Source organism: Diadema setosum, chromosome 8, assembly GCF_964275005.1.
Source record: "Diadema setosum chromosome 8, eeDiaSeto1, whole genome shotgun sequence".
Taxonomy (NCBI): Eukaryota; Metazoa; Echinodermata; class Echinoidea; order Diadematoida; family Diadematidae; genus Diadema; species Diadema setosum.
In genome coordinates this window covers 29708886-29826066 of record NC_092692.1, presented here as the reverse complement: position 1 = coordinate 29826066, position 117181 = coordinate 29708886, and the positions used below count along the sequence as shown (strand labels likewise).

Here is a 117181-nt window from a genome sequence, read left to right as displayed (position 1 = left end):
GTTTGGGGGGAGGGGGGAGGGGGTTGGGAAGCTATAGACAAGCTTATGGAGCATTTCTCACAGGTTCAATGTTTTTTAAAAAACTTGATTTTTTCACAGACCGAGCAGCTAATTTTTGTTTTGGACAATCCTTGAAAATTGCTGTAAATTAGGACTTGACAACACTATGAGCTGGCTCATGGCAAGTGCACATGAAGTCAAATCACTGAAATAATAGAAAACAAAATTTCACAAATATGTGTATTTTTTGCATCATTTATTTTCAGCCATCCAAAGTGTCAATGTGTACAATTCGGTGGGTAGAAAATGAGCCTTGATGGGCCATTACACATTTTCATTAAACCTAGATGAAGAAGAAGAAAAGACATTTACTTGTTTCCTTTGTTTGGAGTGTTGGAGGACTACTGTCAACAGAGGGCGACATTGTGCACTGCTGCACGGATGTAGAATATAAAACCAGGAAGTTCGAATACCTTTGCTGTGGGTGTACCGTTTCATTTCTGTCACAACCCGGTTAGTTGTAATGGGGTGCCACTGACTATTCTAGTGTGGGTTGGCAATTTGAGTAAATGCTGGCCAGCACCACTGATCAGACATATTCTCTGTCAACTGCTGGTGCATTGCTCAAATATAAATCACACGACAACATGCAGTACGACAATCTGTATGGTGCATATACTTGAAACGACATGTACATTCCTTACAAATGCTCTCCTATTTTCAAAATATAATCTTCACTACATTGTTGAAATTGTTGTCAATTTGCATATTATGTTTATCAAAAATCAGGAAGCTACATCGTCAATGAAGACCCTGTGTACATGAGTCAAAGGTGACATGATTCAAAGTTGGCATGGTTAGACCTCTCATCCTCTTTTTCTTGTTCTCAAGCAACTAATCATGATCAGCAGCTCAAGTTTTTCCGTACATCATGTATCGGGAAACACAGAGAAACATACATTTATTGACGAATATAAATTCTAAAATGCTTAATGAAACATACATCCAAGTACACATACAACCTCTTCAAGCAACAATTGGCAAGACCTACGCACAAAGACAACACTACAGCTGAACTACGAACACAATATTAAGTACCAAGATGATATCATAATATTTCTCTGAAAAATGTAAAACCATACAGCTATGGAAACATGAGGGTTATGATGGCAAACTTTTTGCTTACAAAAAAATTGAAGAAAGTAAAGCCCCTACCTTTCAGGCAAATGAGGTCATTCTCATGGAGCTCAAAATTCGAAAGGATCTATAATCAAGTACAATTCTGAACTACTTCATACATGGCATATCTGTACAAGACATCAATTTACATCTTTCAATATATACAAGATATTCATATATATGCACAACATGCAACTTGTTGCTTACTTGTTTGCTGCGTATGTCCAAGTCCACAGTTACACTCCAAGATGGAGAGATTAGGTAATAAAGTGAACAAGCGAAACATGGCATTCTGAAGAAAATTTCCTTTGTTCTCAACTTACTCAAGCTCTCCTCAAAAAAAGAGGAAAGTGCATGCAGCTATAATAGCACACATCACAAGCGATGGGGTACTGGTACTTGATAACATAACATCATATCCAAGTAAAGTATAGATTGTGAGAAAACTTCTGGATAGCTTCGAGTAATAAACCAAAGTCTCGAACACCTCTGATGCCCACTTCATAAAGAGCCATGATGTCAGTATGAGTTACATTAATATGCAGTACCATGGAAATGACTGTTGTTAACAGCTGATGTGCAGTTTTTGGTTTTCCTAGCTGGTGCCTCAGTCACCACAATTCCAGAGGTTGCAATTATCGTAATGAAACAGGCCCAAGAAATTCTGTAAGTTCCCTCGAAAATATTGAGACACAAGTGAACACATAATACATTTGACCCTAACATGAGCATGGATCACTTGATATTTTATTTTTTCCCCATTGCTCTACAATATTTTGATGGTGAAACAGAAGGTAACGGTCTTAGTCTCATCCAAAATCAGTATAAACGTTTCAAAAGTGATTAAATTTTGCCACAATTCAAATGACTGTAGGAGGTGGGAGAAGACATGATGTAATTACACCAGAAATTAACTGTCTCAGGTTCATAACTTTGCACCACTATTCATATACTATGCCGTACAGCTGTTGGCGGTGGTGAGAAAGTTTACATGAGTAGTACTGTATCATCATCACAATGAATCATCATCATCATTGTTGTCATTGTTGTATCATCATCATCACCATCATCATCATCATCGTTATCATCATCATCATCTCTCTAGGTATCGTCACTGACATCAAACCCTTGGCAAAAAAAGACTTCAGCGACTAGGGAGGTTTCGAAAATACATCTCCCTGGTCGACCAAAAGTGGGATGTTGCATTTAAACCCTGATCCCATTGAAGCACGCAAACTGGAACTCAATAGACCCAACAACCTATTAAATGCTAAATTCATCTATTACTCCCTCATACACGTATCACATTAATTAACAGTAAACTTCCCTGCAAAGCCACGCTTAAAAGCTTGTAACCGCCCAAGCCCTTCATTTCACATTCTTGGTCACCGCTCTTTTCCCCTGGTGAGGCTTTCTTCTCTTCTTTAGGAAGAAATGATGGGGGTGGATGCAACATATAAACATGCTCAAGTACATCAAATGCAAAGTCTTGGTACAAGACTAGCTATACCCAAAGGTCGACATACATCAGCCATGTCAAATTCAGGTCATGTGACCAGTCACTCACAGACCATGGCTCCAAAATAGTGAGCAGTATCATCATCCTTTCAAACAAAGCTCTGCGCATCAGATCAACAGTCTAGTGACAATAACTTTGCTCACAGAGCAACACGTAATACAATACCGCCCCTTACATAAAAGTGGGTGACTATCTGCTTTTAAATTCTCGTGCACTCAGAAGGATTGAATTTCCTGCAAATATAACCACCATGACTCACAGAGTTTCACAGACTTCAGCTACATGGAATATGCGGTGTGTTATAAGCACACGCAGCCATACCTGCTGAGAGAATCCATAATTTTGTAGTCCATGACTAAGATCTCGCAAACAACAAATACATGTACAGAGTCAATGGCATCCTTCCTTCACGCCTGACAAGAATCTCACTGACCATCTTTGGACTTGCATACGGGCAACTGTTGGCTTCCATGTTTCAATTCCTTCCTTGTCGAGAGTTTTGTTTGTTGTGGGGTGGGGGGGGGGGGACATCTATACATCTCGGCTCTGACACCCTTGATTTGTTCAGTCTAGTCAAAACAATCTCGCGTTTGCTGAGCAAACATTGTATTCGTGGCATCGGTGATGGGGACGGATGGATAGATAGCACAATGCGTGCCTTGATGCAGCATTGAATAACTTTTGACAACGGTCAAGTCAACATGAGCAGCACGATAAAGAAAACTGCACCTTCCTGGTGTTTCCCTGCTTTGAAATTACGCAACAGCCCACTGATCTGGCGGGACCACTATGGGCAGGAATCTAGGAAATGGACCCTACATGGTGCATTTCTGCGCATCAAATTTCTACTCCTAAATAGCATCACATCTGTAAAACACGCCCTCAATGGCATATTTTGTCATGTGAAATAAGAATGAGACTCTTAGTAATAAAGGTAAACCTTGATAATGCCATATATCTAAAAAGAAAAAAAAAATGATGCTTTTTTTTTTCTTTTGGAGGCGGGTGTGTAGCATTTCAGATGGAGAGCAACTCCTCTGTGCCCACAACATTTAGTACTCTTTTGATACTGGTCCACCATATCCACGGCAATTCACTTATCCCAACAGATTCCAAAACATGATTACAGTAATCATACATTTCGCACTTCATCTCCGGCAACATATAATCCGCATGCATGGCATGTGGTGTGATGCAGGGACAAGTTGGATAGAAGTTCTCCCTCCCTCCTAACCAAGAAATTGAAGAATGCTATTGCATAATCATAATTTGACAAACTTCTTGGGATGGAGAGAACATGTGTATTTTTTCATAACTGCATAGAAAACAAAATGAGGGACTAAAATTGGATTTGCATATTAGTAATTAGCGAGATACTGCTAAGAAATCAGTAAGATTATAGACAGAATATAATGCTGAAGCACAGGCGGAATTCGTAAGATTGCTGGTGGGCCAAGGGGGATGGGGGGATGGGGAACAAAATCTAAATTTAAGAGAGCACTGTCAAATGGTAACAAATACAATGAAACAAAACACTGTCTGAGGATATTGTGACCTTAATGCACTGGACCAAAGATGGTACTGTGGTCACAGTGAAACATCAGATGAGAAGAAGAGGGGTGTATATCCACAGTCTCTGCAGAGATCTACCCGCCTCTCTGTTTAGCGGAGAAGGTGTCACGATGCCACGAACAAAGGGAATAACTAAAATGATTAAACAAAAATGCAGCAATGGTACCATACAACAGGCTGACCTACAAGTCTATTTCAGTGTGCTAAGATTGTCTGGAAAATTCTTCCCTCTGAGAGTATTATCTATCAAGGAAGCTCTCACTACATATTCTGCAGGCATGAATGGGAAGGAAGAAAAGAAGGTAAGAAGGAAGGAAGATAGAAGAAGCATAGGAAGGAAAAAAAAAGACACTTCCCGTCCTCAGAACCTCTACACATTTGCAATTACGTCAGCACACTAAAGTCTACAGCATAGCCACTGCAAGATACAAACCAACATATCTTTTGTGAAGATACACATTTTGCACACACACAGAAAATCCCACTTCATGATGTATTTTCAGTCTTCTTTGAAGACATTATCTTTGGTTGTTGATTTTTCGTTTACTGTTTTACCACACGACCAACTGTATGTCGAGTTCACACTATTAAAATCACACTAGCAGGTTGCTATGAGGGAAACCCGCAGGAGGTGATACAAAATGAGAATTTAAAAAAATGGATGCTCATGATCTCAATTTGAACCTTGGTGTGGTCTGCATCCAAATGTCTTCAGCTAATGTAATTTCAGCTTTGAAAAAACATCACTGGCACCTCACTGGCAACTCTTGAGGAGTCAAGTGGAGACAGATTTCGGACTAACAAATAATGGCGTGTGCACCCACGCAAACCATCTTAAGATTGCTCAGTCTGAATGGGGCATCACTGAGGCTTAGAAGTACTTGGTCTGAAAGGGGTCATCTCTGAGGCTATGTCATGAGATGTATCCAGTTCTGCCTGCACATAATCTCATCTCACTGATAGACACCGGCTATGTTTGTGGGGGGGGGGGGGGCTGTTGCCATAGCAGCGGGATCTATCGGCACAGGATTGCGATAAGCACATCGTGTGACTGTGATTTGCGGTAGTGAGGAGTGACTTGGAAAGATACACAAGTAGGATTGTGAGGAATGCAGATAGACATCTAAAGGCCTGGGATGACCCGTTCAGACTGTGGCTGTGCAAACCTTCAAGACCGAAAACTTCACAGTATGAGAGCATCACACCAGCAAAAAAGACATCAAGGTACACATCTAAACTACCTATGCCACTGCATTCATCACCCACATGCATGACAGTCGGTATTAAATCTCAAGTTCTGTACAGCAAGATGCACTGCTAGTGAAATATCATGAAGAATGACAATCTTTACTGACTACTTCATGTCATCTCTTTGATGACATGAAAATAGATATATCCTATGAATAAATCTCACTACTTACAGTAGCTTTAAACTACTTTGACATATAATACTCTGTTTTGATTTCCTGGAAATTGATATGTATTCAGAAAAGGATATGCATTCAGCAATGCTAAGAATTTTCTCTACATCTCTAAAGTGGACAATGTAGAATTTTGGTATATAAATGACAAGATGTATTGCACAGGTGGACTCAACAACACTGCCTCAAATTGGTACTTGCATAATGTCAACAACTGTCCCTTCAATTGTATGTACTCCATTAAATGGATGGAATAGGTGGTACTTCAGCACACAAAGAACTCTTAAACTGAAACCCACTGAACCCTCATGACAATTCAAACAAAATTCAGAAGAATGACTCTCTTTCAAAGGGAATCTGCAATACGAGCACACATCAAATTTTTTTTTTCTCTTGCCTTCACACATCTTTGATAAGTACAACCATAAAAGTTGATGGTGATGTTACAAGACAATTCTAGTTTTTTGATATAAATTAATTTAGCAAAATAAACAAAGTGTAAAAGCTAATCCACCCAGGAGAAGTCCATGCCTGTCAATCTGGCAAATTCTCTGTTTAGAGGCCGGTAGAAATTATGCAGCTTTTCCAATGTCTCGGAATCGAGCTCAGCTTTCGGCAAGACGCTTGGTGTGCTCTTGGCTGGACAGTTCCGTGGCGAGTGCCGAGCTTGACGCAGGCAGATGCCATGAACCCTGTCGTCATTGTAAAACATGGTGGGTCTGAAGTACGGCTGCAGGCCCAGGAACTTCTCCATCCGCTTCATCTCTGTGTAGACGTCCTTCTCCATCTTGTCCTGATCAATGATCAGGATCTGCTCTGGAGGATAGACTGCAAGCCAATTCATGTAGTGTTTGACGTAGACACTGGTGTCCACCAGCTCGTTGGATGCGTTAACTTGCCCCTGGCTGTCCAGGATCTCCTTCTTGAGGCGCTGTCCCTCAAACAAGCCTGTCCTCAGCGAGTACTTTAAGCGATCTTTCTTGAATTCCTTTCTCAATTTCAGCTCAGACTCATGCCTGAAATCTGAAATGAGCCGTGATATTGGGTCTCTGACAATCAGGATGAACTTGGGGTTTGTCGGCAAATCCTGTTTGATGCGACTGGGGACTTCTGCAGTGACAAAGTAACGCGGCGTTTTTTCAAAGATCAGCTGGTTGGCCTTGGCAAAGCCCATTCTGGACAGGTAGTAATCCACACCCTTACTGTACATCCAATCAAAGAAGTGGACCTCATTTCCAATGGAGTGAACAATCTGGGGATGTTCTGGAAGGAAGAACCCCAGAGCGTTGGTCCCGCTTTTCTTCACCCCAATGTTGATTACATCGGGGTATCGCTGGGTGTAACCCTTCTTTTTGAACACTTTCAGGATGACTTGCCACTGTTTAGCTGTTGGCAACTGCTGAAAGCTGGTGCTGGTATGTGATTCTACAGTCCTTATGGCCATTTGCATGTCCCGCTCAACATCCTTTGGGAGTCTGGAGAGCACCTTGCCAATCATCCTTGGATACCTGGGATCGGAAACACGTAAGAGGTAGCTTATTTCCTCCTTGACCGTTTCAACATTTTTGGTAATGTTTGGTGACGGCGGCTGAATATCATGCCTGTATGTTAGACTGGGCTGACCAATCAATGCTGCTTTAGCAGTCACGTTCTCTGGAGGAGGCCAGAATACCTTGCCATCGGACAACACTGGCCCATCGATGCGGTCTCCAAACTCGTCCTCCTCTGCATCATCTGTGACAGTTCTGTCTCTGGATTTTTGCTCCTGCCGATGCTGGTCCCGCCACAGCTGTCTCTGCCTCCATCCACCCTCCTCTGTTTCATCCAAGTTGTCATCTATGCGTTCAAGCTTGTATCGGTGGATCTCGTTGTTGGCGTCGGGGAGCCGGAGGTATGTGACGTTCTTGGAGAGGTCGATGGTCAAGGGCACACTCAGGGCGTGGCGGGAATCGTAGCGAGTGCTGCGGGGGGTGGACTTGAGCTGGGAGTTCAGAATCAGCATGACACTGATGGACGATATGCAGAGGACAACCGCTAGGGTCTTCTTCGACATCCCACAGAGCATCATTTTGCTGCAGACCTTGCTCTTTACATCACACAAGACTAGGAACTGGTAGACATCACTTCAAGTAGACCATCTAGGAAAGAGAAACAAATGGGATAAAAAGGAAACACAAAATTGTAAGTCACATCCTCTTACATGTATCACAGTTATTCCACACAAACATATTTCTGGTATTTAGCATTAGCTCTACTTCAACAGATAAAAAGCACATATGAAATGTAGTATGCTGAAGTTGCACCTCAAAAGTAATGGCCGTTCACTTTAAAATGTACATCACACTCTTCATAGCACAAGTGTGATATCCAACCAAACATGCATACATATCACACAGAAGGTGTAAAATGTAGTGATGGCACTACAGTGAGAAACATACAACTGGTAAATTATACTGAATAAATTTTAATCATACTTCATAATAAGAATTGATCTCCTACACTCCACACTCCACACAGGACTCCACGATCGCGAATTTAACCACTCGCAAAATCGTCGGGAAGTCTTGATTCGTGAAAATCCAGACTAGCGAAGTATATGGCGTATACAGTATTCAGTCAGTATGAATATTCAAAGAATGGGTTTCAAGTCCCTGTAGATGTATGGACTGGCTGCACTGGCAAAGAGTTGAAATTGCTTTGATACACACAACAGTCAAGCAAGTCCAACATCATGTTGCACAAAGTTGTAATGAACTGCACACATGAAGTATAAAGCAGCACTTGGCAGAAATGGCATCCACCTACACAGACACAACAGGATAAATCTTTTGTCACTTCAATTTGACATGCGCTGATACAATCTGTAAACAGGTCATCACATCATATTTTTCGCAGCTACTCTGCGCACTTCTAATTCCGGAGAAAAGTCAACATTGACCTCCTTTCTGCAGACTGGAATCAGGCTTTGTTTGAGTATGCACTACCATGCCTTGAGGCCAAACCATCATCAATGCATATCTGTCCTTGACAATTGGGGAACACAAGGAGGTTTTTGAATGTTATCTACATTCAGAAGACTACAGACATAAAAATTGCTGACATTTGCAAAAGCTTTCTCAACCTCCGGGAAATCTTGCAGTTGTTGAAAGAGTCTTCCAATTGAAATCGCCTAGAGAAAACTTAATTTCCTCCTGTTGAACCATGAATTAAACAGGGCATCACTGGTTGATACAATATCGGAAAAATACCATTTCCTACAGGCATGTCAGTGATTTGCATGGCCAACACTCCATCACAAAATATCATTTGGAGAACACAAAACTTTACACGCGCTCAAAGACGTCTGTATGATGTTTCACGGGTGCTTGACTTTTCATACCGTGACTGGAAGTGCTTTCTGCAATATATGAATCTCACAGTTGTTCTCCTCACCCGTTTTTACTTGAAGAAGAGAGTCTGACCAGCATATATATTCTGAGAACACTGGTCAGCAGTCACTAGAGAAGAGAGAGGTCACTGAAGGGACTGAATCAGGTCAACAAGGAGGAGCAGTCCGGGGCAGGGTTTGATTAAACGCTTATTGATGTGGACGTTAACCTTGCCCTCGGAGCGCCAAGGCACTGAGCTCTCTGCTCTGTCATACTTCCCTTTTCCTGTCTGTTTTCTTGGCCCAGTCCTTCAATCTCTCCTCTCCTCTCTCTCCTCCTATTCCTTCTCCTTCCCCTCCTTGATTCCATCTTCGAAATTCAGACACACTATCTCTCTTTCCAGCACTCGTCTGGGAGACAACAAGCCAGCGCACAAAGAGGAGGCAAGCTATATATGTCGAGCAGCAGGCATACAGTTGTACCGACGTGGCCCTCATGTACATATATTGACATTTAGCTATGATTGCAGGCGTTCGTGCTCTAAAAAATCGAAGCCCGACATAAATGTCTCGCAGCTGCCAAACTACTTTTGTACGGAAAAGTAATTTTTGCTAGTTCCCTGTGTGTTTCCTGTCCCCTTGGCAATTGTTGTCTTCAACATTGGAAATATGACCTCTTGTGCTTACAAAATTGCAATCATTAGATGGAATGGGACATGTCATTGGCTGTGAAATCTACAATATCGACCAGCAGCATTAGTGAGAATATTTGTCAAAGTATAAAGATATCTCTGTCGGCTCTTCGTGAAGTTCAACGAAACAAGATGCTCACGGGCTACATGAAGAAATGAAATATTACAATTTAAAACGGCCCTGCATCTTTGCACTTAAAAACCTGCTGAATCACACACCTTTGAAGATGTATCTACACGATATACTGCACAATATGTACCTCAATCTGTGTTCAATGTGGAATTTCCCTTCAAACTTTTGACATTTATGACAAAAGAGCACAGTTTACTACCCCCTCTTGCTGTTCAGGATGTCATTAAGGAGTTGGCAGTGATGTTGAATAGTCACAATCTGATGCTTCGGCATTCCTATCACCACTGAGTCCTCTTCCTTTTCAATTTGTACATAACCACTCAGGCCACACATGAAAGACTGCTTTTCACATACATTCAAATTCCAACCTTCAATTCGAAATGTTATTCAAATATTTGAGAATACCATTATATGCCATGTATTTCTGTGGATTTTGTAGGTAGACTGATATCATATCCACAAAACTGATGACTTGTAAATATTTTGCCTCATGTGACATTGGTTCAAAGCAATGACGATTGTTTCTCATCCAACTGCTGTGGTTCCAGATAATGACTAGATAAACCACTAATGGAGCTGTTGTTGCAATAATTGATTGGCAATGTGCTTCTCTCAAGAAATATATAATATATCATACACATATATTTCCCAAGGGATTATTCTGCCAACTGATTGGCAATGTGCTTCTCTCAAGAAATATATAGTATATTATACACATATATATTTCCAAAGGGATTATTCAGTCCCTTCAACACAATCACAATGGTTAGTCCTGACAACCAGGAAGCTGGTCTGAGGATCGGATCACATGATGCAGCCACAACTAATGCATGGAAACTGAAAAGGGAAATCCCCTCTGAAAATTAGTTGGTGTGAATAAAAGCATAAAAAAACAAACAAACAAACAAACTGTAAGATCAGGACAGTGAAAGTTTGTAAAAGTAAAAGTGTACAAGATGTACCAGACATGTACATGTGAGTACTAATCTATGCAACAATACGTGCACATGTATGTGATACAGATCAAATGTTTGAGAACTGGTCTTTGCGGCCACCTGTTCACAATGACCACTCTTTTTGTCTCCCTTGAATTGGGTGGTCACTATTGACAGGTTTGACTGCATTTTGCCAAATATAACGGCACCAACAAAAGTACTTCAAATGTAAATGCACCTATTTATGGACAGATGTGGGCAAAGTGATTGTATTTTAGTTTCACATTTATATACAGGGGTTGGGATGATCACAAGCATTTTGTATTGAACGATGATTGATTTGATATGGCTGCAATGAATGCTTTCAACGCGGTGAGGATGGACTGATTTTGCTACAGCACGCATTTCCCATAGACACCTGCCCGAGTATACAATGTACAAGGGGTTCGTCCTCAAGGGGTTAAGGAAGCAACCACAGAACTTATGGTTTTCAGTCCCTTCTGAAGGACTAGGAATAGTGTGGACACCTTCCACTGCCTGGGGACTTGAACCAGGGTCTTCAGATTGACAATCCATTAGGCCTATCCTATCCACAGAGACACAAGATGACCTCATTATTATAGGGGAAGTTTCCCCAAAATATACATGTGGTTTGAGTGGATGCAGCAATATTAGTAGAACACATCAGAGAAAGTTTGAGGAAAATTGGACAATCTGTTGAAAAGTTACAATTTTTTATGGTTTTGGTATCACTAATGCTGGATGAGAAGACTACAACAGTCTGTAATGTCACAGCTGAACAACAATATAAAGAATATATGAATAGAATTCCAAAACATGTCATTTTTTTAGCATAATGAAAAGAGCAATGGGTGTACTTCTTTCAGAATGCAGGGGAAATTACATCACCCTTAGCATTATGTCAGTAACTAGTCATAACAATATGCATACTTTTCATCAAAATTATATTTTTTTTGAATTTCAGTTACATTTTCTTCATATCGTTTCTCTGCAGTGACATCAAGGACTTTTAATAGTAGTCTTCTCGTCCAGTGTTGGAAAAAAATTAAAAAACAAGGTCATTGTTATCTCAAACATTAGAGGCACATTGCACTTGAACAGAGTGTCAAGTACAGTAGATTGTGGACAGGAGCCTTGTGTAACAGGTGTGGTTTTGAAGGCATGCCAAGCAGCTGAATCCCTGTCTTAAAAATAAATCGTTGGGGATGCAACCACAGGATCAGTGGGTGCCACGCACGTAATGCAGAGATGAGTCCACTGGTGGCTATCTTTAGTCCTAAAGAGTATACTGACTTAAACTGCCAATCAAAAGGGCACATCTTCCAATCTTGCCCCCACTGGCATAATTTTACATCCCTGCATGTTATGATTCTGTGACACTGTTAAATTACAAGAAATCGCTAAAAAATAATATTTTTTAACAATGTTTTCAGTTTGTATTGTCTGTTGGTTTCTTCTTAACCTGAACTACTTGGTTGTAAAAGCTACCAATGTCTCAAAGCTACCAACGTCTCTGATATTTTGTTAAAGATGGACTTCTATAGTCGAACTCTATTTTTGTTATCAAAGAATTCTACAGCACCTTACTATCATAAGTCTGTTGCACTTTCAGACACTGCTGATCTCTTTAATCAGATGCTCTAGCAAAGAGATCTACATGAGAAATACAAAATACATCATCTAGGAGTGCAATCTACATTGTTTCCAACTGGCATATCAAATTTGATATTTTTCCTCACCCTTCTTCCCACTTCCTCCCCCTCCCCTTATTGTTAATTACTATGATGATGATGGTGATGATGATGATGATGATGATGATGATGATGATGATGATGATTATGATTATGATTATGATTATGATTATGATTGTGATTATGATTATGATTATGATTATGATTATCATCATTATTTGTGGTCCAAAATTAATGAGACGAGTATACATGAGGTAACAAAGCAACTGTTGCTTTATTACCTCTTGTACCCTTCTCATTGATTCACACATGAGTGGCAGAGAATAAAACATTTTTGTTGTTGTTATTATATCCCCTATCTATCAAAGCTTCCCCTTCTTCTTCTTTTTCCTGCCATGGCAGATTTTCTGCCAGAGAGTTCACCCTTTATGAAGGGTGATGTGCCAGACAAGATGTAAGACATACTGCTGCTAAGCTTCTTCTATCACCTGGCTCTAGCCTCCCATCCCCCCCCCCCCCCCACCCCACCCCAGCAAGGAGACCCAGACCTCAGAAGGAAGAGACAGCACCTGTCTAGTGCCATCAATTCATTTGCTCGAGTCAAGTCGTGATTCTACAGCTTCCGTGACGTCAGCCCTGCTACTGGGGCAGAAATTTTTCTCTTTATTTCTGGGATCCTCCCTCAAATTGATGTGAGGATTCACCCAAGGCTCCTTGGAAGTGTTCTAACTAAGGATCTCCCCTCCCCCCCCCCCCCCCCAACCATGGATTGATGGGATCCATACTGCGTACTTGACATGCACGCATAAAGTCGAGTCCTTGTCAGGTAATCCTGCTTAAGCCTTGCCTCGTCTAGACACCCTTCAGACTCACTTGCCGATTTGATTTTCTCATTCTCCATGTTCAGGCTATCATTAATTGCTGTCTGACGGTGCAATTATTGGCATACATATCGCAATATACCACAGTTACAATTACTCATACCTATTATTGAGAGAAGAGTGTTCAAGTGGAATTTCCTCAAGGTTTAGTTCAAGTGGTTACACGATTCAAGGTACATCATTATCCATTTGGATGTTAACCTGTTCCGTATATGGGCATTTCAGAATTCAGTATGGAACGGGTTAAAGAAATCCAATACTCTCACATTTGGAGCTATTCTATGTGGTAACATTTTACAAATATTTCAGATAGATCAGTAAAATTTTAAGGATATAGCATAAAAGCGGAAATTTTTGGGGTGTTTAAATTTTCGTGCTTTTCATGCACCACATACAACTATGAGCGCGAAAATAAAAGCACACAAATATTTTTGCTTGCCATGTCATGTTCCAGTAGTTTATACCTTGATTCCGCAGAATTAAAGACACACGAAACTCTTCTTCCCGGCCGAGCGCGAAAAATAAGTCGCACGAAAATATCCACTTTTACAGTAGCCATCCAAATAATTTACAAACAAATTACAAGTGGGAGTACATACGAAGGGGCTAACATATTTATGGCATCTGCGCAAACGGACGAGGCGTGAAAGTGATGATATCGGTGCCCTGATGACTCTCATTGGTGTTTCTGATGATACGACAATATTTTGCGGGAGGATGTCAAAATGTGTATCTCTGTACAACAGAGAATAAATGATATTGCCAGAGCAGCTGGGGAGAGGGGATCATAATCAGCTGGGTGGAAAATGAGGCTAAAGACACACACACACTCACATGTTGTAGCTTCATGCACATACTATAGAGAAACAGCAGCGTGCAGTAAAGTGATTTTCAAGAGGAGCATACTGTGTATATTCAGGGTGATTCAGGGGCCAAAGGGTCAGGGATACTCGTACTACAATATGCATTATGCATGTAGCCAACTGATCACAACTTAGATGACAGGACTACAGTATCTAAACATGAAAGAGAGCATTGTAAAACTGAATGATTGACACCACTTTTGATATGACAGAATAATCCATCCATCTTTCCCAGATAACAAGAGATACCTCCTTTGGCACCATTATGATGCACAATGATGCAAAGCCATGTCATCTTCAGTTTAAAACCGCAATCAATGGATTACTTATAGATTTCTGTCCTACAATGCAACAGAATGAGAAGTTCCCAAACAATCAACACTGTCAGTGTCATGGCACATCACATTAGATATCATCTTAATTCCACAAGAAGGGCCTGTACACAAGACTACCCATCTTCACCGTTTCTCCGTGACACGACAAAGCATTAAAATGCCAAGGCTAAAGCCGCTTCTGAGGTACACCCAATCACACGTAACTGACATTACCCACACGGAGATAAACAGGTATGCAGTTCTGTACTAATAACAGGTGTGTTTCACTATTTGACCTAATTAATTAATAAGACTTAAAGATGAATGTATCAGATCCAGGACATTGACCTCCAATCACACAGGGTTAACCCACTGAGTCCCGAGCATACTTGGGCAAGTGTTTGTGGGAAATGCATGTCATGCATGCATGCCCATCCTCAATGGGTTAAGAAAGTTTCAAACTGATACCATCCTCCCCCCCCCCCCCCCTTCAGAGGGGCCTGATATGCAGAAATCACTACTGTCTAGTTTTGAATAGCACTTGATCTGTGGATTGTTTGTAAATTCTTTGAAGCAAAACCATATAAAATCATTGCATTGACAGTGATCACTTTTAACAAGTGGATCGTGCATAAATGTTTAATGAATAATGCATCACACATGAATAAAGAAGGAAAATGTAGTTGCTATTATGGTGACCCAATCACACACACGCTACACTTATCTATAACTCTCCACTGACCAGCTACAGTACCGTACCTTGAAAATGTGATTGACATCACCATACACAATATGGTTTGCAGATAGCAATTGTAACATCAGAGATAATTTTCTTCTGTCACCAGTTCTCTGTCAGAGGGGAAGTCATAGAGAGACTGCCTCCTGTTAGATAATGGCTCTACAAGGACACGCCCAGAAGAGACACAGATACCCCATTTATACTGGGAGTAAGCTTGGGACCTGAAGCAAGCTAACTTTCAGTATATTGTAAAAGTGGAAATTTTCGCGGCATTGAAATTTTCGTACATTTCGCGCAACCAGAAACTAGCACGAAAATAAAAGCAAGCGAATTTTTTTGCTTGCCATAGGTTCCTGTGCGTGATGTCTTGATTCCGCGGAATTAAGAACCCGCGAAACTCTTCTCACCCGGCCAAGCGCGAAAAATTAGTCGAGCGAAAATATCCACTTTTACAGTAAATGATCAAGAATATTTAGCCCGAGCTAAAGTTAGCCCACTCTCAGGAGGTAGTTCAGAGTCCCATTCATAAAACTTGTTATCAGTATTACGAACTGCCACATCTCTATGACAAATTTGCTCTCAGCCAACCAGATGCAAAGATTTCAGTAGCTTATACAACTACAAATTTATGTACATGTATGGTAACTTGTTTACTGATTACAAGCTTTAAGAAACAGGGCCCAGGTCTGCGCTTTGACCTGAGCTAACGTCGAGGTACAAATGTTATCTCAATTTGAGCTTGGGCTAAATTCAGTAACCCATCAAGCGGAAATCGAGTACCGGTAAGCTGCAAGACTGCTGTACTGTAGATCTTCGTACTGCATGTGTATCCACCAATACAACTTGCGCGCTATAAGGTAATAACGTAACCATGACAACTACAGTAAAAGCTTTTATTTTTGCATGCCGATACTTTTGTGAATTAGGGGTTAACGGACATTTTTGCGAGATCGAGATATCGTTTCGTGATCTGACATGGAGGCAATCATATCAAAGTGCACTGATGCCTAATCGAATGGCAATCTATTCGCATCTTGTTAAATTTGCAGCTCAACAGTAATTTGCAAGATTCATGAAAGGTGGTCAAGAACATCGGTATAAAACAATTTAGTTCAAATAAAACAGTTCTATTCTTATTTGTAAACACAGTACTTTCACCATTCATCTATATTTCAGGACTTTTCATAGGCAAGGGGATCATGTGCATTTACAGAAAAAAAAAATCTTTCAAAAAAGTATTTTGAAATTGTCTTGCAATTAAATTTAAAGTAGCAGTTTCATCTTTCAGTATAAATGCTAGCCAAATCGTTTCCATTGACCTAATTTAAGTTAATGTCTTAATTTTATCTCACAAATCTGTAGAGGCCTATTTACAAGTGTGAGTTCTACTTGGAAATTAGCAGTTCCCTACTGATATGTCTTTACATCAAATGTTAAAACACACTTGTAGAAGGTTACCAGGTATCAACGAACAAGAACATAAACATCAAGGACATATGATAATTGGTATGCAATTCATAGTTTTTGGCGTGAATCTAAAAGAAAGACTTTTGCTCGTGGCTTCCAAGAAGCAACAAAAAAGGGGGAAAGTTTGGAGAGTTGGAAAATTTGTGGACAGACAATTGCATGCTATGTACACATTATGCTTTGAGGTAATGTACAAATTGAATGAAGAAATCATATCACCTGCTATTCGAAAGAACCAAGAAACAGACTGTACACAGAGACAACCACCTTTGATGTGAGGAATGCCGATAATGCAAGATAAGCAGGTAATACATTCCTGACTGGCCTAAAAGCCGAAAACTCATTCCAAGTTTGTGATTTGGACACGCAAGTCCATAACAAAAGAATGAGTGCGGCATGATTTTTGTGTGTGTGTGATTTTTTTTTTTATCTATTTTTTTCTTTTTTTTGGAGGATATCCTGTGTGAGCTAAAATGGAATAGTTCCTGTGTAAACTTTGTACTTTCCAGGTGCCCAAAACCAGAGTATTTCATGCTTATAGTGATCTGCTGACTGACTACTACCTGTACTGTGTGTATGTGTTTGTGTGTGTAGAATTACACCTGTACATACAAAGGTTTGATTTTGCCAGCCATATCACAAATAATTCCAGAAGATAATATGAAAGTGACTACTGGTATATGAAGACATTGCTCACTTTTGTGTTAAACATATTCAAAATGAATGTGCTTGTCAAACATCATGAGAGTTATGTAAACAAATGATTCTCTGATACAAGAGTCGCATAAAAAGTTCCAGACTTACAGCAACTGACTAAACATAAGAGGGACATTTTCAGTGTGGAAATTTTTGTGCATTCCATGTAACATGAAACTGAAAAGAGTAAATAACAGAGCACCAGTATTTTTGTTTGTTATACAGTGTACTGTAATGTTTTCTGCCTTTGATTGTGCAGAATTCAAAAACATGAAAAATTTATTTTACCCAGCTGAGCATGAAAAATTAATCATGTATGAATTTCAACTTTTATAGTACAAGTCAGTTGAGTTAATACATAGGTGACACAGACAGAAATAAATATATCAAAGAAAGCAAGTTCATTGGATGGCCATCAGATAACTTTCTTGCACTAATATTCTCTTAGAAATGTCCTTACGTTTTGCCTGTTTTCTACTGTGCCCATGTTTTACACATTTTTGAATGCAATACCACACTTCTATACATTTTTAAAGAGTTATCTTGGCAGTAAAATCAGGAAAGAAAGGATGAACTCATTTTAACCAAAAAACTTTAAAACAAAAGTCATTCACTTTGGATTAAAAGGGAATAAAGGAATGTAAAAAAAAAAAAATCATACCTAGTTTGTATAATTTTCATGAAATAAAGAGTAATACATTATACATTAAAGATATTGAGTAAGTGAGAGAGACACAATGAAACATCAAGTAACACTCCTGAATGCTACATTAATTTCCTAAAGGATGAATCACTGATATTCTATTACCATATTAGGAATAAACGCAGCTTAAAAGGGGTAACTTTCCCCAGTGGAGTAACTCGCAAAGTTCGGAACATCTATAATTAATGAAGTAAATCTGACATAGGTGTGCAGTGCGATTAAATCGCCACCTTTCTTAAATTACTTCACAGTAGGCATGGTGTGCTGATGCTGGGGGGAGGGGGGCAGTTTCTCAAGCTTTTATACAGGCTTTTCACATGGTGGAGAGATCCTGCTTATAATTCTGTTAAGAAACATGTTTCAAGCTGTGTTTGATTCAAAATGAAGTCCTCTTTTGTATGTGTGTCTCAATGATAATGAGATCATGTTCCTGTAATCATACTTTCTCAAGTCAGGGTTAAAGCAGTTTGTGCCCTGGAGGTGTTTTCAAATCACGTTTCGCTTAATTTGGGGTTTAATGTTGTCACTTGAAGAGCTTAACCTCCGAAGCATGTCTGAGGCATAAACTTAGATTGTTTCTTTATTCACCAAATGTTGCCTTCAACTTGTGCACTCTCCCTAATGCATATACGCAGGGAGAGAGCCATATGCGTGTAGGTCGGATATCGAAACATACATGTACATTTGCACGCATGAGTATTGGAATTGCCCGTTTGATTGGCAAGCTACAATCTTTGCAACAATCTGTTGTGTGGCATGCAATTTGTGGTATTCAGTCTGCACAAAGATATTTTTGGTGTCGGCAAACCCTTTGTGTGCTTTTTTAGTGTTGATTGACACAGAAAACCTGGTAGCACTGTAAACAGTGTCTCTAAAGTTCTTGGCACAGAAAAGGTTAAAAACAAAATTATGAGACACCCGTCTCATGATGGGTATTGCAGACCAAATTGTTTTGCTGTCTGAAATCAGTCATGGAGTTCGGCCTCAAGATTTCCAGCCGCAGGCCGATCAGCAAGACCCTGGGATGAGCAGCGTGATTATCCTTTAAAGCCCTCAGAATTGCTGCTTGGAAATAATACTGCAACCTACGCTGAACAAGCACACGGCAAATTGGAAACCTGGATCAATTGTTGTCGTTATTGTTGTTGTTGTTTTTACTATGATAACACTTGAAGTTCATGTGTCCCTTTTGCATTTTGACATTCTCTTCAACCATGCAAAATTTTGTGACATTTGCAAAAGGGCTGTATGACCTTTAATTGAATACAACTTTGTAGTAACATTCTCTACAAATATCACTGCATAAAAAAAAAAAACTATGGTTTATTACACCCTCAAAGATATACACGTTTGTTGGATCTTTCTTTATGTTTAAAATTTGCAAGCTTTTAGCACACACTAAACAAACACATTGAAGGATCAAAGTAGAAAAAGCATGACAGTACAATCGTAAAAGTGACTGACACAAACAGAGCAAATTATAACCGCTATAACCATCACCAGAAGAATGGCCGACATGAAGTAATATTCTTCGCGCATGCATGGCATTATCTTCATTGCATCCACGTAGGGCGCTCGCATCGATCGAACAGTTTGCCCGGGGCTGACCAGTGTCCAGCAAATGTTAATTTATGCTATGTCGGTTACAGACCGATATCTGAGCCACAAACTTGAGTGTCACTTAGAAAAACAGGTGCGCAAACGGCAGGTTGCTTGCGGCTGCCTGAAATAAAAATTCACAGACTTCTGTCTGTATCGTAGAATCCATGCCATGTTTGTCTGCATTCGATGGGTATGCTGACATTTTGTGCCTGCATGGGGAATGGAGAACCACGGAATAATTCATGCGATATACGTCAGGGCTCCACATCAGGGCCACTAGAAATTGGTGTCAGACAAACAAATTTATATTTTGGTGGCCTGATCGGGCAACTTAGATTCAAACTCGATGGTTAGTTTTGTTTTGATTTATAGGGCCACTACATGGCTTTTTTGGGTCACTTAAATTTTAGACCGAAAGATTTTAGTGGTAAGAATGGGCTACCAAACAAATGGCCCAAACAAAAAAGTTACATGTAGCGTTGAGCCCTGTATAAGACAGTCACATAAAACATTTCTATGCTAAGTGTGCATAAGGAGAGAGAAAAAGAGACAGATAGAATAGGGAGAAAGCAAGAGAGGTAAAATGAGTGAGAGTGAGTAGAGGTAGGGGAGAGAGGGAGAGAATAATGACTATGTACAATATTTCAGATAAACATCAATAGCATACATATAATATTTGCACCATGAGTTTGTTAGAACATGGGCGATCATGGTTTTCCAAGCTATTCTCCGTCCATTGTCTGTTAACCCCTTTTTGCAGATTTCCCATGACTGCCTCTGTCTCTCTCTCTCTTTCCTTTGATTTGTCCTGTCAATAGCAGAATTAGATTTTCCTTAACCCGTTGAGGACGAGTCCCGAGTATACTCAGGCAAGTGTCTATCGGAAATGCATGTTGCAGCAAAATCAGTCTGTCCTCAATGGGTAAAGACAAGGAATTGTGTCTTCCCAATTATTTTGATATTAAAGGACAAGTTCACCTTCATAGACATGTAAGTTGAGTGAATGCAGCAATATTAGTAGAGCACATCAGTGAAAGTTTGAGGAAAATTGGACAATCCGTTCAAAAGTTATGAATTTTTGAAGTTTCTGCTCACTCAAGGCTGGATGATAAGACTACTATAGCTTGTGATGTCACATGTATACAACGATATAAAGAAAGAATAAAGAAAATTCAACATATTTTCACTTTTCTCGCATAACAAAAGAACACTTGACTTCTCTCTTTCAGAAGGCAGGGGGAATAATATTACCCTTAACATATGTCAGTAACAAGTTGAAGAAATGTGCACTTTATTAAAAAACTGAGGTTTTGTGAAATTCTCTTTTTATTTTCTTTATATTGTTGTACGCACATGACATCATACACTGTAGTAGTCTTCTTATCCAGCAGTGACTGCCCAGACACTTTAAAAATTCATAACTTTTGAATGGATTGTCCGATTTTCCTCAAACTTTCACTGTTCTACTAATATTGTTGCATTCACACAATCCACATGTATACGAAGGTGGACTTGTCCTTTAAAGATTCCTTTCTGTCCTGGCTTTAGCAAGAACTTCTTTAATTGAAGTGTGAGCCATCCATGATGTATGCATCATTCTTCTGTACGACCCCATCTCCACTGCCTTAAATCCATCTTCCATCTGTGATAAGATCATGTCCGGCGTAATACATACGTAAAGAATTCGTATTACATGAAGCACTTCACTGAGGCACCACACAGAGAAAAGGGGGGGGGGGGAGGGAGAGATTTGTGCATGAATGTAGAAACTGCTTCAAGCATATAAACATACAATGGATAGCAGAATGCTTGATCAGTGTCTCGCCAGTGCTCCTGTATGGGCATCAAATTTCCTACGGAGGGAGGAAATTCTCCGCGGCTGTGTGTCATATTTTTCCATTGCAATAATAGGCCCGTTCACACACAAGGGAAAAAGTGCGATTTAAAAATCGATTTTCTTATCGCGATCAAAATTTCAACATTTTTTCCAGTGTGGACAGAAAAATCTCACTAATTACCGCGATCCTTATCGCGATCCAACTCGCACTATTAGTGCGATTTTTCAGAATAATCGCGATTATTTTGCCAAGCGTCGTGTGTGTGAGCGCGATCGAGATTCGGAAATCGGTATTTTTAGTCCCATCGTTCGCAGCGCGTGCGAAACTCTATTGGGACTGCGGGGTCAGTCTTCGGTCATGCAAGATTCGCGCATGCGCAGTTTGGCCACTGATCGTTCTTTCCTTGCTGCGAAGTGCGATTTTTCCCTGTGTATGAACGGTCGAAAAAAAAAAATCGAAATTTGGATGGCGACTGAAATTTCGATTTTCGTTGTTTGTGAACGGGCCTATTATATGAAGGCATGATTGCCTTCGTCTGCACAAATCTACAATACCACTAACTCCCTACGTTAAGCTGAATTTTACCATGGCTTTGCTGTTTCCCATTTCCCATGACCGAAGACTATGGTTCTTTACAGACGCTACCACGGTTGACAATTCTGGCAAATTTTCCTCGGGAGCTACATAAGAAAGAGAATATGTCGCTCGAACAGCATGAAAGGATGTACCCAGATGGTGTGTGCATTTTATCAACTCACTTCTGGCACAGAATTTAGGTTTCCAAACAACTTTCATGGAGTTTTGGGCAGACGATAAACACAAAGCTGATTTTGAAACACTGAAGAAAGTGCGATAACAAACGTGTTTGAGCCAGGAATGCATTTCTGTGGAGATGATAAAGCAAAAATTAGTCATTTTGAAATGCATTTTGCAGGTCAACCATTGTCAACCACTGTCAAATTCTAAACACCTCTGCTCCTCGGGTCAAGATGGGCAATGGAGCTGCGCAGTGATAATGCCTCCTAATCGACTCACAACAGAGTTGATAAACCAACAACCAGAAAAATGCGAGCTGAAAGGCGTTTGCAAATGCGTTTTGATAGTGCATGGGTATTGAAACGCGTTTCAAATGTGGGAAAGTTGATAAAGGCAGCCTCTATCACATACCTTATCATTCAGATTGGTGACACACTGACATTAATGGCAAGCTTGACAAGATGCCAAGGTTACCTGGGTCACCAACCATGTTTTCTTTCCTTCCGACCTTATTGCAGATAACAACCTCATGCTGTTTCCTTGAACTTCTCTTTTCTATCCATCCCCTTTCAGATTGAAAAATATTTTGGTTTAAAATTAAATTTCCTAGAGCACATTTCTAATTGTGGAAAGAAATATGAGAGCTGTAAAGCTAATGACATGCTTCTCTTCACCTTCTGATAATCTACTAACATCATTCCATACTGCAGCAATGTGAATTCCATGGCCTTCGAAATCAAATGTAATGTACAATTCTTGATGCACTCGCGTGTTAGATACAAATGTGAATGTACCACCAGGAAAGTGAATCAAAGTCATGCAATTCTTCACATACTGTAGTGGCTTATTGGTCAGCAAGCACTGACGCATGTGTACGTGTTCTGCGAAAATGTGTATGGCACCGTTTTGACCACTACTGCCTCTGTGTACTTAGGCTTTGTCAAAGGCTCTGTTCTGACATGATATCACAAGGAACAAGAAGAGGGCTGTTAACAGAGACTAGTCAAACCACCAGCACGAGCCATGACCCTGCATGCAGGAGGGCCTTTGGAGATTTTGACAAATTTTTTGAACTTACGACTTTAAATTACCAGATTTTGCTACCAATGCCTGGCAGGAAAAAATCATGACCAATCAGCAGAGCACCATCTGAAAAAGTTCATGCATAACCACTTTGCACTGATAGCCGACTAAGAAATGAAGAGTTCCACTAGTCAAAGTGACTAACTGAATTAATTCAGGAGTGATGCACAGGTTAGGATTTTTCCGTTATGAATACCCTATAATGAATGTGCAGATGTCACAAGGCCCTGTCCCTGTGCTGACACGCTTGGCTTCGGCTCTGAAGTTCTTCGCTCTAAACTTTCATCGCTAACAAACTCATCAGTGCCTTTGAAGAAGACTAGCGTTCATCGAGCAAATATGAATTGCACTGATGACATTCAATGTTTAAACACAGAAAGTGATCTCTATCAGATATCTCTTCCTCTCGCTGCACATCACACATTTTCTGCTTCAATCGAAAATGTGGAATGGCATTCTCAGTCTGAAAGCATAGTGAAGTCAAGCGCCACAAAAGTGGCGTGAAGTGATATGATTATTTACTTTTCATTCCACTGCCATGGTCTAAAAGCGTCATTACTAAAAGTCTCCATCTATTTAGCTCTCTCTTTCTTCTCGCTGTGCATGGCTGCAGCCAATGTCTTTCCTTCCTTCCTCTTTTCACATTTGTCCATTCTACTCTTTAGCTTTCATCATAATCAACTGAGAATTACTTAAATCTGATTCAAGTAATTCTCCTTAAAGCTGAATATTGCCCTATTCAATGATTTTCTGCTAACTCCCATTAGGCTTCTCACATTTGGAAGTTTGACCCATTCTATTCATTTCTTTGATTGCCCTTCTCTACAGGAGGTTAGGCCACCCATACTTTTGGATCTTTTTTCCTTGCATTGCAGAAAGCTTTCTAAAAGACAGGACAAGACTCTGCCCCAAGCTTCTGATAGCTTATCCTGTGATCTCAACACTTTAAAATTTGCACTGAAAAAATACTCAAGAAAATTCTAAGTACTTAAATATAGATTACAACCCATGTCCTTCTATACTTGTAACATTTTCACAACATTTGTATGCGCATTCGGCGTCTGCTTTGTGCCTTGAAATGTACGAAGTATCGCTTTTCCCATCTCAGCCAAGGCACAACACCAACGAGGGCAGCATGCTCTCGCTTATCGATCAGGCTGCAGGAAATGCATACTGGTGCAATCAATAGCGCTTCTCAGTTTTCCTTCGAGCATACACGACCGCACATGAAAAGTTCAATTGACTGTGCATGGAGTTCAGTACTGTATGTTCAAGTACAGGAAGAGCCAACAGCTTCATAGTACCTAGCCTTCGTCAAAGACACTCTCGCTTTATAATTAATGACAAGCAGAGGGTCATCACGAGACATGATCAAGCCATTAGTGCAAGCCAGACCATGACAAGATGGCCCTTCAGAGACCAATCTGAATTTCTTATCTTATGCCTGAATCATTCAGTGCAGGTCTAAATTATCAAAGGACAAGTTCACCTTTATAAACATAAGGACGGAGAGAATGCAGCAATATTAGTAGAACACATCAGTGAAAGTTTGAGGAAAATCGGACAATCCGTTCAAAAGTAATGAATTTTTGAAGTTTTTGTGCAGTCACTGCTGGATGAGAAGACTACTGCAGTGTATGATGTCACATGCGTACAACAATATAAGGAAAAAATATAGAGAATTTCACAAAATTTCATCTTTTGAAAAAAGTACACATTCCCTTGACTCGTTACTGACATATGTTATGGGTAATATTATTCCCATTGCCTTTAGAAAGAGGCAAGTCAAGTGCTCTTTTATTATGCGAAAAAAGTGAAAATATGTTAAATTTTCTTTATATATTTTCTTTATACTGTTGTACTCATATGACATCACGAGCCTTAGTAGTCTCCTCATCAAGTGGTTCCAACACAAAAGTTTTAAAAATTCATAACTTTTGCATCGATTGTCCAATTTTCCTCAAACTTTCACTGATGTGTTCTACCAATATTGCTGCATTCTCTTAAACCTTATGTTAATGAAGGTGAACTTGTCTTTTAAACAGGGGTGGCTGTGCCACATAACAATATGACGTGGTATTATGGGGATACTACGGACTAGGAAGGCTGGCCCGCCTCGGACATATTCGAGAATCTCTATAATGAATTATGTAAAGCTTCATCACTGGCCTCTAGAAGTACATAAAATACAATCAAAGAATCTTGACTGAATCTTGACTGAATCTTGACTGTAGTTGACCATTTCTGATGGAGTACACTTCAAAGCACATATTCGCTGACTGCTGCTACCGGTATTTGTGCTACATTTTCACAACCTTGCTGTAAATCTGTTTTTCTAATGTAGGCCTACCCGGTGGGCAGCGAATGAATTGGGCCATCCATGAATCTGCACTCACACTACTGAATCTTTAACAGAGCTCAACACTAACATTTTTCTGTGGTGGCCCGTCTAAATGAATTTGAAACTTTGGTGGCCCAAAAAAGAAATTAAGTGGCTTCAAATAAAAGGAAATATAAAAATTCATTTTAAATTTCAGCTATGTAATTGGGCCATCAAAAAATAATCTTGTTTGAAGTTTGGTGGCCCAACATCAATTTTTAGTGGTCCTGGTTAAAGTTGAGACCTGCTTAATCTAAGCTTTATTCCAGCTCATGAATTATCATCACATTCACAATATCAAAAGGCTCTCAAGCTCACTCTTTCCACTTTCGCTTCCTTCGCTCACAAAATGTTGGTGCTAACAACAAAAGCGAAGGCCTTTGACAAAGGCTAAATGATGCCATGAGGCATGCAGCTGGAAATGAGTTTGACTTGCTATCAAGTATCACATGGACTTGGCTATGCTGAAGAAATTGACTGTGATACTACTTGTGTACTTCTGACCGACTACACAGAGTAAACATATAGGCCCGAATTCACGAAGGTGGTACAAATGAAACCATGGTTTAAACCATGGACAATATCTATGGAGCGCCAAGTGTCGCATGGAATATTTCGTTACGAAATCAGTCATTTCGTCAATGAAATGATTATTTTTTAACGAAATGACAACGTTTGGTAACTAAATGAACACTTCGTCCACGAAATGATAATTTTGTTAACGAAACGGTCATTTTGTCGACGAAATGACCAATTTCGTAACGAAATATTCCGTGCGACACTTGGCGCTCCATAGATTTTGTCCATGGTTTAAACCATGGTTTCATTTGTACCACCTTCGTGAATTCGGGCCTAAGAGTGCAGGTGGGACTGAACTGGTACTGTACACAAGTACCAACACTAATCCCAGAAAGTAAATCCAATTCAAGCTGATTGGGTCACACCTGTTGTTATTTGACCAATGCATATAGGGTAACTGTATACTTTGATAATCTGTCTAAAGTAGCATTGACCTCACATGCAACATAATCACCAGGGCTCCACATTAGCGGTGGCTCAGTGGCCCAGGGCCACTGAAAATTGATGTCTGGCCACAGAATTTGTTTTCAAAAAAATTATCTTTTGGTTGCTAGTCGGGCAAGTAAGATTCAACAGGTTTCCTTTGATATCACGCCAGTACATTTCTATGTCGGTCCACAGAAATTTCAAATTGAGAGATCTTATACCCCTTTCAGTAACTCATGCATTTTTTGGCCAGCTCCTGGCCCGAGCTAATTTGGTCCGCACCAACCAGTAAAAATTGCGTTCAGTAACTATAGCAGAGCTGTGCTGCTTTAATGATGACCCATTCAAAAACTCTGCCACGTAAGGGATAACTACCATGGTATCTGAACGCGCGCTCCAGCGAAGGCACGGCCAGGTAATCGTAACCTTTGACCGTGCAAGGAATTTTGGCCCGAGCCTGGCGCTGCTACCATTCATAAAATCTTTGATCGGCGCCTGGCCCAAGCCTGGCCCACGCCAGGTGCTAGCTTACTTCTGTAAGTTGGCCCGACCCATTCATACACTAAAAATTTTATGACTTACCTAACCACCCTCTTGGCCTTTCTGCAGCTTTGTTAGAACGTGTGTTCGAATGTGTATGCATCTTTTTATCTAAATGTGACCATGCATCACAAATATTAAGAAAAAAAAAATGATTAATTGGCATTCAGTAGGGATTCAAAAGGCCTGATAATACAAACATTCAGTGAACTTACATGACTGACATGGGGGGGGGGGGGTAACAATGTTAACCTTTTCTTATCTAATTTCAGAGTTTGGAAGCTACGTCAAAATTTTACCAAGTATCACATAAGTATTTTCAGCAGTTTGCAGAATCATGCTGATTTTTTTTCAAAGTTCTTTTTTTCCTATTTTCCTCCTGAGCTATATAAAAGTGTGCATGAAAAACCCACAAATGCTTTTTTCCCCATTTTTTTTTTGAAGAGGAAGGAGTAGCTTTGATACTTTGACATAATCATGAACATGAGTGTGCAAAGTTTAGGTCAATCTGATAATCTCTTTACACTGGTTGTCCTGGAGTTTCAAACCCCCTTTTTTGTTTGTTTGTTTTAAATACAAAATGAAGGTGACTAAGTGCACTTTCACCAAACCACACAAGTTCATGGCCCTGTTTTGGGGCACAAAAATTAGCATTCCTTCATGTTGGATTTTCCATCATACATTCCAAAGGGTCAAAGAATTACATGGCATTTCAAGCCTAGAGTCTCCTCTCTCAGAATTTGACCAAAATTAAAGAAATATCATACTTCGATTGTCACTGTGTCTAGTGTATAGTTTCTGACACTGGCTTTAAATTCATAACACAGCTATGATCTGTGACAAGAATCTCCCATACTGCAGCACATAACAAATCACTATTTTGAAAAATTGAAAAGAAAAAAAAAATCATTCAATGGCCCCTTTATGCCAGACACCTCTTTCTACAGTGAACTCCATGCAGCGCTTCAACACAGCATTTCTATCCACATAGATATGGATCAAGAATTAACTTTTTGTTGTGCTATAGTTGAAAATTCAGCTACATCGCACGTGTAGATTGTTCTGCGACAACCTTTAACTCGGTCATTGCCACTGGCAACTACAACTCCATGACATGTCAATGGAATTTTCAGATAGTGGTCTTAAGCAGGTTAATTAGGTTTCCATCAAGCAACCTTGCACGCCAGGGATGGGGGGAAGTCACTCTGTGAAAGCCAAATATCAACCCACATACAGTTCCTTCCCCTTCAAAACTTTAACCCCTGAACGGATCTGGCCGACTGTTTAATTTCCACAGCTTCATGGTCGACGGAACGTTTGAAAACTCAGAACATACAAAGGATGAAACCGAGGTTGAAAAAATACCTATACCGAATGTAAAATGATGTCAGGTGCACTCCAACTTTCTTCAACTGACTTGATTTTCTTTCCTAGTGGTATATTTGATTGTAGCTTATGTCATGTTGCTACAGGAAGGCTAAAATGCTGATATATATATATATATATATATATATATATACATTGTATATATATATATATATATATATATATATATATATATATATATATTGCATGTATGTCAGCTTTATTATCATTTCAATAGAGCAATGTCTGCAAAGGCAATCAGCTTACATTGTAACAAAGTAAAACAAAGTTGTCCTAACAAAAGGTGGGACCCACCTTTTATTAGGACCTCTTTGTTTTTGGATATCTCAGCCATTTCAAAACCAAATTTCATCAAACAGACTTTGAATTCCTCTTAGAATTGTATGTACTTTGATATTTCTCAAGTGGTTCCTAATTATCTTGCAAAATGTTAAAACCTGAATCCCCATCTCAACCAGAACTATGCCATACCTTTGTACATCCATGCCCTACTGGTATTTATCAATACGATAATTTGCTGATCAATCTATCTTTCTATCAAACCACTTCATCAAAGTTTCATTGAAATTTGTAGGTGGAGTAGATGCATGGCTGAAGTCTGTCAGAAGAATTGTGGTAAAGTGGGCTGGGAGGTCACTAATTGTATCCAGGACCGGCCACGATTGAGCTAATATCCTCTCTCTAATTAGCAGTACCCCGTTATTCCCTTAGATAAGCAACTTTGCTGTATGTTTGTACACTGTACAGACTTTTTTACCTTTTTTTTTTTAATTATGGCTGTTTCATATAGTTTGAGACTAAGTTTCCCAAATTAAATTGCACCAGCCAAAATGGTTTTGAGAAAATTAATGTCGAGGGCTGATTGATGCACAGTAGACAAGAGGCACCTTTAAAGAGTTGGGGTTTTCAGCAAAAGAAAGAATTTTCATCTCAAAATTTCCCACAGGCCACTGACTTGCACACAAAAACAAACCTCATTTTGCATTTATTAATTATTTACAGTCAAGAAAAAACAAACAAACAAACAAAACCCTTGGCATCAGGTCATTCTAAAACTGTAACAAGATTTTACTTCTAGCTATACCGACTCTATAAAAGGAGAAATTGCCAACTATTGACCCCCCCCCCCACACACAAACATATTCAAAATTTTTATATGACATTTTTCCACAGACAATCTTATTTCTTTCTTTGAGCATCAGAAAAATATCAATTTTCTGCTTCACTCTACACTCTTTATCAAAATCAAAATGAATATGGCATGGAATTTCCTTCAACAACAACAAAAAATTAAGGCTAAAAAATCCTGTCCCCCCCCCCCTTGAAATTCACCATCACACACACAAAAATACACATGCGCCATACACATTATACACACAAACAGACACAAACAAAAAACATACACTTACTTTGTACACAAACACATCCAAATGCACTTTCCGCCCTCTTCAGTTGGATGGGTGCGGCAAAGTGCACGATGGTCCAAAGTTACAATGTACTTGCCTCATTTTTGTTTTTTCGCAGATAACTGGCAGTCTCTTCCTCTGTCTCACTAACCTCTTACTCATCAAAAGTTTACGATAGATTCGACTCTCACAGCACCGCAGGAATTGAACCAAATGATATACTACTGTAGTGCGTCAACTCTAACAGCACAGCAGGGAATGAACTGAATGATGCAGCAGCCCTCTTCTTATCTCTGCCAAAGTTTCAATGCCAGAGAAATGTTTGCTGGGCAGAAAGTAGGCCATGGACTCACAATTCAAGATTTTTTTTTATCCAGGCCAAACATACCTCAAGCATTTAAAGGCAAGTTTATATGTGATGCACATACACACACACACACCTGACTTCATGCAGTAGTTTTTATTGCTTATTTTGTGCAAATTCTACAGTCTCCTCCCCCCCCCCCACTCTCATTTTAATTCCAGAGTTATTGATAATTAAGGAAAAATTTCAAAATTGTGATGTGACTTGGCCTTGATATAAGGCTACACAGGTACACCTTGCGAAAACGCAACTGAAAGAAAAAAATACAGCAGTTACAATGAAGGCGCTCAGGGCAAACTTTACAAGGAATGAGGTTAACTGTGGTGCACAGTTGCCACAACAGACAAAGAGTTAGTACTGACGATCGCAACTCCCTTGGAGAAAGTTCGGAGAGAGGGGAAATCGATTGCCGGCCTGGCTCAGCCAGGAGGGGTCAGAAACATCATCAAGTGGTCCAGCGGCGATAGCACTTTCCTGCCTTCTTGCTGCCTGTTGTTAGCCCAATAGCAGCTTCATTACACGATAAGGCACACTTTCACAGCTTGAAAAGTACAACATTTGAGATTGTTGCGACTGGATAAGATTTCCCCAACAATAATCGCCAGCTTCACGCACTCGCGCTCTATTTCTTAAAGGGTTGCTCTTCGCTTGACTTACTTTTAATGCCACTTAATCTACGTGCAGTTTTGTAGCATCACCTTTCTGTGTTTTCTACACTTATTGCAGGAGTATTTTTACTGATCTATACAAGCAACAATGACAGTGGCTACTTGTATAGCACACAGGTTCACCTTTCGGTGCTCATGGTGCTTAAACAAAATGAAAAGATAGAAAACATGAACAAACATGACATCAAAAAATAAAATGGCAAACAACAAACGAACAGATACCAGATAAAGTACACAATTGTTCCGAACATTATAGATTGCATTTATAAATCTTCAGTGTGAAAGGAACAGATGCATTTTAAGTCTGGATTTAAATGTTTCTGCAGCAACCATAATTTCATGACAAAAAAAAAAAAATGAATAGACTACAGTGTTTTCTAAATGATACAAGCACACACATACAAAGAAAATGCATCACTCTAAACTACTATCCTCTAATTCGTATCTTTCCCTTTTATAAACACTCAAGTGCATTTGTATGCAAATGGCAAACACATACAATAGAATATACAAATGTATTATGTCTAAAAGTAATCATAGAAGCCTCCAAACGTCTCTAAAATGAACACGTCCTTCAATGGGCTGTGATTATAATTCATGGGACAACTTCTATGCTTTCTTCCCTTTCTTTGCCTACTGGCTGCTGCACATTCTTGTTTTAGCAGGCTTTGGGGTTTCTTCTGACACAGTGTCATGCTTTTAAAGCGTCATGAAGTCCACGTTATGTGTTTAAAGGAAGTGGCACCCCCGACTACAACACTCCCCCTAAGGTAATGGAATGAGTAGATGAAATGCATAGACATGATTTCACTAAATGGGCTATGTCATGTACTACAGTATACAGTGATTTGATGACAACGCTACATTAGAAATCAATTAGCATCATCATCATTTTAAGTGTAGCAATACTTGAAAATGTTTGGTTTGTTTCTTAACAGGATACAAAAAGTTATCTAAAAGCTCCCTCATAACTGTCTTCTATCAAATTGATTTCTATGTAGCAGGCACTGAAAACACTTACTGTTGCTGTGTTAGGCAAGCCTTTCTCCATTCTTATCATCATTATCATAAAGCTAGACAGCTATTCCTGAAGCTTACATGAGCTCTCAAGATATTGAGAAAATCCTACAACACATGCATATTTCCATACAAAGTTACACCACGGCATGGCAAAGCTGTTAGTACAATTGTGTGGATTATTTCAATACTGCCAGTAACAGATTGCGCACTTTTTCTACTATAGTCACATCTCCATAGGTGCAAGGGATATTGTCAAAGCATTATCTTTCTTCAAAACATATTTCAAAGAGCAAGCCATTCTAAAGAACAGTGCACTCTAGAGTAGGCTGGTTCACACACACCTTAGAAAACTGATTTTAAATAGCAACATCACATGAAAGCTGCTAATTCTTGTGTTCAGACACAAAAACAATCATTAACTCTCACTACCTACATCGCGATGCAAAAATAAAAAAAATTCTGGCATGATTTTAAAAAAAAAACTTTCATAATGCCTGAGTGGCATGTGTGAATGGCACATTAGGACCACTTTTCCACTTTTTCAATCCCATAATGCAACTCGCCACATAAGTCCGCACACTTGGATGCCAGGGGTCAACGTTTCGGACACTATTTAGGCATGCGCAGTCTGGAGATTCAAAGGATTTCTCTTGCAGCCACATGTTTTTGTTTTTGTTTTTACACATGTGAACAGTGGTACGAGAAATAGTTTTCGCAACAGTGATGCAAAAAAAGATAATTCCTGTGTGTGAATGAGGCTTCTGAGTGAACAGTGTACAACCTCATCCAAAGCGTTTAGGGTTCAGCAGGGCTGCTTTTGACTTACTGTCCAAATGAAAGGAAACATTCATCAGTGTCTATTCAGAGCTGGCTTAGTCTATGGCTGTCTTTATCAACTTTGCGACTTTGTAACTTTGCGATTACACTTTTTCTGTTTTAGGCATTTCAAAAATGCATTTCTAACCCCATAATCAAAACAGCTGTGCATTCATGAACTGCCCAAAACTACCTGAAAGTTATTTGGAAACCTTGATTCTGTGCCAAAAGTGAGTGTATAGATGCACCCTATTTCTCATGCAATACTGAATGACTTAGCCATGTCAGATGCAAGCAATATGATTAAAGTAATATTTCCAAGTCTAAACTTTACTATGAATTCTTCCAAGGGGGGAGAGAGAGAAAAAAAAAGTTCATGCCTTTTTAAGCCAGTACAGCATAAGATGAAAATAGCCTCGCCTATTTTCTATAGCAGGATGGAGTCCTTATCATTCGATGAAAGATGCGTCATACAGACGCCCCCCTCTGCTTGAGATAAACAGTGCTCCAAATCAAGGGAGAGCCAGTACTGCACTGAGCATCACAAAAAGACCAAGTTATGCATCTTTTAAGAGCCTCTCTCCGAAACATTATCAATTTAGATGATGCGCACAAATGAGAAACACAGGTGATGCTGGAAAGCATCCTCATAATGAAGAATCCTCAGAAAGAATAGAAGTTCACCGATTCAGTAAACTGTAAGATGGCTAGAAGAGAATAAATTATGCCTCTTTTATCAACAAGCAAGCAAGCAACCACCTGCCAGCTTATGAATTCACCTAGAGACTGTATAAATTTTTAGGAGACCAGGACACAAGACAGTCACAGTGATAGCCAGTCATTCTTCATCATATACATAGCTATCTGTGTACAGCATTAAAATAATGACGCTAGCCTTGTTTGTTGACAAAATTTTCAAGCATATCAATCCCATCTCTATATTTGTAATTTCTTATTTTTCTGAGAACCAATAAAGAAACCTACCCAAATCTGTACTTATTTCATTATCTAAAATTAACAACACAAAAACAACAATCAGGATTTTACTCGTTTGTACTTGGCACACACAGAATAGGGAGTACAAACTTGTCCTTGGCTTACTTTAGAAGATAGGACAACCCTTGTTTGTTTCTACCTTCAGTGACTGACTCTTCTTGGCCCGCCTTCAAGGCTTCTCAACAAGTGTGTTTCTACATCATCTCAGCTCCATCAAAGTCCATGAATATGAGCACAGTCAACTCTAGGTCCCCATTTTTTCCCATCTAAAGACTCCACAGCGCATGCTACTTCTGAAGAAGCTTCATATTTCTGCCTGTCTCTGCCTACACATCTTCAATTCAATCAATTCATTTTGACGTAAAATCTGTCTGCCAAGCTTTGTTTCATCTTCCCATCCTCAACAGTTGAGCCTTTTTGTCTTTCAACTCTGTGCAGAGTGCCTTCTGTCAACCTTGTGTCAACTGACCTTTGACATGGCATGCCTTAAATCTATCAGTCAGCGTTCACCTGTCATACACTTATCTTATTGCTAAGATGGATTGATCATCTTCCCCAATCATTTTCAGGCACTATCTCACAGACGTTTGACATTGACCTTTGACCCCTGACCCCATGCATGCCTGATAGAGAATTATGCCGATACATCATGTTTTTGTTCTGTAATTGTACTCAGTTTGATTGACTTCCATCAAAGATACGAAAGGATTACAGTCTCTGACCTGGATTGGAATTTCATCACATCATTTCCTCAATCAAAAGCAAAAAATTGCTTTGCCGTATTGTACCAGGGTTGACGATTTAAAACTACCTGGCTTCTCTCAAATAACCACCATTATCTATTCATTGCGTCCTATAATGACTATATGCTTACGTACAAATAACACAAGATGCAATTCCATTGCTTCTAATACTGTCTACGGTCATCAAAGTACTAGTAATGAGAAATGACAAGGAGAGCTTGTGGAAAATAAATCTGAGAAGTACTAAAAAAAAATGCATGTGAAGCAAAAATGTCTTGCCACTGAGAGTTGCCACAACAGTCCTCCTATAAAAAAACATAATTTTGGCATGCACCTTTGAGAAACAGTAATATCAACAGAAGAAGTTGACAAACTTTGTGCAGTTTTGTGCTGTAAAACACATTCTCAACTATCTTGATTTACCACAAGGCAAACATTCTCTACTACTTCCACTTCTACCGGTAATTAATTACCACCTGTAGCCAACTGATGGAAAGTCAAAGCCTGGACATTGTTTGATGTATACTGTAAAACGAGAAATGTTCGCATGCATTTTAATTTCGCGAATTTCGCAAGCGCCAAGATTTGCGAAATTAAAATGCACGCGAAAGTTCTTGTCCACACTATATGCATTGAATGCCAGTGGCAGTTCGCGAAAATTTCATGCCGCAAAAAAGGCCGTCAGCTCCAATTCGCGAAAAATTCATGCCGCGAATATATCATGTTTTACAGTAGTCCATTTTCCCCATGCACAGTCCCACCAAGACTGAATGTGTAAACTGAACATTCATTTACATATAACAATGTACTACTTATTACTACAACTGAACTAAAACAGACAAACAGACAAATTAGCATGATTGAAACCATATACTGCATGAAATAGATTACCATACAGTACAAGAAACTTCAGTCATAAAAGATAAAAGCAGTGTAAACAAATTTAGATTTGGTGGGGATAAGCAGAGGCCATCTGCAGGGGTATTATACCTAAGGATTATCAGCAGAAGAAGAAGAAAAAAATAGATCTGATTAAACATATAGATTGTTGCTATGAACAGAAGAAAGACAAAAGAAAGTACAAATATAACTAAAGGCGCCAAAAAACCATTCCATTGTAATATGAAGGGTAAATGTACACTAAAGAATCTATAAATTTCTGTCTAAATTCACATTTTAAACTAAAGAAAAGATGGGCAAGTCTTACAAACTATGTATGCTAATGTCCCAGCTCTCCTGCAATCTGTATGCCGTATCATGGCCATAGGTAATGCATCCAACACTCGGAACACTCACATGGAATACTAATTTCTGACACTCTGACTCGCCTGCAGACTATAACCTGATCCATCGTGATTAGCTGCCCTGTGAAAATCGCTTCAGCAGAATCGCTCACAAGAGGTCATTAAAGTGTTTTCCTCTAGCAGAGTTACAAATGCTATAACACAAGCCTAATATCATGGAGAGAAAGTCTGATACCAAAATGGGAAGATTCACTGCATGTGGGTAAGCAAGATCATTTAGATATATTCTCTGATTCTGTTCACTTTGAACTAGTACAACATTCAAATACAGGGTCATCTAAGATTAGAAAAGTCATGTCGCTTCTGTGTCTACACACATAGGAATCTGCTTTAACAACAACAAGTCATCTAATCCTGACACTACACATATCAATCTTAAAATAGTGTAGAATAAAATGTGTGATAGAATACACGGATAAAGCTCAAAGGGGTGGATAAAGCTTAAAGGGGTGGATAGAGCTTAAAGGGGGTGAAGAAAGGGATCATCAAGAGTAAAGAGAGCTCATTACATGTAGGTGAAGAGGGTCGGGATGGATAAAAGGGGTGGATAAAGCTTAAAGGGGTGGATAGAGCTTAAAGGGGGTGAAGAAAGGGATCATCAAGAGTAAAGAGAGCTCATTACATGTAGGTGAAGAGGGTCGGGATGGATAAAATTACACAGACAGATCTACGCAGAGTGTCACAGCTGAGTTCAGGTTACTGGTTCAGGATCCTAATTTCCTGTAATCTTCCTGATATACAGTACAGTATCTATCTCTCAACAACACCCACCGACACGGATGTACAAGATTGGAAAATCCCTCAAATGCAATTAATCAACCGTGGATACAATCTAATTCTTTAGTAATCTGAATTGCTGACCTACAAATCTTTCAAACTAGAAAACTTGCTGTGTAGTCATTAACATTATTCAACCTTTAACTGCGCTAGTCCCTGCATTTAAGACTCATAAATCACGGCAGCATTTCCTAAAGTGAACTCTGTTCAAATAAAGATAAATTGTACACATCAATCACACCTGTTTAATATGTAGGCGACATGAACATAAAAGAATGAAACTGAAACAGAATACAGGCATTCTACAGAATAGCTACTGGTAAAGAGAAAATGTTTCATAGTCACATTAAAATATTGTAGCTTGCGGTTTCTCGTGCATCCAAGTTTTATGTGGTCATGAAATGTTTGAGAGACATTGTTTTAAAAAGCATTTTCTGTTGTAATTTTGGAAAACACATTTTTGTAATAAATCAGACATAAACACACACAAACACACATACACACACACACACACACAAAGTATATTTACTTCCTTCTTCCTTAATACACTTAGACAAATACTACAAGATTCGTACACAATTGTACATCGCATGTACAGTATGAGTTTACATACAAAATGTACACTGGTATTCTCACGTTGCACTGAAAATCTGACTTTCATTTCACTTTCATTTTAATACATTTAGACAGTATGTATCCAAACCTAAAAATCAACATTTGGGAAAGATTTTTAATATATTATATACAATGTAGTGATCACTTTGAATTAAAGTTTATCTACGAAAACAAACAACCAGTGTTTTAAGTTGACTTGAAGAGGATTTTACTGAGACAGACATTTTACTGAAGCACACTATCTAGTAAGTGGCAAAATATTGATATAAAGCATAAATAAAACGTGTATTATACAATAGGGTTGAATGAATCTGTTGTGTATTAGTGCCTGACCATATACACCTTGTACATGTATGTTATGGCTGCAAACATAATACAGCAAGTAACAACAGATAATTGACAGGGATACAAGGCAGAATGAAAGCCTTCTATAAGCCGCAAATCAAAGTGGAGCTGAAATTCAAGCAGAGACAAGTTGACTACTTGACAGCGATTATAAATACTGAAATCATACATAATGTATGTGGATTTATCACTCTCCCCTAAATCTATTATTAACGAGTCTGCTGACACCCTCCTATCCAACATCCCACACCCCCCCCCCCCTTCCTTTTGCTCCTTCAGGCAGCCCTAATATGCCAGGAAATCTCATGCCTACCTGCTTACCGAACTTGGCATCTCTACCCTAGTGAGAGCATTGTCTGTTATTAATCAGAGTTCATGCCATATCTAGGTCAGTCATATACTGTACGAACTGAAATTTTCGCGGTGGTTTTATTTTCGTGAATTTCGCGAATCGCCTTTGAACCGCAAAAAATAACAACATACGAAAATAACAACGCGCGAATAACTATTTCAGTTAGACCCACGCAACTGCAAAATTAACAACACGCAAAAATGTCCTCCAAGTAGCAATTCGCGAAAATATCTGTACGCGAAAATTTCAGCTCGTACTGTACTTCTATGGCAAGATCAAGGGGAGACTGAAACATCACAGAAGTGTTGCCTGCTGGGAGAGGTACAGTATATTATGGCCACTTTCATGGGCTCCGGAATATCTCGCAACCACATTATGATCCAAGGTTTAGAGTGTGATGGTGAAATCCCTGCAAGCCCATATAACTGGCTGTAACTAATCTTTCCCATGTTTGAATCATGTTTCGATACTCAATAACAAAATGCTAAAAATTGCAAAGGCATTCTGGATCATGGGTCTTGAGTTGTTGCGTTTAACATCATCTCTATTGCGATTCAAGAGTAAGGCAGCTCCATTGCACTGTTTGACCAAAGGAACAGAGGTCATATCATTGGTGTGGGTAGGTCAGAGCTATAAGTGCATTTCAAAATGACTTATAGTGTTATCATCTGTACAGAAATGCATTTCTAGGTCAAACACATTGGAGATCACACTTTTTTTCACCGTTAAAGGGACTGTACAGTACTGGTTGAGGTGGGGATTCATGTTTTAACATTCCTACGTGAGATAGTGAGAAACCTCTTATGAAATATGAAAGAGCATACAGTATAAGAAGGATTCTACATTTATTTGATGAAAATTGGTTTTCAAATGGCTGAGATATCAAAAAAATTGATAACAAAAAAGGCGACAGGCCATGCCTTTTTATTAGGATCTCTTTATTTCACCTTGTTTTTCGATATCTCAGCCATTTCAAAACTGATTTTCATCAAATAAACTTTTGATACCTCTTAGAATTGTATGCTCTTTGACATCTCATAGAGTGGTTTCTGAATATCTCACAAAATGTTAAAAGCTAAATCCTCATCTCAACCAGAACTGCACACACCTTTAAGGCATATCTAGCCCTATAATCAAAACAGCTTTGCATTTATTGTCTACCAAAATCTCCCTGAATGTAACTTGGAAACCTTGCATTTGTAACTCTATGCCAGAAGTGGGTTGATAAACGCACCTTTGAATATATAAAGCAGTTATTATTCTGTTCTGACATCACATTACATCTACTGGCCACACTGCAAAGTTCAGAATTTGTTGCTTGTGACAAACTCTGCCGACCAATTATAAACTTTGCTTGCAAACCGTAATCCCTATCTATCAATCATACAGCCAGAAGTAGTGTGCTGCACTACACAGCGTGACATTGGATAGCACATGGGCAAATATCTAGACACTTTTCGAAAGCGTATGTGTGAAATGCAGCAAAATAACTCTTTTAACCTGAGGCATAATTTCTCTTTCCACTTGTGCCACTAACAAGAGCGCTGCCATATTCATGAATACGCCACAGAATTTCTTTTCACTGCATGTGCAAGTCCGGGCAGAAAAAAATTTAATTGGGTCCCAGGTTGCACTGTTGCTTTTGGCAGGCATAGTCAAAAGCTCATCCAGCCTCACATCAATCACATGTTAAAGGTCCTCTGTAATACCACCCGTCAACAATTTCATATCAAAAGGGAAAGTTCTGGTGCAATCCTGAAGGTGTTAAGAATGAAGCAGAAACTAATTGCTTTCCTCTGAAGTCACGCGGAACACTGCCGAGAAATCATGTATTTAACTACAAGTGGTACCAGGGTGGTTTGACAAAAGAGCGCATCAGTAATCAGGAGTGTAGTGCTCTTTACAGAGAAAAGACCTCCACTGCTGCAGTTCACTCTGTCATTCAGTGTGCAGGCAAAAATGAATGCGTATGCTTCATGCTTTGAATTGGAGCAGTGAACCAAAATGCGGTATCAAAATAACACTCTTTTTTTTAACCAAAAAAGTAGAAATCAATAACAAGTCATATCCTTCACATCAAATATTAGTACAGTACAGTCTTGTAATAAGCTAGCAAATGATTGAAAGCAAAGGTGTCAAGGGTCACTACATTTAATCTGGTCATTCTACAAAGCAAAACTACATTTAATATGGTCACTCTAGGCAGAACATCTGCCTGGAGCATTCTAGTACAGTTATATATATACTGTATATTGTACCTATTTCAGCACTTCCATTACCCCATATAAGCCCTTTTTACATTTGTGTTTCTTAACCCCGTACTTTCTCTGACCCAGGACTATCGTTAGTCCCGCACCAATTTTTTCAGCTTTTTACACTCGCCAATAAATCCTGTACTAAGCTCTTGTCCTGGGCTAAGGAGAAAACTGCCCTTTTTACACTCGTATTTTTTAGCCCCGTACTTTCCAAACCACATGAATATTCATGATTACGCTGTGCACTGTACAAGTACACGCACGCACCGGCAGCACTTGATTACCTCGTTTCTGATTGGTCAGTGGGGGTCGGACTTCGTCTCCGTCGCTTAGCCCCGGATTATTTTTTCGTTCTGTTTACACTCGCTTGCTTAGCACCGCAATTGCGGTGCTAATCATGCTATTTTGCAGGGCCAGATAGTACAGGATTATCGGTGGGGCTAGCCCACTTTTGCAAAAACAAGTGTAAACAGAAAGTGGGCTAAGGAAAGTCCGGTACCAACAGTGGGGTTAAGGCCCCCCCCCCCCCCCTTAGCCCCACCGTTTTGCAAGTGTAAAAAGCCCTTTAGAGTCCCCCAAAACACAGCACAACCTCTGGAGGTCATGTTGTGTTTTTACCTCAGTAGAGGAGGATGGGGAGTCTGAACAGACACATCACAAAGCAAAAGTCGGTAGTGAGTCTGCCGTGGGTCTGAGGTAAAGATCGTGTTAGCCTAGCATAAGTCTGATGTAACTCCTAGAGGTTGTGCCATGTACATCGCAGACAATGGGACTCTAAACAGTCTTGGTGTGAACACGGCATACACTTCAGGTGACCTGCGCTGTTCGTGGTGGAGTGTGCACTATGTGTGCGCAAGAAACTGCCGTCCTCTCGAGGAGAAACGTGCGCCCACTGGTTTCCACAGAAACATACGCCGACCTTGTGCTAGACAACCAGGGGACTCTAAATGCTTGATTTCATCTAGCATGTCCTCAAGGATCTTCCTGAGGTCCTTCCAGACAGGGGAACTCTAAATAGGGGTCTCTTCGAACACCCCCCCCCCCCCATTGATTTAGGATTTTTTCAAAAATGCTTGTTTTTTTGTCTGGCATGTTCTCTACATGTTCTCTGACCAAGTACTGTAAAAGTGGATATTTTTGCACTGGTTTAAGTTTTCGCGGTGAGCGGGGTAACATGAGTTTCACATGCTTTTTAATTCTGCCGAATGGAGACCTAAACTCCTGGAACATATATGGCAAAAAAAAACATTTGCGTGCTTGTATTTTTGCGCTAGTTTCAGGTCACGCAAAATGGGCAACACCATGAAAATTTTCATTTTTTAATACAGTAAGTAAACTAACACTTACTGACATGGTGTTACTAGACATGGTCTATGCCACAAGCAAAACAGGTACACACATTGTCAGAGGGATACAATGGATCAATAATTACGAGTGGGTGTGATAGATAATTATGAGGAGTTATCAGTTAGGGATTGATTTATCAAATATTTCAACTAGAAGATTGGAAAATGTGACGACAAAGAATTGTGTGCTAAGTCGGCCATGTTCAAAGACCTCAATACATATATGTATATCTTGTCTTGGTAGCCTTTATTATATTCCTTGTCATGTCTGTCATCACTCGAACCCTTTAATACATCACTAAGGTAGAACCTTAGTTGTAAACTGTTTTTAGCACTACACATAGGCTACAACCATCTTTTTCTTCTAACATTGGGTACCAACAAAACTATCATTGCTCTAGAACCTTGACATAACAGAATTGAAGGTGAAACAAATGTTGATTTGATTTTGTAAATAGAACTGAATAAGAAGCAAGTCAGTATTAATCACTGATTCCCTGTACTCTGCTGTAGTCTAGGCACTGAATGTAAACAAACCATGTCCATGGGCTTGGTGACTGTGACCATCCCAAACGAAAAGGCTCCCACAGTGTAGATCTAACTGTGTGAAGGAGTGCTCCAGGGTAAGGTGTAATATTTGTTAGGTTGTTTTACCAAAACATGATCCAGTCACTTGGATGAGAAAGCAAATCAAAGTCTTGGAATGAATACAGACGTATAAACTATACACATTGTAAATGGCTGTATTCAGTATCTGCCATACGATACGGTAAATTCATAGACTGATATAGGCCTACTACTCAGCTACAGGTATCCATCCAAGCAAATAAAACGGAGCATGCATTCACAATCATTCAGCACAGTCTCAAATGCAGCAATAAGTAAGTGGTAAGTATATGTGACTGTGAACAAGGAGCGCCCTGGGTTTTAGAGCATACATTCACACTCAGTGTCAAAATGTTCGAGAGGTCTGGGATGGAGAGTCCTAATTTACTCACATCAGTACGGTTGTAAACAGCTATGATGCCTGAAGAAAAATTCATTCCAATCTCGTGAAATCGAGTTCCATTTCCTTGGTAAAGTCGATATAGACATGTAACGTAGGTCAGAAGGTGCCGTCTACTCGATGTTTGAGAGCTTGAAATCCCGTTCTACATCGAAAAGTAGTCAGCAGCATGCAGCAGCGCAGCGTAGACGTCAACACACGGCCAAACAGATCCCGGGCGGCGGCAGACGAGGATAAGCCAACCTCACTCACGTAAGGCCTAGTGTACACGATCAGAAGCTGACAGAGCGGTTCGATCGATTTGGCTTTTCGACGTTTCTATCCGACAACAAGCTGTGCCATCTTACCACACAAGAACAAGGGAAATGTGCTCAGGGGAGAAAGTAAGGTGATAACATCGGCGAGACTTGTTCTTCGCCAAGCAACTTCCAGACAGGACCTTCTCACAACACAGTCAGCTGCAGTTACCAGCGGTGCCTTCCCGAGTCAAGAACCGGACGTCTGAATATAACTAGGCTACAGCCAAAGAGATTTTCTCCCCAGCACCGTCTACACACACAGCTCCCACAGAGCTAAAGAGGCGCAAGCACCGACATCAAACCATCACAGGTTTCAGCACTGTGTTGTGGTTTCGTGTTATTTATCATCTTCCGCTGGACACCAATGTACTTTGCGTATACTGGTGGCGCTATACAGAAAATTGCATTTTGCAAAAAAAGGAGGAATGTACTGTTAGAGGGACTGTACAGGATGAGGTGAGGATTCAAGTTTACAACATTTTCTTGGTGCTTGGTGAGATAATGAGAAACCTCTTATGAAATATGAAAGAGCATGTAATTTCAAGCAGGATTCAATGCTTATTTGATGAAAATGAAAATTGGTCTTGAAATGGCTGAGATATCACAAAAAAAAAGTGATACTAATAAAATTGATAGACAATGACTTTTATTAGGATCTCTTTGTTTTATAGATATCTAAGTCATTTCAAAACCGATTTTTATCAAATAAACTTTTAATTCCCCTTAGAATTGTATGCTCTTGAATATATCATAGAGTGGTTTCTAAATATCTAAATATGCCAAGATTTGCCCAGAACGTAACAAGCTGAATCCTCACCTCAACCAATGTATAATCCCTCTAACGTGAGAAAACGTAAATCACCGGAAGGTGGACTGTACTTCACAAGAATGTTATATTAAACACATTTTTTTTTTCTGCCATTCGGTTTTCTTATTCAAGAAATAAGCCTTCATGATGAGAATTATCACATATTTACATTGACAATTCAGTGATATCGATATTAACAATAAATATAGACATTCAAATCATAGATGAGGTGAGAACAATGGTCTCAAACTTCAAGGTGTATTATGACCTTCTCACGAAGAGTCCCGAAAATCTTTTTTTTTCTCCATTAATAAACAAAATACATGTACGAGTATCTGTTGTGATGCAAGTAGCAATGTTCATGCGAAGAAAATGGTTTTAGTTACCAAACCATTGACCTAGAACATTATCATGATTCATTTCATTTCACAAAAGTGAGAGAAAAACAATATAGACGCGAAAGAGGAAGAGGGTCTTTATTCGTATTTCTTTCTTAATTATATCTTTTGAACATTATTTCATCTATTATTTCATTTAGGACCTTTTAAGTTCTCCACATGGGGTATACATTTGAAACATATTATATACATCTACAGATTAATAGAAATACAAAATAACAAATATTTGATGATATTTCATGATACGGAATGGATATCTATTGACTTCACTATGTTAGTGAAGACAACAGAAACATGATCATTTTTTTTTTTTAGTTTCCTTTTGGTTGCCAGCATTTCAAATTGTTTTCAGTACAAATCATTTACCTGTCTATAGCTATTGAATAAGTTCCTTCTCCTAAATATTTGAATTTCATGCAGAATGACCTTCCATCGCAGGCTCTAAATCTCATATTTACCAATTGTTACCGTGTTTGTAACTTTGTGTGTTTTTTTTTAATACTCAAATTGTATTTGTACGTGATGCAGGGCCCCTTGGCAGAGCAGTTCCAAGTGAACTAAAAGGGCTACCCTGATAAAAGAAAACTGAATAAATAAATAAGTAAATGAATGAATAAATAAATATTTCATAGTCGATTTTTACAGTGGTAATGAGAATTAACCTCCATCTTGTTTTCTTTTTCTTCGTGTACACATATAGCAATGCCACACAAGCAAAATATAATGTTTCATCTACAGGATGTGACCAAAAGATAAAAAATAAAAGTTGCATTCATTTTTTGAACTTATTCACATATTATTTTCATTAAGCAGATGGGTTTTCCGATTTCTAGTCCACAAGCTCGTAATGTGAGGAAAACTCGTCCTCGCTTGTCAAGGCGCCTTATTTATTTTATGGTTTATAACGTTGAGAAAAAACCCTAACAAACTCATTTTGTTTCCTATAATAGGGCAATTATTCAACAATAATAAGTCCTTTATACCTTTGAAGTATCATTTTTACTTCATCATTACAGCTATGAAATAGCTTTTCTTCTTTTCGTTTTAATCCATTTTCAAAACGATATTTATGAAGTATTATTTGACATCATGATCATGGGTCATGAACAAACACAGTGTGTGTGAGTGTGACCAATATAACTCTACCCTGCCAGAAGTGATAAAATACTCATAAGATTCCAGTCCTGTATGTTTATTTGAATGGAATACTGACCTTTATGTTCCATTTCCCTTTTAAAATCGGGAAGTGTTAGAGAAGGAGTGGATTCTCTTCCTACATTGCACAAATTTATGCCTAGGTTCTACATAACGGCATCACAACTGAATACTTGGCATTCGCACTGGCTTTGAAATTCCATGCTCCAAGCCGCTCTTCCATAATTATCACGGGTGCTGTTCGTTATTCCGAAGGTTCGTTAATCCGAAACACACAAATTCCCTATACCTAGAGGTTCGTGAATCCGAAATTGAAAAAGGGTTCGTTAATCCGAACATTTGTGGCGTTATTCCGAAGGTTCGTTATTCCGAAGGTTCGTTAATCCGAAAATGAAATAGGGCTCGCTATTCCGAAGGCTCGTTTATCCGAAAGTGAAATAGCGCGCTGGACAAGGTCCAGTGCGCTCTGCACAATCTCGCACTATTTAAGGGCCATTCCATCATCGGGAGCTTCATTCGCCCGAAGAAGCCAATTGATAATTGGCGAAACGTCGCAACAGTGAGTTTATTTCCAGTTTCTTGATTCAACTAATCTTTGATCTTGAAATAGGGTTCGTTATTCCGAAAGTTCGTTAATCCGAAAATGAAATAGGGTTCGCCATTCCGAAGGTTCGTTGATCCGACAATGAAATAGTGTCCGTAACGAACCTTCGGAATAACGAACCTAATTTCATTTTCGGATTAACGAACCTTCGGAATGACGAACCTTATTTCATTTTCGGATTAATGAACCTTCGGAATAACAAACCTTATCACATTTTCGGATTAACGAACCTTCGGAATAACGAATCTTCGGAATAACGAACCCTCGGAATAACGAACCTTCGGAATAACGAACTGTAACCCATATCACTGCAGACTTTTGATATGGAGACCATGAGAAATAATCTTAACCACTTTGAGATGTATTTCAGGGGAAATGTTGGTAGTAATGTTGTGGCTCAAGTCCTTTCCGTTTTTCTTCAAATCTTCTTGTTATCAATACCCAGGACTGAAAAAAAGAGAGGAATACTAGCATCGCATAGAAAGTTAACACTTAATCATCTTGCACACATTTTGTGCATAATTTTGTTCACCAGGTGAACGTCAAGTCTTTTGTATTAAGTAATTAACTAATGCGTGTTTCTCTGCGCGATTGAATAGCAATTTACAGTTGAAGAAGTACATTTTTAAAAATGCTTGTTGTTGTTGTTGTTGTTGTTGTTCACGTGTCCTTTTTCTCTACACATTGAAGAACTGCTGAGGAAAATATTGAAAAGGGACAGCCAACAAAAAGTGATTGCTGAGTTAACTTTGTTATGATGCAAAATGATGCATACAGAGCGATATCAACGATACTGTCTTTGATCAAAGCAGTTTATTAGTTACTTCTCGGCCGCACGAAGCATGGGGGACTCTTGTTTCTTCTCCTTCTCCTTCCTGGAAATACATTATATGCATAGGACTCATCCTCCCCTCCGTTCCCCCCCCCCCCCCCCCCCGTTTTGGTTTGTGTTCTTCCGGTCTGAAGTCTTAATACACGATCATTTGCATTGTTCATGTACTCGCAAAGTGGGGGAAATGTTAATTATGGGCATCTCAATGAAAGGCACTGCATTTACTAAAATAGCGCCATCTTCCGACTTGTTTCCTTGTAACGGTGGCGCGATCAGGCGTTCATTTCTGAGTACCTCCCTGGTAGTATTCAATTCAATTCAATAGTTTATTTATTTCTATTAAAAAAATACATAATGTACGTGATACAAAGCGCAATATGTGGCAATTGGTCCTCATCCAGCTGGGGAGGACAGTTCATTGAACGCAATATTAAATTTATATGAACGAATAGTACTAATGCGTTGCCATGGACTTCATTTCTGCAATTTTTTTTAAATGTAATACTTGATAATATATGTTTCAACAAAGTATTGCTGAGTATTATTTAACAGCGAAGGAGCAATAAATGTTGAAGACAACGTACATGAGAATCAGTATTAATGTGTGCTGATATTGTATTGCATTCATAGTCGTCTATTTCAATGACAGTTACAAACATTACGAGTATGGTTGAGTTTTCAATATTGTGATATGATTCTATCAGTAAAACACATGGTCATGTCATGATTTATGAAATTTAATCAGTTTCGATTACACAGTAAACTCCCGTTATAGCAAAGTCCTCGGGACCGGTGGCTTTCTTTCGTTATATCGAAATTTCGTTGTAGTCGAAGAGTATGAAGTATGATACTGCAATTATCATCTGTATCTTTACATTAAACGACTATTAAACGATATTGCTGATAATTTTTGGACCTGAATCTTTACTTCGCTGTAACGAAAATTCCGTTATAACCGTGTTCGTTATAACGGGAATGCGCTATATTACACTGCAACGATTTAAATGAAATTTCAGTAGAGATAATGGAAAAAAAGTGTGGCATTGTGTGTGTGGCATGTGGCATTGAGTGTGGCATTGTGTGTGTGTATATATCCGCATTTGCTCTATTCTGCCTGTTATTCTCTTCTCTTTTCTCTCAGTCTTTCTCTCTCTCTCTCTCTCTCTGTCTGTCTCTCCCTCCCGTTATCTCCTTATACAGCACACTGCATGTAATCTATTCATTCGACTTCCCCCGCTGATGAATGAAATTAGACACATTCAGTTTGTTGCACGCAACGTGTCGTTTTATTTCAACACACATCAAGCAAAAAAAAAAAAAAAAAAAAAAAAAAACATTACAAACTCCGTTCTTTAAAAAAAAAATCTCCAAATGCATAATACGCGAGAAAGAATACAGTTACGAAACATAATCTTTCTATAGAGATTGTATACAGTGTCATAAACTGAAGGAGGAATAACATCCAAAGACGGTGAAGAGAGGTTGGTCCATTATTTTAGAAAAGGAATGGCTATATGACGCGTTAGAAGATCAACATCACCGAAACAATGCAAACAGTGACTTAAAGAGAATACAAATTTATTGTGTGATATATAGTAAAGCAGATAACAACAAAGTATTCTATATAAGTCACTAGTGTCACTGTAATACACTGTATCGTGACCCATGGAATACGTACACAGACAGAAGATAATGGTTTTGCGACTTATACAAAAAGCTCTCGAATGTCTACAACGATACAATATAGTTTGTACCCATTCTCAAAGTCATTCTTTGAGTAATTACACAGTACTCAGTATGCATGGACACTGCAACTGTGACGTCACCGTTTGCTGAAGAAGCCCCAAATCGTACCATTTAGGTAGATGTTATATATACCTTATCATTGTCATGTACAAACTCGATGTACAAACAAACTTTGGGACCAGACATTTCATTCACGATAGTATTAGGCAATTAGTGAAAATTAGTAGAGGTGGCAGAAACAAAAACAAAAATTACCTATCAGATTTAGAAGGAAATATCATTTTGTTTCACTAGGACCACCGAATAGGTTCATTCAGCAATTACGTTTTAAATTCCGATGATACTGTTACCGTGGTGGAATAAAGTATCATCCTTTCTCCCGTATAGTTGTTAGGTTGAAAAAAAAGAAGAGGGGAGTGTCGTATGGTGGTATATCCACACAAAATGCAAGTACCTCTCTTCGGGGGCATACATGCTACTACATTGTATGTTCACTGTCTTGCTGGACGTTTTCCGGGAGATTTATCAGGGAATATCAATTCCGTGCGATCGACGTGACAAATCGATGCGCCTCCGAGACTTTCGGAGAAACGGGCGCGGAGGGAAGCTGTCGTTCAAGGGCAACGAACGGGGACAATGATTGATCGTCACGACGAACCGTATACCACGGCTTAATATCGGTTCGTCAGATCGGGTCATTCTCCACGTTAATCTAGGGAGAGACCTCTTTTTTCTTTTTAATAAATGGAGAAAATTTTACAGGACTGCAAGGTTGATTCGTAAGTCACACAGATGTGTGCTGTTGGGTGTCGATGTCATTAATGTTGCTGTTCTCGGAATGAACATTTTATTCTCTTATATAGCGATGTACTCGATGTTTGCTACACTGACGATCTTCACAAAGAGCCTAGGTGTCAACATCACCGATTGTCCAGTCTGTTCGTATAGACAACTCCTACGAATAACTCATAAGTTAACTCTTTGTGTGCTTCGAGTACCGATTGGTACAGGAAACCCCGTAGTGTTGTCCGCACCGTCCAAAGTCTATGGCACAAAAAGGGTTAAAGCGATATCCAAGGCATTTTACACCAACAATACCTGAAATGTAAATTTTCCTCGCCACAAAATAAAGTATAAATTACTTCGTGGTAATGCCCCAGTTACATCCCGAATTACATTTCCTACATCACCTGCTCCGCCCCACCCCTCAAAAAAATGCACCTGCATTATTCAAAGACTCCTTAATATGATGAGAACAATCATTACGCAAACAACAGTAGTCAATGTTTTTCTCATAACCTACTCTTTGTAATACTGTTTCCGCTACGACGATTACCAACCTTCATCCGCAGCCCGTAAGCCTTTCTCTGTTTGCCAAGCTCAAATATACCTGAGAGAGGTTTCTTATTTTCGGGCATAAGATCTTAACTCCATACAAGATGGTGATGGTAAGGTAAACATAACGTCGTATAATGTCGTAAACACTACACGACATAAAACTTCCTGCCGACCTTAGGCACTGTTATAATAGGTGCATGGAAACATTCATGGTGTCACAGTACAGGTGTTTTGATAGAGGGCGCTCCTGGTGTCTCTCTGATCAGTAAATACGAAAGTAAAACTGTTTCGTCTTTGCTGTTACTTAGCAAGCATTCAAAACTTTCGCGACCCTCTTTCGATTCGACGCAGTTTCGGTCAATAAATTGACAGACACAACCTTGGAAATTAACGTGTTTGTTTTTTTTTTTTTCATTAGTCAATATAAACCCCTTTGTGGGAAGAAATCCCTTTAAATCGAAATGAAATCGCGTTGAAAGCAATACTTTTTGTTTGCAATAGTGGAGAGAATTAAGTGACGTAGTCGTACGAAGTAAGGAGCTGACCATTCTATATTAACGTCAATCAGGGTGACGATTAGGCAGAATATGTCGTTTATATCTAAGCTGAGAGCCTTGCTGAGTGCAAGATACAAAATAATCAAACGTATAATAGCTTAATAGCAACCCTTCCATTAAGTTACTTGGCGCTTTATATACAGCATCAACTACGCGTGTCTGCAGTAGAGTGCATAAAGAATCACGTTAATAGTTTGGTGTACATCCGAAAAAACAACGTCATGAGTCTATCAACGTCATGAGTCTATCCCTGAAATGTTTCACTGATGACGTGCTGACAAAACACTCCGGGCAACAAGATTCAGAACAGAACAGAACAGAACAGAAGTTTGTCTCAATTAAATCATTTTATAAGAAAGTAATGACTTCAAAACCATGCAATGCAAAGTTGACGACGAGCAGCTTATATACTAATGGAGTATTAGATACAGCAGTATCACCACTAAGAAACACAAGTTCATTCACGGTTGGTAGCTAACAAACATGTACAAGACAGTGTACCATTTCCCAAGTGCAAACACATAACTTTATAACCGGTCATCGCACAATAAATCAAACAACGCCGACACAGTGACTGGATTTATACAAAATGCAAAGAAGCGTCTCATTGACATCTAAATGACGTTCGCAAATGCTTCTATGGAAAACCGAATATAAGCCTGTAACTTTTAAAAGATAATGAAAGATTGACGGTACTATTACTTGGAATGCCAGTATAAGTATAATCACATTTGTGTTAAAGTGCATTTGGTGTCCCAAGTAGAAATCTCAACAGAGCAACACACAACATGCGAGTAAGTTGAAGAAGCCAACACTATACATGATCTAATCAATGATGCATGCGTTCAAGGTGTGACCAAATTTAATGCTTCGAAGAACTTTTTCGACACAATCATTCCCAAGGGAGTCTCATGATATAAGTAGCATTTGACTGTTCATAACCGTGCTACCATCGCTGCACAATGCATTGCGATGATGCTCATGACATTCACAGGACAAGCCAGTCTATCTGCAGTCACTGTCTAGAAAAAAAAAGTATGAGATGCCCAGAGCCCTTTAAAATGACTCTGGAGATGCCTATCGCTAAGCATGGCGGGAATCGAATGGTACTACGATTCAAATCGCTATTGGTGGACGAGTATCGAACCGATACGCGATGAGCCAGCTATTACGTAACTGAGTCTACCCTCAAAGAAATCAGTCCTTCAAAATCCAGTCACTATACGCCTTTTGCGCCAATTTCATAAAATGTTTGACATCTTCAACAGCTTTGTACGAAAAACGCATAGATATAGATATTAACCAGGATCAACGAAAATACAAGATAGTCACTAAATGTGCGTTGCTGCTGACACAATGATGAGTGAATTGCAAATATCATCCCAAAGTTTCTTCTGCTCATGCACTTCAAAACACCGGAATAAAAATATAAGCCACCACGTTCATAACATGCCACTACTATAAAGAAAGGCAAATGATGGAAAAGGGTTCATGGAACTTTGGTATTTGAAAACAACTCGATAATCTCATTGTGTTCACCGCTATAGCGCCCAATAAGACTTGATGATAATGATGCAGTAAACAGTGACTAGTTTATGGCGGGTCCTGATAGATGCGGAGTATTGATCATATCTACGCTCTGAAATTGGCTCACGCACCCATGAAATTGATTACATGGTATTTCTTGCTAAAAAGCGAGCTCCGCTGCGAAATAAAAGGCGGCGTTTTTTTTTTTTCCTTTTAAACAGCCGATGTCACTTTCTGCGCCTTTCTCGCTCTCACTATAACTCATAACCCTATGCAACACGGGAAGATCAGGACACTTGTGGCTGCGCTCCCATGCATTCATGAACGCTACTTGGTATACTCGTAACTAGTACAAGTATCCGAAAACCGATTTTCTTCACGGAACTACATTTTATCTTTAAAGGGGATGGCTAGTAACTGATCAGTGGAAATCAGTGGGAATGCTGGGGGATGATTGTTCCAACCCTTGTGGGATTCATTTAAGAGTACATTACATATCTATTGTTGTGTGAAAATTATTTGCTTCAGAATGGTCTCATATTCAAGTAATGTGCAGTTTAATGTTTCCAGATTAGCATGCCTGTACAGTGATGGAGCGATCGTCAACGGCCCGTTAACAACAGATATATAATGTACTCTTAATGTACTGAATCCGACAAAGATTGCAACAATCATCCCCATGCATTCCCACTGATCATTTACTAGCCATCCCCTTTAAAGGCCCACTATCTTGTGGAAGTTAGTTAAAAGTAGCTAACAAATATTGTTGCATATTGCAATGAATCCATAAATAACTACTAACAAACCAAAACAATACCAGCAGTCTTGGATCTACCTTAAAATGTTTTTAGACGCTTCGTCACCAATACGAGTAATGAGCATGCAGTGAACCTACACCGGACACCCTGCCACGAAGTAAATGCGGAAAGAAACAATGACAGTAAACCGGTCATCATACTGCAAACACACGAGATGAAAAGAAAAGAGAATCGTGTAAAATATGCTGATTAGAGTGAAAGTGACCACCTACGACGCGTACAATCCTTGGCTTGCATAACTTAATTGTTGACGAATTGTAAACCGTCCAAGGAGATTTCGGTGAATTTCTTTAAAACTCCAATACAAGATTAAGTCAATATTTGCTTAATATCGGGCCAAGGATTTCGACACGCTGGTAAAAATCGATTAGCTTCAGTGACGGAGTGATAATCACTACAGTATATTGCCCTTGCGTATTATATTGAATTATATTGAATGGGGGTTGGTAGAATATCTCAGCAGTATATGGCACGAAAGCTGGCGCAAATTTACAATGTACATGCGATTCCATTTGTTAAAATCTTCGACATGATTTCTAAATTACTTCACAAGATTCCTTCATTGCAATATAACAATGTATACAACGTGGAATGTGTCTACAGATATACATCGCTGTTTTCACGTGACTACTTACAAAAGCATGGTTTTAAGTAAGTGATACATACTTTGACAAATAACGTTCCTCATGAAGGAAAATGGGCACCCCATTCACTGAAAAAGGTATTCTATACCACGCACACTGGCTTGACTTCCCGATTAATTCTATTTAAATTGTTATTCAATTATCTAATGTTTGTTGGCGGTTTGATCAGCTTTGATGATAGAGTTAGCATGAAACCAAGTTATCCTGTGATGAGCAGGATTGTACGAAGATATAAATGCAATTCTGAACTGATAACAAGAAAGTGTTATATACATTTACTTAGGTCAATATAATTACAGTGAATTAGGTATATCGTAACTCGCATTATACCAAGGAGGTAGTAGGCTACCTCCTTGATTATATTACATTGTAGTTTGGCAACACGCAATTTATAATGTTTGATAAATTTAGAACATAGTATACAATATGCGACAAGTTTGTTCTTTAAAAAACACAAAGAGAATAGTCATTTCCTCTTATATACACAATTTACAATGGAGAAATAGTTATTTTAACCTACTTTATTTAGAAATTCAAACTCTTTGTCATAGACAATTATACATTAAAATGCTAAACCTCAATATGATTTATAGAAAAAAGAATCAAATATTCATGAAACATATATACGACAAATAACACTTTTCATACATCGTACTTTGCAGTTGTTTTACAGTGAATAAAACTTGTTTAAAAACTATACTCTTGATAGTTTAGTGTCAACTAGCACGAAGAGATGTGGCTGTCACAGCAAAGTCACATTATCACCTACGAGTAAAAGCATATTGGGTTGTAATCAAATTACATCTACATTTGCGTCTGTAACCACGTTTAACAATGATTTGAATACTGCCATATAGACACCGTTAATGTGTATGAATTCATGGGAATATTCGTTCCTTCTGGTATAAATTCTAAGTAACTTTCTGACTGTAGAAGCGTTATTGTGTAGAAGACATTATTCCTCTTTTTCTCATCGCTCTCTAGTAATTTCCCAGTGAACCTCGTAAACTAGGAATTCTTTGATTTTATTTTTTTCGCATGATTATCTCAGTACGGTATATAAGGAAGACTGTTACAAGTTACAAAATATTACACAAAAAAAAGCCGCTAAACAGGCAACTCAAACATATAGTACGTTTCAATTTCGATTCGCAGATAGAAGGGAAAAATGTTATAATCTTGTACGATATTAAGCCTTCCCTAATACACTTTGTATCAGCATGTGTTGTGCGCGCGCGTGCGTGCGTGCGTGTGTGCTCGTCGTGAAGGGGCAAGGTCGGATCCATAAACTCTCATTCGGATATCAATTGAGAGTGATCTATAAAACAAGAAGATAACAAAGTCGCACGATTTTCCTGTAATTAATTTTGTCTAGACAAGCCTATTGATTCTAGTGTTCTTATTTGACTACATTGAAGATGCAAGACGAAACCTGGGCATTAATGTTTGACATTAATTGTACGACGATGCCGCTTTTTTGTCGTTGTCGTCATTTCAACATGACATACGACGAATTGAGATACTGATTCGTTTCTGTTTTGTTTGCTCATAGATGACAAAGAACAAAGCACTTGTATACATATAACTCGAGATGTGGTTACATTTTTAATTACTTGTATCCACAGCCGGTGAATTACATCCATTGTGTGTAAGATAACTCGAAACGCGAAGTGAAAGAACCAGTAAAATGTGTCAAGTCTTTTCTATCACTTTCGAACGGCTTCTGAGATGGCGAGTTGACGTCTGCAGAAGATTACAAGTCCACTTACAGCCATTTTCAAGTAGTCACGGCTGTCACTTCAAATCTAGCTCATTCTTCGGCCCTGTAATGACGGTCGAATTCAACACTCGGGCTCGTTTCATTAATATTCCACTCTCTGCGTCACAAAAATATGCACTGTCCCAACGCTACGCGGGGCGCTGCGTCCGAATAGGGCGCCGAGAAGTGCCGGAGCAGAATGCCGCCTGCTCTCGGTTTCCTTGGTTACCATGGCGACCGTCTCCCGACTTGGAATCATCCTTGAGAAACCATCTCGTCCACCATGGGGCTCCGCGAGCATATTCTCAGCATATAATCGCTTGCTTTTGCAAATTAAGGCTCTGCACCGTCCACCCTAATATCCAACCCAACATCCAGATGTACATCTGGACACGGTTGTACGGTGGATATACAATTCATGAAGGGATTACACGTTATCTCTTCAGTGTGGTCTTGTAATTCGGTCTCAGCACCTACGAACAAATCGGAGAACGTTGAATTGAATGTGCCCAAAAAAAAAATCACAGCCGTTACAACCACATCCCTTTAATCGGCAGTTTTCACAAGACACTTGAAATTAAGACGGCAAAGTGGTAACAAACATGATTATGTCTACACCGTTCTATAAGAACGGCCGTACTGACATCAACACAAAACACCGCCGCGTAGCAGTGTCAGCTGTTACAAGTAGGAACTGTTGCTGAACATTAGAAGGTAGTTGCGATTTTAGAAACACATTTAAAACACCTGTGGAACAGTGTCTTACAATTCCTGTGGGGAAAAAAACCCATGGAATTTATATCATTGTAATCCATACACACAAAAAGTAAAAAAAAAAAAAAAAGAAGAATATTTTGACAGTAAGGAGCAACTGTTGACGATATAATGTAGGCTCGTCAGTCACTCAAAGTGATTCAGCGTTTTTCTTCCAAGGATTTTTTCGAATAACGAGTGGCCAGCCATCAGTGGTGTTTTGTCGATCCTTGTTGCGAAAATATCACACGGTTCAAGATAGAATTACAGTTGTATACAGATCATCCTTGCTGCCAAAAAGTTACACTGTCACATTCCTCTTAAGTAGAGCGTCATCTCAAAGAATGTCATACATCAAATTTGACGCCGATATCTGGTTGACATCCTTACGGATATATACACCTGTTTGACACTCCACCCCTTCGACACATGATGCCCCTATCCCTTTGGCGTCGCGTATGAAGGAACACAGACGTGTGCTTTCAAAATAAGGGTTCGACGAGGAGAATTTTGTGAGCTTCATCTCCCAATTCTCTCCCAGCTACCTGGAAGTTTGACGCTGCTCCTCTATACTGGTCGGACAGTCTTCAGAGCATGCTGTCTTCATAGCGACGCACCACCCACAGATGCCCCAGCCCGGACACCACGCAGAAGAAGAGCCCCACCCACGAAATACCAAAGGACCAGCCGAGGACGGCCGACGTGTAGGGGGAACTCTCGTCTGACCACTGACCCATGAACTTGGATTTCCGCACGGCGAACAGGATTAGTCCAACGAAGGACATTAAACCTGGGTACGAGTGACGAGAGAAAAAAAAAACACATTTAGCCTTACATTAACAATGCTTGAATAACACAGTCTAACCAGGGAGGTGAGACAAACGTCCCTTGTCTGACAGGGAATTCAACACGGAGAAAATCTTTATTGACAAAGACCCTCGCGTTGCACAGACTATGATCCTCTTTCTTTTATGGAAATATTGAACTAACATAGTTGTTTAGCACCACCATATCACCGTGTATATAAAATCCCTAAAGAGTATTAAGAAGTAGATCACGACTTTTATTTATGTAGATGAAATAATTTTCACCACATAATTTTGACAAAAGACGCCAAATCTGCCAAAATTACATTAGCAGTTACTCAATATGCAGACATTGTTAAAATCTACTAAAAAAATACAAGACAAAGACGAGTGTTGACGCAGATTTGATTAAAAAAACAAATACCATTTCGACTTGTCACACACTGGTTGTCGAGCAAACTAAACAATGTTGTATCATGGAACTACTGTAGCTCTATGACTGAACCATAAATGCCAGACACTCGTGCGCAGTCTGGTGTGCCGTCGGCGAAGATTTTAACCCTTTCAGTGCCGGGGTCTTCGGAGAGTGTGTATACAAGTCTTCGCGTTTTCTGTGGCTATCGGTACTCACGCAAAGGGTTACACACAAGGAGAGCAACCACAAAGCTAAACTTACCTGATACCATATAGACAGCCGAGACACTTCTGATGAGGGTCCTATTTTTCTTCTGTCGTAGCGCCGCCATCGACATGACTAGGGCAATGAGCGCCACGACCACTCCAAGACCACAGAGTACCCAACTGCCAAGGAGATATCCAACTAGAAAGAAGCAGAAGAAAATAAAACCACATTTAAAATGTTTGGACGTTTTAGAGTTGAGAACAGAAACAAAATACTGCAGCGTTCATCTTTAAGATTGCATGAGTGGTCTTGAATGAAATTATTGCATTAATTATCACAAGATTACAACCAGAAGTTAATTCCAAGATTTTGATTATAAATCTACAAGTACCAATTTCCCTGCGATAAAATGCAATTGTGTGAGTGCCTCTTATATACGGGGGACAGCAGTGTATCTTCGTTTCTCGGTAGTCACATTGAAGATAGCCAAATTTCAGATGTTACGAGCCAAAGCACAAATTACGCAAGTATTATATCATTGTCATTTATTGCAATTCTGGACGCCTACAAAAGTTAACAGCACCCTCCTCGAAGGAAGGAAATAGGAGGAAAATTTGGCAAAACGTGTCGACACTTTCCGTCATTCCATTGGTAATGGTAGCAACCAATCCCAATCATGGACATGATAGACATTTATATTCCGATCACTCAACGAGAGATTTTAATATATAAGTATCGCTCTGTTCTACTGATCAATCGATGATCATGATAATGAAACGGAAGTGCAATCTTGCAAACACTTCGTCATACAGACTGTATGAGAGCAGCATGATCATTTTTCAAATCAATAAGCAGTAACCAAACCATTTAAGGAGCTAGGCGAGTTCTTACTTCATACTCATTGGCTGAAGTACTGAGAACAGGGTCCGCACTATCTAAAATGTGACATTGTGTTTCCCTTGTGACGTTTCTCGGATTTTTTGAAATATCTGACGTCACACACACACCCGTCAGTAACTGACACTATCCTCTGCATTATGAAAATGATATCTTTTTATCATCGTATGGCACCTCCCTGGCATGGCACCGCTCGTCTGCATCACGCGCTTTTTTTCGAGCCCTGACATAAGCAGAAAATGTCATTTGTATAATCAAACATGGTGCTTTTTAAATTCACTGAGATAAACATCCCAAATGCGATATTTAGTCGTGTAATCCTTATAAATGGACCAGCTAGCACATCCATAACCCGACAGCATATCTGCCAGAAAGATTGCTAATGCACTCCATACAAAACAATGAAATGGACGCCTGCCGAAGTGTCAATAATTGGCGGATCATTCTGGTCACCTGGTCTATCAGCAAGATCATTTTGTTTGAAAATGAATTCTATCATTATTTTGTTATGTCGGGCAAGGCTTATGTACTATTATTATGCCGCTTTGAAAACGACTGAAGTGCCTAAACTACTAAGAAAAAACAGAAAGGTAATTTTACCAATGCATGTGCACATGAGCTAATTGTGAACTGGCTTATTGAACCAGCCGCCAGAAGTGGTTATGCAAGAGATGACGAGTTCAGTGTATTATCATGGAGCTCTCCGTGGTATTATGTACCCATTTCATTATCAACGGCGGCATGCATTCTCGCTCGCTCGCCTCGGCCCAGGGAATATAGGGCTACCCTAGATCGCAAAATTAATTCTACCAAGTTAAGGCAATTTAAAAGACAACTGCCACCGAAGTCAGCAATATTATTTGAGCTGCAGCCTGGATACCAAGGTTTGCCATTTCTTCCTATCACCTCAGTCTCCTCCCCTTCCTCCATCTCTGTGTATGTATTTGTTATTCTCTCTCTGTCTCCATATTTTTTTTTTCTGCTCTACAGGGATGATATAGTTTTGGTTGAGATGGGGATTCTGATTTTAATTTTTTGAGAGATAATTTTTATAGAAACCGTTTATATGAAATACAAAAGATTACTAGTATACAATTCTAAGAGGAATTAACAGTTTGTTTGATGAAAAATCGGTGCTGAAATGGCTGAGATATCCACAAGTAAGGAGGTCTTAAAAATAAGGTGGGACCAATTTTCTAATACAATGATAACTTTGTTTGTGGATATGTCAGCCATTTCAAGACCGATTTTCATCAAATAAACTTTGAATTCTTCATAGAATCAATATGCTCTTTTATATTTCATATATAAGCGGTTTCTAATCATCTCGCAAAAAGTTAAAATCTGAATTCCCATCACAACCAAAACTATATCATCCCTTTAAATGCAGCTGACTATCACATAGCATCGACCTTGAGATATGACTACATTAAATGATGTATATGAGAAACATAGCTGTCCATTTCACGTGGGATTCTTCAAATTCCATTATGGATTTTGTTGTCAAGAATATCCTTTGTATTACTATTGACTCTCTTTACCTACTCGACAGTATGCAAATATAAGATGATTATCTCTTCCCGTCGTGTCGGTGATATGTATCGTCTAACACAAACGAACAGTCTACATCGTTCTGCTACGCTCGATATATCTTGCATGAATTATCGATTGAATATAGTCGTTATTCTACAGATCTAACCCCGACATCTTGTGTTTAGGCAAATACAAATCATTCCTTGGATTTATGAAGCTTGTAGTTCCGATACAAAGATGCATCCGTCTATAGTCGCTTGGCCAAAGGTATAAGCCTCTGTAAAGTTCCACTTTGTTATATACAACCTAACTGTCAGGTCCGCCTGTCCAACGGGGATAAGGGGGTGGGGGGGGGGGGGGGGGGAGGAGGACGGATGACGAACGCAATTATTCAGTTTAACTTCTTCTAACCCTGGCAACCTGGTCTGGTATCTACATCCAATATCCAGAATGCATATCATTCTGGTCGATACTGAAATGTTTCGTTCAGTCATTTTGTTGCACTGTAGTATGAAAGATAACTTTAATGGAAATGCATTTACGTGATCGCATGTGTCACATAATTATACACAAGTACACCCAGCTTCAAGCGGGTCAACTACAGTCATATTTCATAATAATAAGGGGATTCTTACTGAACATTCGACTTAGAGGAAACTAATTTACATTTTGTGTATCCAAGACTTAGAATAGCTTCAATACCGCAAACGCGAAATCGGACCTATAAAATGTTTCATTTTTTAGTTCTTTGTCTTTCTTTCTACCTCTTAAGGCTTTGATTGCATAAGGGACTGCTATAACATAAGAATTGATTTTTACAGCGGATGTTTACTTTAAGCTTGTACAGTGCACTCCCACTTATTTTTATCGAACGCGGTTATTACAAAATTCTCAATATAACCAAGTAAAAATTCAGGTCCCAAAATTATCGTTTATTATCATCTTCATGAACTTTACTGATCGGCTATAAAGAAATTTTGATGTAACGAACGAAAGCTGAAGATCCCGAGGACTTCGTTAAAACGGGGATCGCCTGTCTACAAGACAATTACACCGAGTGCATTTCTTCTGGCTCCCATGGCAGAACAGATCCGCCAGCCATGAGGGCGGAGCTGAGTAGGGTCATCGTCTGCCCAATTTTAATGTCCCTTTGTGTCAATTCCTTCCCATTATTCAATGTTGTAATATGAATAACGTACATATTCTAATCTTGCGGAAATAAAATCAATCAATCAATCAACCTATATGGGATGTGGAGATCACAATGGCAACAGACATAGTTTTATGACATGACAGATTCAGTTATTATTCTCATGGACCATAATTGTGTCCAAGACACGAAACATGCATGTGTGAATTGTAATATTCGGTGCGTGAATGTCCTTTATTAGCACAGTGACTCAAAGACAATCGCCATCCATTATCGTTAGTGTATGAATCTAATTAGCGGAGATCTGTGCGTTCTCTATGCGGACCAATGGGTGGAATAAATTGCGTTTCATAATACCGGGACATCGACCGATGACTAGTACTAGTATCGCATAATGCCGCCGCGTATCTCGAGACCAGGGACACTATTGCCCCGAAACAACACAGGCTCGACAAGTATGCAATGTAATTATTCACTTTGTTAAGGGGTCAGGGAATTCTAGAATATTTCCTGGAAATTGTGTCTGGATCAACTAAAAACCGAAGGCTCATTATCCGGTCCTCATTGGGGAACTATCTTCGATCATGAACAAATTAGGAAACTGTCGTTCTGTAATAATGTATACCCCACCCCCATTACTTGGCCCTCATTCAGAAATTATCTTTAATCATAAATAAATACACTAGGAAACTGCCGTACTGTTGTATACCACGAGCCCAGCCCACTCGGTATTTTGGACAACAAGACTGAAATCAAAAAGCACTGACCTTCGTATCTTGCTGATGACGTCGATACTGATGCTGGCATCGAGATGCCGAAGAAACAGGTGTGCCCTGCAGGAAGGAGAATACGAAATCATTTCTTTTTTAAAGACAGCATTAAAATAATGATAATAACGATGATGACGGTGGTGATGATGATGATGATGATAATAATAATAATAGAAATAATAATGATAATAGTAATAATGATAATAATAACAATAATTAAAACATTAATAATAATAATAATCAAATAATAATAATGATAATAATAATAATAATGATAATAATGATAATAATAATAATAATAATCGAACATAAATAATAATAGAAATAATGATAACAACAACAACAACAACATGCATGGTCTTCTTAATCCAGGGTAGCATCTTTCAGTATTGACACTTTTCTTCCAGAGGGTCCTGCCATTAGCACCCTGTCGTTGTTAGGTGTACCAATTTTATACACCTACATGTATGTATTGTACATACAATGTATGTCGAGAGGGACATGGGTAAAAACATCTCGTCAAAGGACGAAGGCACTTGACGGGATTCGAACTCGGGACCTCCAATCAAATGTCACGAGTCTTATATCCACTGTGCCACAATGCTCCCGCATGCATGGTGTCGAGGGATTACTACTTCCACTACTACAGAAGATGTGAATATCCTAACCGGGAGATTTGCTCATAGCAACAATTAGGATGTTGTAAGTAAGCGTTATAACATAACATGTTGACTTCCTACTTTTCTTCTTTGTTTTAGTTGATTTTTAGTCATTATCCTTTGCAAGACATCATATTAATCAATCAACGTTTTTGAGATGGTCGACAAATTCACCACATGGACCGGTATATAGAGGACCCTTGTGGAAAAACACACATACTAATTCGGAAATAACCATGAATGCAGGCTGGGGGCTGGACATTGTGTGCAAGCTTGAACATTCTACATCAAGAGTGACAGAGCAATATCATCATTAATAAAAACAGACTTAATTGGCGCTGCTTTGTCATTTGTTTATTGCTGTAGGACGCGCTATATTTCTCTCTCCGTCTTCCTTTCTTGTTTTCGTGTTTTTGTTGCTGCGTCACCCTCTTCATCCTTAAATGCGGAGTAAAAACTGTGTAATAGCCGTTTCATGATTAAAGAGAATCTATACCACGCTCTTACGCTTCAATAACGTTCTAATTTATCGCCATTGTATATGATCAGAGTATACGTTTCACGCAGCTATAGCAGCAATCGTATTAGTTAGTTTAGCGGGAAGATAAAATGAGGGCGATTACATGTCAAATAAAAATGAAGTTGAAGCTGATATAATTCTAATCACGCTAAATGCTTTCAGAGTGGTACTGTAAATTGTTCCCGGCAAAATACGTCGCTTGTCAGTCGAATGTTTCGTCGTAGTCTTTGACTATGAGTAGCAGATGACGACGCTCAGGCAAGAATGGCACTGATGGGTGAATGGGATGACATTGGCCATCAAAAACCCGTTGTTTCGCTTGGTTAACGTGGCATGGCGGACTTTGGGCCGTATGTGCTGCGGGGCTTGAAAAGCATCGCGAAAAATTCCCCCCAGAAATTAAAATGAGCATTTGATACAGGCCAATCCTCGAAGTCGATTCGCTTGAGCGCGGGGACGCGACGCAGAGAAAGAGGGGCTACGGCGGCACTGTCCCACGCTCCCGCCTGCTACGGGATTCTTTTTACTGACTCACGCTTCATTTTCGCACGAGACAAAGGGGGTGACTTTGCGTATCAATCGGACCAGTGGACGCCTTACACTACACCACGTGTCATGTGCATCATTACAAAAAGGAAAAAAAAAAGTATTATGCAGGTTCCACAGAGTTACTTATATCAAGAAAACCCATTAATCAAGTCAATGTACCCCTATTAATCCGAAATCATCCTTTAATAATGCTGTCTGTCATTTTCCAGAGAGTTAAAAAAAACCCAACAACAACAGGGGGAGGGGCGGGTACATTATATAATGTACAAATCGTTCAACAACAAAAAAAAAAAAAAGAGAGAAAAAAAAAATCGGGTTTTTTTTTTCAGCACCATCTCCAAAATATAATGTCAAAAGTTATGCTTTAAATACATCTTCAATTGCTAAAACTGGCTTTAACTGACTCTATCTCTCCCTACACATGGCGTTGCGCTTACCCATACAACATGGACTTTGAGTGTAGGCCCTATATCATTGACGCAACTCCGTGGTATGCCTGTTGAACAATGTGCTTGAACATGTTGAATAATCCTAGACTCAAGAGTAATGTATTCGCAAATGGGCACATCCACTGAAGTGCTTTAGCATACATAACCATAATAATATTCATGGTATTATACCTGTAGACGATACACCGATTAACCTCGATATGGTTAGAGAAAGAATCATTTCGATTCGTTTTTTCATTGATGTGTATCCTGAGGGGTTTTACCGAAAGAGAATGGACATTCCTTCTGTACCGAGTCATCTAAAATCAATAGTTTGAATTTACACAGCTCTGAACTTGTTCATACTGTCACGTCCGTCTATTGAATAGATAACGAAAGTCCATCAACGGGCAAATCATTTAAGAATGACAAGTTCAGTTCTGTTCAGCTTTCTTTAACGCTGTCGGTGCCAATGGTAAGTATACTACCCACAATCTAAACAGTATAATTTACAGTACAATGATCCTGCGAGAGGGTTTACTCGGTAGTAGTTCAGACTTCAGTGTATCAAAGTACTGCAAGATCATCATTTTCATCACCATGAAATTAAAGGGTTGACAGCATCAGCTATCAACATTGATGAATCAGTTAATGGATGAATCACTTGAAGAGACCATGAGCATACCGCGGATTTTCCGGGACCCGCCCACGGACAAATAATTAGTGAAATACTGATACTGAAATATAAATTGACACCATTATAGAAATGTCTTCCTAGTTCTACGTATATCCTGCCTGTTCATCATTCTAATTCACGAATTCAAGGGCGAATCCATGTCAATGGGTAACAATTCGGTCACATCACTGATGAACAGAATGAGTGAATGAGCTCGTGTTTGCTTTATAAGGGTCGGTGACGCTAAAATGTCCTCCATGACATTCGCCTGTGTATAGGCGTAAGGGATTTTCGCAAACTGATCATGCAAAGAAACTCGGGACCAGTGCCATGCCGTGTCATCCGGCAGCCATCGGACGGTCAACACGAGTCTGCAGTAGATATCAACGTAGTCATAAAGATAATATTGATGATGGTGATGACAATTCTAGTATAGTGTATGATAATAGGAAGAATAATGTAATGAGCAGAAGAGCGGAGGAAGAGAGCGGAGGTGAATATAATGAGAAAAAGGAGGAGTTGGTAATATGCGACTGTAGACGATTAAGTACAAAGTTTGTGATTGTGTGTGCGTGCGTTTTCTTCGCGGTGAGTACACAAAATGTGTAGGCCTATCTGTGTGAATTATGGCCCTTGTGTGTGTGTGTGTGAGTGTGTGTGTGTGTGCGTGTGTGTGTGTGTGCGATGCGATCCCATTAATGTGCTAACACACAGCCATATAAAGTCTTAAATGATATCACAATCGAATAAGAACACAAAACACACACCCATCTCTTATCACTAATGAAAATTTCGTATTTCATTATACCACAATGTTATTATTATTATGGTCGTGTTTATGACTATAAAGAGCAACGCATCTATTCCACTCGGAACGAAGACTCACATTATGGTTTGAATTAAACTATACACAATTTATAAAAGGGCGTAGAGAATTAACGAAACTCTCGTGGAGTTCGAAAAGGGCATGCACTATCACTCAATTATCGCACTGGTAGGCGTAGGTCCTAAACCTTGCGGAGTAATCTCTGTGTATGTGAGACAGACAATCATGAATAAGCGAAATGTCTGTGTGATAATGACCGGTATGCATGCTGAAAACGAACTCGGTGCATAATCCTACATCAGCAGGAGGAATAAATCCACTTAGTTCGGTTTAATTGAGTCCCTAACTGTATACCGTTCCCCGTGATTCGGGCACGAATTAAACGGATAAGCGCTGTTAATGCTATCATCGACGAACAATTGCCGTTACTGTCCCGGTTCTCACGGTGAATTTTCACAGGGATTCTCACGAGGATGTAATGTAATCCGTGCATTCATCAAATTCGATATTTGATTTTCTTTCCCTAATAAAGCTACTTAAATCTCAATAAAACAACATAACTTGTAGGTCTACATAGCCTAATCATACAGTAAAACAACAACAACATCAACAAAGAACTGGTCAAATAACCATCCAAAAACGACATTGACATCTTGCTAACGCTCTGTGATTAATTCGTCAAGAGCAAGAAGCATTAATGGACAAAGATAAAGAATATGAAGCTTAGTCACAACTGGGATGAATGCGAGACAGTTGCCATGGTTACAGATGGTCCGGTGAGACGGAACTCTCTGAAGTTATGCAAAGAGAATGTTGTAATCTATGTAATGTTTCTGCATATCTGATCTAGATTTTTCCCCTTTTAAAGTGGTCAAATAAGATTGTGGTGTTGCTGCTGTTATCTGGTTTGAGTATGCCTTAAAGGGTTATACGTAAGACGATATCATCAAACCTGAGTTAATGGACAATGTTTAAAATGACGGCACCAATTTTCTGCCCATAGAAATGTTTTACTTTTTGTCTCTTTTTTATCTTAATCAATCCATTTCCATTTTAACAATCACATTGTGCCTTTAACGGGTGTTCCAGATCGCCCGTTAAAAAATAAATGGGACAACGGGGATTCGGGGGCAAACGGCATCCACGCAGTGCGCCGAATGTAGCGGGCTCCAACATGATCGATGCTCGTAATTAGTTCCGCTGTTGGCTCACAGCCCCTGATCTACTACTGTATGTATTATCATAAAACACTCTTTGTCTTTTTCAGGTACTTGTGTATTCTTATTTAGGCCTATGCCTATTATGTTTCAGGTTTAATTCCTCACAGCACTGCACAAAAACCTCGCGAAGAAATAAAACAACAGAGCAACAGGCGAAATACATTGTTGTAGGAATACAATGTACCTATAAAACCAAAAATTTTCGCATGCATGAAATTTTAGCGAATTTTGCGGGGAGCCATGATTTGGCGCGAAATAAATATGCACGCGAAAGTTCCTGTCTACCTGTGCATCGAATACCAGTGGCAATTCGCGAAAATATCATGCCGGGAATATTTCTGGTTTTACATTACTCTGTCTTCCTCTCCTGCTCGTCGGATATCTGTTACGCAGTCAGAGGTCAAAGGTTACGCTGATGCGAAGTATTGTTTGCTGATCCGATGCCAGTAGAAACTGTACTCGCTTTGTTACTGAATTGGGTCACGGCAGAACAATAATTGCTGTACAAATAAGACAGAATTGACTTCCCCTTTATCTCTGTATATTCCCCTATCTCTTTATGCACGGCAGCGCCTCTACACGTCATTGGCCTGGGAAAGAAAGAAAAAAAAAACAACAACAACAACATAAAAGCTAACGATGTCACTTTGAAGCATTCATCTTGGTATCTTTGTCGCACGGCAATTATCATGAGGTACACGTTCACATTGACTGATGTTATTGGGACGTGTGAGTCATTCTCCCGGTGAAGGTATAAGTGCGGGAGGTGGGAAAGGCTCTCCCCTCCGTGGTAAGTCGAGTGGAGCCAATTCGCTGATGGTATTTAGGGCCTATACCAAGAAGGTGAGACTCCAACCTCCCTGAATATATACGCTGTCTGTGAATGAAATACGTACGTTTGTACGCTGAAAGTTTCTTCCAAAAGCAAGACAGAACAAGACCAAACCGGACTTCGAACAAACCCCATAGTCAAGATACCTGGCTTGTAGAGGCATTCTATTACTATTACCATCATCGTCGTCGTCGTCGTCGTCGTTGTTGTTGATTATAATGACGACGACGATGACGATGATGATTACGATGGTGATTATGGTGATGGTGATGATCAATTTGATGATGATTATGATGACAATGATACGGATTATACTTTCTCTAGCGTCTGGTTTAAGAGTTTGATTCTCCGTTCATCTCCCTTGACAACATTCACTTCACGATGCGTCATTATGATTTGAGAAGAGTTCACTTAACGGGGTAGTCCACATAAAAGATTTTTTTTTTATTTAAAAAAAACAAAAACATTTTGTGACCAGTCCTTATATGAATATTCAAATCAGCAAGTTGATGATACCATGCTCTCACAATTTCTTATTCATTATTCACTTTTTGGGTGGATTTCAACTTCAAGGAACAAGCCATTCTTGTTAAGAAGATTATAATCGAAATCAAGTATTTCATCTGAATCTATAATGAGTAAAAAAAAAAAAAAAAAAAAAAAAAAAAAAACTAGATAAATTCGCCCGGGGTATGCTTCTGCTTCCTAACGCGAAGACTTTCTCTCTATCTGATGACATTCATTATTTCTCTTATAACGATGTACTGACTGAGATCAATCATATCACGCGTATGTAAGGACGGACGGACAACTCCAAACATACTGCTTCTGTGATGACAGCCGTTGGGACTGTAGAGCTAAAACTTGGTTCCAATGATGAATGCCTTTTCACTCTTTCTTGTGATATACCATGTGGTATGCACTGATTTTGAAGTCTAACGGCAAAATTTTGTGATAATGGTATCATATCGACTTGGTGACACGAAAAGAGAAGGGAAGAAAATGTTGATATTATTTCGCTTCTTTGTAGCAGCTTTACAATCCATCATTGAGCTCTTCGGAGGAAACAACCCCGACTTGAATAGTGATAGCATTCCAGTTTGAGGCGATGGAACAAAATAATACGACCTTGGTCTAAGCTACAGATTTGTGTGAGGCTTGAAATTAGACAACTATATAAGATAAACATGGTGAGCCAAATAACAGAAAAGGGATAAAACAATCAACAAAAACAATACCGCAACTGAAAAGAAAAACAACACAGAAAGATACCATTGCTGGCATTTTGGAAAGGTTACATTATAATAGGGCAAAACCTCTAGTCAGTCCATGAGGATAGATTCGAACGCTTTCTTGTCTAAACGCATTAGCCACCGAATGATCATTACTGATTCCCCCAGGATTCTCTTCCTTAATCCCTCCTCCGCGTTTGTCTCTTCTTCCGTGCATCTATGCAAATTTGTCTTAATGGTGCCTCAGGGTCTCCGCTGCACGCAGTTCTCGATAACAATTGCACTCTACAATGATTGCAGTTGCCACAACAGGCTACTGGTGACCAATCGGGATTGAGCATTCAGACTAAAATTATGTTTTTGGTAGCTGCAGTAAGCATATTACAACTTCTGTTAATGTATTGCGCCTTTCTTTTATAAAATGGGCTCCCAGGGGTCGGTGTTGTCTTGCGATTAGGTGATTAGGATGCCATTGCCAGGAGCCATTTTCCCGCGTAATTGCAGAAATTTTGAGGCGAGTTGCGTGGCGCTCAAAACGGTTCGAGAAAAGTAACAGATGTGATGCGCCAAGGCGCCACGATCGCTTGGTAACGACAAACGCACACAGGTGATGCATCGTATTACGTAATCGCATGATCCACTCCTCCCGCCAGAAATGCAACATAAACGCGCGTCAGGGTATGCTCATTATCTATTTCATCAGTCACTTACACAGCTGATACCATGACGGATATGATGTGTATCATGGAAAATCACGTATAAAAGAAACGTCATTAAAGGAGACCTCCGGATGATTTTCAGATTTTTACATTTGAACAACAATAAATTAGTTATACTAAGTACAGAGTTTCAGAATTTACAGTGATTAGGATAAGGAATAATAGTGTTTTCAAAATGCATAACAAATTGCAATGAATTAGGATGATGACATGGCAGCCTCACCATGAGAATGCATGACTTGGGGCTCAAGGAAGCAGAACAAAAGAAGAAGGCATGCATACAGATTCTACACAGGTGAACTTAGCAAGCGGTATTATAATGGAATTACACTGTCACATTTCTGAAATATGTGAGGCTCCTATGTCATCAACACTGTTCAGTGTAATTTGTTTTAGATCTTTTAGAGTATTGGTTTTTCTGCTCAAGGACGACAATAAATTCCACAAATCTATACGTGGAGTTGTCGATTTATGTACTACATGATGTGAAATTATGAAAATCGTGTGGAATGCCCCTTTAAGGATGTCAACAATGCAGTACGGAAAAAAAACCCTCCAAAAAGAAACAAACGAGACAAAATGCACAGCATTTAGGGCCTACCGATTAAAAGGTAACGCCATTTAACGGGTAGAACAGAGCAGTTGGTAGCGCCTATGACATTATGAATTATATTACACTTTGCTTCTTTGACCCCCTCCTTAAATGTCGGACGAGGGGAGGGATTACGATTGGAAGAATATTGGACAATTGGATAATTGGACAATACAGATGTACATTATATTGCGCGCAACATTAACATAATTATCAATAAACAAATAATTTTTCACCAATTCTTGAGTTTGTGTCATGATTTCGCATTGCAGAGTAATTAAGAAAGCTAATATCAAATCCCTGAAAGTCTGTAAGGCAGGCTAGCTGCTGTTGTCGTCACGGGGTCTCCTTGGGTCACAGGGTCACGACAAAGTTCAGCTTGCCATCGACCAAGAAGACGCCTCACATTTAAAGGTCCTGTTTACCTTTGGGAGCAGTGATTTAAAAAAAAAATCAAGATATCACATTAGATGTATATGTGTAGGTCTGTTGTATCACAAAACATCCCATACATAATTTTCGCCATATAACCTGAAATATAAGGAGATATCAGTATTTCTCTCAATAAACCATAACTGTAGACGGTTTAGTCTGGAAACATTTTTATTATAACTATTGTTCACATTTTGTGTATTTAACAATACTTAGCATCGATTATAGGGGTTCAAAATTTTTACAGTGATTGTTTCTATCCCTAGTTCACATGTTAGAACTATTTTAAAGCACTAATGCTGGGTTTTTTATTCATCTGCAAATGGTTATGCCTTTAAAGGGACTGTACAGTACTGGTTGAGGTGAGGATTCTGGTTTATAACATTTTTGGTGAGATGATGAGAAACCTCTTATGAAATATATTAAACATGTAATTTCAAGAAGGATTCAACGTTTATTTGATGAAAATTGGCCTTTAAATGGATGAGATATAAAAAAAAAACCCGATCCTAATAAAATTGACAGGCCACGACTTTTATTAGGATCTCTTTGTTTTACATTGTTTTTAGATATCTCAGTCATTTCAAAACCGATTTTCATTAAATAAACGTCTGATTCCCCTCAGAATTGTATGCTCTTTAACTATTTATCGAGTGGTTTCTAAATATATCGCAAAACGTTACAAGCTGAATCCTCACCTCAACCAGATCTGTACAGACCCTTTAAAGCTACGCCACTTGTGTACACACTGTTGGGAAACTACAGCAAAATGCAATGGCACACCATGTCTAAGTGGGCCTTCATGAACAGACCCCTACCCCCGAAAAGGCAAACAAACAAACAAACAAACAAAACAACAAACAAACAAAATAAACAAAACAAACAAATAAACAAAAACAAGAGATAAATCATTACTCGGTAAAGCATGTGAAATAATCAATTATAACAAATTCATCATTCATAATTCGATTTCGATGAGAGATTATCGGGAAAGTTCTGGTAACTTTGTTAAATTCTAATGGGCATACTATAATGTAGGAAAAGAAAATGAGTATCACATAATATAATCGGAGCAATATAATGTGCGATACATACATAATTTTGATGTGATTGCACACTTTTCGTTCTCCTACATAGTATAAACGTTTTATACCTACACACCCGGTTCCAACATTATTGGATAACATTGCAAAATATATACACGACCACCCAGAAATATGTTTTTGTTTTGTTTTCCCTCCCTTCTGCTCAGAAAATCTTTAGATCACCGTGCATCCCAGTTCTTGACTACATATAGTGAATCTTAAAAGCAACAACACTTTGCCATTGCGATGAACCTGTTGTTGGAATGCACAGTTCTTGAAATCGGCGGCCCGAGCGTGCGTTGAGTACCGCTTCTACCATATTCATGTCCAAGCCGAATATATACACGTGTACATATACTTCCCACCTACTCTACCTACATTGTATGTATGTATTGTATTGTACTGTAATGTATTCCACCATGATAACACTTGCTCAGCCATCATGACTGTACGTCGTCGAGATCGCGTCAGAGAAAATCATAACGTGCAACAAGCACACGAATTATAGAACAAGATCCAGACTTTTAATAAGTAACCAAAAGAACATCTAAATGTACGATGCAAGCAACGATACTAACTACTATACACCACAAATGAATGCAACATCCTCTTCTTCTTTTTTTTTTTGTAATTTCTATCGTCGTTATTGATCTAATCTGATTGATATTGAAAGCAATAGAATATCAGTCAGAGGGGTGAATGTTGAGGCGTAATATTCTTTTTTTCAATTTGTCTCCCTCTACAATTAATATTCTCTTCCACCACCTGTACGAGCTGGTAAGGAGATGTCGCTTGGACGTTCTTCTTGGCATTGCAGCATAATTAATACTCTGTGATGGTCTATCATGTCTATAAGGGCAGCTGATATATTTTCAATAAATAAGGTTTTCAACAAAATTAATTTAAAATCATAGTGGTACCTTTTTGCGAAGAATAGTCTGTCATGTCTTCTTTCCTTCTTTTTAATAATGTTTACGTAGATCGCATAATGAGTTATGTATATGTCTTGCTTTCGCTAAGATAACAGAGTTCCTTTAACATCAGTAAGGCTGAATAGGCACTCTCATTGTTGATGAAATTGAAATTAAATCACATTGAATTTAACATTATTTTATGCATTCATCTTTCTGGGAGAGCGGAATTTGCAGGCTCATCGAAGCCGTGATAAATGGTGAAAGAGTGGAATGCTTTTCGTTCTCCTTTAGTCGCAACATGATCAAAGACTATCACGGCATGGATATTGGCCCTCAAATGAAAAGGGTCATCGCTTTAGCTACAACGAGCAAATTCTTTACCCCAAGACCCCCTCGACGCTTGGTAAATTATCGGACAACAATAACGAAAAGGGACTACGTTTGAGTTGGATCAGAGGGGAGTTGGTGTTCGTGCTCTCTGTTGGAGCTACAAAACCTTGAAGCTTCATGCTCTCTCATCTCCCTGACTGGAAGTTCTCACACTGACAAAGGACAGTCAGAAGTTCATCGGGGTAGGGCCGTTTCATCGACGTGTGCGCGTCCCAGAGCGCATCAGGCAAAGAAATCGGTCACGCTTGAAATTTCTAGACATAACACAATAATAGTAGTAGTACGTGAGTGAGCCCCAACAGACCGTTTTATTTTTCAGAAATTCAAAAGGCACAGCTGTTCAGTGTCTTCACGATTGTCATCATGTCATCCATACGCCAGATGTTGGTTTCTATGGTCGGTGACGGTAGAAGTTCGTAAGGTTGATTTCTGTATTTGGAGGATGCCCCTCTAAAATAGTACGATTCTTGATCTCAGTTTGAGCACACTTATCAGGGAGGTGGTCCTTGCACTTACAAAGCACACTGCAGCTACTGGCAGAAACATTATCTTTCAGCACTTGCATGGAATTAGACACATGAGGAAATCAAATTTCAGGTGAATTTTATGTTTAAAACTACCCCCCCCCCCCCCATCAAATGATGGAATTTCACATGAGTATATTGACCCAGAAAAGGTGCGAAATAACTAATGAAACATGGCAGCTGTGAGTTGATTATGTATACTTAACGAATGAGTTTTTCGATATCATCACTTTGGGCGTCCTTGGCTTGGGCTGATTATTAAGTGACATTATACATAATTCGATCCGTTGCATTGCTTTGTGATAATGGACAACCGCACCAGTAGCAACGAGTATGCAATAATCATGATAATGAATGTAATATGAATATTGCATCGCGAGTCTAATAGACAACCGACAGCGTTTACTCAAGTGGAAATGATGAATAATTGAGGCAATTTGCGTAATGAAGCGAAATGTTTTCACTGTCAGATTCAAATTATATTGTGCTCAATTAGTTCGTTCAATTGACTTTGTATTTCATTTATGTATGAAAAAGAAATTCAGAAATCAAATCAAATTAAATCAATCAATCAATCAATCAATCAATCAATCAATCAATCAATCAATCAAAACCAATTTTCATCAAATAAATGCTTTATTTCCACTTAGAATTACATGCTCTTTCATATCTCATGAGAGGTTTCTCATTATCTCACCAAAAAATGTTAGAAACCCGTAGTCATGGTAGTTAGGTCTCAACCAAAACTATAATAGTGACGGCATGCAGTGGAGACCATGGTAAAGGAATAAATTTTGGCAGAAATGATCATCGACTCCTGATTACTGGGCACCATTTCATGAAAGTTGTCAGGTTCTGACCAGTTGTCAGTCTCTGACAATACTGTAGAACCGTCACAATATTGTTTGTACTAATCTTCAACAGGGCCCTGCAACAATAACAATACACCCTGTAAATATTATCAGGTATACATTCCTATACCGCTGAGTCAACTGGGACATCGTGATGAAACCTTATACCTTGAAGAAACTATACACTTGTACCCCTACAGACCTGGCTTGGGAAAGGTTGCTCAGGACTGAGGAAAGTGAGGTGCATTTACTTATCTAATTTGACATTTTGTGATTTTCGGACCTTGTCACATGATCGATCATAACTTCATAACTAGATGTAATTTCTGCGTCATTTTCGGTGGACATAAAGTTCAGGTCACGCTCTATCTTACCTTTTAACGCTAGTTACCCAGGTCTTCATTACGCGCGCGTAAGAGCGCGTCAAAATTTTAAAAGGCTCAAAACGACTTCCCAATGGGAAATCTCGAAGTTTCAGACAATTTTAAGCGTTTCAAACATTTTCTCGCGTGCGCGTCCGTCCGCGCAATTTCGCGCGCAGAGGGCGTAACCAACATGAAAATGCAATTTTTTTGACTGATTTGGATTCCTGATACTTTGAGTAACAATATCCACTGATTTCCGATCGATGTTGACCTATAACAAAGGAATGCGCTGGCGTCAAAGTTGAAATTTCGTGTGCGCGTCTATGTGGAAATATAGCGAAAAACATGTCTTTGTTTATTTCGCAATAGCTCTTTAAAAAGTCCGTTGACCCTATGTTTTTATTGCATATTACAAAAGCATATGAATTGGAAATAACGTTTCAAGTATCAATATTTCCCGAAATACATTATGACGTCATCATATCATCATCTGAAATCAAAAAAGTGGAATTAATTTTTTTGAGGTACTGTTTCTAACATTCATTTGCTCGTATCTCTGTTGTTTAAGCTCAATATTATCCCAAATTCACATATGTTGTACTTTTAACATTTGCCTTTCAAGTCCATGTCATGGTTTTGAAATTTGATGACGTTATCATACTTTAAATTGTGATTAAAAGTAAAGATGTAAAATCGGACAAGTTTACGTGTTATGTCTATGGGAAGTGATTTCTTTTTAAACCATCCATTGACTTGACAACGTTTAAGCAACTTTATCTCAGCTGATTTTGCTTCATTTCCTCTGAAATTTAAGTATGTTGTAGCTGAGACAATAAGCTGCAGTTATCATGCATTTTGTTCTTTGAAATCTTCTCATGAGGTTGACAATTTTGCAGTTTAAAACTGAAAATGAGAATGGAATGTGGACGAATCGATTCCTGATTCATCTTTCACATACATAAGTTTACGTTCCTCATATTTTCTCGTCGAGACGTATGGCCGAGTGGTTAAAGGCGCCGTCTCAGAGACGTGAGGTTGCACTCGTGCAGGTTCGAACCCCACAAGATCACGAAACAAAATACCTAGCTATTTTACTTTTTTTTTCTTCAATGGTGTATTACACATTCGTCCATGTAGAAATTACGTTCGTATATAAACGCACCTATACACACACACACACACACACACAATATCCCTCTGTTTTGTGTTGGAGACCACATTGCTTCGACTGCTGCAGAATGTTGCATCCTGACTCTGTCAAATAGTATGTAATGACGACAACGGAGGTGTTGTACTTTGAGCAATTGTCTTTCAAGTCCATGTCATTGTTTTGTACTTTGATGACGTCATCACACTGAAAATTGTGATTAAAGGCAAGGTATCAAAATCAGCCGATTATAGGTTTTATGTCTGCGGGACGTATTTTTCCGAAATTGCCAGAAATGGCACAGCGACCTCAGTCGTTACAAGGCCGCATTTCCTTCTAGCAATGCAATACATGTTCACGCGGCCACAATTGTTGAGTGGGCATTGACTTTTTCCCCCTGTAATATCTATACATTTTTTTTCGGCCTTACCGTTTCCGTGGATGTCCCGTGGCCGAGTGGTTAGAGAAACCGTTTTGCATGCACGCTCAATATAACTTCAAGGTGCCTATATCACATTCTTTTCTTTGTCGATCACAGATGACCGACATCTGATGACCCCAGGCGTATCACCTAACTCGTCAGTGTGACGAGTTTCATGTCTCGTCTAATTTGACATTGAAAACTTTTGAACTTTTGGAAGCTGCACTTTCACGTGGGAAGTTGGTTCAGTGTTACGTCTGGGAAGAACGAGTTTGCTCTCTGACTACCTGAAAATGAATTTGATGAAGTTTCATATGGCATCGTGCTGTTCATCATATGACATCCGTAACAAGGACCTTGAGCGGATGAAACATCACTGGATTCGAACATAGTATCTCGTCATTACGAGCCAAGAGCAATATCCACTGCACCACACAATTTGCTCAAAGCTACGTTTGAACATTAAAGTGGTGGTATATAGTTTTGATTGAGATAGGGATTCATGTTTTAACATTTCGCGAGATGATTAGAACCACTTGTATGGAATAGGAAAGAGCATACAATCTAAGAGGAATTCAAAATTGCTTTGATGAAATTTTGATTTGAAATGGCTGAGATATCAAAAACAAAGTAAAACAAAGTAAAATAAAGTGGTCCTAATAAAAGGTTGGACCCACATTAGGACCCCTTTGTTTTTAGATATCTCAGCCATTTCAAAACCGATTTTCATCACAAAGTTGTAATTCCTCTTGGAACTGGATGTTCCTTTATTTCATATTCGTGGTTTCTAATCATCTCGCAACATACTAAAACCAAAATCCCACCTCAACCAAAAGTATACCATTTCTTTAAAGATTGATGAGCTATGGGGGAAACTCTGCATTTTATGGCGAAAGTGGTTTCTAATGGAGATTCAGCGCATCAATGTACTGGATGATATTCCACAAAACCAGGATGTAAAATGTGTAAAAAGAGGTCACCTTTGATTGCAGGGATTGTCATCGAGAAGCCTAGGAGTGCAATGAACGAGTTCTGTCGGGCTGAACACAATGTAACAAGCTGAATGTGAATACCAAATGAAACCTGGTTGTATAAATATAAAGGGGCAAAGGTCATCGTGCCAAAGCAAGTTCCATCATTGTCGAACCACAAGGAGGTGAGAACCATGTAGGCCTAGCTACTGTGTAGTAGCTAGCTCCATGATGGTCAAACATAGCTCACGGTGACAAAGAGTGAGAACGAAAATACAATACGTATGTTGTACAGTATCACTTCCCGACTGTCGATTCGATCTGAACCTTGTTTATGTTACAGAATTATACACACACAATATAAAAAAAAAGAAATACAGAAGTTATTGCACTTTTCTATACGAAATGTTACACCAGATTATCTCCCCCCCCCCATATCTGAACATTTATCTTTGAACACTCAAGTAAGACAATTACAACATGGCTCAAAGTACAGTCGAGTGATAAGAAGCTACATGCGACTGTGGTAATATGTCGCGCCATGCCAGAGAATTAATTACTTCTACTTGGTCTGATATCAAAAGAAGTGGTCGGAATATCGGTCGATGTCTTGAATTGTGTTATCGCCGCTGCGATATTAATTTTGCCATTATTGTGTGTCTGAGAGTCTGAAAATACTCGCCGCGAACACAAGGATACATAAACGTCGAAAGAAAGAAAGGGAGAGACTCAAACCACAGGCCGCGTTTCATACATTGGCAGACGTTCTAAATATTGCTGACGAGCTGAAAATGTGGTCTCCTATTTTAGAACGCAATAACAGCTTTTGAATAATTTCCGCCTTTTCACCATATTCTGTCTAATAGCCCTCGCAGACACACACACACAGATATGAGCACGATCAGAGAAGAATACATCAATATATTTCTTGCACTGTTTGTGGCTTGTGAATGACTGGCACACGTTGTCTTTTCCGGAAATTGATGGTGTCGGATCGACACTTCATGATTTCTTTATAAACTCTCTCACGCACACACTACACACACACACACACACACACACACACACACTGGTTCTCCACAGCTGCTGCATGATACCAGTACTGAATAAACATTTTGATATTGTGGTGATAAAACCTTTTTTTTTTCTTGTATATCTGGCGCCACAATCGTTCCTGAAAATATTATTTCAAGAAACAACAGTAATATTTGTTTTACCATTGCTTCTTGTGGATCGATTTGTGGATAAGACCGCAGATTTTCACACTATTATCCTGAGGTCCCGGATTCGAGTAAAAAAAGACATTTACCATGCAATCTCTTTTCGACCCCACTCACAAACACACACACACACTCTCTCTCTCACACAAATTCACACCTGAACGATGACTCCATCTTTCGTTGTAATGTGACAATATCATATTTTTTCAATTTTAATTAAGGCAAATATAGCTCAATCAAGACGTGTACACATGTCGAGATGAATGGTGGTTGTGTGTGCGTGTCGTGCTATTCGCTTCTTTTGGTCTGCCGACGTGGATGCTGCTAGTATTCGATTTCGACTGTTTGTCTTACGGATGACCCTCGGCAGTAAAAGTCTCGGAGCCCCATGCCTCTTCCAACATTACAACCACTGCCTTGCTTGCTCACACACACAGGGCGCGCGCGGGATAATATTTTCCCTACAAATCCCTAATTATATTTACACAGTGATTAGCAATCGCAGGCACAAGCCAGCCACACGCACAAACGGATGATTGTCGAAAGCACACGATCGCGCGGATAATACGCTACATTGCTATAAGCATATAAGGGTCGCCGCCAAGCTAAACGCGGGACCTTGCTCACACAATTACTCGTAGCGAAGACCTCACCCTCAACAAAAGTTTATGACTGGACTTTGAGACCTGCTGTTTTTTGTGAGCAGGGGCAATTTACTCTAAAAGCTCGGGTGCCTCCTGTTCAAGAATTTATTACAGCGTGTTGCTCAGCATTCGGCAAATTATGATTTCACGACCGTGCGCTTGGCCCAGCCGTTGGACTGTATATCATTTGCCCCATTCGAAGATATTTCCCTCGCCAGATTAATAATGTACTCCTGTGCTTTTTCTCAAAGCTGTCACACGCGAGATGGCAAGATTAATGAGTTTAATACCAGCACGGTAGACTCGCAAATGCGCAACATAAATCATTGCAGTCAGGAGAAACTGCGGGCGTATATAATGGGTTTGTTGTGAAACATTATCATCTGTCTATCAGGTTCATGAAACAAAGGGGGATGGACCAAGTCAATGTACGTTGTAAAATGAGACATGCAATTTAGCTCGTTCGGATCGGTGGGAAGTTCAGATGGTCCGAGAAACAGACAATACCTGCTTCGGACATCACGATATGGTGTGGACGTTCCCAGATTCAATTTTATCATTGAACCACCTCCTACTCATTGTGATAATAACGTATCATATGATAAAAAGGGTTACTTCATGCAACAGTATCTACAAAGTCTGTACACATATTTATCAAGATTAAAAATACACCAAAAAAAAAAAAATAGTGTAAGAGTTTCCATCTTGCGTTGAGGTATGAATGAACATTCTGGTATTAATATACAAAATACATAATAGACATGAGACGACTCATGGGGTGCCGGGGTGGTGGGGGAGGGTTGATGAGGGTACGTACACACCCCTGACAAAATTGAATGTTCTGTATAAAGCATTTCCATTATTGAACATACACAACACACTGCATGTATACCATTGGAATACTACCTCAGTATCTGCAGAGGCGGTGCTATCATGCTCTGACGGTCCAAGGTCAATGGATCAACTTGAATTTAATTGTGGAACAACGGTGCCACGTCTTGTAATATACTCCAAAGGTGTCAAAACATATAGTGTTTGAAAACAATTATTCTATCAGGTGTGTGTGTGTTGGGGGTGTGGGAGAGGGAGATGGGAGGGAGCATTGACCTTTATCCAACCAACCATGAACAGTAACACACCTCATCCCAACACACACACACACACACACACTTGCACACTAGTAAAAAAAAAAACTTTCCAGTCAAGAGTTTATCTTGCACGCATGATCAATGGATGTAGCTCCATGATCGATGTAAGAAGAAGATAAATCATATCGATATGCGATGTCTCCAAATCGATAACACGACACATTCATTTTCACCGATACTTCCTTTTGTTTGTTTGTGAGCCCCATCCAAACAATTACCTTTGATCAACGTTACGAAACGGTACGTAGATAAACAACTGATGCCTTTAAATCAATCATGGTGTACACATGAATATGATTAATACAGTTATATTCCTGTATAGTAAGTCCAGGGAGGCGGGTCTCTTCCCACCTCCTTGGTATGTCCCATCCTGCAACATCCCATCCGATCCAGCTCCCTCCCCACATCCCCGGCCCACATCTTTCTTTCCGTTTCTGTTTTTGAACCTTGCACATGTACGCACATAAGGACATACTCATCTCTCTCCAACTAAAACTTCCTCAAAACTTACCTGGAACTCTTGTCGTGTTATAGGCGACATACTGCATGCAAACTCGCCACAACCCTTCCCGAACTAATACTGTCGTGATCGGGCCACTACTACTGCTGCTTCTGCTGCTGCTACTGGTACCGTTGCCACTACCGACGCCCCCGGTGAGCGAGGCGGTCGTCATCGAAGCCCCGTAGATCACCCAGAAATCGGACACGGCACCAAGGGCCAAAATCGTAAATCCAACAAATCCGACAATGCAGATGATGAGCTGGGACTTGGAAATGTGCGTACCCGCTGCGCAACACGCCATTCTCCTGATCTTGTCTGCGAACACATCCAAGTTAATACGATCCTCGGATAAATGGTTATCTTTGCACATAGGGCAACATCCTTTCCCTAATATCAGTTTTGGACAGATGAAAGTCACACACTGTCTTATTCTCTCCCTCCCTCTTTCTCTCCTTGGGAAATAGAAGTACTTCCCCCTTTTGGCGACAGGGGTAGTAGTCCGACTATACAACGCCCTATGGTTTTTTGGCACGAATCAAGACGTCAGTTTCCCACGCTATCTCGCTCGGCGGCGAACAGATTTGGCAGGTTCACGGCACGCCTCGCTGATCTCCAATGCGACTCCTCGCCTTGCGGGTTTTTCACCACATCGCCGCATTATTCACTCCGATTTGCATTTCCGAGGCATGCAGCCCTGGCCGTAGCTACCTAACCAAGCTGAATCCCCACGTGTTCAGAAACTGTCCCTCTCTGCATGACATTATGACAATGTAATAAAATATTAGGATGGAATTCCCCACGTCCCTCGCAGCGGGTGTAGAAAACAAGTCATTTATTGTCACGCGGTTGGGTCTCGAGAACTCGAAAGCCCGTTCTGACTCTACTCCGCAGCGTAGATTTTTTTTTCCCCCCTCCGTACCTTGTTTGTCGAGTTTTGATATTCCGCGCGCTTACCTCCTTGTGTCGTCTGTTTTCATTGTCTGCGGTCGGCAGGCCACGTGTGCAAGCGGGCATGAAGTGTGCCCGTCTTCTCGCCAGGCGAACAAAGACGAGCTCAAAACAAACATTATGCCTGCAGGCCATGTCATCATCATCGCCGGGCAATTTTGATCCCAATTTCGTTCCCAGGCAACTGAAAAGTCACTCTTTCTTCCGCAAGGTGAATTCAACATCTTCCCCTAAAGAGCAAATAAAAGTGACTATCGAAAGTCAAAGAGAATGGTAGAAAAATCGCGTCGCTCTCTTATCATGTGTCCCTGGAAGAAATATCGACCTGAGTGTTTTATGACATAGGCAAGTGATAACTTTGTCAGCTGATGTCAGAAACTTCGATTATAGTGGATTGTTTTTAAGTTTGAAGATTGTGAAAACTAATCACAGAGTTATACAGACATCAATTCATCACCCAAATACTGGTATGATAGATGGTGGTTGGGGTCAAAATCCAGTCATTTACGTGACAACACGTGCTAAGGGGGCCGATTATGATGTTGATGATTGTTTTATTGAGCGACTCGCTTTGTAAGTGATTTACCATTTCAGTGAATGGACGTGGTAATGCAATTTGGATGGGAATAATTGCACGGACTCCTGCGCGTGGGGATCGGCTACGTTTTGCGATTAGCACCTGCCGAACGGAACGGCGTGGTTTCGCTTCAGTCTATTGTCGCTGGCAGTATCATCACCATTCATTGCTAACAATAAGTTCTAAGGATGGTATTGAGCTGCACAGTACAGGGCGAGTGTTTTCTTTTCTCTGTTTTTTTTTTCTCCACTTCAGCCCTCTTGTATTCACAGCGTATAGATCCTGATGGTCAGGATAAAAACTGACCGATCACCCATCAGCAGGAATCAATGAGACTAATTTAGGATTAGGTTGAGACCAGATTAAAGTATCTGTGCTTGAGAAAGCTTTGAAACCTCACCATGTTCAGGCTGTATTTATAGATTGCGGTAACGCATACAGTTTACTGTCTATGCGTTTGGTCTCAAATGTGTCAGAGGGTCCACCACCCCCACCCCATGCACACACATCCATTATAAAGGCTTGTTCACTTGGGAAATCTACTTCTGGTGCTGTAAGAAGTCAAATCAGGTGCACACTTAATAGTCATTAAAACACCAACTTCTCAGCACATTCCATTGCATGTACCACCCCAAGAGAGAACATAATCTATAGCATGGGGGGGGGGGGGGGGGGAGGGGTGTCCCAATAGTATGTTGATTTGAGAAAGCTTAGTAAAACTCCCAATCGAAAAAAAAAAAAAGTGAAGAACCTCGCCGTCAAAAGTTAGGGACAACTTCGAATGTTAGGAAAAATTCCAAGAGCTATTCCCCCACTCCAGACCTCGACAATTTCTGACTTCACAAAAACAGAAAAATGTAAAAGAAAATCATTCCGAGAGTAATTGCATTAATCTCCGATATTTTGAAAAACAGCACTCATTGCCTTGACCTTTGCTGAGAAAATAATGTAAAGATGCATGTAATAAATGTGTGTGTGTGTGTGTGTGTGTGTGTGTGTGTGTGTGTGTAATGCTGCACGGTGCACGGTGTTCCGATCGAGGTCTTACTATATTTTCAATGACAAATGTGTCCATTTCATATGAAAATGAAAATTATATCTTTATGTATATGTATGATGTACCTGTATATATAGGCTACATAGATATTATTATATATTTTATTATTATTATATTGGCGTATAGGCATACGTACATACTTTTGTATATGTGTACACACACACACACACACACACACTATTAGGACCTATATCATTTGACAAAACAGGCTCTGCTAACAAACTGTCCAGAAAACCCACATATGACGTTTGTTTGTTTATTTGTTTGCTTGTTTTTTCATACACACCAATTAAATAGAGGTGGTATGCACCAGAGCAACCGTGAAGACCAGAAACTTGACCGGACGTAGATGGAGTTGGTCCTGGCAGGGAGGTGGAAGAAAGACCTCCCTGGTCCTGGTAATATGATCAGTCTAATTCGGACGCTCTTGAGGATACTGCAGCAAACACACAAACATGCACACACATACATACATACATACATACATGAAACTTACACATACGTACATAGTCCTGTGCATAATGACCACAAACCTGACCGCTTACTCATCATTACTGAAAAATTTCCATTGGCGGGAAATAATACGAGAAAGCAGCGGAAGGCCACGTTAGGCGGGAAGGGATATGAGAGGCTTTTTGGTGACATATGGTCAAATTAACATTTTTGCATCCATTTCAGCGAGGCAATTTATCTCCCTTCTCCTGGGCCGAGTCGGTGAATGACCTGTCACCTCTTGTAAACATTGATTCGCTTTCTTTTCCACGGGGCCCCAAATCAGCCGATAATTGATTGGATGTTGTATTGGCCAATCAGATCTCGACTGCCAAGGGCGCGCGGTGCGCGTCCGAGAAATTTCATTCCCGCTATACATGGGCGGGACAAGTTGATTCGGACGCCCGGCGGTCGCGTGTTCTTAATTTCTAGATTGAATTATTGCTTTGCGAGCGTCCCCTGTAGGAAGTCAATATATATATGCAGCCATGGAAACAGAAGAAGCTAATTCATCAATGCACATTAAAGATGTGATTGCATTTACTCGCAAAATTGTGCTAAGAGCATGTTTAATGAAAACTTTAAAGTTTGTTTGTTATAGTTGGCTTGTTTGTTAGTTTGATCGTCTCTTTGTCTTGAGGGTCTAAAACGACAAGTCATCCAAGAGCCAAATCTATCATCCATTATTCATTCATCAACATGAGAAATTTGCAATTTTAGACTTAATGCGACTGGAGGACACCTAAACACACACACACACAGACACACACACACACACACACACACACACACACACACACACACACACACACACACAAACACACATACATACAAAAGATAATCACATTCGAAAAGTACATTTTACGATGCCATCGAATCATATCTCTCCAAGATGTAAGATGCATAAAATCTACATCATTAAATCCTGTTTTGTTAAAATCCTCTCGAAAAAAAAAAAATCGTCATCGCTTAGGAAGTAAAACTACACAAGTCATGATGTTAGTAGAAGAATATCTTTTTCCTTTGATAATTCAAAGTAAAAAGACGTATCCGTGCACTGGGTAATCATGTGCGATGAAATAGATAATTTATGAGATGGTGACAAAACATAATCCTGATTTGATAATATATAAAAAAGGTAAAAATGCGCAACTTTCTTGCCTTTTGTCCGACTTCGAATACACAATTTCATCGTTGTATTTATCCATTTTTACTGTATACATCAAAGTAAAATTGGAATCCCCTCCCCTTCCCCCCCCCCCCAAAAAAAGAAGAAGATAAGAATTGATTTCCACAGCGCAAAACCACATCTTGAAGAGAGCATCATGTAACACACGAGTTTGACAGCCAAAAATAAGAGAGGAAAAAGAAAAGATAAGAAAAGAACACAGAAACGGGTCACTCTAGTAACCATCTTACTGTTTTGACAGCTTGCGGGGTTGTGGAAGGGTACGTATTTTTATTGTGAAACAATTTACGTGTGTGTGTGTGTGTGTGTGCGCGCGCGCGCGCGCAAGTGTACACGATCAATGGAAAATTGTGAAGTAATGACATCAACAGCTCACCCACACTCACGCATATTCATGCCAACTGTTTGCGAATTGTTTCGCAAATCTTTGAAATTTAGTGACTTCCTTAATTTTCAATTCAATATTTTTCGCTTGTAAATCATTTATCTTCCTACTTTCTTTTTTTAAATCAAGTTATTTTTGGTCCAGAAATGACCTTTAACCCTTTATCTGGTCTTGTCTGGTCTTATTAATTTCCTTCTGAGGATCGGCTCTCCCGTCATTTATTGACAGCGGTAAAATCTTCACTCTGGTTTGCTCCGCCAGCCAGAAACTAATTAAACACAAACCCAAATCATCCTGCTCGACTTTGTTTTGAGTTTTACTTTAATGAAATTCCAATAAAATGGGAAATCGGATAAATATATATATATATATATATATATATATATATATATATATATATATATATATATACAGGCGTCAGTATTCTTTCCTATGTTTCCACGAATATTTGTTATGAGCAAACATGCAAATTTGGTGCGTAACATCATCTCACTCATTCGCATATTTACATCTACCACGTCAACTGTTCGAGAGCTGTGCAGTAAAATTAGCAAAATTTCAGTTTCATAACTTCCCCAATTTTCATCCGATCTTGACAAAATTTTCACTGTTGTGGTTTCAAAATTAGACTTTTTCTTCACAGGCTAATTTTTAAGTCGTCCAGTAGTGCAATCTTACAGCTGTACTTTTTCAAATGAAACAACTGTCATACAAGCATTTTTTTTTAACGCTTACTTTTGTCAAACTTCATATTCCACCATTTTTATTCCATATCTACTATCTCTCTCTCATATATAAATATATAAATATATATATACATATATATATATATATATATATATATATATATATATATATATATATATATATATATATATATATAAATACATATATATAAATACATATACATACATATTTCTATCAGTTGTAAGATCAATGTAGACCATACCTAAAAAGCATAAATGTCAGTCATGATAACTACTGTTCGTGGTAAATATCTTCTTTTTTTTCTTTTATTGCCATCCCTTTCTCTCGACTTCTTTTGAAATAGTTTTCATGCATTCAATACGTACATCCCACTCGAACTTACCATATCTCACATTGGTGAACGTAAAAACAAAAATGCAACATAAGTCTGTAACTGAGATATATAGCAATGCACATTCAAATCGTCTTACCAAGTAAGAAACAGTCCCCTCTCCTTTGCACATTCAATGGACGCTCTGTTTTACACACAGAACACAAAAACTGACGAATAATACACATTACAAGCCACGAATTGAGCTTTTACATTCAGTATCCTAGTTGTGTCATTTCATTCGAATGAGGTGAAAAAGGTGTCCTGAAATTCTATCCTCAGTCCTATCTATACATACATTCCAACTGATTTTCAGTATCATTTTGCACTCGTCATTTGTGCGTTTGATTCAAAATTGAAGCTGACTGGATCACATGTACGTTGTACTCTCAACACAGCATGTCGATGTCAGATCAAGATTATTACACAAATAAATTGTAATTACATCTCGTCACAGTTACATTCAATGCATCTCTTCCATTGTTTGTTCTCTCTCTTTAAAAAGAAAGTTGTGAAAACCAGGGTCAATGGAAAAAACAAAACAAAAGCAATAACAGTGCTGTAGCATGATCCTGCTAATACATATCATAAGCCGGCAAAAATAGAGCAGGTTTCACGCTTATTTCACCGAGGGGAACAATAGGGGAAGTACTAAAAGAATATAAGCAAACTAAAGGCAAAACAGTGAGTAGTAGTAATAATAGACAAGTTGTGCATAATGCACGATGCATTACGTGTAAGGCTCAAAGAATTTGAAGGACAGTGTGTACATACAGATACAGAATTGAAAAGCAATTTTGCAACAGTGTACCAGGGTTGCTGATATTGTCAATGTACGAACTTTGCCTACTTACTCTCGGACTGGTTATTGTACTCTCTTTTTTATCTTTTTACATGTTCACTTCTGACTCCACATGTTCCTTGAATTAAGATCATAAGTAAGAGAGTTTCAAACGTTGAATAGTCACGACAACTCCATGGTGTCATGTTGGTGCGGGCTCACGCAAAAACTGAACCGAACACTCTTCGACAACCTTTCTTGATTCACACACATTTACCAGATAACATTGACAATTCACTTGCTAATTTCATATTGGGACCAGTGTGACACTGAAACCTTGCAAGACTTGGTATAAAATTATGAAATTGCAAATACATGTGTCATACTGATACTTCACAATCGGATGCATCAAAACAGTTGGGGTTTTTTCATGTGACTGTAACATATGTCAGGACATACCATTGATGAATCATATTACACAACTTTCTTTTCTCTTTTGTAACAGTTTATTCCCAGCCACTTCAAGTTGCTCAGTTTAGAACTGACGAAAAAACTCAATTTTTTAAAGGCATAATTTCCCACATTTCTTAACTTTGAATACAATTATAACAACAGGATGTGATTTTATGGGGCAACATCAAAGATAATGAACTTACACTCAAACTCCCAATAGCTGACGTTATACTTATATCCCTGCGATGTTCATTCACTGTCCATGACAGAGGATATTATCAAAGTTTTTTTTTTTTATTCACAAAATGTGATTGACTTCTTTTGCCATACACGTATCCATATAATAAACATTAAATGCACATTTGAATTTCATATTTTTGTACACACAAACACACACACATGCACACAGAAGAAGCGTGAACAATGTCACATATATTAAAGTGAAGGAGTTCTTATCTTTTATATCTTTTATTTACTCTGAAGCAAGTATTCTCGCAACATGAAATTTTCATGTATTGGAGCCGACGGCCGACGGCATGGAATTTTGCGAACTGCTACTGGACTTCGAGGCTTATAGTGTAGACAAGAACTTTTGTGTGCATTTCAATTTTGCGAATCTTGGCTCTCACGAAGTATGTGAAATTTCAATGCATGTGAACATTTCTGGTATTACAGTATTCAGTGTCTTTTCCCTGATGCCTGGTGTTAATCAACAAGTCTGCTGGCAATACTAGGCCTACTTCCTCCTTTCTTTGGAAACACACACATCTGGGTGTGGAACCCTGCTCACCCACTGAGTGACTCCAGGGGCCCATTGCATAAAAGTTATTACATGTATTATGATAACTTTGCCATCCAATGGTAACTTCCATGGAATTCTTGATTTTGATTGGCTGTTGAGTATTGTTACCATGATAGTTACCATCGGATGGCAAAGTTACCATAATAGCAACTTATATGCAACAAGCTATCGATATGACATCCAAGTCCCATGTAGGGGCCATTCACACTTGTGGTATTTTGTAATGTAAACTCAAACACTTCACAAAATTCTGTAGTATTTAGGATGGTAACCCACACTTTTGCATGAATTATGCATGCACATGAGTGTTAACTGTCATTACAGTCAATCCTGCCACAAAGTAGAATATGTACTATTCGTAGTTCTCACATGACCCACTATATTCCCTGTCTTCTCCCTGTAGAAGATAACTCACATATGCGCAGTGCTATACCGCCAAGAGGTGTGCCGGTACTTTTGAGCCAGAAATACCATGGTATTTCGTGAATGACATGAAATACCACAGTATCCATCACCTTAGCGACAACGAATTACCACTCTATAGTTCTAATGAACATGCACCCGTAGTGGTATTTTGCAGGGATTGCAACCACACGATGTGGCACCTGGTATTTCATTAATTGGCTGAATGCCTGCATGCTGAAGGGGGGGGGGGGGGGGGGGTGGAGGGGAACATCTTTGCAGTAATAAAAGTGAAGCGCATACAAAATGAGGCCTGCTGAGTTACTATCAAAATTATCACTGGAGGACATGACATTACATCTAACCACGAGACACAGCAACCATCAAGTAAAGACCTAAAAACAGGTTGATTCTTTGGTTTCACACAATTATCCACAGCTGATTTGTTTTTGCAAATATACTCTGGTAAATGAATGAAATGAATGTCCCCTTGTCAAAGAACTAATGGATATTTCTGTCACAGAATGTGCGACTGAACCACCAAGTTAGATAACAGACAGCAATGAAGCGGTGAGTTTAACATCCACAGGCACTGCACTGTAGGGACACATATACTGTCCACTAACTACCAATACCAACTTGGCTTCACCCTATGTTGTGAGCAGCCAACCTAAATCAAATTTGAAAATACAAAATCACAGCTGCTTCATTCAAAACCGAACAAAAGAATTCAACGTCCCCACCATCTGATCCTGCTCATCATTTTTCCCCCTCCATGTCACTTTATAACGCCACAAGTAGCATCTAACTCGCATGTATGCTCCTATGCCCAGTATACACTGACCCGAATGTTTTATTGATTACAAAAGACCCATTAGAGTTACTGTGTTTTTCACAGTGAAACTCACATAGTATCTGCACACCAGTAAAGCCTACAGGGAATAGATTACTGGCCCCTGGGACAAGTACGATTGTGATATCACAGAACTGACAACGCTTTATGACAAAAAAATGCAAGATAAACATGTGGGTTCTCTGAACGTTATGCCTGCTGTGTACAGCATGCTGTTAAGCATGCCAAGCTTCTGACTACACATAAACCAGAGATAATTATGGCAGAGTCTGTCTTTTAATTGAACATGTGCTCCAACTGTTTCTTCATTCTCTGCCATGGTTCCAACCTCTTGGATGCTGACAACAGGGAATTCCCCTTTTTATAGTGTATCATGCAACAGTGCACCACAGTATGAATAAGGACCCTCTATGTTTAATACAAATTTAACCCTTTGTGTGTTTTGACTGCTAATTGGCACAGAAAACCCCACAGCATTGTACACACTGTCCAAAGGTCCTGGAACAGAGAGGGTTAAAGGGGAATTCTGGACCAACTATATGCTAGTCTGAAAAGAACAAGTAAGAATATGAAAAAGCACAACGGTGAATGTTTGGCCGAAATTGGATTAAAAGTAAGGAAGTTATGTAATTCCAAAGATCTACTATTTTGCAAAATAGATGATATGAACATGGAAATGAATGAGCTGATAAGGACACTGTCATCACCTTATAATTTTCCATTGATCGTGTAAAAAAAAAAAATGGAACTTTAACTTTCTGCTACAAAAGTGCAAAATAAAACAGCCTTCATGGTTAAATATCTTGCAAATAATGATCAGTCAGATATATCAGGATTTTAGACCGAGGCATAATTGCACTTGAACGAAAAACGGGAAATTTCACAATTCTATGTACAAACGGTAGCAAGATGTGAGGGAACGACATCAGTCCATCACTTGCATCTTCATATCGACTGTTCAAGAAACGTTTTGCGAAAAATAGCAAAACTTCACAATTTCACAACTTTCTTATTTTTCAACCGATCTCAATCAAATTTTCTTTGTCGTACTTCAGGAAATTTTTACTCTTTCTTTTCAGACAAACTTTAAACTGGTCTGGAATTTCCCTCTAAGATATTCTCCCCTCTCTACCCCTCCCTCCCCTGTCATTTTCAATGCATGCATATAATTTCAAGTGCATGCATACAATTTATGCAGTCCAGTCTGCAAGAAAGGATTACTGCTCATTATGGAGCTGCCTCGAGTGATATAAAAAGAATCAAAAAGCTGCCATCCATAGGACAGAGTTATATTTGTCTTTCAATTATGATGATGCTGTCACTTTGTTTGATATACATCGTTTGTCATTGCAAAGAAAGATCATGTCACAGATACTCGAAAGGTGGGTGGTACAAACTTGTTGCATATTGTATAAATGTGTCTATATTTGTTCCCACAATAACTGAAAGACATTCAAAAACTAGCGTGAAATGACGACCCATAGTTTAACGGCTTTCTTGACTACACGCAATATTGTTTGTCTAATATCTGCATCATTTTCCTGCTTACAGGTACTCGTGCACAAACAGCGCAATTTCATATCAAATGTGATAACCCTGACCCATTAGGGATGAACAAAAAAAAATATGAAAACATAACATTCACAGTATTCACTCAAAAATGCTGTTCATTGAGTAGGAAAATGCTCAGAGAACAAAGATGGTCCTCTAAATATTCAAGAGAGTTTCCTCATTTCTGTCAATCCACATCTCCAAAGCATTTTCATACTCTGGCAAGATACTTCAAAAGACCAAATGTTCACCAAATTTGCTACCTAACTATAAAACAATAATATAAAAACAAGAGAAAATAGCCTGTGTTGCCATTGAACTTCCTGGTTGACACATTCACAGCTGGGACGAGTGGAATCCCTCCAAAATAACACAAAGAATTTTCCTGAATAGATGCTCTTGTCATTCGTTTAGCCTTTCTTGTTGGCTTTTTCAACTCTACGCCCTTTGACAGAAGATTACCAGTTTTGAAGTTCAAAGCGACGACAATAATTTATAGACTCATGCAAGTGTGCAAAACACTATATTCTGAATCGTTTTTATGACATACTGCACACAGCACTTGAAACATAATAGTCTGTAATACAAGGGATAGTAGACTAGGATCAGTTTTAGTATTTGCCAAGTTGAGTGTTGGTCAGGAGCTCAAGGATTCCCTACATGTATTTCATCACTTCCCCTTTCAATGCAGAAATGAATTACTCTTCCCCCAAGAACATATTTCTGTGGATGCAATCAAGAAATTTCTACCTGCATCTTATCACACTGGGCCCCTTTTTATTGTTTAACATGAGAGTAACTAGCAATAATGCAAACTACAACCGAGACAGCCAATCAGGTTGCAGAATTTCTCACTGTTGTCATGGTGGTTACACTCACTGTGAGTTGCTGTAATGGCAATCAGTATATCTATTATTTCTCGTAAAAGGAAGCCATCAGCTGCTATCTATAAATCTTTGCGGCTAAGACGGACAGGAAACTTACAGTTTTACCATCAACCTTCCCCGCTGGGGGCAATGTGAAAAATTTTTGTTGTTCTGTGCATTCAAATCTTCCATCCCACTCATTCTCACAAGAAACATCCTCAATTTTCCATGCCCACACAAAAGTTTCTGTGGTGCATGCAATATACCTACAAAATTTTCAGATATCCTACGAACGGCCAAATCATTGCTTCATCGAGACTGCTTGTGACAGCCGTAGACCGCATGTTGCAAACCCACGGCTTCCGAAGGCATGACTCACATCTGTCCTGGATTTGAACCTCGGACCTCTCCAGTCATATTGACTAGGCGCCTGCGTACCACACAGTTTCTCCCGACTTGCAGTAGAGAATTTGGTTTTATCACCGGCTAACTTTCTCTCCTTCACTCCTGGAATCAAGGATGCTAAAGTACCGGGAGTGGTCGGGGTGTGGTCATCGAGCGTGGGGAGAGGTTGTAGGAGAGGATGGGGTGGAGGAGAAAGAGAGAGAGAGAAAGGGAGAGATGGAGAGGAAGATGCGAGGCTAGCAGAGCGTTGTGTTATGACCGCTGACTCTTGATGAATTTGTAGGTGAGGAAGAGGGTGGCGGCCACGGCACCAATGCCCAGGCCCACTTTCATCCAGAGACGAGTCCCCTCCTCCTGGATGCCCTTCAGGTGTCTGGATGTAAAGAGATACAAATGAAAACAAAAACAAAAAACATTATGGACATGTCTTTCATGATATAACTGCAACTTCAAAAGTTGGCTACCTGCTGACTTGAAGCAATTGTGATTTGTGAGTTGAATTGATTACTTACAGTCAGGGAGCTCCTAATGCCATCCTTGACATTTTTTTTCCCCTTTCTTTTATATTCCCTCTCTGCCGAATTCGAATTTTTCTGATATTTTGACTCATATTTTTTTTTTGTTTCTTTTTGTTGTGTGTGTGTCAGGGTGCTACATAAGCACTTGCCCGATTGCCCGGGGCAAGTAAAAATCAGTCGCGCAAGTGTTTTGGAACAATGAGAAAAAAATGCTTGCCTGAATTGGGCAAGCAGAGAGTTTTGAAGCCATCTTTACTTCCCAACACTTACATGAAAAAGTCCCACTAATCCAGCAACAAAACTATCGAACCAAGTTTGTTACTCTCCACATGTGCTGTTCATTCAAATGATTGGGTTTGATCAAACCCTTGGCTTTACAAGTGATTTTCTATATCATTTTCTTGTATCTTTAGCCTTTCTTTCGGGGCAAGTAAAATTCATGTTCGGGCAAGTGATCTGCAACAATTTGAAAGTCTGCTTGCCCGACCGGGCAAGTGGTAACAACAAGTTATGTAGCACCCTGTGTGTGTGTGTGTGGATGATTCACTAGAATGGAATATCCTGACACATGACAGTATAAATGCCATAAGAGGGCTCACAGAGTTGACCATATCTTATCTTATATCACTTTGATGCACTTGGCATTGTGACAGTAATCAAATATGTATTCTCTCATTGCTTTAATTTCTATTGTATTCTTGATTTTGGATTTTTGCATAATCTAATTGATCCATATATCTCATTTCTTCACTAGAAAAAAATGATGTCCCCCATCTCTAATGTAGCAGTCCAGTGTTTCCATGACAACTTAAACACTAGACTCTCAGGACTGCCCACAGGGTGTACATGATGTAAAGTCCTTTGTAATGACTCCTCTGCCTTATGGCTATCTAGCCCAAATGAACCAGTCACTATTTCAAAAAGTCCCACTCAAAACGAAACATCTGTGGATTGGCACCTAACAGATTACTAACACCTCAATTCACACTGCTGTTTTTGATGGGTTAGTCCATCCACTTACTTAAACATGCACAAAACACTTTCAAATAAATAAACCAAAATTAATCATCATTCCATTAATAAAGTGGGTGGATGGTTAATCTTTATCATGCAAAATTGAAATCAATGCTTAGTTAAAAAGAGAAACGATAAGGTGACTAAACATGCTCTTCAAATTATTATTATTTTTTTTTTTTTTTTTTTTTTTTTTGGGGGGGGGGGAGCCATTATTTACGGCCTGAAGATTCAAGCAAAATATATTCAGTGGCACCTTTTGATGTAACAGCCAATACAAAACGAACTACGTAAGAATTAAGTACAAAACTAAATGGAACAAGGATAATAGATTACAACTTCATATGGTGCAAACACACAGGAAACCAAATATCTTATACTGACATTGCTCTTTCACTGGGTATGACAGAAAAAAAAAAGTTGGGAAAATACATAGATTGCATAAAATTGCTGATAAACAATCAGCTGAGGAATACCTAAGTTTGCTAGGAGAACAAGATGCACAAACACTTTGCATTCACAAGGCTCCTGACTGAAGAAGGGAGGGGCCAGGTGGGGTGGGGTGGGGGGGGGGGGGTGGGGCGAGCAAGAAAAAAGGGAGAGACAAATCAAATGCTCTCAAGTGAAGCATAACATGATTCCACTACAATGCATTCAAATAAAAAGTCAGGTCCAGGGCAACGCCTTCGCATCAACAGAATCACAGAAGAACTCTGAATAAAGCAACCGTAAAATACTGCATGACCATGCATGAGAAGGGGGGTCACATTCAAGAAGTAGAATCATGGCGACAATTCTCTCCTTCAGCAAAGCAAGTCAAGTTAGGGGTCGTGTAAGCTCAATCACTGAGACAGTTCTGTTTATGCCATCAGCAGCACCCTATTTGAGTATCACTCTCTGCAACCTGATATTGATACAGAATCTTCAAAGCAAAACAGGAGCTCTGTTTACAGGGGACTGATCTCCTCTTCTGACAAAAAAGTGGAATGAGGAATACCCATCCGTAGTATCTGAATGTCTTCCTCAGTGAGAATGCAACTTCGCAACAAAACTCTGTATATACACTAACATACAGTCACGCAAGCAACAGAGGAGATTTACCTTAGGGACACCACTAACTCAATTTCACTTTCAACCCATGAAAACATGCTGCACTACAGCAATAAATAAAAAAAAAAAAAGTAGATTGATGAATAAATATGAGTAAAAGATGACTCAAAATAACAGAAAATGTAACATGTCTTGGCTTCAATTTGCAAGCACTGTATAAAACAGAACACATATCAAGTATCTCTACAGAATTTCACAGGGTTATCCATAGAATTCACAATCAAGCTTTCACAATGGGCCAAGGCAAAAAAGAAAAAAAAAGAAGAAGATAAAACCCAAAACAAGGATCAACCCCCTATAACATTAACATATCTTGAGGCCTTGATAATGGTTCAGAAGCTTCCAGAAGTATATATGTATATATAGAGAAGAAATAAACAAGCATATTTTTTCTTACATGGCTATTGCTTAAATAAAACCACAAGTTTGCTTTGAGAATGTATGTATTCATTCTAACACAAATTTCCCATGAGTAAAAAAATTGTTGGCTTTGCGAGATTCAATGTCTATGTAATTTACTCTACATTGCAACCCTGTAGAAAAGAGATGGTAAGGTGTGTTGTTGCTAGAGGCATACATAAAGCAGTTTGATATACCCAGTTTATTTGTTAAAGTTAATGCAAGTAATAAATGAAAAATGAAAAGATTATGTCACATCAGTTTAATTTCATATATGCATTGATACATTCCATGTGTGTCAGACATATCTTAAATAAATGAGTCCCAGTGCAGAGTCTGTAATATCAAATTAGGCACTAAATAATGAATGCCATAATGGGGGGTCAGTAAAAAAAAGTAATAAAAAATGAAATAATCACAAAAACAAATCAGGTAATGGCAGGCATATCAACAGGCAGCTACCATAATCTCTATTTTCACTTGATGCATAGCTGGGGAATCCATGAAAATAAATGTTAGTCACATGGGTCAGAGAAGTGTCAAAAGGTATACGCCATATTTTTCGCTAGCATAATCCTAAACAAGTGCAAATGGTTTTTGCAAGGGGTGAAATTTGTGATTGAGAACCGCCAAGACATAATAAGAAATAAGTCTCATCCCTTTTGAAGAAGCAATGTTAGCGATTTACCACCTTGATTTGTTTTGATTTGATTTGATTTGATTTGATTTCTGCATCCCTTTCTCATACAAGAACAAAAGGCAAAGTCAATTGAACAAAGTTATTGAGCATCATTTGAACAGCAGAAACAAATGGAAACAGTTTGATTATTGACTTAAATGTTAGCACTGTTTTTCTTAATAGTACAAAATAAAGGCGAGAAGGTGCTATGTATGCATTTAAAAAAAAAATGGAGACAATATGAACAGCGTTTGTGTAAGAGGAGGCAATATTTTCCCATGTTTGTCAAGTTTGCAGATATTGGTGGACTTGCAACATTCATCAAATTGAAAAACCACCGTGAAATGAATGGCGTATACAGTACACTGAAGGAAGGAGGTTAGCTAAAGGGTACGAGACCGAAGCGGAATGATGGGGATGGGTGGAGGAGAAGAAGAAGTAAGGGGGAGGGGTTAGACCTGAGAGTGGAGGTGGAGCCCATGAACTTGTCTCGGAACCACATCGCTGCCGGGTGGTCCGCCAAAGCCCCCCTCATCTGACTGTTGGGGTGTTGGGTGTGGCCAGATGGGGTGGGGCCGGGAGAGGCAGGGCAGGGCAAGATAGGGATAAGGTCAAAGGGGGATAACGCAAATGCGGGAGGACATTGGAGTGGACGATGAACGTGACATGACAAGAGAGACAAGTCCAGTAGGGGGACAGAAAGAGATAGGAGAAAGGAGATAGAGGGAGAGAGAGGAGAGAGATGAGAGAGAGGGAGGGAGAGAGAAAGAAGAGACAGATTAGAACACTGGTATACAGCATGAGACACAAAATTTATGCTTGAGACAACATCACATGATCTGAAATCATCATCGCAAGAATTTCAAATCTTGAAGACTCTCGCCAATTGGCATATCCTCTACCGGACACAGAAACCACTCTCCTCTCCTCACACTGATGTCTATGCACATTTGATGCACTACAGAGTGTCACAACAACAAAAGAAAAGAGACAATTGCACTTCACAGATGCCAGCACACTCATGCAGCAGTAGCCATTTTTTTTTACCTGATTAATGGTATCTTCTGACTGATAGAACTACGAGATGAGAGCAGAATAGAAAGACATGCTTTATCTCCTCTTTTTCTTGGAAGAGATGAAAGAATAGGACAGTGACACTTGCCGAATATGACAGTACATAATCTCGAACATCGTTGCACTGTGAGTGCACACAATGCTTGTTGTGAATCAAACCATGGTAATGCCTACAAGCCTACGAGGAGGAGTAATGTAGATTTTCTTGACACTGCTTTTTCTTTTTAAGGGTGTATCCCAATCTATAAGTCTGTTGTACATCTTGCCTCTGAACTTTTACTTCTTTATCACCGAGATATTCATCCGTGGATGATCCCATATTTTAGTTTCTGGGTTTAACTTCAGTGATGCATTGGTGTACTGGATTTCTTCCCATTTTTGAAATGGCTGTGAACAAAAAAGAAGAAGCTAATTTTCTAAGACTAGCCCTATATCATCACACAACTAAAAAGCAGGTTTGATCAGCTGTAGTATTCCATCTTCACAAATGGAAGGCCAAATCGTAAGAGTGGATTTCATTTTGATCTTATTCTTCATTTTTCTCGTTTTTCCAATTATCAACTGAAACTAACAAAGAATTTGGCTTGTAGTCTCTCCCTCTTGCAGTAAGCCTTGGAGAGCCTTAATCGACTTTTACGAAGGACAGATGACCCTACACGAACTGCCATTCCATCTGACTTACGGGTATGCCGCTAGCGTTGCCAATTTGATGTAGATGTCCTTGTTGGGCCGCCCGACGCTGCTGTACGTCTGCGGGGGAGGCAGGCCGTAGTGGGTGCAGAACTGGGCCGGCTGGAGGGGGTAGTCCTGGCGGGCGGGGTGCTTGTCGCTCTTCCCCGCCACCAGCAGGCACGGCACGCTGCTCCTCTCGAAATGTTGCTGTGGGCGAGAATGATTTCTGATCGTGAGGAACAAACTTGATTTCTAACAAATGTCAAGGTGGAGTATGCGGAGTCTATGACAAAACATTAATGGCATCTCACGCTGTAAAGTCGCTAGGAGCAAAAGCAGAGCTCAGTGTCGAGTCCCCACGGCATCACAATGTATCAGTTTTACAGCACCTTACATAATACACAGGTCTCATCCATGCACGAATCACCTGTCACAGTTCCCATGAAGGATGCGGAGCAAATGCCTTGCAGAGATTACGTGGATGGCAGAAATGATAGATACAGAACAAGAAATATGGACAAAGAAGACACAGGTAATTTACCACTTAGCACTAGAGAATGTGGCTACCTAATATGAAGAGGACCAAATCTTATCTAACAATAACTCAATGGCATTTGTTTCTTGTTTTTTAGGATGGATGTTCGACTGTATGAAAAGGGTTCAAGACACATGCAGGCAATTTCTATGTTTACCATTTAGTGATTTACGTTGACACAAGGTTAACACTGCTATGTCATCCTTATCAATGATTTTGTCCCCTTTATCATGGTTACATATCATCATATTTTATCATCACCCATTTTCATTATCATGCATTCTAATCAATGCATTATACTCCTACTGAGGCAGACCTCAGGTAAACACACCTTGTATATCTTGGCACAATACTCAAACGTCCGTGGATCTGACATGTCGTACATCAAGCAAGCCACATCGCATTCCAGTTCCTCCGAAGAGAGTTCGTCGGACAGTCCCACGTCGATCTCGCGCAGCTGGAAGTGAAAGGTGGGGACAACCGGCAGGATTGATCACAATAATACAAAATGCCAGACTATGTGTTATTTAAGCATTCCATAATTCTTTCCTGGATGAAAAAGGAGGTGAGAAGTATGTATCATTAATTCAAAGGGTGTGGCATGTTTTTGACAAGTCGTATGGCAATTCAGTCTCTATATCATGTGCCTTCTTGCACATTACAACATGATACAGAAAAGTAATGGGCAATTATTAACACCATGTAATGTAGTAACCAAGTCATTTGGTCAATGATCTTTTCAATATTCAATAACTCATCTTTGGAATCAGCTCCCTAATGATACCACAAAATGTTCATCATGAGATCAGTTCAAGTCTTTATTGAAGTCTCATTTGTTAGTGAAGTGATCTTCATTGTAATGTTAACTATGTTAATGATGTGTTTTAGGTTGACATATATTTTCCTCTTTTGTTTTTGTGTGTTCTTATACATGTATCTGTCTTTTCTTGTTTCTAAAAAGCGCTTAGAGACTTAAAAGTAATTTGCGTTCCATAAAAATGGTTTATAATTATTATTATTTTTATCTAGCTTCAGGCTCTCCATTCTTTTTTCTTTCTGAAGTCAGCAGATAACTTTGGAGCCCACTGCAGATTGCACACTGTGCACCACTTAATGGTATGTCCATTCATGAAATATGATAAAGACAATATGTTTCATATATTCCTTTCTTTTCCTTGTTGTCTCATGATATGTTTATCCATTATAAAGGGCTGGCTTGCTATTCTAATAGACAAAAATTAATTTTGTGAAAGACTGTGTCACTTATTCTCCACTAAAGAATGAAAAAAAAAAATGATTTGCCAACAAATTATTTTGTAGACTGCTCTCCTTCTCTTTTCCTAAGTGCGTCCTCCTTTATTCTCATTAATGATCCTTCTTTTCTTAATAAAAAAAGAAAATACTGCTTGGAAAATGTATTTCCTCCAATGCTGTACCCCTCCGCTTCTCTTGCTCCATTCCTTTTGTATCTATCAATCTTATCTCTCTCTGCTTCATCTTTATCTTGTAAACCTCTAATTTTCTCTCTCTCCCTTTTGTACCTTTCAAAGTTGCATCATCATCAAGATGCGAAGACTTATTACCAGGAAAATTCTCCTTAAAGAAAAAAAAAAAAAGGAGGGATTTATCAGAGCTGTGTGAGAACTGCAATGTTGTATGGGTGTAAGACATGATGTTTGAGGGAAAGCGAAATGGCAATTTGAGGAGGTCAGAGAGAGCTATGATAAAAGCAATGTGTGGTGAGAAACTAATGGATAAAAAGAAGATTGAGGATATGATGGCGATGCTTGGGTTGAAGGAATCAGTGAAACAGGTGGCAAGGGGGAATGGAGTGTGATGGTATGGGCATGTGTTGAGGAAGGATGAGGATGATGTTAGGAGGAAAGTGCTGGAGTTTAAAGTGAATGAACCACTGGGGCGAGGGCAACTGAAGAAGACGAGGAAAGGACAGATAGAGGAGGAGCATGGGAGGGTTTGTTTGAGGAAAGAGGATGTCCCAAATGAAGCGAGATGGCAAGAAGGAGTGAGAACGGTGACTCAAAGAATGAGGTACATCCTGCCACGTCCATTAGTGGGGACAAACTTGGATCAAAACTGGATGATGATGATGATGATGGTGATGATGGTGATGATGACAATGATGATGATGACGATGATGATGTTGGTGATGGTGATGACGATGAAGAAGATGATGATGATAATGATAGTGATGATGATGATGATGACGGTGATGATAATGATAATGGTGATGATGATGATGATGACGGTGATGATAATGATAATGGTGATGATGATGGTGATGGTGGTGGTGGTGGTGGTGATGGTGATGATGATGATGGTCATGATAATGATAATGGTGATGATAATGATAATGATGATGATGATGATGATGGTGGTGATGATGATGATGATGATGGTGATGATGGTGATAATGATGATAATGATGATGATCTCACCAGAAGGTACTTCTCCTGCCCGTAGACCTGCACAGTGTTGATGGTGTATGCCGAGAGACTGTCCCTCTGGATGACCGGTGAGTCCAGGCACCTGTCGGTCAAACCCTGCAGGAAGGCCGACTTGCCCGCCCCCCGTGGACCGATCACGTTGCACCGGAAGACGGTCCTCGACGTCTGACGCTTCTGCAAGTCCACCTTCTTGTCTCTCGTCACTTTTGCCAAACAAATACAGAGACATTTGTAATGGGACACTTGTTAAAGCAAACCTTCCTACTACCAGTATATCTTTTATTGCAATTTTCATTCAGGACTCAAACCCCATTGAAGTTTTCAAAAAGAAACTCAAAACAAACCTATTTGTAGAATACTGATGATTATGAAATTCATGGATTATCTTAACTTGTGAATGATTGCGTTACTATCTGTAAACCAGATACAAAAATGTTATAAAATGTGGTAAACAACTGTTTCATATTGTTGTTCTTACAATACAGCCCAAAAATAAAAATTCATTATGAAAAGACGACACTCAGTTTAATCTGTACTTCTGCACCACTGCACAAGTGATACATGATGGTATTTGAAACACTTTATAAAGATGATTATCTTGGCGTCTCCTAAATAAATTTAAACAATGCCTAGAATCATATTTACTCATTACTCTTTTGTGTACTATTATTGATCTATATTACTGTGACATGCCTAAAATGTTACAAGATGTTAATATCACATCAAAGATGCAGCAAAGGAATGGTATCTTACCGATAATAGCAGAGAGCTGGTTTTCGTGGTCGGCCATCACGTATCTGTAGCCAAAGTAGGCCAGGAATTCTAACGTTCGCTGAATGTCTAGTAAGGTTGTTAGTCTGTGCACAGAAAACACACAAATCAATATCAACAACACATAGTCATTGGTTCCTGGTGGCACATCTTATCAAGTATGCAAGTTCCTGAAGTAGTAATGACAGCTGAACTCAAATGATGAAGAGATAGAGACGTATCCCACAAGGTACTAGTAATAATAATACAGCAAATTAATAAAGCGCCCTCTATCTACAACTGTTTCCAAGGCGCATTGTGGAGAAGGAGAAGAAATATAATATACTACAGGTGACTGCAATCTTGTGTCATCTATGTACTATATGCTTTTGGTGTAGACGACCGTTTTCAGAGCAGCGTTGAAAACAAAATCCAATGTTTGCAAAAAGATGCCAGTCTCAATGTCTTGCAGTTTGTCCATCAACTACCCACTACACATAATCAGAAAATGCAGGCTTACGTCCACTGCGACAGGTAGCCATGTAACGTGATCCACCCCTTCTCGTTGGTGCACACCGTCATGTTGACGTCAGGACCCCACGGCATCATGGGACAGGTTTGGAAGAGAGTCTGCAGCTCGGCAGGCGAGAGGGACCCGTCGCGATCCTGAGGCAACGACCAAAGAGAATTTGTCCCATCAGACCATTCTTGTCGGCATCTCATGACAACAGAGAAGCTCAAACATCCTTAACTCTGCCTTTTCAACACAAAACTGTCTATTACTTTCCACACACTGCCTCTTGTTCTGCATTTAGACACAGTGTCCAGCACAAACAAACTCTCCCAAGCATGCGTCGGACAGGTTTTGACAAGTCCTTTGTTGGCATAATTCATTTGTTTGCTAGATTTAAGCTACATTACTTTTTTTTTTAAACCTATGATTTCATTTGAGATTATAAAACTACAACTGAAATCTGGACATTAAAGAGTTCTGACTTATGCATGACAAAATACACCTGCGAGCAATCAGTTTTTTATTTTTTTTCCTTTAAAAAAAAAAATTGCCTTTAATCCTTCCTGTGCCAATGAGATAAATGTGCACAAATTTCACATACAAGCCTAGGCCAGGTAATCAATGTGGCACGCACAGATTAAAGAGTAATGAGAAAGGAGAATTCACTGCACATGAAAGATGCAATACTGCCAACAAACGTTGACGTCTTGCCTCGGGACGAAGGGTGGACTTACCTTGTCATACTTTTCAAAGTGTGACGTCAAAAACTGGTAGCCTAAATGACTCAGCTCTGTTGAACAGCCCCTTCCAACTCTCAACCTGGACATGGCACATAACAAAGAAACATACAATCAGGCACTGCACAACTACACATGACATAAAAGAATCTTCAACATGACAAAGCCATCCAAATATTACACAAGTACGTACATTTACCACCATACTTAAAGGCATAATTTTACCATTTGCAGATGAAACAAGGAAAAGTAGAAATTACGCGGTGCGTAATATATGTCCCCGCCGGAAGTAGCATTTTGTAACAAAATGTGCAATATAGGTAAAAAATCAAGGTCAAAGGTCAAAGAAGTCAAAGGTCAAAATTCTGTGTAGAAGTGTTGAAGCCCTCACCTAGTGCCATCACATAAAGCAAACAGAATCGAAATCGGGTTAGAAATGGCGAAGGAGTAGCATTTTGTAGCAAAATGTACAATATAGGTCAAAAAATCAAGGTCAAAGGTCAAAGAAGTCAAAGGTCAAAATTCTCTGTAGAAGTTTTGAAGCCCTCACCTAGTGCCATCACATAAAGCAAACGGAATCAAAATCGGGTTAGAAATGGCGAAGGAGTAGCATTTTGTAGCAAAATGTACAATACAGGTCAAAAATCAAGGTCAAAGGTCAAAGAAGTCAAAGGTCAAAATTCTGTGTAGAAGTTTTGAAGCCCTCACCTAGTGCCATCACATAAAGCAAACGGAATCAAAATCGGGTTAGAAATGGCGAAGGAGTAGCATTTTGCAGCAAAATGTACAATATAGGTCAAAGGTCACGACTGAAATTCTGTGTAGAATTTTCAAAGCTCCCATGTAGTGCTATCATATAAAGCAAACAGAATCAAAATTGGCTCATAAATGACAGAGAAGTAGCAAATTGAAGATTTTGATCACACACGGACGCACACACGGACACACGGACGGACAGACGGACGGACGGACACACGGACACACACACGTACGGAGCCCGTTTCATAGTCCCCTGCTCGAACTCGTTCGGCGGGGACAACAAAAACCTGGCATTAGTGCTTTAAAATAGCTCTTAAATGTGAGTTAGAGATAGAAACAACCACTGTAAAAATTTGAATAGGTAAAATCGATGTTAAGTATTGTAAAATATACAAAATGTGAACAATAGTTATAATAAAAATGTTTCCAGACTAAACCGTCTACAGTTACAGTTCATTGAGAAAAATACAGATATCTCCATATATTTTAGGCTTTACAGCAAAAATTTTATATGGTAGGATGTTTTGTGGTACAACAGACCTACACATATGCATTTCTTGTCATATCTTGAAAATTTTTAAAATCACTGTTCCCAAAGGTAAACAGGACCCTTAATATCTCAATTTGTACTCCTGTATGGGAAAAGAAAGTATATGACTGTATTTCTAATTTCATAATGGGAGCTCTATTTCAAATTTATGCGCAATGCTCTTGCAAAAGAATATGAAATATCCTCACTGTAAAATGAAACACTGTACCACATCACAATGGCTAACCAATCCACATCTAGCAACCTGGTTCTTCCCAACAATATGTACAGTCATTCTAAGCTACTACTATGCCTATACACATGACAATACTCTCCCCAGCTTGCTTTGCCCAGCCTATTAGTATTCATTTCCTCCAAACTTGGCTTTAATGTGAGATGAACCCACCTGAAGACCACAGCGATATAACAGGTGTTAAGATGATCACATAATCAATATTCATAGTAATTTTAGGGCTGTCTATGCTGATGGGTGAATTAGGGACACTAGCAAATGTGCTGAACATCAATACCAAAGCACAGTAATGGCTGAAATACTTCATGCAACCAGATTCTGAGGAATCTCGGCAAAGGAAAAGCATGCAACGTTTCCTGTGATAACTCCTACAGAGGATTCAAAACAAACATATTATACTATCTCACTCCCTCTCTATTTCTACCTTGGTGAAAGGTACTCGGCGGTCAGTTTGAGAGCATCGCTGTAGCCAAATTTCCTGAGAACAGTCCATGTGGTCTCGTGTCTTCCCCGCTGGATGAAGAGTGTGTGGAGAAACAGGAAACCTGCCACAACAAACCAGAAAAAGTCTCTTTTTCTAAGAAAAAAACCAGAAACTATCAGACAGCTGGCATCTCGTAGTAACAATTAAAAATCAAGGAGCCCGCTGCACTGATAAAATCCCTCCATTTCATATAGCTTTTTTTTTTCAGAATTCATGCTGTTATTTGCTTGTTCTTCCAATGAACAATTAATCTTACAAAAGAATCTCGAATTGACAAATGCCTTTGATGAATTTTTCAGTTTCTTTTTTCTCTCTCTCAATTAATTAACCCTTCTTCATTTTAGCCTGTCACAGCTTGCAGTCAGATCTACTTGACTCTTGATCATGAGTCTTCAACTTCATTAAAAAAATGAAGTAAAATGTGACATCATCAAACCATGACCCTGTTGCTCCACCCATTTTGAATAACCTTCAGATAATCTATAGTTAGTTTTTCATCTCATGAAATCCCTTGTAACTCCCTAATTGGCTTAAAAATGTATCTGCAGCAGACTTTCAACAACAACAAAAAGAGAGAGAGAGAAACACCCTTTATAAGTCTCCCAATCGCTGTTTAAAAAAATCATTACCCTTTAGATATAAATATTACCCTTTAGATTCAAGCAATCTCCGCTTGTAAAGACTTAGCAATGGTGACTGTTTTAAAGGGATGCTTAAAATTCTTGTATTGATCATTGACACAAAAATAATTGTGACATTTTCTACATGCAAACCAATGAGAGAAAAGTGAGGTGATGACATCATCATATCATCTAATTTGCATATCCGATCATCACAAATAGTTGGGGGACTTTACAAAAAATTCCATAACTTAAAAAAAAAAAAAATTGGTGGTCCTATTGTAATGAAACTTTCACTGTTGCTGGTTTTGACTGACTTTTTGAAAAAAATTTGGGTGTCAACTTTAAAATGAATCGAGTACCCCTTTAAAATCTCTCCCCTTAGGGAACCTTCTAAGCATCATTCCTTCATTGCTCTAGATCCCTCAGGGATCCTATCCAGGCATGTATAATCCACCAGGTCTATCACCACTGACTGAGCCTCCCCTCCCCCAAACGAGCTCTGGGCTGACTCATGCGACCAAAGCTTGCATTTAGCTCTCCCAATTCTCAGCTCCTACAAGCATGCTCAAATTGTAGCAAAAACCAGCTTGAAATATTCAGTGACTGGGTTGGCAACTTAGCTCAAAAGCACACAATTTCCGAGAGTAACTCTCCATACCTCCAAAGGGGGGGGGGGGGGGGGGCGAAGGACACAGCAGAGCTGCATAACCCCTTGCTCTCTCCTTTTTTCTTTTTTTCTTTCTTTTTTTAGTTTGCTGAACAGTAATCACCTCATCATGCCCTACTTAACACACATTGTAATGTTTAATTACTCTATAAATTATCAGGGTTCAAACCTTGTGGACACAATAGAATTGAAGGCTGTAATCTTTTTTCATCAGCTGAATACACAGATAAGAAATGAAATCATAAATCCACTTTGCTGTTCAGCAGCTTTTTGGAGACCTCGCTGCAACCTAATGAAGATATCACCCATTGTTTTGACCTACATGCCGAGTTAGATGGTTTGAACATATCAATGATAATTAGATTCACACACACACAGAACCTCACAACATACCAGTATGCACACACACACACACACACACACACACACACACACATATACACAAACATTACTGTACACTAATGCAGCTTTCTTTCTGTGCAAAACTAATGTATATGCCATATGTTTAGCGAGTCTAATTTTTCACAAATTGGGACTTCCAAACAGTTTCACGAGTGATTGAATTTGTGATTATGGAGTATACCAATGGACAGAGAAATCAGGAAATGTGCACATCCATTCACACAGCAGATGCGCCAAGACTTCGACCTACTTAACTACCATCATGCACGTTTTAAAACCAGGAATAGCAACTGATTCACAAAATTTGCAAAAATGAAAACCTAGCGAAATATATATGGCATATACAGTATTGTTTGTTGTTGTTTTGGGAGGATTTGTTGCGCTATTCATAGCTGAATAATTGGGCTTCGTTTGTATAGCACTCACAACAATTGCAATACACCATGTCAATGTCAAGTCACTTGCGACCATTTCATATGTGCAATGCTACTTGCAAAGATCGTGACAAAGACAGTCTCAGAATCTTTTGAAACAATAGCCCCGATGTGAAAACAAGAGTATGACTGTTTTGACTACTACAAAAAAAAAAAAAGTCATAATTTCTGCGGACGGTTGCTCTTTTCCATAACTCATACTCTTGTCCTCAGTTATTTACTGTACAAACCCACTCATACATACATACATACATACATACACATACAACAATATCAAACACATGCACCTGTCCAGCCATCATTCTGTATACCAGAAGACTGCAATTTTCTACCCACCTATTTGGGTGAGGCCATTGTTCATGACACCCTCTGGTATATTCTTCCGCACCACTGCTTTCACATCATCCAGGGCTTGTGGCTGCAGTGGGGCGTTGAAGCATCTCCTCTGATTGTCATGGAGCATGGACAAAAAAAAAAAAAAAAAGAAGAAAAAATTATACATGTATCTAAAGGTTAGCTAGAAATATGCATTCATAAATCTACTATTGAGCAAAGCTTTGAAATACACCAACATCATTCACAGAGAGCAACAGGCAAAAAGGTGCTTGCTCATTTATCAGCCACTAATGCATAAAAGTGTATCCCCCCCCCCCCCCCCTCGACACCCTCTGTTCCATCAGAATGAAGTAAAACCAGCCCTCAACAGTACAAAGGGGAATGAAACCCAAGTGCTGACTTGCTCCTGATTATGTTCAGGGTAACATTATTCCCCCTGCTTTAAATTTCTCATAGAGGTAAGCTAAGTGCTCTTCATTATGCTGGAAAAGTGAAAACATACTGAATTTTCTATTATATATATTTTTTCTCTTTCTTTTTATATTGTTGTCCACACATGACATCACAAAAGGTTGCTTGCAGTCTTCTCATCCAGCTATACTTTAAAAATTCATGTTTCAAAGGATGGTCCACTTTTCCTCAAACTTTGCTGATGTGTTCTAGTAATAGTGCTGCATTCACTTAATCCACATGCACATTTACGGAAACTTTCCCTTCAATAACATTTCGTAGAAATTTAAAGGGATCGTACAGTTTTGGTTGAGACTTAACTTCAGGTTTTTATCATTTTTGGTGAGATAGTGAGAAACCTCTTATGAAATATGAAAGAGCATGTAATTCTATGAGGATTTCAACGTTTATTTGATGAAAATTGATTTTGAAATGGCCGAGATATCCAAAACAGAGCGAACCTAATAAAGTGTGGGACCCACATTTTATTATGATCATTTTGTTTAACTCTGTTTTTGGATGTTTCAGCTATTTCAAACCCGATTTTCATCAAATAAACTTTGAATTCCTCTTAAAATGGTATGCTCTGTACTACTTCATAAGTGTTTTCTTGGTATTTCGCAAAAAAGTTAAAGCCCAATTTTCATCTTCACCAATACTGTACCATCCCTTTAAAGACACAACTATTATGTTTCTGACCTGGAAGAGATTGAGTTCGTAATCGTTGAGAATCCCATCGTTGTCGAGGTCGCAGATGTTGAATATCCTACAGAGCGCCCTCTTGCACTCTGGTTTGAGTTCCTTGTCCTCGGCTGAATACAGTGGGCCGGTTGGGTGCAGAACGGCCTTCTGGGCGTAGTAGAAAACCTCGGAGATGTTCTTCAGATTTCTGGCTGAGCACTGAACCAGATAAAACCAGAAACAGCAATTACAACAGAGGGCTAAGAATTTAACCAAAAAAAAAAAAAAAAAAATATATATATATATATCAAATGGCAAGGCCAAAGGTCATCCTGCAAGTCTCATATTTACCAAGCATACATGTGTGTACATATCTTCAGCTATTTGTATTTATCTATCTCTACATTATCTCTATCTCCCTCTCTCTAATAAATATATACATACACTGTACACACACATAATTCTATACTTGCATACATACACACATAAGTATATGTGTCATTATTTTTTATGTTTATTTGTCTGTATGAATACACAACAGTATATCATACATAACAAGGAAAAGTAGAAATTACGCGGTGCGTAACATATGTCCCCGCCGGAAGTAGCATTTTGTAACAAACTGTGCAATATAGGTAAAAAATCAAGGTCAAAGGTCAAAGAAGTCAAAGGTCAAAATTCTGTGTAGAAGTTTTGAAGCCCTCACCTAGTGCCATCACATAAAGCAAATGGAATCGAAATTGGGTTAGAAATGGCGAAGGAGTAGCATTTTGTAGCCAATGTACAATATAGGTAAAAAATCAAGGTCAAAGGTCAAAGAAGACAAAGGTCAAAATTCTGTGTAGAAGTTTTGAAGCCCTCACCTAGTGCCATCACATAAAGCAAACGGAATCGAAATCGGGTTAGAAATGGCGAAGGAGTAGCATTTTGTAGCAAAATGTACAATATAGGTCAAAGGTCAAGGTAAAAGGTCACGACTGAAATTCTGTGTAGAAGTTTCAAAGCTCCCATGTAGTGCTATCATATAAAGCAAACAGAATCAAAATTGGCTCATAAATGACAGAGAAGTAGCAAATTGAAGATTTTGATCACACACGGACGCACACACGTACACACGGACGGACGGACACACGGACACACACACGTACGGAGCCCGTTTCATAGTCCCCTGCTCGAACTCGTTCGGCGGGGACAACAAATACTGAACCAGAGCAACTCTATGACTAAGATTACAAATGTGTATCATATATGATGTATAATACACACATAAGTATGTGTGTATTTGTTTATGTATGTTAATGTGTTTATATAAACACATACTTGTATATCATACATAACAAATACTGCACCAGAGCAACTCTATGAGACAGATTAGAAATACATTGTATGTATCATATAACAAATTATAAAATGGGTTCAAGAACGTAGCCAATCAGACGCGCTGGTATAAGTCACGTGTGCACTATTTATTTTTTTGCTAACATGCATAGCCGTGCAAAAAGTGTGCAACAAAAAAGCACAACAGGACAGCATGTTAACCTATGGCACATTACCGTAAAAGCATAACTGCACGCTCACTGACGTCACAATGCATCTCCACTAACACATTCTCACCTGTGCATTATTTGTATAAGCAGCAAGAATCAGGATAAAGTGGCACTCACCTCTACGCAGGTCTCGATCTCTGCATAGTCGTTCATGATGGGGACCACGGTCTCCAGGCTGTTGGCGTCCGCCTGGTCGGACTTGTTGCCGACGATGATGACGGGGGTGAGGTGGTCGGCGCCCAGGGTGTTGCGGACCAGGGGCAGCCAGTAGTCAGTGATGCTGTCGATGGTCTCCTTGTTGTTGACAGCGTACACGACGCAGATTACGTCAGCCTGCAGTAATCGATGGGAACATGTCAACATCCATCCAGAGGACATGGGGAAAGGGAAGGGCAGGGGGGAGGGGAGGGGAGGTGAGGAAGGAGTGGGAGGGGCAAAGGGTAAAATTCACAAGAGGTGTATAGAAGTCTCAAGATGCTATTTTGAGGCGACCTACAGATAGGAAGGAAATCAGTCCTGCTGTTATTTTGGGTCGGCATACTTCATAGCCTACAACTTGCCTCCCCTAAAACATGGTGGGACAACTGGACTACACTGCAAATATTGACCGATTCTGTGACGCGCTATGTGTATTTTTGGCATGGGCGCAGCCATAGTGGGTGTATCAGCCGACCCCCCCTCCGCACTCCCCCACCCCTCTCCCTACATTAGCACGCGCGCAGAATGAAAAACTGCACAAACATCTTATCCGTTCATGGATTTGAAATTTGTGCGCATGTGATGTGTTCGCATGCACTGGCTGTAGTATTCAGTGTATGTAGCTCTCCCATTAAAGTCCTCTCGACCGAGTCACATTCAGTCATCAATTCGAACAGAAAGGGACTATTGGCAGAACCAAACATTGTCCGAAGCCTGTTTTCAATACGTCAACTTAATTGGTAAGTCTTCAAATTGAAGAAATTTTTGGATTTTAAGTCGACATTTACCCGCGATACTAAATCTGTAATGATCCTGAATGCTTCAATGCGAAGCCCCATTACGCTATGCGTATGGGGCTGCTGGTCGCAGTTAATTGCATGATTACTAAGACATGAGAGCACTTTGGGGCGAGTAAGTCTCACAGTGTTAGTTATATGAAAGGTATTTTAACCTGAAACACAAACTAAGACAAGGAAATTCAGGGAAACTTTTGAGGTACCAAAACTTTTTATTATCTTTAAGGTGATATACGTATGTAAAGTAGGTAATGATGCAATACAAGAATAACATGCCCTTTACAAAGGGAAGATACTGGATGGCTGCTGCCCTTCCATTACAAACATCACAAAGGATTGTCAATGCATAACTTCTCACTTACCCTATCTATTTCTTCTAGCAAGATCTCATCACTCTGTTCCCTTGCTGTACATGTGGAAATACAAAAGGAAAAGAATATGAAAATATTTAAGTACAGTTATAAACTTTTTTTGAAAAGAATGTCTAATATTACATCCCCTCCCCTCCCCCTCCCCCCCCCCAAAAAAAAACCAACAACAACAACAACAAAAACTCAAAGAACAGGTATTTTGTTTTACTCATTTGTAACAGTAAAAATATTCATGTATGAATGCACAGACAGGTCAGAAATGCATGCAAACTCATGTTCTGCTTGACAACAAATTTGCCAGTTATTTTTTGCATTAACTAGGTGCCTGATTCCATTGTTTGTCAAATGAATCAACACACCTCACAGTTACAAGAATCAAAACAGTAGACAGGTAGTTCCACTGTGTCATCAGTCATAACAATGAAACAAACAAACAAAACAAAAAAAATTATAGCCCACATATTCACAGCACTGGTCATGTGTGGGCCAGCATATATATACAAGTGTATAGCATATTCCCAGTATATCCTCTGAGAATACAGTAAGTGCATGCATACTCTCTCCATCCAATTAACCCTGCCAGAGCTAAAATCCTATAGACACCTTGACCATTGACATCTAATGCACAGTAGTTATGGCCAATAAGGACAGAGTTAATCAAGGATGACTTACCTGAGAAGTCTACTATATGAGTTGGAACCTTCTCTGGGGTTACATCAGGTGGGATGGTAATTTCTTCCGCCCTAGCTGGTACCTGGTTTACACACAAACAAATGAACAAATAACATCAATTAAATTCAAACATGATGCTCATGCAAGACTTAAGTTTGCATAAGATTGCTTCCTTGCATGAAATGGAAGACCAGAAGTGACTGTCATTGTCACTACTGAAAATGGGCTACCCTCTGGATGTATTTTTCTTTTCTGGACCTTTATGTAAGAAATATGTTGATTTTAATACGGAAATAAAACAAACAAACAAACGTAATTGATTAACACATTCACCGGATAGCATATATGACTACTTCTTCAAGCTGAAAACATGAAATACATGTAATCTGTGGAGGTCTGCATTCTACATCTAAAATTTGCACCCTATTAGAACACTCAACTGTTAAAAAAATCATTTATAGAATGCATAGACAACAAAGGTTGTGTTCACATTAATATGCAAATTTGTGGTTCTGCAATGCTGTATATGCAAGAGAATCTCAAGAAATAGACATCTTCCTCCTAAGTTGTATCTCATCTCCAAGTTGTTCACTGCATATCTTCTCTGCATAAGGTCATCTTTCTGAGTTGGATGTATGAATGGAGGCCTGTTTCTTGACTCCATGATTTCAAAAATACATCCAGGCCAGTCTTTTCATCTTCTATGGTTCTAAATTTAGTTACTTACTTTATTTAGTGCCTTAGTTGAAATTATGACAATGCTTAATGCCACTTCCATTTCCACACCATGCTTTTGCTATTGAAGACCTGCGCCTAACTTACAATGCACAACACTGATTATGATTTCTTTGAGATTTTATTGATGATGGAGACAAGCAGGGAAAGACTATTTCTCTTTAAATACCATCACAGACAGGAGAACCTTGAGTGACCTCAATGAACTCACCTCTTCCTCAGGAAACTCGTCACTAACTAGGGTCAGAATGAGAGATGTTTTACCAACACCACCTGGTAAAGCAAGGCAAGCAGAACAATGGGTTGGCGTCTGTTCCTGACATTGCTGTTATAACATTGTGCAATACACTGCACAATTCGGAAGTTGAGGATGTCTGCATATTTGCAACAGTACTCACAGGATATTTACCTTGACAACATGTGCTCTAAAACTTAAGATTGACCTGAGAATTGCTTTTACTTAATGCATCAGTGAAGCTAAGGCAGAAGAATTCTTGAAATATATTAACATAAAGATTGTATAAAACAGAAATGTAAATAAAAGGATCAGAAAGATTTAATGGTGTATAGGTCAACAGCCAAGTCTCTGCATATCAGACCAGGCTTCGTCCACTGACATCATGTAGTCTCTGTGTACACGTTTGTATGTGTGTGCTGAATGTGATCTACACTAATGCCATCCCACTTCCATTGTATGTAATCACAAGTTCTGATAATAGTCCTGTCAAACCTCAAACTTCAATCCAATGCCTGAATTCTGTTACATTCTTCAAATATTTAACACAAAATGTAAATTTTAACAATTTGTCACAATTTGATTGTGACATTCATCGGTCTATCCCCGCCAAAAAGGAAAATATGATTTGGTCAAGGATTATCTTGATGCAGAGATTTAATTGTCTTTAAATGAAATAGTCATAGTAACACAAATGATTTTGTGCTGAAGTACAGGTGGCAACAAAATGAAAACGCACAACCTCCTACCAACACTACTGAGTGATTCGTGTCGTCCACACTATGCGCCAATACACATACAAAATCAGCATCCTCATCAATCTCTGAGAAATGTAATTATTTTGAAGGTGTGACTAAGCATACCAAATATACTGGTGCACTGTAAATAACACAATTTACATTGTAGCATCATCATATGAATCTGGGAGAATGCTCATGGCATTTGTCACATGACATGTCACATGAAATAAACTAACTTGCACTTAAAGGGACTGTACAGTTCTGGTTGAAGTGAGAATTTAGCTTTTAACATTTTGCGAGATATTCACAAACCATTCTATGAGATGTCAAAGAGCATGCAATTTTAAGGGGTATCAAAAGTTTATTTGATGAAAATCGGTTTTGAAATGGCTGAGATATCCAAAAAACAAGGTGAACCAAAGAGATCCTAATAAAAGGCGCGGCCTGTCGCCTTTAATTATTATCACTTTTTAGGATATCTCAGCCATTTGAAAACCAATTTTCATCAAATAACCATTGAATCCTAAGAAGCTTCTCATTATCTCACTTAGGAATGTTATAAACCTGAATCCCCACCCTCAACTAGTACTGTACAGTCCCTTTAATCTTTGGAGCTGAAACCTTATACAATTGTACATAAATACATAAACATAAATCATTAAACACAAACACACACAAACACACAAACAAAAATATTACAGTATCATATATTTCCTTGATAATTGAGAAATTCGTTCAAATGCTTTTCAACTTAGACCAATTTGACCTATTCATTCATAAGGAGAAATTGTGATACCATGAAAGACAGGGAAATAGCTTTGACAATATACCAAACCATCCCGAGGAAGAATACCTTAAAACTGAATACTTGGGATCTCTAGTTATAAAACTGTACAGAGTGATGAGAAGCTTACAAGGGTGTACATATTTCGCACTGTAATGGCAATAAAAGCAAAGAGTCACAGCATGGGCATCACTCACCATCCCCGAGAAGGAGAATGCGGACATCTCGTCTTCCGTACATGGTGTATAAAACTTTGGTCAACTAGTCTCAAGAATACTCCAGAATGTCATATTACATGAAGTAATGCACATGACCTGAAATGAGAAAGAGACAAAAATCTTACATGAGGATGCATGTACATCAATTTTAATTTCTCTATAAATCTTTCAATCAGTTTTGAATGACTCTCATTCTAAAGCTCTTCCCCCCCCCCACACACACACACGAAAATAAAAAATATACAAGTAAAATCAAATGAATTAAGTTTTATTCAATATTCTTGTTTGATAAGTTTTCATAATGCCAGTTGATTACAATGATAAAAACTTATAGGCTTCAGCCTCCTGTTAGACAATGGCTTTCCATATACAATCAACAAACTCATTCCCAGAACAAATAGGTAAACGGGTAACTTGCATCATAGCATCAAACAAACATTGTACAATTAAAACTGAAGTAGCCTGCTTAGTGAAGCAACTATGACGTCTTTTGATAAATACTCTGGCCTCGTTTTGTATTCCACATCGGCAAAATCATAATTTTTATTTGATCTGCATGGAGCATGTTTCGTCATCCATAGTGGAAGATGCATGAATGCATCTTTAGGATAATGATATTAGATGACGTAACATATGTGACATAAATTCATGAAGAGGAAATGACATTTGGTCATGTAACTATGTCATGATCCACCATGATGGCCAACTGACTTGCAAAGATTAAAATCATTACATTTCCACATTAATCTTAACTACCGTACGAGCTGAAATTTTCGCGGTGGTTTTATTTTCGCGAATTTCACGAATCGCCTTTGAACCGCTAAAATAACAACACGCAAAAATAATGTGCAAATAACTAAGTTCAGTTAGACCCTCGCAACTGCGAAATTAACAACACGCAAAAATGTCCTCCAAGTAGCAATTCGCGAAAATATCTGTACGCGAAAATTTCAGCTCATACAGTATCTAATCTATAATTTTTATAACTATTAATTAAACTATAAAATTTCACTAAACTTTTGACTGAACTGTTGCAGTTCTTCACTATTTTCAATCAAGGTTTCTGCAAGGGTAAACATTCTTTCAAGCACGAAGAACATTACAGATGTAGTTCAACTACAACACTGCATACATCCGAGTATCAAAACCAAGAATGAGACAGAAAAACGAAATTCCAAAACAGTCTTTGCCAATGTCAGTAACACTTAACAGGTTTCGGGTATGGGTACAGTGAAAACAAGTGAAGTGCACTAACTGTATTTGGGAGATTGGAAGAAGCTAGAAATGGACATTGGTACTCTGCTAGGTCTTGATACATGTTGAAAACATTAATTATTCTTCTCAATAATTAGTTAGGGGTCTAAAGATAGATTGTCTAACAAATATGTCAAACAGTTAAAATAAATAGCCAAATCCAATCATGCAACCAAGGCGTTTTTCATGCTATTTTTTATATCGAAATCATCTCATCTCGCATCTGACTGTAACCGGTTAGTGTAGACTGTAATTGTCACCGACACCTAAACGTTAGAATTTAGATGTTTAAACATTATTAGTGTAGGGCCTAGTTCTATAGGATCTGCTTTTTTTTTCAATGCCACCTTTGCTGCAAGTGCACTGGAATATAAAGATTGATACTTTAATAACAACATGCGCGTACTCTTTGTTTTCTTTTACCTAGAATACAGTACATTTACTATACTACAGTAAGTTATAGATCTAACGTTGGTCCCCAGTACTAAGCCCTACCCAACTCAATGTGCATAGTGAGCTGAGAATGTCTACATACACAGCCTTTCAGAACGGCCCTTTCATTCACTAACGTACACACACACATGTACAAGCGTGTGGATAACAGTGTGTAGACTGTAGTACGCTAATTGCATGCGAAGTTCTGACGAAATCCTACAGCGATCGCTGATTTTACTGTACTCGAGAGTCATTCTCGTTTCATCAAAAATAATTTGAGCTTATTCAATGTACATAAAACGGTTCCATTACCAGAACAGGCAATCATACACGAAAAATACGATACAAACAGTTAATTTGAAAGTCAATTTCACACGAAAACTTACGTGACTGTATGCACTACCGGTAGTGACCACATCGGGAGTTCACCTGACATGCGCATTGGTGTTTTGAATGTCTGAAACCGAACTTCCCCCTCCCCATGCATGTAACTTCCCATCATGCGATCCCAAACTTTGTGTCTGTCTGCTTGTTTGTTCGGTGTTATTGTGCGTCTGCTTGTCTGTCTGTCTGTCTGTCTTGAGGTCTGGTT

At 39.2% G+C, this 117181-nt stretch overlaps 3 protein-coding genes across 3 annotated transcripts; all 3 read right to left on the bottom strand.

Moving 5' to 3' along the window:
- Nucleotides 1-5830: 5830 nt before the first annotated feature.
- Nucleotides 5831-42871, bottom strand: LOC140231960 (bifunctional heparan sulfate N-deacetylase/N-sulfotransferase 3-like). The gene is made up of 2 exons (XM_072312110.1): nucleotides 42789-42871; nucleotides 5831-7829 (listed from the first exon to the last, which is right to left on the bottom strand). Exon 2 carries the CDS (start codon nucleotides 7757-7759, stop codon nucleotides 6197-6199), a length of 1563 nt encoding a protein of 520 aa, XP_072168211.1. The 5' UTR covers nucleotides 7760-7829; nucleotides 42789-42871; the 3' UTR covers nucleotides 5831-6196.
- Nucleotides 42872-56621: 13750 nt separating this feature from the next.
- LOC140232371 (uncharacterized) lies at nucleotides 56622-81423 on the bottom strand. Its single transcript, XM_072312497.1, has 4 exons — nucleotides 80689-81423; nucleotides 61810-61875; nucleotides 57517-57660; nucleotides 56622-56824 (listed from the first exon to the last, which is right to left on the bottom strand). Exons 1-4 carry the CDS (start codon nucleotides 81047-81049, stop codon nucleotides 56622-56624), a joined length of 774 nt encoding a protein of 257 aa, XP_072168598.1. The 5' UTR covers nucleotides 81050-81423.
- Nucleotides 81424-90899: 9476 nt separating this feature from the next.
- On the bottom strand, nucleotides 90900-114922 carry LOC140232313 (mitochondrial Rho GTPase 1-A-like). The gene is made up of 16 exons (XM_072312442.1): nucleotides 114880-114922; nucleotides 113135-113196; nucleotides 112189-112270; nucleotides 111508-111551; nucleotides 110268-110483; nucleotides 108622-108822; nucleotides 107473-107581; nucleotides 104951-105071; nucleotides 102983-103067; nucleotides 102255-102400; nucleotides 101738-101841; nucleotides 100976-101187; nucleotides 98851-98976; nucleotides 97995-98191; nucleotides 96697-96777; nucleotides 90900-92891 (listed from the first exon to the last, which is right to left on the bottom strand). Exons 1-16 carry the CDS (start codon nucleotides 114920-114922, stop codon nucleotides 92771-92773), a joined length of 1950 nt encoding a protein of 649 aa, XP_072168543.1. The 3' UTR covers nucleotides 90900-92770.
- Between the last annotated feature and the right edge of the window lie 2259 nt (nucleotides 114923-117181).

Excerpts from the sequence above, each read along its gene's own strand:
- LOC140231960 (XM_072312110.1), bottom strand. The coding sequence starts at position 7,759 with ATGATGCTCTGTGGGATGTCGAAGAAGACCCTAGCGGTTGTCCTCTGC.
- LOC140232371 (XM_072312497.1), bottom strand. The coding sequence starts at position 81,049 with ATGTGCAAAGATAACCATTTATCCGAGGATCGTATTAACTTGGATGTG. Across the intron at positions 57,661-61,809 it reads GTCATCAGCAAGATACGAAG|TTGGATATCTCCTTGGCAGT; the intron begins GTCAGTGCTTTT and ends GCTTCTTTCTAG. Across the intron at positions 56,825-57,516 it reads GGCTGTCTATATGGTATCAG|GTTTAATGTCCTTCGTTGGA; the intron begins GTAAGTTTAGCT and ends ACTCGTACCCAG.
- LOC140232313 (XM_072312442.1), bottom strand. The coding sequence starts at position 114,922 with ATGTACGGAAGACGAGATGTCCGCATTCTCCTTCTCGGGGATG. Across the intron at positions 111,552-112,188 it reads TCATATAGTAGACTTCTCAG|CAAGGGAACAGAGTGATGAG; the intron begins GTAAGTCATCCT and ends CCACATGTACAG. Across the intron at positions 98,977-100,975 it reads GGCAGGAGAAGTACCTTCTG|CTGCGCGAGATCGACGTGGG; the intron begins GTGAGATCATCA and ends TTTCACTTCCAG.